At 36.0% G+C, this 105,597-nt stretch overlaps 3 protein-coding genes across 6 annotated transcripts in view; 1 reads left to right on the forward strand and 2 right to left on the reverse strand.

Annotated features, from left to right (window-relative positions):
- The window catches only part of LOC144444534 (uncharacterized), a 35,253-nt gene extending 34,553 nt beyond the window's left edge, over positions 1–700 (reverse strand). Inside the window, exon 1 of one of the 2 annotated variants that reach the window (XM_078133982.1) lies at positions 507–696. The gene's annotated coding sequence lies outside the window, so the exon portion shown is untranslated. Of the gene's footprint in view, positions 1–506 lie in introns of both variants that reach the window. The other variant, XM_078133983.1, reaches the window with a different exon arrangement.
- Positions 701–5,726: 5,026 nt separating this feature from the next.
- On the forward strand, positions 5,727–73,632 carry LOC144444533 (uncharacterized). Of its 3 annotated transcripts, XM_078133981.1 has the most exons (71): positions 5,727–5,911; positions 14,532–14,814; positions 17,229–17,264; positions 19,148–19,210; positions 19,636–19,748; positions 20,374–20,444; positions 20,765–20,910; positions 21,077–21,209; positions 21,372–21,433; positions 21,924–21,980; positions 22,379–22,491; positions 23,624–23,694; positions 23,976–24,109; positions 24,380–24,700; positions 24,830–25,222; positions 25,735–25,971; positions 26,728–26,887; positions 27,237–27,355; positions 28,456–28,716; positions 29,436–29,540; positions 30,427–30,801; positions 31,335–31,685; positions 32,142–32,330; positions 33,230–33,568; positions 33,943–34,056; positions 34,388–34,501; positions 35,049–35,168; positions 35,310–35,419; positions 35,870–35,937; positions 36,674–36,852; positions 37,326–37,667; positions 38,501–38,743; positions 39,182–39,341; positions 39,688–39,809; positions 40,393–40,662; positions 41,295–41,399; positions 41,620–41,940; positions 42,556–42,909; positions 43,402–43,551; positions 43,794–44,150; positions 44,662–45,006; positions 45,750–46,082; positions 46,623–46,736; positions 47,567–47,674; positions 48,290–48,655; positions 49,335–49,503; positions 50,717–50,994; positions 51,578–51,717; positions 52,005–52,167; positions 52,538–52,657; positions 53,446–53,811; positions 54,267–54,377; positions 54,852–55,208; positions 55,784–55,900; positions 56,750–56,860; positions 57,116–57,214; positions 58,105–58,212; positions 58,803–58,913; positions 59,221–59,328; positions 60,173–60,286; positions 60,844–61,215; positions 62,248–62,364; positions 63,331–63,438; positions 64,156–64,263; positions 64,904–65,045; positions 65,669–65,788; positions 66,550–66,599; positions 67,266–67,431; positions 68,095–68,381; positions 68,637–68,773; positions 69,360–73,630. In XM_078133981.1, the coding sequence occupies exons 2-71, from the start codon at positions 14,535–14,537 to the stop codon at positions 69,528–69,530; spliced, it is 12,774 nt and encodes a 4,257-aa protein (XP_077990107.1). In that variant the 5' UTR covers positions 5,727–5,911; positions 14,532–14,534; the 3' UTR covers positions 69,531–73,630. The 3 variants fall into 3 exon arrangements, with proteins under 3 accessions (XP_077990107.1, XP_077990105.1, XP_077990106.1); XM_078133979.1 differs by having other exon boundaries at positions 21,077–21,433; positions 69,360–73,632; XM_078133980.1 differs by lacking the exon at positions 5,727–5,911 and adding an exon at positions 11,996–12,015 and having other exon boundaries at positions 21,077–21,433; positions 69,360–73,632.
- A 5,726-nt stretch (positions 73,633–79,358) lies between these two features.
- Positions 79,359–82,433, reverse strand: LOC144444987 (atrial natriuretic peptide-converting enzyme-like). Its single transcript, XM_078134537.1, has 4 exons — positions 82,220–82,433; positions 81,766–81,882; positions 80,694–80,801; positions 79,359–79,729 (listed from the first exon to the last, which is right to left on the reverse strand). Exons 1-4 carry the CDS (start codon positions 82,431–82,433, stop codon positions 79,359–79,361), a joined length of 810 nt encoding a protein of 269 aa, XP_077990663.1.
- Positions 82,434–105,597: the final 23,164 nt, after the last annotated feature.

The following is a 105,597-nucleotide window of genomic DNA, read 5'->3' on the forward strand; positions in this document are numbered from 1 at the left end:
GCAAACAAGGACCTCTAGATCCACCAAAATCCCATGTTTGGACCAGTCCATAATTCCAGATCTGGGACACTATTTTCGTTGCTATCCGTGTTTCTTTGGATAGCACACCAGATCAGATAATTACCGAAAGTTTTATGTAATATATCGGACTACTTTACGGTGGAATACCAATATATTGAATATTATCTGAGCCATTACAGTACGTAGTCATAGGGATACCTTGAATAGGCGATAGTTATGTAGAAAGTAAAAGACAACAATTAAGCGTACGTTCACTGGAAGTTTACAGTCGGTTAGTGCACTGTGTGAAGTCTTAGATGGTTGTGGCATGCAGTGATCACCGAGTAATGAACCGTCACTGACGATAATTTGTAGTGCCGGGGCCTGTTTGAGTATTTACTTAGATGACAGTGTTCATAATCTCAGGTGACGTGAGGACAATCCTAACTGGGTAACAATTCTCAAAAGTTTCTTAGTTTTCGATGTGAATTTGTGATTTAGCTTACCTTGAAAAATTCAATGATGAAGTTCACGGTACGGAAATCCTCAATCTTAAAACCTGCCGAAGAACTCAACCTCCTACTGCATAAATAAGGTCACCTAATACAGTGTAGTAGCAGTTTATTGTATCACATGCCGATGGCCTGTTTACAAGATTCATGGTTAGCCAATGGAAGGCTAAGCTTTTACCTGCCAACTGAAACGGTGGAAACCTTATATGGCTAAAAGTACAGGTAGGTACCATTAAGCCATATGCATATGAAAGGATACGTTCAGGTATCTTCTCTAACGTAAGGGGCGCTGTCTTGTAATCGCTTCAGTACAGTGGTGACGAATGGAGGGGGGGGGGGTGTACCACATTTTACTCCACGCACTGTACTGTTTTGTACTTAAAGTAGCCATATGGGGGAGGATCGGGTATTTAATTTAGATTTCTGTTGTATAAAATAATTTTATCATGGCTTCCTAAGTGGAACAATCAATGTGAAACAACATATGCCGAGTCCTTGTTTGTAACTCGATAAATTTCAAAAGATTAATAAATGTGTAATATGATTGTCATTGTACAACAACAACAACAACAACGACGACGACGACGACGACGACGACGACGACGACAACAACAATGACGACGACGACGACGACGACAACAACAACAACAACAACAACAACAACAACAACAACGCTCAGAAAATCACAGTAGAAAGGTGAATACATAATCTTTATTTATACTGGATATATTTCTTTTGTATATAAACACTTGTCTCCCAAGAAGTCCAGTGAGAGCCGCCCCTCATGGTTACAGGAGGAAACCGGAGTACCTGGGGAAAACCTGCGTTGTATGGTAGAGTGAAACTGAACGACCCTCTGCTTCAAGTTACTTTAAGACAGCGTGGTAAATTTTAATCAAACCCTGAATGGGTTCGAACCCGGCCGCAGTGGTAATAGAGGCAGTTGTCTAACCACTGGGCCACAGGCACTCGAACCAATGTGTATGATTTTTAAAAAAAATGTACGTATAATTTTTTTTTAATCATACACATTGATTCGAGTGCCTGTGCACTGGGCCACCGACAACCTATGTATGGACAATTACTGCTAATATAGGGATTTTATACACGAACATAACAATGAAACAAAATATCGCATTGTTATCATGGTATCCAATGCAAACACAGTTGTCATTCTGTCAAAACAAATACTGACAATATTACCGAGGTCGACTTCGGAGAATCTATCGTCAGTAGTGTTCAGTGACGTCATCGATAGATATTGCGACAAACGGAATAGTTAAGTGTTCTACCTGTGCGGACATCATGCATACAACATTCCTAGCTGATAGGGTGGAGGTTATCGGTTCATCTTATCAATATGGGCCGAGGGCGCACCAATGTTGTGACGTCATCGTACAAAACCCGTGGCAACGGTAATCTAGTCTCGTGGGATATGTACACAAGAAGTGAGTGCCTACGTTGACCGGCGATGAACCCAATGACAGGTATCTCAATATTTACCTGGTCTGTTTATGTGTACCCAGAGTGTACCTTCACATCAGTAACTCAAAGGATTTTCATGATTCTACTTGGTGTTTCCGTAAAGCTCGCCCCCCCCAGGGGTGCCTCACCCATCCGTTTGGATATCATAATTCTCAGCAGACATGAATTTATGTTATTGTCAACACAACACAAAGATACGTTACTAACGTTGTGTGACAAAACATTGCAGGACATATTCCATTTTGGGTACAAATAATCTAGCCGTCGCTCGGCTGGTTTCAGCAACGATATCTTAAAGTTAGGCCAGACAGTATCTTGGATTTATAGGATATGAATGCACTGTATATTCATTCTCTTAACTGAGAGTTAAATAAATTGCTATAGTTCCGCGCGATATGATGGGATGTATATTGTATGTACTGGATCCAGGTGATGGATAAATCATTGATTGATTGATTGATTGATTGATTGATTGATTGATTGATTGATTGATTGATTGATTGATTGATTGATTGATTGATTGATTGATTGATTGATTGATTGATTGATTGATTGATTGATTGATTGATTGATTGGTTGGTTGGTTGGTTGGTTGGTTGGTTGGTTGGTTGGTTGGTTGGTTGGTTGGTTAGTTGGTCGGTCGGTCGGTCGGTCGGTCGGTCGGTCGGTCGGTCGGTCGGTCGGTCGGTCGGTTGGTCGGTTGGTCGGTCGATCGACCGACTATATTCTTGCCTATCAACTCAGTAGTCTGAGCTATCGATTACTATCATATGCGTTATGCCTCACTACTGTTCATCAAAGACGTCAATGTTGTGTGATCAGATAATAAGCCACAAATAAGATAGCAAATAAATCAACAAACCGAACTCAAAAACAAAAGCCTATGACTTGAAATAAAGCACAATATGATTCCACTGACAATTTTAAAACGTTAAGTCACTTTTATGATTATCAAGATGACACAGGGGATTTCACACTCGGCATGGCTGGTCCGAATACATTGATGTCCGGGTAGCAATTTATTACCCGAGGGACTGATGTAATATACTGCATGTGTAGTTGGATCGAATTCACTTTTATAGCCTTTGCTTTAAAAAATCGATACGAGCAATCAGCATGTACCAAATCCATGACCGATCAAGATATTATAACCGCGTTCAAACTTGAAATGGGAGTTGCGCGAAAAACTTTCTGATAGTATATATATGTGAAGAAGATTGTGTGGATGATTCGAGGACATTGTTAACCAACCGTACATTACGAGAAATATGATACATTTTGTATCATGCCATTCGGACAGACACGAATCAATTATTTTTATATATAACCTGTCATATTGTTAGCACAAATAATTTAGCCTCGTTTTAATACTCAAACCATTGCAAGAGACTCCGATAGGTATCCTTCCAATCCCAAGATGACGAGACAAGTACCGCAAAGTTAATTTTATGGATGGATATTCGTTCTGTTTATTTAAATGCAATACACAATTTTTTTAATTAACATTTTTCTCATTTAAAGTATGAGCTCAATCAATGACCATTTCAATTATTTATCCAATTAGCACGACGATGATGAATGTATTGATTTTGAACTCGAGTTGTGTTTTTAATTGGATTACGTTTGTCATGGAAACGAAATAAGTAATGCCTACAATACGCGGCATGTGCGCCGCAGTGCCCACAACTTGGTATACATGTTTATTTATCAAGCTTACCTAAATGTGAAAAAAAGTAATATTAAAAAAGTTATATTAAAAAAGTTATATTAAAAAAGTTATATTAAAAAAGTTATATTAAAAAATACACACATTTCTATTAGCTTTGTCGCCTGGAATTTGTGTTTTTTCCTATTTAAAAGTTGCACAAATGTCTTAAAATTATATAGATTATTTTGGCTTATAAACGTTGAACTTTATCTGCATGTATATATACACACACACACACACACATATATATATATATATATATATATATATATATATATATATATATATATATATATATATATATATATATATATATATATAATTTTCTAAATCATATTCGTTGTACACTGTTAGAAGCTGTTAGAAGTGTAGAAAAACGGTCACGTAATATTACTTTATTGATCAATGGTAGTCATAGTGTCCATGATATGTTTGCAAATACTGAGGACATAACCAGTTTAACCATATGAATTGTTGTTGGAATAAATACACAAGAACACACATTCAAGAATGTTTGGCTGAAACCTCATAGAAAATTGGAGGTGCTTTATTTAATTAACTGGTTCAGTAGCTCAACAACAAAGCATCCCCACCCATTATATTTTTTTATTGAAATGGGGTGAAGTGATCATACAACAATGCGAACCATATATAATAGTACATGATATGAGATAGAATTTGAAACCAGGATTTCAACGTCATGGTTATGCTGTTGATGTCCGTTGGTGGCGTTCAGATCAGTGTCATGATTGGTTTTGCTGGTTTGCACTGACAACATGCATTGTGTCATTATATTAGCATTTCAGAGAATCAGATCATTACAGACCCGTAAATAAAGTGAGATCTCTTTACAAATAGAATAATGGCAGTCCCATTGACGGATCGCCAGGCCAATAAACCCGGAAGAAAACTACCACAAGAATACACCCAATCATGAGGGACAATAGACACCATCTCAGATTGGCACTCACTAGAAGTCAAAGTTTGACATTTAATTTTTCCTGGCTATATATTGGGGTGATTGAGAACTTTTTTGTACTTGATTTTCTATTAACTGATGACGGTATTTCCTTATACTTTTTTACGGGTTCAATAAATTGTTCCACTTTTGCTAATATTTCAAGGGATGTGATAACAATAAAGTGCCACGTCACTTTCTATTTTAAGAAAATTTAGGGTTAGGCGACTTTTATGTACGTACTTTTCTGTTCATTTTGTCCCGGCTATTCAAGTTTGAACCGGAACACCTAACGCACTGTAAGTTCCTTTTTATGAATACAAATAAAACGAAGGAGTGGATATGAATTAAAGTAAAACTATGCTAATGAGGATGCCAGGACAAAAGCAGGAGGTCAACGCTATAGATACTGTAGTGTTATACCGGTATTTCTGATATCGACGTGTGTAAATATAATAGCACTTCTATATTAATATACTATGTGTACCTTTGCGTTATGTGTTGACACGCGCGTTCACTCAAGTGGGTAAAACATTGAAATATTGTACTTATTATAGTTATACTTGATAATAAGGGCAGTGGAATTTTGGTGGCCCACATAGGTATCCGGTGACACAGGTATAAAACAATGTATTTTAAGCGGTCCGACAAAACGGGCGCGAGGATATGTCTGATTGAGAACTGTCCTATCGGTACTTCCGGTTAATCATGATATCTCGACCTTTGCTGCTCACATCAAATTGAGTTTCGATGCACATCAATTCATCAACTGAATCAAGCTGTCGCCACGACATAATTGTTGTCCTAGTACGGGACAGTTACTGATTATTTAAATCTTGGTTGTTGGCTGTACCCTGACGACCTTTTGATATACAGTCTCTGTATAGCACACTTTTTACAGCTTTTTATGGTACTGACTCCACCCAAATACATAGAACAGTGGCGTGCGTAGTCGTCAGAGCGTCCACTAATACCTTTCTATTCATATGCAAATTTCATCCTACGTAAGTCAAACAAAAAAAACCGCATACACTGTTTTTTTCGTTTGAAAGGGAAATGGCTATTCGCTGTGTGACACAGTAAAGTGTGGACGTACTCGAGTTCCGGGACCAAGAAATTACCAAAAACAGGAGGATAAACAAGGAATAGTCCACATTAGGATTGATTCAGTGTACATCGAAGAAGAATAGAGATATCAAACACCTGTATTTCAACACCCGGGAGGGTGACGTTCACTACAAGTACAAGGTGGGTAAACGTTGCTTGTAATCGCTTCCCTTATTATGATATCAGTGGTATATCACGTCTACAGCGTAATGTATTTAACAAATTGATTAGCGTTCCTTGACCACCGTATCCAATTGTTACATGTCCATGGCTTTCTGCTTGTTTAAACCCGTGGCATTTATAATGTGATAATGTCACACCAGTATTTAGGAGCCCTTGATTTGTGACCGCCTGCACAAGTTTACATACACCATGGTACATACTTGCGCCCATACATACAGTCCCCATTCCAGCCAGATTCATTGATCACACATTGCATTTGAATGGTGTGGAGACTAACTGAATGACCTCGGAGGAAGGGTGGGTTAGTATTAGGTGTCTGTCTGGAAGTCTCTTTCGTCCGCATACTAATTTATTGACATCGGTGGTAAACTTATATCTCGAATCTATATAGTGTCAACGCTTTTTACAGTAGGATTTTTTTTTCATTATGTGGCCAACACCTAACCGGGGTCTACTTGAAATTGAGTTAAGTACATTCGAAGCTATTGTTACTTAAGTTAACGCATGACTCATTCATAATATGGCAAGAGTAATATATGCCGCCCAACAGAGCCCAAGTCCGACCGCCGGACATTGCTGTCAGCACTGTCAACCATCCGTTGTGCAGCTGTAACATTTGGTATATCACAGCCATGTTCAGCGGTAGAAGTCGAGATTTTTAGGACATCAGATCACCGTTCCAAAAGGAGTCGTTAATTTTTACAAACTTTAGACAAGGAAAGAAAGAAACACTAACTGAAGTCTTGATTTTAATTTCTCAGTTATTATCACATGTATTTATCAGTTGTGTAATTATCACACTGTCTGCGATTTTATGTGTTTTTATTTGTTTACGTGTGTAAATATTCGTCTATCCATACATTTGCTTATTTAATCAAACTTTAACGTTATGTGTACTTAGTATATAACCACGTAAACGTTGCAAACATTGTTTGAAATCGGATCAATTGTCATGTAGTACAAATGGAATTAGCACAAATTATAAGTCGTAGGATGTTGTTTTTTTGGAACAACTTGAAGGGATTATTAGATTAGATTAATTGTGTTGATGCCTGAAACCACCGGAAATATTCATGTGACGTCATATCAAATATTATCTCAAAATCTTCAGTTCGTAATGTTAGCTGTCCCACTTATCTGGCTTATTTGTGCAATGTCGGTCGGTCTCTAGTTCTGTCGTGATACCTTACGTAACTAAACTTTATCCCTTAATACTCTGACTCGCAAAGTTGACAAAATGTGTCAACACTAGTACATAGGGTATGAAGTGCGCTCTCACTTGCAGTGAGTTTTACCATGCTGTATTTATGATATGGTCTTATGCAACACTGCTTAAACATGGGGAACACCTAGACCTAAACAACCAAAAAAATGTATGCATCTAGTCTGAACGTAATACTTTTTTTGACAGTTATATATTATTATGCATGTCATATCAAGGGCCCTGCTTGTTCATGTACAGGTGTAAAAAAATGGAAGGTTACTTTTTACGAGTTTGTAAAGAGACACGTACAGTATATGGTGTTTGAAGAAATGACAATCCAATGAGATAACAACCATGGATGTCAGATTAGCCACAAGAGTTGTATTTTTTTAAACTAAAGATAAAGAAATTCCGATCCCAGGAAATAAACATCGGAATCACACGAATCATCTGATATGCTGTTCGATTCTATCACAGGCACTCGAATCAATGTGTATGATTTTTAAAAAATATATATGTAAATAATTATTTACATACATTTTTTTTTAATCGTACACATTGATTCGAGTGCCTGTGGATTCTATAGTGGTTTAATTTCGTTAAATTTCGTTACGTCATGTTTTAAAATCTCGTAATCTCGTAAACGGAAATGGTAACGTTTTTATCAATTTTACGTAATACCTCAGACTTCGTCAAGATCATGGCGGTGACGTCATGACAGTGACGTCAAGGGAATCACCACAGTCTATTTTGGTACTTTACAATTAGCATAACGTCAGACCTATGAAGATTTCATTCGAGGCTGAAAAACTGTCTCCGTTGTTTTATTTGATAATCTCATTTGCTCTCTGATTCTACAAAGGACGGTAAATCGAATTCTAGTCTTATTAGTGTAGATATGAAAACATATAAAAAGGGAATAGCTACTAAACGTAGAAATTGACGATAGTTAACTTCTGAATCACGAAGTCAGGAAAGGAAAAGCGTTAATTTAATCTCATAAAAAAATTCTGGAAATCAAAATATTTGAAAGGTTTTTGACATCATATATATATTAAAATATATATATATATATATATATATATATATATATATATATATATATATATATATATATATATATATATATATATATATAACTCGGTGAGTATCAATCTGCTAAGACAGTGCTCTATACCGCAGTGGCAGAGCGTAATAGTTTTGGTAGTACTAAGTATATATATATATATATATATATATATATATAAATATATATATATATTTATTTATTTATTTATTTATTTATTTATTTATTTATTTTGTAACTTTTTAACAAATCAAGTGTTCATTGCTATACTATAGCTAAGATTCGTGTAGTTATCTAGAGATTAACCGTATGGTTTGAATTTGAAGGTCCCTTTATCCCACATCTAGCTCCAAGTCATTGAGGATCCCAGGATAAAGAGATCTTCAGGGTCAAACCTAACGGCTAGTCTCTAGACTAGTAGATAGACGCAGTCAATTATAGTCTTTGTTTGCCGTCCGCGTGTATAGGTTTTTCGACAGATTTAGAGGAAAAAAATTTCGTTTTGTTGAAAAGGCCGTATTTTATTCTGATATAATAAAACTACATATCTCAATCCAGCTTTGGATTTTGACATTTATATTTCACTACTCTAGTTGTAGATTTAGGTGCAAACAGAAAGTGCATCAACAGGGCAGTGAATTTTACATGCTAGCATTGTGGGGGGTAGGGGTGGGATTCTGTGGTTGATATTTTCCCTGTCTTTCTGGGAGGTTTTGGCACAGACCTTGTATGTGGTTTGGGGGAAATTGAAGGAGACAAACTTGGCAAAGTATTAGTATCACGCCTCAGACCACTATGAGATCACCCGTTTGTCCTATTGCGTTTGGGGCTCGTAAATCTGTTGGCTAGGTGCTCATGCTCTAACGAAATTATCTAAAGTGTCGTTAACTAGAAATGATCCCAAGCTACACGATTCATGTCAGTCATCACAGCACCGTGAAACCTCTTCGTTAGTGGTCTGAGGTGAAACCAAGGCTCAAATATTGTGCTGTAGTTTGCACGTGTTCGCGCCCTGGTAGTCATGGTACAGAAAAGTGAATAATCGTCAACCCTTCAAAATATACAGTATATTGAACTTCCAATACTACCAAAGTGTTTTCAATTTTATTACCGCCGTTATGAAAGCTTTGCAAAGACAAAGGCAAATGATACAACTTCAGGGTTATCTATCGACCGACAACCCCCCCCCCCCATCAAACAATGGTTTCCTCCATCTCAAAACACCAGAGTCACTTGCATCATGACTAAATAAGGTGTGTCGATGCTATTCAGTTTCTGACATCAATGACCATAGGTAACGTGATGTCTAATTCATTCTACAAATTGTAGGGAAATGAGGTCGTTATGTCGCTGTGCAGTCTAATGTAACATACAAACACAAACTTTAACTTCTTTCAAATTTTTAAAGAACTAAATATTTTATGGACTTAAAAATTACAATTATATATATTTTTTATTTTAAAAAGCAATATTTTCACATTACATTATGTCATTACATTACATTGCACTAACAGCCAATGTCAATATGTACAGATGAATCACATAAACCATAACAACACAAACACAAGATGGCAAGGGGTAGCTTTTACAGATCAGTCTCCAAAAGAACTGACCACTTTGATTCATATAAATTAACATTGTTTCTCTTTTTTTGCAATAGTAAGTTCTGCTGAGCGAATCTCTTTGAATATAAAGGGCTGTTTTTGAACCTAGCAAACTAAAGAAATTACATTGACAAGAGTTTTGTGTCTTAGACCACCCAGATTTGAGCCAAGGGTTACCATTGGACAGATCAAGCATCTGACCTGACTTCTTTCAAAACCAAAGTAGAAGTCTTTGACCTGCTCGGCTTGCCACCCACACAGACAGACATGTGGACAGACAGACAGACAGACACACATACTGTGACAAAATTTATAATATATATATATATATGTGTGTGTGTGTGTGTGTGTGTGTGTGTGTGTGTGTGTGTATATATATATATTCACGAAACAGTTCTGTAGGGTCTATAGCATATAATTTGGTTCAAATTTTCAAAACCTATATATATATATATATATATATATATATATATATATATATATATATATATATATATATATATATATATATATATATATATATATATATATATATATACCGAGGAATGTATGGGACCATGTATAATATTATTATTATTGGGGTGGTGGATAGTGACCTTAATTATCCCATCAAACTGTTTGTCATACATCAGTAAAACATATCCACTATTTTTATTTTCGTCCACTTGAATCTAAGGTGTGCTAGTATATGACAAGGAAATGACAAATGCGTTTAATACGTCATTTTGAAGTGGTATAAAACAAGGTTAACGGTAATGACCAGTGTTCCCCGTCAAACTATTCTCATCGTTGTTTATCTCTTGCTTCACAATTGCAGCGTGGGCATACATGGGATACCCCTCAGCTAATAATACAACCTTATCTAGTCTGTGTCTCTCTTATCAATTCTTTCTTAATTTTGAGAGATAAACCTATATTATATGCATAGATTTTAAAGGTCATCTTTAATGTTTGGAGCGAAAATCAAAAGAAATTGTTTTTCATAAAGATGCCGACTGACCCGAAGTCATTTTAAGAAGCAGAAATCGTTGACTCTGATTTTTTGTATGTATTCATCAGTTCAACATAAATATGATTTGGAAGTATTTGCACATTGAGAGTGTCAGTTTAAAAGTTACCTTTTCTTTCATTTCTATGGGTATTTCTGTGTTATTCCTAAGTTTCTTTTACACTGTTTCTCCCTTTTATTAGGAGGGGGCGGGGCTTATCAAACATGTACAAAAATACCCGACCACACCCCTAGAAAAGTGCTTTCGGAAATATACGCACCTGTATTGAAATATTGACTAGATCTTAAATAAAAATAGTTTTGCCTCGCCTCGACGCCTAAGGTTATGTTTTTGCTATATAATATCAAAAGACATTCGATATTGCAGCTGTTGCCATATGTTATTCTTTTGGACACAAAATATCTATTTATTTATTTTTATTTAGTTTTCTCTGTCGTCTAGGTTATAATTCTATTACAAAATTTTAACGGTATTGAAATTTCGTCTTTTGTGAGATTCTGAAACTAGCTGGGAGTTCCTTTTTTCATGAATTCAAACGAATTAACAAACCTTTATCCTCGACCCCCACGCCAAAATACTTGTCTGTTGTATTATATCCGTTTACATGTGGCGGATACTATCTATACAAGAGTCCGTCGGGACATGTCAAAAAATTCAATTGATAGCACAACACATTTGGTCATTGAACTCATGGTTTAAGAATTTATGTCTGACAATGTGTACACCTTGTGGTTTAACACCGAGGAATGTATGGGACCATGCATAGTTTTTATTTGTCCCCAAAGACAAGTCTCCTCGAGGAAATTCAAAAATTGTTGTCAAGGAAGTTTTTTATTGTCTTTTCGTTTTGATGAATGTCAGCATTACCATGGTTATAAACAAGTAAGCAAACAAAGGAAAAGCATTTGTATATATGTACATTGTCACCTCAAGTGTAGTTTCAGCGAAAACTTACAACAGGAATTAAGCGAAAACGTTACCAGTATTATTTCAAAAAATATTAATAAAAAAACACCATTTATTTTGAATAGTGAATGTTATAGCCTTATAAGGTAACACGTTTGATGATATGCACGGGTTTGGTCCCGGGGGACGGTGAATGCCTTTAAAAAGGAAAAGAGCAAGAACATATTTTGATCCACCTGTGATGAACCCGTGCTGACTGGTACAGTACATTGGTAGGTCCTTCCTTATACCCAAGAGTATAATTGCTCAAAACCATATTGTTCTGTGAAGTTGTGTAATCTTCTTATAAATCATGTAGCTAGTTAGCTAAAGGCTACATGTCCTTGCGTGTGATACTTCCAGGGTCCGGCCCTTTTGATTGGTTTGGATTCGTATTTTTTTTCGCTCTCGTCACGGTGTTATTAGCGATTGCAGATTTTTACTATGTAACATGGATGAGCTGCTCCAACTCGAACTGTCACATAGTTCTTAGACAGTGCGTCATCTCGGTCCAGAGACTGAAAACAAAAGATGTAGTATATCACTAGATGTACGGGGTGTGAATGGTACGAGTTATTTTAACAGCAGCGCTGAGGAGCGTCTACCATTTCTTAGATTGTTGTTTTCCTGGTCTACGGGCTGAATATAACAACGTTTTGACTATAATTTCCTACCTGTGAGGAAACGATATCTACTTGACAATGTATAGAAATTGGTACATTTGTAGCAGCAGGATTCGTATGATATTTTCCTTAAGAAAAATGCAATCTAAGCCATAATACATGCCCCTGTGCAAAAGTAAACTTTCATTTTGGTGTGTCGAGGAAATCAAAATCTACAGAGTTTTTTTTATTATAATAGGTATACGGATGAGATACACTTTCGTCAGCAGCTAACAAGAATGTATTAGCCTAATACTAACACTGCGCATGTACAGTGAAAAGACCATGCTGTCTGCCAAGTGACAAAGTTCCAAAACTTAGACTCTGTCTATTTTTTAGGAATCCTTTTTTTCTTCAAAGTTGAGTATTTTTACCAGGAAGTCTAATTCCAGCAAACGAAGTTGGGGTAACTTTAATGTCCATAAAACATTGCGCTAAATGTTCTTTATAATTATTTTCCACAACTGTCTTACACATAATTAGCTAATTCTTCTAGACATGGATTACAGAAATGCAGTGCAGGTATTGTAATGTTGTAATCAGTTATTCCTTGTCCTCACTAGATTGAAAAAAAAATTCACTGGAATGAAAAAACAATAATTTTACGCATGTATTCAACTAAACTCAGTGCTCAGATGACTGAATGCATGGCTAGAATTTTCCAATATGCATTTCAATATTTTAGATGCACATAGTTGTAGCAAACTTTGTAGATCAAAAAAGGAAGTAAAAGTGTCTATGAAAGAGAACGAGGAGTTATTAGAGTAGAGACTCTCTTTGGACTTAAGGACTCGTCAGTGAACTCTATGTCAACAATTCGCTACACGCAGTAATAATGATGCGCAAAGAACGACTGATCTTTCATTCTACAGAGCGTAAGTCTAGTCCCTATACTCGCGACAATCATCTCGATTACCGGAGTCCGGAGAGATAGAATTCGTAGAAACTACATGTAGAGTAAACTAGAAAAATCGTCGATGGTCCACGATTTCACGCACCTACCACCGACACTACAATAACCTATGGACTTATCTATCTTGTCTAGTCTCGTCTATACACGTATTCGAAGAGCTAAGTTATGTCGCACTCGTATTGTGTGAAAGGCCACCATGCCACGATGTGGTTTTGCGAAAAGCTATAGCATTCCTCACTGCAGCGATGTCTCCCCTTCTTCAGTGAATGTCCCGCTTTCAGTTTTTGTTGTTTTTGTTTCGTTTCGTTTTTTCGTGCCATCGCTTTTGCCAGAAACTCGTGAGCGACATCCCATCGATTATCACCATGCTAAAAACGAAGTTCACTTGACAATATGTATTTTTTTTTTAAAGTTACAATAATATTTTTTTATGGAAACTGGCACGACAATGACTTTAGGTCAATATTATTGTGACATGCTGCAATAAACTTCTCGCCTTGAATCAGATTCTCTAATATATTAAACTAACAATACCCAGTGTTAACATATAGATTGTGATAGCAGACAAGTATCAAAATAAAATATTATAATCACGTGAATTTAGTTCATAATCGAGATTTAATAACATGTCAATTTCTATAAAAGATGGACATCTCAATTTCTCGTTAGCTCTTATTTTACCCTTGAGATATTCTAACAGATTGCAAGTGTGTAAAGTTTTTTTTTGAAACCAACATCAAGGTTCATTTCTCCTGAAAAGGTCAAACATAAAACAGATATTTATAAACGTAACAAAATCTTTTCAAGATCAGGGAGAAGTCTGACAGACTGACGGCGTATTGGTTTTCACCATCATGTGATATTCTCTCATTCATTGACTGTACTGTATGCATGTTTTTGTCGTTAAGCACATATTTGGAGAGAGCTGACAAACATTAATAGGCCGTGAAGGACTTGTCATTGATTTCAGCGAGACACAGTAACTTCAAGTGTTGGCTGGCATTCTTGCAAATATTATTCATAAAAGGGTGTAACAATGGTTGACCTTAGCGAAATAGAACTGTCCTAATTTGGTAAAGGTGAACAACGTCTTCTTTTGTGTCATGTCTTCAAAAGGAATGACATGATACTAGTCAACCACTTTCTCTGATTCCATCCTCCTTCTCTCTTACAGAATATGGCGTACAACAATCCAAACTATGATACCGCGCATGACAGAACTTCGAATGGTGGGGACAGCGTGAGTGACTACATGGACCCTATTTACCAATATCAAACAAGAGCAGGTGAAGTTAAAACAAGGGTTTTCCAGCCTGGACAAGGTTCTAGTTCAGCAGATCTGTATGCGGTAAACTTTGAGGAGAAAACTCAGAAATCCACGATATGTATAATTGTGTCGCTGTGTCTTTTTGCAGTTCTTGTAGGGGCTGGAGTAGGAGTAGCTATTTATTTTACAGGTATGTGCTTGACCTTTGATTCAAACTTGAATACCCATAGAATTGCACCACTCTGTCAACATTATTTTGACCACAATAAATCCACCTCAGAAATGTATGCTACTTCAATTCAAAATAACCCATAAATTCATCAAACAGTACTTAACATAACTGAAAAGTCATTCCAGAATAATTTGTGTGTCAATTCAAATGACCTGACCATAGACCATACAATGACTTGCATACATTTGGAATGTGAACAAGGCTTTTTGGTTTTATATATCGATAGAACTAGAAAAAATACTCCTTGAATTTGTGCAGAAAAGTAAAAGTGGGACTAACAAACAAACAAACAAACAAACAAACAAACAAATTCATGGCTATATGTTGTAGTATGGACCATTGTTGTTAATAATATATTAATCAATGGTGGCTTGATTGAAATGGTGTTCCATCATCCATGTATCGTGTACGGGTAATCTAGAGATGCTCCATTGAGTTCGAATCTGAAGATATCATTTGGTAAAGAAATCTTAAGATCCAAACCCATCGGATGGTATCTAGACTAGTATATGGACAACAGCAACTCAAATCGTGTACAATTTCAGTAGAAACTTTAACGAGACCTTATTCAGCTTGACTTGAGGGACCCTCCATTTTCTATGAGACTCTGAAGGCAAAAATAGGTCTACAGTGACATTTCAAATTGACGATTAGAATTTGTTGGTAATTCGGTTTGTTTTAAGAGGGGCAGCTAAACTATAACATTATAGAATTTTCAATTTAACACAACCCCCTTTGTTGTATCGTGGAGCTACACAAATGAAATGACTGAAATACTGAGAACACTTCTTGAGAATCTTTCAACAGCGTTTAATAGTTTCCACATTCAATTATGTCGATATTTATGTACCCCACCTTGAAATCACCCTGCCCTTTTACGTTAAAAATGTGTAATTGACGTTGAACTATATGTTACCTTGAAACTACCCTTTTACGTTAAATTGACGAACTATACACTACCTTGAAGACATACCACCCTTTTAAGTTTGTAATTGACGTTGAGCTATAGACCACTTAGATACTATGTTTAACATTTCCCACGACTACAAATGTGAATGAACCAAAATGACCTCTGTTTGAAAAGAAATGCAAATGTTAACAAAAAAGAGGTCGCTTGTAGTCATTGAATTGTTGAGAAAAACAACTTAGATAAAGAGATCACTAGGGCCTAGGGTTTGAGAAATGTATTACCCCTGGGCAAAGGCTTATTTAGGACCGCGCCCTATTCCTCCAACCGTACATTAAGAGACATAGTCAGTAACATTAATATTATGGCCACTGGTGGTTATTTTGTTTCATTTATTAACACATATGTCTAGACTAGTAAGAAACTTGTTCAGTATTTCTAAAAAAATCTTATACATGTAATATACTATAATCATATGAAGATCGATCTTTCAGCTACGCCGTCGCGATTATTTGGAACCAACTGCCAAACACTGTCCGCTCTGCACCAATTATTGAAACTTTCAAGTCAAGATTAAAGACATAACTTTTCGAGAGAACTTATTTATGACAGTGCTTATCATAAAGCGCCAGTGAGCATCGCTTGATGGATATATCATACTAGCTAGGCTCTATATCAATTCATTTATCATATCGTTTATCATATCATATCAATATAAATATAAACTTGTACTGGGATAAATGTTTAATAACAATAGATTCGTAAATCACCAATGTATTGATTCCCAAACTTATAGTGTATTATAGTTATACACTTTATACACTAGACTGTAAGATACGTCGTGTTGTTGAGCACTATCAGATTTCTTAATCACGTGGCACGAGTTAATGTCTGTATCATACAGACTATTTATACGCTGACTCATGTCGATAATAAGGGCTTCTTTACAGACAGTGACCATTCCACTTTAACCACCATATCGACAAGACTAAAAATACACTGGATCACAGAGAACAATACACACTAAAATAGTGACAATGGTCGTTAACTATAAAGGCTTTCAAAAAGGACATAAGGTTATATGTAAGGTCTATACTGGGTCCAATACATATACTGTATAACTTAGCTCATTTTGTATCCCTCCCCATCCTAAGAAACCAATGAATGCTACAGTATAGGTTATGTTGATAAAATGATGTTTAGAAGTGCTATGTCGGTATAATGGTTTTTAGAAGTGTTATCCAATACAATGGAAAGCTGGACCCACTGTCCTTCTGGTGCACTGCAACATCTATGATAATACTTCTCCGTAACTCTCCGTACTATATCTCAGTGTTGCAAGCATGAAAAAACACCATCATCTTTCAGGTCAAAATTTAGATGAATACCGTTTTAGCTTTGCAAAGCAAAAACTGTCAAATTCAAGATATACATCGATGGTTATGATGAATTGTCTCATTAACAGGGTTACTGAGCGGAGAAGAGAAAACTACAACAGAAGGTGAGTTCATCTGCATAGTTAGCCAACATATTTACATATAACCAATGTTCCATTTGAAGGTATTTTTGAATGTCTGGAGTAAAGGACATTTTTGACCACATTGCCTGAGGGAGGGCACACGGTTATACAAAGACATGTGTAGTGATGCAAAAGCATTTATTAAGGAAAGAGCTATATCTAATTGAAAGGTAATTATGCAGTCTGATTGAATTACTGTACAAAGTCAGCTGCAATATAGTCCAGAGACTTTGTTATTTAGTTCGCCCGTATGTAGAGCCAGACAACCAATTCTCTTGACTATCTGTAACAGCTATGGATGTTTACTCGGTAACACTAACTGGTATCACTCCAAGTTATAAGTGAGCATGCGCATGATGTGGGCAGTGCGAATCATGCAAGTGATTTGTTTCGACGCCGTTTTCTTTTCCTATTTCAATAGACCGGACACAACAATTTTTTTTGTAAGATTTTTATGGTGCAAATATTAAAAGGCGTCTTGTTTGTATTTGTGTTGGCTGATATACCACGGGGAGAGTGTGAATGAGATTGTCTGTGGTGGTGAAGTAGTTCATAGTATGTACACTAGGGAGATTGTCTGATTGGTTGTACATGTTGAAGTAATCTTCAGTATACTGGCGGTCGAATTTTCCTGTCAGCTCTTTATATGTCATGGTTAGTCTAGAAGTTAGAAACTTTTTGCATTTCGCTAGGGTTTCCCAGTGTAGCTCCCTTAACATTGATTGCGTTAAACATTGTATGTTATGGTGTAGTGTTGGAACACAGTGAATTTTAAGTCGAACTGTACAGATCTGCGTTTTTGTGATATGATAAGTTTTGTAAGTCAAAGAGTTATGCGAGATATTCCCTGTTAGGAATTTTATTACAGTGGACACTAGTTAACTGGAAAAGTCTGAATAATTTGTTAGTCCATTACATTCTATCAAATAGGACTGTGAGTACGTGTCACCCTACGCGTCCCAAGTATGTTTCATTGTAATTCATGGCACCACCTGTTGGAATGTTGTTTACTTGAAAGGCTCTCACAATAGCTAGCCTTTGCGTGCCATGACATGGTACGATAACCTTGCAATCTCGGTTTACACTGGTCCCCATACATAACCTCGGACGAAATGTGAAATGGGGTGTGAGAGTATGTATGTGTGTATGTATGCACGTATGGGCATTTCACTATAGCGGTGCTGTTCTATGGAACAATCTACCCCTATCCATAAGACCAGCTCCGAACTCATCGATATTTAAAAGACATCTTAATAATGTAGTCTGGTAATGTGGGTGGATATCTTTTAAAGTACACTGTCCGTCTATACTTTTTGTCCTCGTTTGTCCCTTTTTGTTTTTTGTTTTTTGTTTTTTATGTGTACGTAATCTTGCAACAGGTTCCATTCGGAGAACAGTGCTAATGCACTGAAATGGTGTCTGTATATGAAAGATTAATAAATGTATGTATGTATGTATGTATGTATGTATGTATGTATGTATGTATGTATGTATGTATGTATGTATGTATGTATGGATGGATGGATGGATGTATGTATATATGTATGTATGTATGTATGTACGTATGTATGTACGTACGTATGTATGTATGTATGCGTGTATGCATGTATGTGTGTATGTATGTATGTATGTATGTATGTATGTATGTATGTATGTACGTACGTATGTATGTATGTATGTATGTATGTATGTATGTATGCGTGTATGCATGTATGCATGTATGCATGTATGTATGTATGTATGGATGTATGGATGTATGGATGTATGTATGTATGTATGTATGTTAAATTAACCTGCATGAAATGGGTGGACTTATATAACTGAGTATATCATTTGATAATTAAATATTAATTTATCAATTTCAGCACCACAGCAAACTACTCAAGCACCTAGTACAACATTATATCCAATTGTAGTAGGGGAGGAAGGTGAGTATATATGTACTGATGATCACTTCGAATCATGTATTAGTTCTATAATGTGTTAAATTTTACATTTACACAGTATTCCCCAATATGTTTCTTCCGTCCAGCCGAGGAAAATTCGGGTGGCCTAAGTGTTTATATTGAGAGTATCAATATCACAAAAACAGTGACGTAGACACGGTTTGTCGTGACGCAGAACGACTGGGGTATATAATCCACTTTTTCTGCTCAAATACCTTGGCTTGAGTGTGTTATAGTAAATGATATCTTTGGTTTAAAATTATCATAGCTGTGTTCAAAAGCAGAATTGCATCACAGTGTTTCATTATTTTTGGATGATTACGTTTTATACAAGCAAAACAAGCATTTGTATTGGATACGTTTCCAGCAGTCTGGGTGAATTAATTCCACCGAAATTTTTGTTTCAGGTGAAATACAGATAGATTGCAGTATGAGGCTATTAAACCAAGACTATATACCAGAATATGACAATCCCAATTCACAGGAGTATCAAGAACTAGCCGACAATGCAACAGATGTAGTGAGTATATACTACAAAAATCAAAGTGGCTATAGCGTTTCAGTCAGGTTCACATAACGTCTTTTGTTACAAAGTACATAAAACAAAATACAGACACTGATAGCATGCAAGTATATAAAAATGATACATTTTATCTCACTGTGAACACAAATCAACATCACTGTCTGATGAAAGAAGGAAGATTCAAACACAAAACTGTTGATTTGGGTTCACAGTGAGATAACATGTAACATTTCACATGCGGGTGCACTGTCAGTGCCTGTATTTGGTTTGTGTAATTTGTAACAAAACAAAGTTATGTGAGATGTAAATATACTGAGTCGCTTATTTGAAGATCTGTTGTCATTCTAGTTTGGTAGTATTTTGACTTCAAACACAAGTTGATTAATGCTAGCTTATTACGAGTACCGAGAGCCATCAGCAACTGTATCATTGACACTAATGAAGTATATGACATTTGATGTAAACTCTTTATATGATATTTTGATTTTCTGTTAACTAAAATCATGACTCTCTGCCATTTTTTACTTCTCGCTCTACCCCAGTGAACACATCTTAAACTGATGTATTTTTGCTCCGTCAAAAGCCATTCTAACTTTCATTCCTTTCTCTATTTTGCTTTTAGTTGTTTGATTCTTACATGAATTCTTCTCTTGCTGAAGAATATAACATATCAGTAATTGTGACTGGGATTAGGTAAGTTTTATTCTATCAAATTACTATGTATGTATGTATGTATGTATGTATGTATGTATGTATGGATGGATGGATGGATGGATGGATGGATGTATGTATGTATGCATGTATGCATGTATGCATGTATGTATGTATGTATGTATGTATATGCGTGCGTGCGTGTGCATGTGTGTTTGTTTGTCTGTCTGTCTGTCTGTCTGTCTGTTTGTTTGTTTGTTTGTTTGTTTGTTTGTTTGTTTGTTTGTTTGTTTGCTTGTTTGTCAATAGATCCCCTCTCCTCCTTCATGTGTCTGTAATATGTATTCTTTCTTCATTGATAGCTCTGGGAGTGTACTTGTGAACTTCAAATTAGTTTTAGTTATAAAGGTGACTGTTCCAGTGTTGACGTTGGGAGAAGTCCTGACAAAAGTTGTAACAATAAAAATAGACTTCAAATCGGAAACCCCGAAGATCACTGTCAATGGTGGTAAGTAGACGTTATATCACATATTCCTCTTATTAAGCTTTGTTATTGTTATCAATGGGGAGCCTAAACGTCTCCAACTTAGCATATTGTAAAGGATTGTAACAATAGAACTGTACATTAAATGCGCAAAAGTTTATGATTATTTTATGATTTTTTTCTTTTCTAGTTATTGCCCCACCCGATATGATTGACCCCGTCACTTCAGCTCCTACGTCACCCACGACAAAAGGTAGGACAAACAAGCTCACAGATGCTCCGGCTGCAACAACGAAACCAACGACACAAGCACCAGAGATAACAACAAGCCCAGTTACAGAAACAGAAAAACAAACAGATACACCTGTTGTAACAACAAAAACAACGACACAAGCACCAGGTATAACAAGCCAAGTTACAGAAACAGAAAAACAAACAGATACACCTGTTGTAACAACAAAACCAACGACACAAGCACCAGATATAACAAGCCAAGTTACAGAAACAGATGCACCTGTTGTAACAACAATCCAAGTGACACAAACCCGTATGTTTCAATGCTATTCATATTTCAATGTATGTATGTATGTATGTATGCATGTATGCATGTATGTATGTATGTATGTATGTATGTATGTATGTATGTATGTATGTATGCATGTATGCATGCATGCATGCATGCATGCATGTATGTATGTATGTATGTATGTATGTATGTATGTATGTATACTGTGTATGTATTATGTATGTATGCCTGCCTGCCTGCCTGTCTGTCTGTCTGTCAGTCTGTGTATGTCTCTGTGTGTATGTATGTATGTATGTATGTATGTATGTATGTATGTATGTATGTATGTATGTATGTATGTATATATATATATCTATGTCTATATATATCCATCCATCCATCCATCCGTCTATCTATCTATCTATCTATCTATCTATCTATCTATCTATCTATCTATCTATCTATCTATCTATCTATCTATCTATCTAATATTTGAATACTGATCTGTATTCTTATTTTATAAACTTGTCAGAGGCAACTACACAGATGATGATTACAACTCCATACCCTATTGTCGTAGGAGAGGACGGTACGTATTATCATTTACATGCTATATAATTATGGTATGTTAAACACATGAGAAATTCTGAAATTCGAACAATTCTTTTTAATGATAATATAGTTATTGAATATTATAAAGTGGAATTACCATTTCATCATCTACATATCGTTTGTGGTTTTTATAAACAATAAAGTTATAATATTTGGATTAAAAATATCATCCTCAGATGTCGTACGTCTGTTTGTATGTGTACATTGTAAACACACACACATTATATATATATATATATATATATACACTCTGACACACACATGTACCCACATAGACACACACAGAAGGACACACAACATAGTGGTCTGAGATATAATATATCCCGTTCTCTTTATCTGTAATGTAATTACATCTGTTGTATATTTATTAAACAGGTCAAGTAGAGGTAGACTGTAGTCTAACGTTTTCAGACCAAGAATTTATACCAGCATATGGAGATCCAGAATCAGAAGAATATCAAGAACTGGAACAAAATGTGACCGAAACTGTAAGTCATGATTTATTTTAATGTTGTTAACATTGAGGGCGCAAATTGCCTTAGTAATAGTATAGAATATTAGCAGCTAATGGAATGGAATGGAAGTCCCATATTGAGAAAATGAGAACCACAGTAAGCCCAAGGGTTTCGCGAATTCTTCACTAAGTTCCAAAATCTGTCCTTATCCTTCTCTATAATAGTCCAGTGTGTCACTACACCTTAGTTTCTATGTTGAAATATTGAGAAACCCTTTTCCAACCGCCGCTCTTGATCTATTTTTCCGAAGATTATTAGACTGATATATATGTTTCACCGACTATTATGCCCAATATATTCTTATTAATCTTGACATCTACAAACTTTGAAAACTTCAAAACTTGTATGTTCATTTTCGACCTAAAATGTTAAAATACAGAGTTATCCAACCCCCAGAGCTAACATCAATGATAACGTGCTAATACCAAAGGCTAACCTCTCAATTAGTCAACACAATTTTAAGTACGCAGTTACAGTCTATTTCACAATACCATGCAGTTTTTTGTGTTTGATACAGTCACTTAGAAACCAATGACAAATTGGACATGCTATACTTTAAGATGGCAAGATTGAATGAGTACATCTTGTGAGGGAATGACCACTATCTTCCTGTCTCCTTTATACTTGCCTGTGTCAAGTATTTTTATTTTGTACTGTATGCTTTAGTTGATATTTATTCAATAATGTTTGCTATTAGATCCCTAGAACTTCTATATATTTATAGAGGTTTGCCACCAACATAATCTTCATAGATATTTACAACACATGTATTTTTGTTGTTGACCCTCCAGAGAAATGTTTTTCTGTTACTCTCAACTTTTTTATGTTGCTTTCTCTTTTTTGATGGAATAAATTTTAGAGCTACCATCGATCTACTGTTATTTTGCAATAAAGGATAGATGTAAAAGAAATTACATACAAATACTTTAAGTAATATCTCAATACATTAACACGATTGAATTAATATGGTTTTCTAGTATTACATGTACATATATACCGAGAAAAAAAAACAGACACGTCGCTTCACCATTTATATTTCTACAATGTAGATGAAATCATTCGATTCTAATTCTCAAATATGCATTCTTCTCTCTTTCACTTTTAGTTGACTAACGCTTACGTGAATTCATCTCTTTCTGAAGACTATAATGTATCAGTAATTGTACTTGGGTTTAGGTAAGTTTACACTTTGTATGTATGTATGTATGTATGTATGTATGTATGTATGTATGTATGTATGTATGTATGTATGTATGTGTACCTGCGTGCGTGCGTGCGTATGTTTGCATGAATGGATGAATGGATGCATGCATGTATGTATGTATGCAGGTGTGTTGGGGGGAGGCTGAGGGGGTGTGGGTGTGTGAGGGGTATGTACATATGTATGTACGTTCATCTTTAGAGATCTTATATCCTCTCCGCCTTCGAATTCATGTATTTCCATTGTGTATTGATAGGTCCGGGAGTCTAACTGTTGACTTCAAAGTAGTTTTAGTTATAAAAGTGACTGTTCCAGTTTTGCCATTGCCAGACGTTGTCAGAGTTATTATTTCCATCGACACAGAAACAGCAACGGTTACTGTTAATATCGGTAAGTACAGCGGGTTGGTTTTTTTCCAGCACATCTCTTTGAGAGGTCAAGCACTATGCCATATATGTTAAATTTAAGACTTCTGGTGTCTATTGGTATATTTATCAAAACCCCTTTGTCTTGACGAAAAATTCATAAAAGTTTGACTGACGATTTCCCATGACTATCATAAATAGCAACAGGATATCCAAGTACAGTATAGGTTACACAGTGTCTTACCAACGTAACGCAATTATATATATATATCTTCTTTATTTCTTATTTTGACAGTTAAGGCACCAGCAGATATGATTGGACCAGTTACTACTCCAGCCACTACGACACACACGACCAAAGATTTGACAACCGTGCAGACAGATGCCCCAACAACAAGTCCGACAACACAACCTCGAGAAACCACGACAAGAAGCCAAGTTACGGAGACAGAAAGACAAACAGATGCTCCCAGTACAACAACAAAATCAACAACTCCAGGTATACCAACAAGTAAACAAGTTACAGACGAGCCGACCGATGCCCCGGTTGACACAACCACAGCAACGATAACTACAGAATCACATGTTACAAGCACGAAGCCGTTGTCTACGATTGGTAGGTGTAATATATGTGTTTCGTTTGTCGTGTTGGTAATTAATAACATCCCGGTGTCTGCTATGTATATGCGTTTATTATGTACATGAATTTCTGTCATATTTTTCTGTATGTGTATTTTTTTTGTAGTTACTACAGCTCCCGTTGAAACAACAGCTCAAACGGCAGCGCCCTCTTGCGGTGAAACTATTTCCATTGCACAGGGACATAACTACACTATCACGTCGCCAGGCTACCCTGCAGCATACGCACATAACTTGACGTGTCTATGGAAAGTATCCGTCGACGAGGGTCGTCAAATTATCATCTACATAGCTGAGTTGGATACAGAATATCTTACGGACGAGCTTGTCGTTGGAAATGGGGAAGACGAAACGTCACTGAGATCTAGTATTTATACAACTTCAGGGGACTTCGATATACCTAAAGTGGTCTCCGAAGGAAACAAAGTGTGGGTTACGTTTACTTCAGATGAAATAACAAGTAAAAGCGGCTTTCGAATCGTATTCTACGATACTATGGGTTAGTATGATTCTACAATGCAGTCATTTATTACGTGCAGAGTGTAAGGATAGCCCTGCTGCGAGAAGGTCCCGGGAGAAGGTACTCCACCATCCATATGAATGGTACTTTCTCTGCTACGTCCCCGGCATGTATTGTTGTACAATTTGTACTACTACTAGTATTTTGTACTGGACGGGTACAAATAACAAACAAAACTTAGTTTATACCTTAAATAAAGGACATTCATTTTATAGTACACATGCCAAAATTATGTCATAGTCACATTCCAGGGATTATCATCCATATTCCGCTCATATCTCACATCATGAAGCAACAGCAGAGGCAAAGCGCCACCAACGACATAAAGTTGTATCTAATGATTTATGAAAAACCAAAAACAATTATAAATAAAGAATGCGTCCAGTTAGACTGTATCATGCCATGCCTGGGGTGATAATTGTAAGGCACAGTGTAGTTAAGTTGGATATAAAAGCTGTCAGACACTAACTTTATCCATTGTCTTTGTCTAGGTGGAGATTTTGTCCTAATTGGTGATGATGAGAAACACCAAATCAATCAGTTATTTACAGATCATCCAGATATGCCCGGTCTTGCCATACCATTTAGTACAGCTCCAAATCCTAAAAGAGTCGCATACGACTATGTAGAGGAATGGATATATTGGACAGAAACTACATCAGTTCATAGAGCTTGGCGAGTTCAAGACTTCTTGTCTGAAGGCACCATAGCAACTTGGAATGTTATTGGTAAATTTTACATTGTATATTGAACTAGGGCAAGGCTAATTTTATCTTACTTAGGTGTATTTCTGTTTGCTTGTGGACCCAGGAAAGTCTTTTTCTCTGAAATTGATAAATGGCTTAGACCTTTACACTGTGGGGCAAAGCATTCTGGCCTACAAACAAAGTTAGGAACTTCTCAATATCTCTGTAGACAATAACATCAGCATTGTTGTGCTGTATTGAAAAGAGGGTGTGCCACTGTGTGTGTGTGTGTGTGTGTGTGTGTGTGTGTGTGTGTGTGTGTGTGAGTATGTGCCTGATGATTGAAGAGACACATAAGAGAATCAGAGTTACTTCTTATATTTATATTTATATCAGAGGGGACTTGTACGTTGGGTTCCGTCCATCCATCTGTGCGTTCACCCCAATTTCTCTGGGTATAATACATAAGGACGCTATTCAAGCACCTACCCATACTATCAAACATGAGCTTTCTTTTAAGACCCTGACCTTTGACCTTAGAAATCTTTTTCAAGGTCAAATAGCCAAATTTTGGTTATCTTCGTAGCTTTTTGAATAAAATATGTCAAGTAATAATGATAGTTTAATTATATCTTGGTTTTTCTCCATATTCAAGGTCAAATAGCCAATTGGTCAATATTATACAATATAAAGTTTTGTATCTTGAGACTTCAGATTTGCACAATAAGTTTGACATAAAACATACAAGTTTGGAACTATGTCTTCAATTGAAGGCTTGTTTATTTCTATATTTCTAAGATGCTGCTGGTCTCAATGTTGATCCTTTATCACGAAATATCTATTGGACTGACTATGATCGTGGCACCATTGAGATTGCTAAGTTGGATGGAAGTCTTAGATTAGTATTATTGACTGGACTTACGGCACCTGGACCAATAGAAATAGCTGCAGTAGCAGGGTAATTATTCAATTATTAATATTTGATGGCTCTGATGAGTATAAAATATTTTGTTAAATTTTTTGAATTTTGTTACAAATCGGCAACAAACAACTTTCAAAGAGTGAATAAAAAGACATGAGCCAGTTTATTTTGGTGTTAAAAGAGCCATACAGTTTTCATTGTTATAGCAATCACACTTTATATTGCAACACTTCTGTGTTAATTATGTATATATTTAGAAGAATGTGATTTGGTAACTGATAATTAGTTTTATAGATATTCATACAGTTTTGTATTTTTCTGAATAATTGTCTATTCAGAAAGTGTACACATTTGGTCATGTTACCAACATTATGATATTTTTTAGATACATGTTCTGGGCAGACCTGACTGACTATATTATTTACCGGGCATACTGTAATGGCAACAACAAAGAAGAATTCCTACAAACTGGTTATGTTACTGGTATAGCTATAGATCATGTTGGTAAGTTTTTCCAATAGTGACAACATAGTTCTTTCAACTATCCAAGTTTGTAATGAATTACTCTGTTTAAAATTATTATTATTAAACTTTATTTCGGGAGAGAAAAAAACGCAAAAACGCTCATAACATCCCATAGATAAAAAAATCTATACATAAAAAAACAAAATTTTAAAATAAGTGGGACTTTAAAAATACAAACTGACAAATACACACATGAACAATTACGTGCATTTATAAATACAACAAATCTCTATACAGTTTATGAATCCCCGAATAGATGATTGTATCGGAATTGAGCACCACTGCAATTAAATTATGACTATTTCTAATACGTTCAAGAAGGTGTACATCAGTTTACGTCTGAGAGCCCCAACATAATGAAGTTTACCATATAAATCACTATAAACAAACATTTTTTATTAGAAAAATCCCAGCTATCACCACACACACACACACACACACACACACACACATGACTTATTATTACGTAATTCAGAACACCAGCCATGCACTGATTTCACAGTTTTGAGTGACGTTGTTAGTTTACTGCATGTATTGTGTGTGTAATGTAATGTGTCTAGTAGGCCAGCCAGCCTTGTGGTCTTGTCAACAATTTGCTTACAACTAAACACAAGAAAGACTAATTACACTGTGATAAATAGAGAAACGAATTAAAAGGTTTAGCACAGTTTGAGACAAGCTAACTCATACCCTTGGTCGAATTTAGTTGTATGCCATTATACTGTTGTAGCCTTGTAATAAGAAACAAAAGATCATATACTTTGGCCTCTAGGATTGCTCTTCATATGTAGACTTTCAACTGGAAATGCTAGCTAGTAATGCATACAAAGTGTAGTGTGTCCTTTACCAGCATTTTACAGTAAATGTTGGCAGTAATTCTCAATAACTCTTTTACACATAGTTGTGACTGATCAAACCATTTCTTTGTATATCTGTTCACATTTTTGTCTTGATCATTTCCCGGGCCATTCCAAACAAAAATGACATTGATAGTCATCTGATCAGATAGTAGTCAAATTTGCCCATTGTATAGTTGAATTGTGATTATTAACTGTATCGACATTTTATCGTCTTCACAGACAAAAAGCTATTTTGGGGAGATGATGACAGTTTAGCAATAAATGTGTACGACTTCACAAGTGGTTCAAGTACATCTATTGAAGTTGGTTCAATGTCTGGAGTCGCTGTTGATGCTCATTTTATTTATTATACGTCCATTTCTCATGTAAATGAGTTGTGGCGCTTGGATCGTTCTAACAACAACACAGAAACCTTTGGACCGCAACACTATGGTTATCCAACAGGGTTATTTGCACAGAATCATGTCTCAAAACCAGATGGTAAGAAGAATTGTTTCCTTCATTCTGGATTTCAGTTTAAAAAACCAAAACCTTAAATCTTAGAAGTGGGTAAAACCATAACATTCTCTAAGAAATCAAAAAATAAATGTCAAATACTAACAGTTTTCACACCTTTATATCAACCAGAGTATATAAACTTTTCCTTGTGTCAAGAATGTGGGACAATGACACAAAATACAATCTGGGTGAAACAGTTACTAGTATTCTCTCAGTTTTAAAGAGATCAATTTAATTTATCAATTTTATGTCTATCTATGTGTGTCCATGTAGCTGATTTATGACTTTCCAGCCTTCAGTTTTCTTAGAGAGACACAAACTAAAGACTGTTGTTGTTCCGTGTATTAGATTACACAAGTGGGTGATAATGATGCCTCTCTATTGTGTGGATATAATCACCCTGTGATCAAGATAGTGTAAACATTGGAAGTCCCAAAACAGCAGGACACTGCAATGGAGAATATCACTATTCATGGTTTTAGTAATCAATAGGACAATACAGTATTGTTACTTTGGAACTGTAAATTGGAAACGAATGCGGCATTTCGATCCATCTACTGTGGACCTTGATCAATCAAGTTTATGGAACCATGTCATTGATACTCTGTGACTCTGTGATAGTTTTAGTTTGTGTCTATCTAAGTAAATGGAAAGCTCAATTACGAGAGTAATATCAACTTTGTATCTGTTTTATATTCCAGGGACTAACGATTGTGCCGGAGACAATGGCAACTGTGATTTCTTTTGCGTTCCCCTACCTAACCAACAAAGTGAATGTTTGGTTCCAGATGGTGGCATTGGAGATGGTAAGGATGTAAAAAATTATCAAAATTCTATGACTGTTTTATGAATTCAAATTTTGTTGTTCACATTGGTTTAATTCAGTATTTCAAACTAAACTTTATCACCGAAAAAACAGAAATTTGCCAGTGACTAAATGCATGTGTTATTGTCTTGTATTTTATGATATCAGATTATATACGAGTAAAATGTATATTGACTGACATTTTGTTTTAGTGGAAAAAATACACAAGTGTAAAAAGTGAATATGAATTCTAAAGGACAATTTTGTATTTCACTTTCCTAGTATCTTATAAAATTGCAGATAATGTGAAGTACTTTATAAGGTTCATTCTGATTGGTTAGATAATGTGAAGTACATTATAAGGTTCATTCTGATTGGTTAGATAATGTGAAATACTCTATAAGGTGCATTTTGATTGGTTAGATAATGTGAAATACTCTATAAGGTTCATTCTGATTGGTTAGATAATGTGAAGTACTCTATAAGGTTCATTCTGATTGGTTAGATAATGTGAAGTACTCTATAAGGTTCATTCTGATTGGTTAGATAATGTGATTCGAAGTACTCTATAAGGTTCATTCTGATTGGTTAGAAAACAAAGGAAACACGCACATCAATTGGCTATATTGATAATGAGTGATAAAGTCTATGTATATTTCCAATCAATAATAGCGTCACATCACACCTTGATAGTAGTCTGTTCACTGTGTGGTAGTGGTTACATCGTTAGCAATTTGTCATGGTTGGGTGCACTGCCCACTGCAGTGCATCCCTTGGGATGAATCAGGTTAACATCACATGACATGATCTAAGCCAATCACTGAGGGCTGTGTGAAAACCAAGTGTTATAATATCTACTCACGTTCAATTCTTTCTTTACCTGTCAGATTGCGGTCAATGGATGGATGGCTCCAATTTCACACCTGGGACTGAATCCTATGATTTATCTGCTAACTTACTTGATGGCAGTGGGGAATGTTCCTGGATATTCTATGGAAACGATGGCAGAACAGAATCAAGGCAAAACAGCAGACAAAACTATGCCTTCTTAGATATGTCATTTGAGACAATACCCATCGGATGTGTATATGATATTTCAATTGGCAGTGGTCCCGATGTTGGGCAGAAGACAGTTATTGAATTGAAAGAAACAGATAGGAAGGACCTACAGTTGTTTTCCGAAGACAATCAGTTATGGATTCAGAGAAGTGACAATGCCAACTGTCAATCTAGTACTGTCCATGCAGTATTAACTGTTGAACGTAAGTAGCACGTACGTTACTTCAAGTTTATTTTTTTACCTCAAAAAATTTATGTGCAAACAATTTCTTGAATATGTTGTCACACATAGCCAGACATGAACAGTTCTCTATACTACTGAATTCTGCATCAGACATGCACTCACATAAAACACATGTATAAACATATTCTTGTACATCAGACCACCAAACTGGTGGTTTGAGCTTGCACTCCCCCCCCCCCACACACACACACTCAGACAGACAGACAGACACACACACACACACACATACATACATACATACATACATACATACATACATACATACATACATACATACATACATACATACATACATACATACATACATACATACACACACACTCACACACACATACATACATACATACATACATACATACATACATACATACATACATACATACATACATACATACATACATACACATGCATCATGCAACTACTTGACTACATTTGCCACATATATACAGACCATTAAGTCACATGTATTTGTTTTTTATCTTTCTACTACAGACTGTGGACAAGATGTTAACTTGGTTGGTGAAACCAGTTATTACATTAAATCTCCAAACTATCCTTTGCCGTATCTCAACAATCATGACTGTTTCTGGACAATCACAGTCTCACAGGGTAACCGTGTTCACGTCATGTTCATCCAATTTGAAACCGAATCATACTTTGATTTCTTGACATTTGGTAACGGACTAAATCCAAGTGAAGACACCACCACCATCGAGATGTTTTCCGGTGAAGATAGGCCGAGTAATTTTATATCTGATAACCATGAGATGTGGATCTCTTTTAAATCAGATGAATTAACTAGTCTGGCAGGGTTTTATTTCATGGTTGCAGAGTATAACGGAAGTAAGTGTACAATTGTGTTGACCACGCATTTGAGTATCGTTGAATAAATATTGATAATTTTAAGGATTCAAAAGTGACTAAATAATTATATTATTGTCTTGTTTTGTAGCAGATTATACGTTATTTTTGTATTATTTCATAACATATAATTGCATGACATTATACATTGTATAGCATTGTATTTTACTATACTGTACTTTATTCCTGCTGTACTGTGTTCTGCACTATTGTACTGTGCTGCAGTACAATACATTGAACTGTAGTTTAGTGTAGTGCACATGTCCTTCTCTGTACTGTACTGTGCCGTGCTGTACTGTACTGTACTTTGTGATGATGCAGTTCACTGTTGCAATCTTAGAGAACAGTCTAAACAGTATTTTAATTGGAAATGTTAGACAAGAACAGATACAATTTTACAATTACAAATTTTCCATTTTATTTTTTTCACTTTCGCAGTATGTGAAGCTGAAGAATTTGTGTGTGATGACAACTCATGCTTACAGCCAACAAAAGTTTGTAATGGCATACCAGACTGTCCTGGCAGTAGAGATGAAAAGCACTGCCCGGGTTATACTGGACCTATTCCAACTACGCCCTCACAGGCCACAACATCCACTCCTGTCAGCACTCCTACATCGACTCCTTGTAAGTTTTCATTGTCGTTCGCAGTCAGCAGCAAACTTATTGAGACTGATTTTTAGCAATGAAAAGTATGTTGTTTGTGGTTTCATGATGAATTTGTCTGTAAATTATAGTTACTTTGGAGTGGTAAATTAGAAATATCATTTCCATCCATCTTTGTATACACACCATGATTTCATTATTCACTGGTAATCATTAAATGTGTGTATCTGAAATAGTTCTCAGCCTTTCCATAACACAAATACTTTTTTCTTGATAATGTTTGGTAATTTTATCATTATTAACTTTTAATTTTGATTTTATGAATTCTTACTGTCTTAAAGCTAGTTAGAGATGAGCCAAAAATGTACAGACAATACACAAATTTTGGTCACATTGTTTCAACAGGAAAGCGTTTTGTACTTTGTGTTTGATAAATTTTAATCAGATCATATAACCAGATACATGCTTGTGTGGTTGCCATCTGACAATAAGTGGCATATATAGTGATTTTTCGGATCCTGCCATAGTTACTTTGGAGTCGACTGTTTTTAACATTTCATCAAATTGAGGAAATCAGTCAGGTAATGAGAAACATCGTATTATTAAAGTAAGGCAACGCTAAGCTCATACAACATGTAAATGGCCCAAAAATTTGACATGAAGTTATTATATATGTTCTTTATTCACAATAACACAACTTAATAAACAAAAACAAAAATTGAAATGAAAATAATGAAAACGACAAATGCGACTGGGTGCTGGAAGATAGCTAATGAAAAGCTAGTACGTGTCCATGAAGTTATTGAAAGTAAATAAAGATAAACAAAATAGCCAGAAAGCTAAAAAAAAAAAAAAAAACGAGAGTCACATCATTTCAAGAGGAAAGTACTTATTGTAAATTCCTTGTTATTTTCTTTCAGTTCCATATGAGTACATCGATCTCAGTCCAGATGACTTTGACAATTTCACCTCACCAAACTACCCACTAGAGTATCCTGTTAGCACTATGGCAGTGTGGATAATCCAAGCAAATGAAAACAGACATGTGTTTCTTACGTTCTCTGATTTTTCTACCGAATTGAGCTTCGATCTCGTGTGGGTGGGTAATGGTGAGATACCTGGAGAAAACGTGATTGGAGAGTTCTCAGGTGTTGTACCTCCAGTGGAAATTGTATCTTCTGGTAATGCATTGTGGGTAGTATTTACATCAGATGACTATGTGGTTGGACCTGGTTTCCATGCACAGGTTTATGATGCTGGTAAGTTTTATTTGTAAGTTTTATTTATTTTATTTTATTTTTTTGTGACGACAAATGAATGACTCTATTTTTCATTCCCAACTACTCTGTAAAGACAAGCTACATGCATAAACTAAAACTACTGTGGAAAACTTAGTGTAGACAAACTAAGATAGACAAACTAAAACTACTGTAGAAAACTAACTGTAGACAAACTAAGATAGTCAAACACTATGGAAAGCTAAATGTAGACAAACTAAGATAGACAAACACTACTATGGATAACTCACTGTAGAGAAGGTAAGATCTATTTTATAAGGGACTTTCCAAAATTGCAAATGGTAGACTTTTTTTGGTTGTTTCTAAAAACAAATTTGTTGTACATGTTTTTTCAGTGTTTTGTTCATCTGGTAGTAGTTGTGAAAACAGTGCACAGTGTATATCAACCAGTGAGTCCCAGGCTCACTGTGTGTGTACTGAGGAGTATTCTGGTACAACTTGTTCAGAAGGTAAGACTAGTCACTCTGTGTATGTATGTATCTATGTTCATGTTGTACATGAAAAGATGGATGGGTGGTTGGTTGGGTGAGTGAGTGGGTTGGTGCTTGTGTGGATGGGTGGATGGATGGATGGATGTATAGGTGGGTTAGGGTGGGTGGGTGGATGGATGGATGGGTGGATGGATGCATGGATGGATGGATGATGAAGCAACAGAAAAAACACAAACAGACAGACAGACAGACAAACAGACAGACAGACAGACAGACAGACAGACAGACAGATGGACATATATATACTAGATAATCACCAGTATAATATTCAAACTCTTTTCATCAACAGCTTTTAATGCCTGTGACTATGCCAATTGTCAAAACAATGGTACTTGTCTGGCCGAGGGAAGACAGTTCAATTGTATATGCAAAGCTGGGTACACTGGAGAATACTGTCAAATCCGTAAGAACTGAAAGGAATTTTTAAGTCAAAATTATTGAAGAAAAAAACATAATTTATATATTGTATATATCTTGTGTCAACACTGAAACTCTCATAACAAGGCAGTGAAAAAGTCAAATGTTACAGAATATTTCTGATGAGGTGTTAAGAATATATTTAGTACTACAGGTTTTTTCCCTTTGTGTACATATATAGAGCCATGGTGGTACAAAGGTTTAGAGTAGTTAGCCAATAATCGGCAAGTCGCAGATTCCAATCTTTTGTCGCTGTCATTTATGTCTGAATGGCTAAATATAGTAACTTGGGCAAAAATTCGAACCACGACTGTGGCCAAATCAACCCAGTCGTATACTTAGGGACCTAATAGGATAGAAGTTGTAATGTGAAGGATTTAATCCTATGCTCTTACACAGACCATAGTGTTTTCTTCAGTTCAATATGTATCATGTTACCAGGAAGATAGTCTAAGTGTACATAATATCCAATATCTAGTCTACACAGAATACTGTGAGATATTTACACTGTTTTCTTGCCTATTATATTACAGAGACAAACCATTGTATCTCTGATCCCTGTGTTGGAGAAGCCACTTGTGAAAACCAGGGGAATAAGTTTGTATGTATTTGTCCACCAAGATTTGAAGGAGACCTGTGTGACTCATTGATAGGTATGTATTGTTTTATTTCTTGTCAAGTATATTGCTGAAAACTACAGGACACACACACACACACACATTCACACATTCACACAATATCTTCATTTTTGAGAACTGCTAGATTTTAAACAATTACTGATCCTCATGTTTCAGATTCTGCCTACTTCAGTGCTGAATTTACCGTCACAAATTATGACTATGGACCTGAGCTTGACCGTGCAACTATAGGATATGATGAACTGGAAAGTAAAATTATTGCAGGAGTGAGTATGATCAGAGGTTTATATATCTTGATGTCTTCTTGACCTTCATGCACTTCTGTTTTCTTTCCCCAGTGATGTCTGTACATATGTCATCAAATTATCACAGAGGGGGCATTCTGTCTGACATTTTGTTCGTTTTTGGGTCGAAGCAATATTTTTTCAAAAAGAAAAACAATGGAAAAGATAAAATTGAATATAATAAAATCCTGACCTACCTACCCTATTTTCCGAGGCCATGTTATCATAAACACGCAATTATTTTTGTCGCCTTACAATACTTTTTGTTTACATGGTAGTCTAATGAGATTCAACTGTATAGATATCCTAAACACTCAGACTGTCTTCACAATTGTTCGCAGAGCATCATTGGATTAGGAAAAATAATTGGTATCTTTCCATATATTTTTAAAACATTTATGATATGATTTGTATTTTTTTTATATCTTTCAGCTTTTGGTCACTTTTAACATCAGCAGTTTTAGTGATGCGGTGATTTCAGTTACTGTCACTGGGTTTAGGTAGGTATTCTGAATTCTATGGGTTTTGTTTTGAAAATAATACCATACTGAATCACATTAGCGCCCTCACTCGAGTAAGGAATCAGTACTGCTGTTTTAGTAAGTTTTGTGTATGGTAAATATTCCAGTCAACACCAACAAATAACCCCTCACCCATACAGGAATGCACTCACCTATAAGTGTTTGTTAAACAATACACCAGGGGTTTCAACCATTGCAATGGAGGGGTGTCTGTGCAAGCACCCATCCCACACTTTGAGAAAAGGTTATAATGGCAGCACTGAGGGCGCTATCACAGTTAAGTATGGTATACATGTATGCATACAATCAATTGCAGCTTACAGGTCCGTGCCAGAGGTAGTAATAATAAAACTCTTTGAGTACAGTGTGGAAAGGGCTACATAAAAACTAACACTGATATCGTTGTATCAAAGTAAACATTTGTTCAAAACACATGCTTGAAAATTGTACCTGAAATTTTCGACTACACACTCCAGTCATTGTCAGCAGATTGACCCTCTATTCAGAACATGTGACCTTGCGGACATGTTGTGAGCTTACTAAGAGTTCATAAGATGCCTGGAACAAAAATTTAATTTGATACTATGGTTTACTAACACAGTTGGATTATCATTTGAATATTGACATTATTATTATTATTATTGTAAGTACTTTTAGCAGTGTGGGAAGGATTATTTGAAATCTCTAATATTTATATTTATTATTATTTCTACAGCAATCCAGGAGTAGGTGTCAGAGCGCATTGCTTGGTTGAATTACATGGAAATTTGGGAATTACAGCTGATAATGTGTTTGCTGCTATTAAAGATGAATTGTCTAACAATGAGAACAATGGATTTGTACAACAAGGAATAACAGTGGATCCATCATCAATATCTGTAACTCAGACTGATGGTACGTTTTTTTAAAACATTTCAAAACAAAACAAAAAGTAATAAAGTTCTTAAATGTTAGATTTACTCAACTTTTAAATTTCTTCTGGCAAGAATTGATTACTTTGCACTATTAAATTTATGTGCACAAGAATTGTGAACCAAATTATTCACATTTGAAAAAGTGGGTTTGACAACATATTGGGCTTGTAATAAAAATGCAATTTCTATACATTGTAACAAAATATGTAATGATAGATAACAAACTGAGGCAATGTTATCACAGTTTTGCAGTATTTCGTCAGAAAATTATGATATTGCCTTAAAATTTGATGATACTGTGAAGTGAAGCAATTAAAGTCTATTGTTTTTGAGAAACAAAAGTGGAACTTACCATAATATTCTTTAAAGCCTCGAGTGAACCAATATTGTGACATCAGAGGACATATCCAATGAAATTTCTCACTTGGCTTCATTCACATATTTTCTTTTCAGCCCCAGAATGTGGAGGTGACTTACAAATCACTGAAGGAGAGTTTGTTGAAATCTCATCCCCTGGATACCCTGGTTACTACCCATCTAATTCAACATGTGAATGGACAGTGACTACTGAAACCAATAGGAAATTACTTGTACACGTTTCATCTCTTGAAATCTACCACAGTTTCCATTTCCTCACGGTTTCTGAGAACGCTGTCAATACCACACTTTACACAACAACCGGGAGTGTTGCTCCACCAGATGTGGTTACCCATGGCAACCAAGCACGCATAGTGTTTACATCTGATGAGTTTAACTCAAAACAAGGATTTATTATGACTATTCATGACACAAATGGTGAGAAAGATTTCAGTATTTTTGGACATGTTAAGAAATAATCCTTTTTCTTGAAATAGTCTAATTGGTTGTTTGATTTTGTGTTTAGTTTTCACACATCTTTGAATGCCAGAGCAAGTGAGAGACTAGACTGTCAGATACATCCTGTCACTCTGCCCTCACCAGCCTTGTAAAGGGGTTGACTGATGTATGACAGCACCCCTTCAAGGTGAACCTTACAGACTGTTGCTAGTCTTTGCTATTATATGAAACCCTCAGAATAGTTAATTACTTAGAAAGCATTACACAACATAGTTCCTTACACAGCAGAAGGCAGATCTCCATTTTTGTTTTTAGCCAATAAGATTGAATTAACACTTTGATAGTCGTCTTAAATGTATACCCCATAGCTAGTTTGCAGTATTTCTACAGTCATGTTTCCCCTTTAATCAACAACGTTACAGATTTAAACTTGAAATCCCTGCCAAATTACCATGGGAGATTTTTTGTTAACTAGTAAAAAATTTCCCTCAGTGTCCTTTGCAGTGAAACTATGAATAGAGTCCAAAACTATGCTTATAATTTTACTGCAGCCACAGAAAACAAGACAAGCACCCATGCAAATACACCAACACTCACCACTATCATAGGATATTCCATCAAAATACTGGTCACTGGTTACTTATCTATAATTCATTTCAATATGTGTGATTTCATATGATGCAAGTATTCATGCAAATACTGCTAGTATGTCACTTTGACGCTCGTAAATCAAAGAATCCAGTCAAAATACAGATTTAAAAAAATTACTGTGCAGTTGTTAATATACCTATCTATCATTTCATTCAATATAGGCGATTTTATACTTATTGCTGACAATGCAAGAGGACTAAAGCGAACATTCATTGATGTAACTGGAGACTTCTATGATGATTCTCTACCTATCCATGAACAGCATAATACCGGATACAAACGAGTTGGATACAATTTCATCAGAGAAGATATATACTGGACTCAAGAAGGGGGAAGCATTAAACGAGCACATCGCAATAATGATAGATATGATATACAGACAATTGCTGGTTGGTCAGTTAGAGGTATGTCTCAACATTACAGTTGTTATATACTGTATCAGAATGAAACATGGCATGTATACAGTCTGTCACTTAATGGTTTGATGAGAAACTGGTGCCAAATTTGAAATTTGTTGTGATTGAAGTTAACAGTAATGATGTACACAATTGCGACACATCTTTGATCTGTACCCTACAAAATTCTGTTATGACACAGACTTTCTTTGGTAATGTATGTGTTGCACTAATTTATCGTTCATACTTTGATTGGAAACACTGTAATACCATGAAGCACCTTTACGGTATAGTAACACTCAGTTATCAAGTTTATAATGCTAGTGACAATGCCAGGTCCTAAACATATTAGTGTAGATTATGGTGTATACATATCGTTTCTGTGTATGAGATGAAATTTAGACATTTATTTAGAAACTTTAATCTTGATGTCTCTTATATTTTCAGATCCCGATGGCATGAATGTTGACCCACTTTCTGGTAATATATATTGGACTGACAGAGAGAGAGGTACAATTGAAGTGACCAATTGGGATGGAAGTATGAGACGTGTTCTTCAGACTGGTTTGACTTCTCCTGGACCTATTGAAGTAGCAGCAGTGTCTGGGTAAGATAATTGTGTGTGTCACAGTGTGTGTGTGTGTGTGTGTGTGTGTGTGTGTGTGTCTGTCTGTCTGTCTGTCTGTCTGTCTGTCTGTCTGTCTGTCTGCCTGCCTGCCTGTCTGTCTGTCTGTCTGTCCGTCTGCCTGTCTGTCTGTCTGTCTGTGTTTGTGTTTGTGTGTGTATGTGTGTGTGTTTGTATGTCTGTGTCTGTCTCTGTCTCTGTCTCTGTCTCTGTCTCTGTGTGTGATGTTTCTTTGAATAAGAGTCATCTAGTCAAATCGATATTGCATCATTCATGATTGTCTAGCTCCTATCTAGTTTTTCATAACATCTAAATTATCTCTTTGCAGTATGATGTTCTGGGTTGACACAGTAGAAGATGTAATATACAAATCAAATGCTGATGGCAGCAATATGGTACCATTTATAACAAATGCTACATTTACTTATGGCTTGGCAATTGATCATAAAGGTAGATATGGTTTCATTAGTTGTGATTTTGGCATTGCTATGGGACAGAAAACTTTATCGTTCCATTATACCTCATGATTTATATTTTATGGTGTGAACATGACATGACATGACATGACATAACACAGCATGACCTGAACGACATGACTCGACTTGACACAACGTGACATGACTTGACATGACATGACATGACACAGCACAACACAACCTGAACGACACAACTCTACTCAACTCAATATGACATGGCATGACATGACACGACATGACATGGCACAAACAACTTGATTCAATATGACATGACATGATATGACATGACATGACATGACATGACATCATGTGACATGACATGACATAACATGACATGACATGACATAACATGACATGAAAAAGAATTGCTTAGGAGTATGACAACTGAAACTCAGTGATGATAATTTCCTTTACATTAGGGAGTTCAATCCAATCCCTAACTCCCTAGCTTGATCAGAAATGTATGTTTGCTCCATCACAAACCTGTCATGCCTAAAAATAAACATTACAATAATTCTGTGTGGAAGTTCATATACACTATTTATTGATCATTGTAGACAAACTGTTATTTTGGTCAGACGCCCATACTGAAACAATCAAAGTCTACGATCTAAGGGCGTCTACATCATCAACACTCCTTCATCTTGGAGAGTCAGCACCAACTGATGTCGGTATTGATGCAGATAGTGTGTATTGGTTGGATGGATTTGATGGTAAACTGAAACGAGCAGATCGTACAGCAGATGCCACCAGTGTTAAATTTGGACCACAGAATTACTATTCTCCATGGGGAATGTTTGTACAGACTCTTCATTCTCAACCTGATGGTATGTGTCGACTCCACACAACATAAGAAAACTCATTACAATGTATCTCTTGAAATGACAACAATTATGGTTCCCAAATAGCAAATATAAATAAAAAATGTGAACAGGATTGCAAAATAAAATTACAACTAAATAATTTGCTGAAGACAAAATAATAACATTGATAATCTCATAACAGATGACATGTAAAAGGTATGCTGTACATGTAAGTGAACAGTTCCATTAGCAATCTGATAAAAGAAACCGGTTTTATGATTCCTAACAACTTTTTCTGTCAAAAATTTTAGTTTGTATTTGTGTACATGAACAGGGTTTCAATAATAGCGACATAAATAAATGTCTTTCTGCATTCCTTTTCTTGTTTGCTTTGTACATTTCTTTGGCATAGGGCATTAAGTGGGCCAAAGAATATGTTGTTTTCGTAAGCAATCTTGTAGATTCAAGAATGATGTTGTCAGCAATTTTGTAATTTATCAGTAAAACCAATTGGGCACTACGTTGATGAGACTATAGCAAATTTTGGCTCGTCTATGATGTCTGTCCAAATAAGTGGATGTGTGTTTATGTGCAGACCAATTTCATTCAAACGTGGCACAAAAGTAATATATGCCATTTCTCATTCAAATTTCCAGGTACAAGTGGTTGTGCAGTTGATAATGGAGGCTGTTCTTATTTCTGTTTTCCTGCACCAGCTGGGCAAGTGTCATGCCAACAACCTGATGGTGGAATCGCCGGTGGTAAGTTCTGTACATTCCCAGTTCTCCTACTTCAGGTGAATTTTTCTTTCAGTACATTTGATTATTTTAGTAAGCAAAGGATTCAAAAATTGGAGATTTCGGTCTATAGTTATAAACATAAACTCAGTATAATGCAATCCAGTTGTGTAGTGTGTTTTGTGATATGCTGTTAGATATTCAACAATTTTAGAATATAATTATTTTTCTTTCTTTTTTATAGATTGTGGTGAATACGTTACTCTTGTAGGTAATGATCAATATATTTTCTCTCCAACCCCTGGAATGGAATGTGCATATGTTTTTAGAACGGAGCCAGGAAGACTGCTACAAGCAACGGTCAATACTCTTGGCATTTTGGATTCCTGTGATTTCAACATAACATTTGGTAATGGGGGACAGATAGGTGAAAATGTGATCGGAGATTGGGCTGAGATTGAAAAATTTTCTGACTTGGGGCAGATTATGTCGGAATCTAATGAATTGTGGATGTTATCAGAACAGTCTCACCAATGTGAATTCACAGTAGATGTGATCGATATAGGTGAGTTAATTATTTCAAAAATATTTATAACAACAAAATATTTGACCAAGCTTTGTGTTCTGATGCCATGAAAAACAGAAAAGTTCACAGTTCAAAGTTCATGTGTCAGTAACATGGAAATACCCCACCAGTGTAAATCAAATTGAGTTCAACAACAACCGTTTAATTTATGCCATACTAAGGTAATATTACACGTATGGCAAAAATTTGGGATTGCTTCAAAAACTTTTTTTGGCTCCATTAGTTGTAAATATCAGTATAGGTGAGTGAAAAAAAAATAAAAATAACAGTAGTACATATGTTGTTGACAAGATGTGAGCAACAAATTGGGGGATCGCTTCCAAATTATCATTTTTTAAAATTTTATCTGTAATTGGAGTTTTTTTATTGTACTCTCTAATATGTACTACATACACCAGTGTATTGCTGATGGTAGGATTGACATGACCTGTAAAAGTTCTTGTCAAATAGGGCTCTAAAAAAACCCTCATTTTTTTCAATTTTTTGTAATATACCGTATATTTTAATAGCTGGATCATCCATCAATATTACAAAACAGTGGTATTTATATTGCAAATTGTAGTTTCACATATGATACTTTCTATCCGTTTTCAGCTGAGTGTGGTGGTCATATTGAGTTAACAAGTGCAGACGACTACGAGACCATCGCATCCCCTAACTTTCCTCTGGATTATGGAAACAATAGAAATTGTTTCTGGACAGTGGTCTCACCAGTTGACACTCAGATACAATTAACTTTCTGGACTTGGGACACAGAACAGGACGACGACATCATGGGCTATGGAGATACTCTGAGTCCGTCTGAACAAAACTGGGCTGGTACAATCTCTGGCAACAAGTTACCAAATAATTTTGTTCTGGATGCAAACAAGATGTGGTTGTACTTTTTGTCGGACGACGCTGTCAGTCATCGTGGTTTTGTATTCCAAGTTAGACAACATGATACAGGTGAGCATCAAATCCTGTATCTTACTCTGAAGATCATGACATATTATTCAAAGAGTTGAATATTTGAAAATGTAATTCTTTTATATGATTTTAGGGTGAAATATTTGAGTTTCATACAAATGTAGGAGACAAAATATGACTTTGAAATTTGGATACAAATTGTGAAAAATTTGCAGATTTTAAGATTGCAACAATCTACTCATCAATAGTAAAATATAAGCTAATATGCCTCTTACAACTCCATTCATTGTACCAATACAACTTTCTGAATGCTAACTTTAATAGACAGTTTAAGATAAAAAGGAACATAAAAATATCATTAGTTATACCATCAATCCAATGAATGCATGAATCTAGATTTCATGAAACTTCAATTCAACATTTGTAAGATAGCTTAGAGGAGCCCTTGTTGAATCATCATTCAATTTGAAATGTTTCAGATGTTTTTATTTGCCTAAAGTTCATTGTATTATTTCTATGATTTGATATTAGATTGTTCACCAAGTGATTTGGTGTGTAGGGATGGTTCATGTATGGATGGATTCCTGAGTTGTAATGGTGAAAGTGACTGCAGTGATGATGAAGATGAGATCTACTGTTCTACCATAGTAGTGCCAACAACAGTACAACCACAAACAACAGGTATGTATGTGTGTGTGTGTGTGTGTGTGTGTGTGTGTTTGTGTGTGTGTGTATGTGTATATGTGTGTGGGGGGGGGGTGTGGGTGTGGGTGTGTGTGGTGGGGGGGGGGAATTTATAGTGTTCTCAATTTAAAGTTTGTCTTTAGCAGAAAAATAGGTTGGTCAGTTTCCTTACATGTAAATACTATCTGAAAGAGCATGTGTTGATTGTAACGAATCCTTATATCTCTACATATTTACAGATACACCCAGTGACTGTGGAGGTCATATAGATTTCTCAGAAGGTACTGATGTCAACTTGACGTCACCAAACTACCCTGATAAATACCCCGCAAACAGTGACTGTACTTGGACTATCAGCACAGATCTGGGCAAACGAATAGAAATTAGTTTTGAAGATTTTGTCTTAGAGAACTCCTATGACTATCTCAGGATTGGTGAGGGCAATGACCCTACAGACAGCAATACAGAAACACGTGAACTGACAGGTTCTGGTTTACCCTCTGATTATACAACACCAGCCCATCTCATGTGGCTTCAATTCACCTCAGATGGCATTGTTCAAAAAAGTGGCTTCTGGGCCAAGCTGTCATCAGAAGGTATGTACATTTAATTTCCTTGGGCCCATGCACTCACAAAATTTCATTACCATTGGATAATTATGGCAATATTCAAATATGAACACTTTCAAGAACAAGGTTAAGATATGTATGTTCAAACAATCATTTGTATGGATTGACACTTATGAGCGCCATTGAACATGCAGTACTTCGGTTCTGGAGTACAAATGTATGGTGCGTTATAAATTATTTTTTATTGATAATTTGAAGTTTTGCTTTATTCAAATTTGGAAATTCCTATATGTTAAGAATCGGTTCTGGAGTACAAATGTATGGTGCGTTATAAATTATTTTTTATTGATAATTTGAAGTTTTGCTTTATTCAAATTTGTGAAATTCCTATATGTTAAGAATGTTTTTAAATTAAGCATTTTGCACTTCTCCCTTTATCAACATCTGACCAGCATGATATGCTTTCCTCTTTTGCCATCTACTGTGAGTATCTCTGCAACCTGGAATAATTTTGTTGCGTTTTTTTTTCCTATATTAGGTTGTGGTGAAGAATTCCAATTAGAAATAGGTGGTAGCATAACAATTGCATCGCCAAATTATCCAGAGGACTACAGAAACAGTGAAATATGTAACTGGCATATTGCATTGTTACCAGGACGGGCAGCATTATTCCAATTCACGGCATTTGCAACTGAGGAAGATCACGATGTTCTATCTATTGGCAACGGCACTTATCCACACGAATCAACGGAAATTTTCAGACATTCCGGTGTTGTCATTCCGGATGATATAACTTTTAATGAAGAAAACATCTGGATACAATTCCGTACTGATAATGTGTATGCATACAGTGGCTTCCAGCTGCACATACAAGATGTTACATGTAAGTTACTTGGTTTAGATTACTAAGATGCATAAAGGGGCATGTCAGTGTCTGTAACTTTATTATCTTTGCTGGTATACATTTCTTTAAGATTTTAATATACAACTAAAACTGGTAAACTTCTCACTGATAGGACATTACTAGGTCATTACAGGAAATTGAGAATACTGCGCCCTCGCTCAAATTGGGGGTATCACCTCATAGTACCATTTCTCAAGGGCTTTGTCCCTTGGTATTCTGTAGAAGTATAAATCAGGGATGTTTTTTGTTTTGTTCAGACATCAAGGAAAGCAGCCGTGCTCTACGATTAACCAAGTAACCTATACCATGTATACGCCCAAGGTACACACAGACAAGCAGTAGAGCGCCACCATGGCAAATTATTAAAAGGCCTATTAATTAAAAGTAGAATTTACCATGGGGAACAATTTCTCCAAAATTTAAAGTTGGTCAAATCTGTCCAAACTTTGCCAAATGCAAACTTAGTTCCTGGTCCTTTGGAAATACCATTACGTTTTCCAGGAAATTGACAATCTTTTTCCCAAAATTGAGTTAACACTGTATTTGAAATCATTTAATTCTATATAGCTTAATTTTGATAACATTTGAAACTTGACCAAATTAAGACCAAAAGTTTAAAACATTTATTTCTGAGGTCCTCTCAATGTCCAGACATTTTTTTGTACTACAAAATAAATTATTCTGGGATTATTTTTAATGTATGGCAATGTATTTTCTTACAGATTGTGAAGACATTGTTTCACCGACATGTGAGATCTATCGTCCCTATGTTGGTATACAAGGAGTTGATGCAAAGAGTACCCGTGCTAGTAGTCAAGCCAAAGAGAAGCTTGATCGTGCAGCCCATTATGAGGGTTGCCATGACTATGTTGGTTTGTTTATGTGTACATTGCTGGCACCAGAATGTAAACCAGATGGTTTGTACAGAGAACCATGTAGAAGTTTTTGCCAAGAAGTTGAATCAACCTGCCGAGAAATCATGGAGGATGGTGGCATAACTTGGCCAGTTGATTGCGCAGTGTTACCAGTGGATGCTTCAAACTCTCAGTGTATTGGTGAGAACATTTTTGTTAAAACTCACATACATACACACACACATACATACATACATACATACATACATACATACATACATACATACATACATACATACATACATACATACATACATACATACATACATACATTCATACATACATACATACATACATACATACATACATACATACATACATACACACACACACACATACATACATACATACATACATACATACATACATACATATATTACATACATACAAACATGCATACCTACACACACACATACATACATACCATACATACATACATACATACATACATACATACATACATACATACATACATACATACATACAAACAAACACAAACAAACATGCTTACTTACTTACTTACTAATACTTACTTACTTACTAATACTTACTTACTTACTTACTTACCTACTTACTTACTTACCTACTTACTTACTTACTTACCTACTTACTTACTTACCTACTTACTTACTTACTTCAACTTGATAAGTAAAACAATTCTGTTTTTCTTCTTTTGTTCAGAGATTACAGGTTGTACTGATAAGCCTTGTCAAAATGATGCTAAATGCAATCCCAATGGTCAAAGTTACACATGTACATGTCTACCAGGATATGATGGCACTGATTGTGAAAATGGTAGGTGTAAATGATTGATTTTCTTACTTAGTATATGAAGACAGAGAATAGAATAGTAGAGTATAGTTTGCAGGACTACTTGATTGGAGTGGTAAGATAGTCACTCATTTTGATAGTAATAATTTGTTGTTGTATGACAACCAAGGGTTCTAATAGGCCTTTCCAAAATTTGCCATGGTGGCGCTCTACTTCCTGTCTGTGGTGGCGCTCTAAATTCTTGTCTGTGTGTACCTTGGGGGTCTACATGGTATAGGTTACTCGATTAATCATAGAGCACTGCTGCTTTCCTCGAAGTCTCAACAATGCAAAAATCATCCCTGGTTTACACTTCTAATAGTAATACAAGGAACAAAGCTCTTAAGAAATGGCACTATGAGAAGTGATGATACCCCAAATTTGAGCGAGGGCGTTGTATTCTCAATTTCCTGTTTGCAGTCTGCAATGGCCTATTACTGACAATTAATGTTTCACTTGCTCAACAAGCTTTGTCAAACCATCAACCCATTTGCTGACTTTACAGCTAGATGGTGTAGTGGCAATTACATTATCGTACCTCCCCATAACACCCAAAATCACTGAGTGCCCCCCCCCCCTCCATGTGATCACAATTTTAACCTGTTACTTTGCTACTTGTAGATAAAACTGACATCTAATTAACATGTGCAATGTCTAATTATTGGTATTTTAAAAATTTTCAGTGAATAAAATTTTTGTTACCTGATCAAAAAAAAATAATACCCCAGATACAGGTAGTGCTGCTTTCATGAGTTATGTTTTATATTCATTTTTTATATTCATTTTTTATTACGTTGATCTTTTCCTCTCCCTAGATATTGATGACTGTGCAGATGACCCATGTGAAAACGGTGGCACTTGTATTGATGAGGTCAATGACTTTACATGTACTTGTCCCAGTGGTAGAGAAGGCAAAAATTGTGGTAAGTAGTCCTACAAATAAAAATATGGATGTAAACTACTCTTTCTGTATTCATGGTTAGAATATTAACTAGAATTCAATACTTCTATTTTGAGAAGTGCATTACACACGAGTAACACTCTTCAGGAAAAATTATTGACATTTTTTTTCAAGTTTTGTTCATTCATCCTATCACTAGCAGCACAAGAAGCAAACCATGTAAAAAAAATGCATGGAAAATAGCTTTAATGTATTCCTGAATATTGCATTATCAAAAACTTACAGAACCAGAATTATTTGGACTAACAAAGAATAGCAATTCTTTTGTCATGAAAAAGTGGGAAAAGGTGACTAAGTTTGGAACAACTCAACCCCAGCTTTTGAATAGCACTCCTAGTGGCCATAGTGTACATTCTTTTGTTTTTTCAATAATTGAAACATGACATCAACAAGTAACCTGAAATCCCAGTGGGTTTTTATGTGCAAGATATGATTGTTTTCCCATGTGAACTTTTTAATTCTCAGCAGTCAACAAGGACATGAAACAACTTTAATCTTTCACTAGTTTCATATATCAGTCATCATTCTCAAGAAGTTTAATAGATTAAAATTCATGAATTTTAAATTTTTGAATTAGGTTGCTCATCAGATACAGTGGATGTTTGTCGTGTACCTACACCATATGAAATGTATAGTGGAGAAAGACTGATACAATCATTGGATGAATCTCAATTCCTAGACTTCATGGAGAATGGTGTTGCCAACACTGAGTGCTATCCATATTTAGACATACTAATGTGTGCCTTGTTTGATGCACCATGTCTGGAGGACGGATCACCCTTACTACCATGCAAAGGTTTTTGTGAGGGTGCAAGGAACAAATGTGAAAGACCTTTGGCAGAGATGGGGTACACATGGCCATATGATTGTGATAATAATTTACCAGAATCTATCGACCCTTCTGTGTGTTATGGAAGTGAATACATACTCTTCAATGTCTCAGGTATAAATAGTTTATGTTATTTTGTCAGTATACCAGTAAGGGGGCCAAATCCATTTTTATTTTAAAAAAAGTCAACCCGGTTTTACGATTGGAAACCAGAGGTTGCAATGTAAATGCTTTGATCATACACACTTACTGAGGCAGTAATGGATTGTATGCTCCCCAGGGAGTTGAGGAAGTATACAGGGCCGTTGTGTCACTATAGGTCCATGCCAGGGGTACTAATTGTAACGCACTTTGACCTCAGTGTGGGAAACCACAATATGAAATGTACCATCACTATTATGAAACGAACATTATAAATTGCTATAATTGTGTGTGTTATTTTCAGAAACCTCTACAAACGGGTAGTCTGTAAAGCTTACTCACACATTTTATCATTCCAGCACACGTTCATTTATCGAACATGAGGAAAATAATTAGTACTTAGTACCATGAAAAGTGATTAAAAGGACACAAGCTGACTTTACACTTGTATTACAGCATAACCTAAAGGTACTCACATTATTGTACCTGATTTTTTCTGTCATTCACAAAGACAATTTTTCAATTAAAATTTTATGTGCATATTGGCACCATATTTCCACTTTAAATAAAACACATTTGTCTATCATATCTCAAAATAAGTAACTTTGATGCTCTTTTATAACTTGATACCTGTATATTTTACTATGTTCAGGTGTGTGTGGTACACGACCAGCTGCTCCGAGTCGAGCTCGTATTGTTGGAGGCCAACCAGCCGAGCTTGGTGAATATCCATGGCAGGCTGCTTTATACAGGTACACCAGTCAATGGTGTGGTGCTACTATTATTGATAACCAATGGCTCCTAACTGCAGCCCATTGTGTGTAAGTAGAGTTATATAAAACATTTGTTTCTGACCAGTATATAGGTTCACTGATGTTTCTTGAAATTAATTTTTCATAACCAACTCTGTCATACAGTGTTTATTACAGAATCAAGCCATTAGCTAAGGAAGTGGGGTTTCTTATCTTTCTTATCACTGAATAATGTTTGTTGGCAATATTTACAAATGTGATAAAGCAGTATTACATAACACATCAGTCAAAGCTAAGCTCAATATCTAAGTGTGAAGCCCCTAATGTCACATCAGTTGTTACCAGTTTTACTGACCCATTATCAGTAACATTGCAAATAGCTTTAGAGATGCAAACAATTTTTATGACACCCGACTTGCTGGCTCACCAAGTCGGTAAAGTTGCACTTGAACTGCTAATGCAAAGAATCCGTCATGTTACAGTGTGTATTGTGTATCATAACTGATTTACATGTAGACTCTTTTAAAGCTACACTGGCTGCAACTGAAATATTTTGTGAAACTGTTTTGTTAGATACAATAACTAAGTAATACTCATAATATCATACACTCTGAACAGTATTGAACCACCACTGGGTAAATGGGTGTGTGCAGTAATACACATGATACAGTGCAATAAATCCAATCAAATTGTTTTTGGGTCCATACCATAAAATCAGCACCCTAATGCATTATGATTTCATCTTACTGTACTGTTTAAGAATACAATCCCCAAATTAGCATGTACAATGTCTATTGGTATTTTAACAAGTTTGAGTGACTATATTGTTGGTTATCTGATCAAAAACAATTATACTCCAGTTACAGCTGGGTGTACCTCTAAAGTGGCAATATGAATGAGGAATGAGTATTTAAATTGGATTCTTTTGATTTATAAAACTATTTTATCATGGCCTCCTACTTGAAAAAACAACATTGACCAAGTCTGTGTTTGAAACTCAATACATTGCAAAGAGCTGAAAAAATGTGTAAAACGTTTGTTATTGTACGTACAATAACGAAGACTTTACAAATTTATTAATCTTTTGCCATTTATTGAACTACAAACAAGGACTTTGCTTAATATGTTGTTTTACATTGATTTTTCAAGTAGGCAGCGATGATGAAATTGTTTTACAAATTAAAAATCCAATTCTCATCCATATGGCCACTTTAACCTTAGTTGTGTAAGTATATCAAATGTAATGAAATTCACGGCAGATATTTTGATTTTCCAAACACAGGGAGGGAGATTCTGTTGATATTTTTTTCGTCCGATTGGGAGTAATCAACCGATATCTGGATGACTCCGATTACCAAGTCATACGGTTGATAACAGAGATAGTCATCCATCCACTTCGTTATGCACCAACTCACAACTATGATTATGCGCTTCTCAAGCTGGCATCACCGATTGAATTTAATGACTATGTACGTCCTGCATGTGTACCAAGAGCAACCCAATACTTCCCTGATGACTCAGCCTGTAAAATTTCAGGTTGGGGAAAGCTAAGGGAACACGGTTAGTTTTCGATAAATTTCCAATGTTTTTTTTTTCTTCAAAATTTGGCAACCCCACTATTAACAGAGGTGGGATTTGCATATTTGTTACATTTTGTACAAGTAGATATTAGCATGTTTGTATATTTTTTTCCTCTGCACAAGTTGATAGAATTCAAATTGAAAACTAGTTTTACAGTTTAACTCTACGCATTGAAAAGTTTACATTTCCAAATAAAATGATTTGGAACTTATTTCAAACACTGCAAAACCAGTTATAACTGGTTTTGCAGTGCTTGAAATATGCTCCAAATCAATATTTTTTTATAGTTTTCATAAATAGCAATTGAGGAGGTGTGATTAATATTCATTCCTCAATATTTCTGCTGGAAAATACCTAATAGTTTGTTACTACTCATCTTGTGACTCGTAGTGACAAGGCCCCCTTTAGATCACTCATATTTTTTCTCATCTGAATGAAAGAAGCCCCTGAGGTCACCCATATTTTCCCAGCTAAACAAGGAAAACTATTGGAGAATAATATCTAAGTGTCATGTTTTGAGTTTTTAAATTAATATTTTGTCCATTATTACATTGTATTATAGGAGTTTCACCAGATGTACTTCATGATGCTGAGGTTAGGATAATTAATGAAGGCACATGTCAATCATATTTCCCAAGGGATAATATTACTGATGCTATGATGTGTGCTGGATATGCCGAAGGTGGTATCGATTCCTGTCAGGTAGGTTCAATGTTAATTAAACAAAAGGTTTCGTGCATTTTCAGTGGGTGAAAAAATAACGTTAATAAATTTATATCAACTACAGTGCTGCTTCAAAAACAGAGTTACATGTAACCATATAATGCTATTTTAGAGTGACAGTGGTAGATCCAATTTCTTTTTACATTGCAGGTGATAGTCTAAAAGTTCTATGTAATATGCTATTTTTTAGGGTGGCATTGGTGGACCCAATGTCTTGATACATTATAAGTGAGGTCTAAGAGTTCTTTGTAATATGCTATTTTTAGGGTGACAGTGGTGGACCGTTGTCTTGTTATGTTGCAAGTGATGATAAATGGTACGTAGCAGGTGTAGTAAGTTGGGGGTACGGCTGTGCTAATGCTGACTCCCCAGGTATCTATGCTAAGGTGAGCTACGTCAGAGATTGGATTGATGCTATCCAGGCTGGAGGTAAGTCGTTTCACTTTAATCATAATAGTACCCCAATAGACACACATCGGCATGAGTATCAACCCAATGCAAGAAGGGCAGATAAACTTCCTGATTCAAAGGTGCCAATACTCATGTGTAGTATTGCATTTTATTACATTTATGTACCAGAGATTACTTGCACCAGTACATGCACATACTAGTGGTATTTTCACTGGCGGTGCAATACCGAAAACATCATTGCATACCTGTATGTACATGTAAATTCTGACACAATTGTTCATTGTACACTAAATCACAAGATCATATAGTATCATTTTTAAGGAAATTTGCTTTTTTTCAGATAGAAATAATATGGTTCAATGAAATTGTTTGAATGTATTTATTTCAGAACTATACTGCCCAGATGATTATTTCAAGTGTCGGGATGGTGTAGGGTGTGTCCCACAGAGGTCTGTCTGTAACACATACTCAGATTGTTATGATGGTAGTGATGAAATGGACTGCACATGTAAGTTAAAGGCTAGGGATTCAATCCCAGGTTCTCACATTTGTGTTATCTTATCACTGGATCCAGAATGACATAGAATCATAGCTTTGTTCAAGACCAACTTTTTCTGTGATTAAAACCGACTTATTTCATCATCATTTATTGAATATATAAATCTGAAGTTTTCACTTTAAAAGTTACTTTTCCCATTTGTACAGAGGTTGTTTTTTTAAGACATTTTTCATCCTACTCTGCACTTGACCTTTAAATGCAAATATTTACTGCTCAGTTATTGTTAATTTGAATTTTCTTCTTTTGTTTTAGACAAGACATGTTGCATATACCATAATGTAATATTTTCCTTAGTTTTAAAATGTCCATATAATGTGTTTATATCTGATTCATTACTTGTATTTCATATCGTCCAAGTTGTACTTGCTGTACTAACTGGAGTAAATTATTTCAATCAGACAACCAACCGTATGTTGAGTGAAGGTTGATTTTATCCATAGGTAGTACCCAGTAACAGGTTTACATTGTGATCATGTTGTGCGTGCTGATTTTTGGGTGCAGATCCAACAATCTAAGTGGTTGGCTTTATCGTACCATTTTATGTGTACTGAGCTATACAAAATCATTTACCCACAGGTGATTCAATACTGTTCAGGGCGTATGATATTACAAGTATGTCAGCTACATTTATGTCTAACAAAACAGTTTCAAAAAATGTCACAGTTGCAGCTTGTGCTTTAATTCCACAAAGAAATTACTAATCCTTGCAATGTTTGGTTTTATATTTTAACCCATAGTACAGTTCTACGAAGAGCGCCAAATACTAAATGAGGTTGGGGCTACTGAGATACTGGCTTTCCCAGCAGGAGGTGGTTTGTACGCCCCAAATCATTTTAGCGTTTGGGTAATCAGCATTGATGCCGGGAAACAAATTTTCACCAAATTTACATCGTTTGACACTGAGAGTTGCTGTGACTATATTATGATGGGAAATGGTCGCAATGCTTTTGATAAAGGGTCTATTGTGCTGGATAGATACGCAGGAAACACACCGCCACCAAAGTTTATTTCAACTGGTAATGCTGTATGGCTGTCATTCAGATCAGATGGAGCACGTGAAAATAACGGATTTACTGTACACTTTACAGAGGCCACTGAGACAGGTATTAAAGAATCTTTCATTTCATTAACAGTTAATATGAATCCATGCAAGCAAAAAGGAGATGTCAATCTTTGTGATTGTATGAATCCAGCTACCAATCACACACATTTGACACATTATAAAATTTTCAATGCCCCCTCCCCCAACCCCCGTACAAACGGTTTCACCATAGAAATACCACTAGCTATTGGGAAACTGTATATCAAAGTAACATGGCAGTACTAGTGGTTGGTAATTTACTTGTACTTATGAATGGGTTGCCCAATCGATCGACATTAGATATGGCATTGATAGAGTTAATTATTTATCATTTGCTTCCTACAAAAGTAACACAACTCCCACCCCACATCACCCATAGTTTTACTTTCCTCAAATGGACATGATGTCATTATTATATATTATCATTACCCCACATAATAAATTTTAGTTTACATACTGTTTTGTTGGTTTTCACAGATTGTTATTTAGAGTTCAAGTGTTCCAATGGTCTTTGTATTGATGCAGACCTTGAATGTGATCAGAAGGAAGATTGCATTGGTGGTGATGATGAGCAGTCTTGCAGTGATGGTAATTAGTATTCTTATTTCTAATCAAGGACATGTATAGGAAATACATACTTGGGCTATCATTTACCCAAATTGAGCATGCACTGAGGCCAAGGACTGTGAAATTATATAGTTGCATGAATATTTAGTCCAGAGTGATCATTAAGTCTCAAGTCCTCTGTCTTCGTGCAAGAATGGGGGCTAACCAAGACTACATATTTTTTGTGGTTACAAAAACAGTAAGACAGATTGTTTACAGCAAATGAGTGCATTTTTATGGATGGACAGATACTGTCATTTCCATGATGCATCATTCAAAATGGCTGATTTACAAGTTCCCTATTGAAACAGTTCAACTCGGATATCATCAAATGTTTTTTTCCAGCCACGACAAAAGCAGTTTCATGAAAGAAAGTTTGTTTAAATGTACCTAAATACTTCTGTGGTATCTCTATTTTTTAATGACATGTATTTATTTGTATCTTTTGATTTTCAGACTGTTCCAAATTGTTTGCTTTTAGTGGAAATGAAGTAATCAACATCACTACTCCAAATTACCCTCTATATTACCCTGATAATTCTGACTGTCTATGGTTTGTGAGAAACGAAGATGGTGGACAAATTCTCGTACAATTTAGAGACTTCCAGACAGAGGTCAAATTTGATGTTCTCAACTTGGGTACTGGAGAGAACTCTTCCGATCCCAATTCAGTCATCTTCGGCCAGTACTCTGGCAATAAAGTACCACCACCGTACATTTCCAGTACAGATGTAATCTGGATCAAGTTTAAAAGTGACTATATCACCCGACAAAAGGGATTCTTTCTGACAGCCAGTGATGGTAGTGGCAAAAGTGAGTAGAATTTATAATCACAATAGTTCATGTAACCTGTCCCATTATGGCAACGCCTGTTACGGTGACTGTGTTCATGCATGCTGGTTATTCATATGTCTCCAAGGCTATATGTGTAGTATGCAACTTTCAATACTCAATCAATGTCATATGCCCCATGTTTTTCTGTAATGTATAAAGCATATGATATTTGTAGATGTCAGAAGTTAATATCTATTTGCACAAATAATAATAAGCTAGAAATTAATGTTTTCTGTAATTAGGTATCACTGCCTGAATTCTCATAAATGAAATTTACCATCATTCTTACATAATGTGTGTGTAGGGTTAGGGTGTGTGTGTGTATGTGTGTGTGTATGTGTGTGTGAGTATGCATGCATGTATATGTGTGTGCATAAGTGTGTGTGTGTGCATGTATGCATGTATAATACAAAAATACATATGATAATTTGTATAAATGTGTCCATTTTTGCAGACATATGCTAGATTCAGTTAAATCAATTATATTTTTTGTAGATCTCCTCACATTTCACTATTACAATAATAATGAGTTCCTTCTATCATACCTTTTTCAGCTTGTGAAGAGATAGCACCCTCTACAAATGCATGTGGTGACACTATCTGTCTAGGTGCCTCTAACTTCTGTGACAGAAATAATGACTGTGGAAACTGGGAGGATGAGATGGACTGCAGTAAGTGTTTAACAGTTTCTTTGTCAGGCAATTTACACCAAATACTGCATTTTTTTAATGTTGTGTCCTATAGAAAATATCTCTACATTGCAAATGTAACACCCATGTAGAACAGTGTCCATCCATTGCAGATACAAATTGTATGTTTTAGGGAGGCTAACTCAATTCCTATCCATGCATTAACCCTATAACCATAGTAAACATCTTATTATATTATACCAGAATATTGATGGCGCAAATCGTGAGATCTGATTGGTCTAGACATCGAACTAGCACATCTAAAATGAGCGATAATGCACGGTTGGCACGCGTCCAATTTTTTATGTGTTCACTGTTCGTCTAGAACATTGTAGTCCGTGCAGGGATGAAACCAGAAAATGTCGCGTCTTATCTTGTTTCCGATATTTTCAATATACTGGTATAATATAATAGCGATAAACCACCCCCTGGGAATGGTATACCACTCGGTTTTGACCAGTGAACTCAATATATGCACTCGCTTTCGCTCGTGCATATATTTCGTTCACTGGTCAAAACCTCTTGGTATACCATCCCTAGGGGTGGTTTATTGCTTAAGTTTGACTGTAAGTAGTGTATCTATTGTGCAATTGGACCTCTGTTGTACATGCTTGCCAATGATGCAAGCTAAGTTTGTGTTAGAGACTTAATGCTAGGGAGTCTAACACGCTTCCTCTCCTTGACCTAACCTAACTTTAACTCCCTAAGCTTGTATACAAAGTGTGCATCCATTGTAGAGTTAGTCCAGTGTTGTACCTTAATTCCTGTCTTGTTTCTAATGTAAATGATAAACAGGTTTGATAAAGGTATACTTGTTATTGTCATTTTTAGCATGTCACCCTACTATGGAGTACAGATGTATAAACGGTCCCTGTGTTGCCAGAGGAGATCTCTGTAATGGTGTTCAACAGTGTCCGTCAGGAGATGATGAAATAGATTGCTGTAAGTTTGTTATCTAGATAACATATGTATTGATAACATTTGAGTTTTGAGGTTATAGGGGTGCTGGTGTTTGTGGTTGAAGCGTTGATGATGATTATTATGATGGTGGTGGTGGTGGTGGTGGTGGCTGTGGTGGTGGTCATGGGGGGTGGTGGTGGTGATGGTGGTGATTATGACTACTTACTGACTTACATATTGGCATCAACATATCAATACATACTTGATTTAGTCATTGCATTGTTTGTACTTTTGCAGCATATTTTGAATGTGATAATGATGAAGAAGTTTTTAGTCAGCTGGTGTGTGATGGTATCAATGATTGTGGAGATAACAGTGATGAAGAACAGGATTGTAGTAAGTATTGTTATTATAACAAATATATGGGACGCAGTGTTTTTATGAAGCTAGGGAGTAAGTGTAGCTGTGTTTTTCTGTGCGTTTTACTGCTATATCACGTAGTCTGCTACCAGAGTTCCAAAGCCTTCTAGCAAAATCTTTGCAAATACTTCTTGAGAAATGAAGAAATATACTGACAGAGACAGATGTGGTAAGAGATGGGTCAACAGACAGACAGACAGACAGACAGGCAGTGAGAGGTGAACAGATCAACAGAAAATACAGACAGTGAGAGAGGGATGGATAAAGCAACAGACATGACGAGGTGGATAGACATACAGAATGGGAGGTGGAATAATAATACTAACAATTATAATACATGGTTTATTGAAACAAAATGGCGACCAAAATAAAATGGTCAAATTGCTTGAGTTCAACTATCAGGAATGATATGGATGAGTGATGGACAGATAGGAAGACAATGGGAGGTGGACAGACTGTAGGAGATTATTGGACAGACAGACAGACAGACAGACAGACAGACAGACAGACAGACAGACACAGTGGGAGGTACACAAGACATACAGTATAAAGATACTGTAGGAGGGCAGATGGACAGACAGACACAGTGGGCGGTACACATGCAGCACAATATAAGGATACTGTAGGAGGACAGAGAGGCATGAGCAGGTAGACAGACAGACAGCATGGGAGAGTCTGAGAAGTAGTGAAACAAGCAATGATGGTATAGACAATTCAACATATAAAGCAAATACTGACAAGGGTCTTAGAATATTCCAAGCTTTGTTCTTGGGTAGTATGAAGTACCGGTAGGTTATATAATATATTTTAATCTTAAAAGAATCATACTGTTATTTGCATTGTAATAACTTTAATTTCCCTTACAGTTTGTGCTGATCACCAACTTGACTGTGGTGATGGCAAGTGTATCACTAGTAACTACAGATGTGATGGCAAACAGGATTGTGTTGATGGCCGAGATGAGCAAAATTGTGGTAAGTATCATTCCATGCCTATTATTTTTTTTGTAATGAAATTTCTACTCACAACAAAACATATCTTGGAAGTGAATCTTGGATTCGTGAAATCTTTTTTAACTCTGCGAGTAGAAATTTCATGACTACGTATGAATCTAGAGTCCATGAACATTCATTCTTGCATGTCTATAATTGTTATTTTGGGACAAAAAAGATGTATTATATTGCATTGTAATGTATTGTATTGTGTTGTATCATATTGTATTGTATGGTATTTTATTGTAATGTTACGTATTGCACTGTATTGTATTGTATTGTATTGTATTGTATTGTATTGTATTGTATTAAATTCTCAATATTACAATCAGCGCACATTATATTGTCCTTTACATTATTATTTGAATACCATTATCATTAAAATGAGAGGAAATTCTAACACTAAAGACAATAACAATCAACTGAATGGACTACTTGCGAAATTTGCTATAAATGATATTCTGCAAGTCTACTTTGTTGTTTTATTTTGACTCTCTATAAGATCAAAAGCTATCACAGGTACCGAGAGTCATTATGCTAAACTCTTTTTCATGGACTCTCATTGATTACAGTGTGCCAAAGCTGGCAATGGCAGTGTACCAATCAAAATTGTATTGCATTCTGGGAACGATGCAATGACGTTGATGACTGTGGTGATGGCAGTGATGAAAACTTCTGTGATGGTAAAAAACCATTTCATATTTATATTCCATATTCTATATTCTAATAATTGTGTTTATCCTTAAAGTATATTTATTTATTAAACACAGAGAAATATCACAACTTGTGAAGCATGTTACAAGGACTTGTTTCCACAGAAAAATCTTTTGTGTATATTCAGCTAAAGTAAATCTAGTGCCAAAAAATCCCTATTACTACAGTACAGAAAAGCTTGAATTGCCTACGTTCTTTAACATCACAAGGAGATGAAGCTATTTTGAAGTAGTCAAACAGAATGACAAAACTGATTTGTATGTGTTTATATTTCAGTTTGCACTCAACATGAGTTTACATGCCGTAGTTATGAATGTATAGCATCGTTCCTGGTGTGTGACCGTAAATTCGACTGTGCTGATGGAAGTGATGAATTTAATTGCAGTAAGTTGAAAGTTTTCAAATACTTATATTTCATAAAGTTGAGGTTGTCAGTATGTTTTTCCCTGTAAGATTGATATTAATTGACCATTAACACCCAATTAATATCAATTACAAAGCAATTGTGCAAGTGTTTAATGTTGTCTATATTTTAACATAGGTAGGTTATTGAAACCATGCAGTGATGCAGAGTCCCAAAGAGAAGTGCCCTCCTTTTTCTGTCAATGGAGCACTTTGTTCATAACATATTGTGTTCAAATCTATTATGATGTTTGATGGCATGTAGTGTGATATGTTATTGAATTCATTTTATACATATTAGAAATTTCTGCCTTAAAATATTTTTCAGTGTCTCTCCTTTTTCTGTCAATGGAGCAATTTGTTCATAACATGTTGTGTTCAAATCTATTATGATGTTTGATGGCATGTAGTGTATATGTTATTGAATTTATTTGATACATATTAGAAATTTCTGTCTTAAAATATATTTCAGTGTCTCTCAGTATCCATGTTCTATAAGTCATACATATTTCTAAACTTTTGAGGCTTTGACTTACGCAGGTTATAAAACACAAACAGTTCAAATTGGGTTTTAGCATTGAGCTTTCTATCTGTCTTGGTCTACGATTCTCATCAGAATGACAAATTCCATAGTTACAGCTGACCACTAGGTGGCGGTATGATCAGCCGATTGTAGGTATTGGGTTGTTCGATGCCCCTATCTCAGTTGATCTTACTGATAAGCATTTTTTCCTCTTTTGTGGCATTGTAAGCTAGAACAGGTCATGCAAAGTATTGATAACAAGTCAAGATTTTAATCATATCGTCTTATTTATCTATATATCAGCTTGTAATGCAGATGAATTTCAATGTAAGAGTGATGGAATGTGTATACCGAAGTATCTAGAATGTAATGACATTATCAGTTGTAAAGATGGTAGTGATGAAGATGAGCACTGTGGTAAGTTCTGTTATCTTGTCTTGTTTTCTACTGTACGAATCATCTCAGGTTGCTGTTAATAACTGAATATTTGCACATTTGACATTTATTAGTGATTTAAAGCTGCATTTACATGATAACGTTTTCAAATAAAAATAATAAAAATTAATAGTATCGATTTCGTTTTAATGCGTTCTTATGTGTTTACTTAACAGCAAATAAATGATTTTGACTGTGTACACGGAGACAACGAATACACCCCAAAATGATGTTGTACATGCATAAACATAACAACACAGTAGAACACACACACATACATCATCGATGGGTGATTCCTGAGGTTAAATATGTCTATTTTTGCATTGTAGTGTTTTCAGTCATTTACACAACACTGTTTTCGAATCTTTCTGTTTTTACCCATTTACACAGACTCCATTTTCGAAAGAAAATGGATCATTAAAACGATTGGCTTTGAGTAGCATTTTCAAATTATTGGATGATATGGCTTTCAGTTCATTAACCTTAAATTCAGTTCTATGTACTCAGATGTGATTGGAACTATTTCTTTTCACCAACAGATTCAAATCCAGGATTAACTCTTTGTGGGGGAGATGTAAACGTAGACAGCAATTCAGCAGCTGTAATCACATCACCTTTGTACCCTGCCAATTACCCAAGCATAGTCGACTGTAAATGGATAATACACGGCCCTCCTGATGCTGAATATTTGGAAGTAGTTTTCGTCGAATTTTTGACCGATTCGAGTGATTTCTTGATCATTGGCGGTGGTAATGATCCTTCGGACTTGCTTTCTGTTGTCGGCAGTTACTCAGGAAATGAAGCCCATGGTTTCCAACTGATTGGAAATGAAATGTGGATGAGATTTGGAAGCAATCTGCTGTTAAATCTTAAAGGCTTTAAAGTCATTGTCTCAGTGTCAACTGGATCACGTATGTACAGGTTTATTTTTGTAAAGATGTCTCAAAATTATTATTATTATTATTATTATTATTATTATTATTAGCCTTTATTTCAACTCGATAGACTGTTGAGCCAAATGGCTCTTCTCACACAGTGTTGAGCAAATAAAAAAAAATTTACACTATATACATTAAACATGATAAAAATTAAACAGACAACTGCTAAAATACAAAAACGTAACAGGTATAGACTAAAAACACAAAAAGAAACACACAAACGGGGTGCCAACCTAGTTATTAAGAAGATGGCGCTTGCAATTTCTTTTGAATGATTGAAGCGAAGAGCTAGAATTTACCTCTTTGGGCAGACTATTCCACAATTTAACCCTGTTATACATAAAACTTTGTTTAAAGAATTGGGTCCTATGCCTTGGTACATACAAATCCTCTCTGTCTGCAGACCTAGTATTTCATCCGTGGATCTGCTGGACACCTTTAAAATGTAAGGTTGTCTCATACGAATTCCAAAATGGCTTCTTTAGCCACTCATACTTCCTTCCTGTACCTGGTTACACTTCCACTTCATAGTTAGCTTTCTAAGACTCTTCTTCTAATATGATATCAAATTTAAATATACTTTTTTGCAATTGAATGTAAGGTTTACTGCTGTGAATGTGTGCCAATTTATTTTGGTGGTGTTGTGTCTGTGTGTGTATCATTTCTTTTTGTTTATGGTTTTGTGGGATGCGATGTCTGTGTGTATTTTTCTGTCTATGTCATTTGTTCGTTTATTGTTATGTCTGTGTATATGTCATTTCTGTTTGTTTATGGCTGTTATGAGCATGTCTGTCTGTGTATATGTCATTTCTGTTTGTTTATGGCTGTTATGAGCATGTCTGTCTGTGTATTTGTCTGTCTGTATGTACATTTCCTCCATAAATGGTAATATACTATGTATGTGTGTGTGTGTGTGTGTGTGTGTGTGTGTGTGTGTGTGTATGCTCCATAAATGGTAATATATCTTGCGTGCAAACAATAACTTTTAATATGTTACTTCATCAGGATGTGATACTGGCTTTGTATGTGACAGTGGACTTAAATGTATTCAACCTGAATTCAAATGTAATGACGTCGTCAATTGTTATGATGGTACGGATGAATCAGAAGAGGCCGGCTGTGGTGAGCATCTTTTCGAGTTTGAATATCAGAATTTGGGATAAAAATATGAAATCAGTATTTATAATAGTGTACACTTTATCCAACAATAATCTCAACTAACGTATTTCCTTCAAGTTTGCTTTAACAGATTCTTTAGTTACCATGACTTGGTCTAAATTATTTTTTTTTTGTAGCTAGGGACAGCATTGTTTGTTTGGTTGTGTGTTGTGTTTTCCTTTCTCGTATGTGCTGTAGTTCTTTTTCGTTTGTTTCTGTATTAATAAAAAAAAAAAAAAAAAAAAAAAAAAAAAAAAATAGTGTACACTTTAAAGTCACCTTCACGATTAAGTGATACACATATAGTGCAGAAAGTGTGTTACACAGGCACATACCTATAATGATACAACCATTGATATCAACTGACATGGAAGTATACAATACAATCTCTATTGTCAGTGTGCACAGGTATGAATACTTTATACAACAATCACTTGACCAGATTGCCATTTATACAAATGATTGGGGCACAGTAGTGGTCCAAATTGTGCCCATTGACTTTAGCCAATCAGGCAGAGAGAACCAAAACTTTGAGGTTAGAAACTGAGAAAGAAGTGAAATATTCAAAATTTGACAATTTAGTATTTCCTTTAGCACATAAACATACATTAACATCTGTTTATAGGGGCAGGATACCTTATAAGTTCATATTGTTTGATAAATGAGAAAAGTTTATTTCTTCTACTGTTGTTGAAATTGAAATATGTCTTATACGTCAAATCTCCCAAGTTTTGATCAATGCTAACGCCATACTGATTAGAGAAAGTGATTGAAACCGATGCATTTTATCTTGTGTAACATCTAAGTTTGTTTTTTTTAAATCAAGTGAATTCATTTATAGATATCCTTCCTATCCTTCCCTTTACAATTAAACCCTGATGGTAATCAAACGATGACTCTAACTTGATTTGCCATTCATTTCTCTTACAGTGTGCGAGTCTGATGAGTTCATGTGTACAAGTGGTGAATGTATATATCTAAGTGAACGCTGTGATGGATCACATGATTGTGATGATAGCAGTGACGAGTTAAATTGTGGTAAGTGTATTTTGATATGAGGATATTATTTATTTGTTTAAAAAATATGAGGCTCTTATTAATAACAGTTACTCTAAACATGCAAACTTTTTTTTCTTTTTTTAAAATATTTATTTCACCAGAAATTGTACATAACAGGAAAAAAAAGAGGAGGAAAAGCAAATAACTGACAGTGGATTTTATGATTTTGTATATCGGGGCTTTTTAAAGTTTACACTTAGGGTGGACACTATACAAACTTGAGTAGGAAAATTATTGAAAATTTGTTCAATTATAATTTTTGAAATAATTTAGAGATATTATTCCTCAATATTCTGTCTTCAATAATCAAGGAAAATACAAGTGATCTAACAGTCTAATGATTCATAATGGCAATTGCCAAGATCACAAGTAATCGCAAGTAATTTCCAGCGAAATGAAGAAAATATTTTGGAATAATATATAATTATACCTCCTCAAGCATAATTTTTAGAAAAATCTGGAAAAATAATGTCGATTTTGAACATTTTGACTCGTATTCGAAAACCATAGAACCACAGTGACATAGACACAGGTTGTCATGATGTAAAATGGGCAGAGTACAAAATGTGTTTGATCCATATTTTCTGTAGAAAGACAATAAATTGGCTTGCACAGTGTATAATCATTTATAAATGATAATTGCAGACGTGATTTGTAGCATATTTCAAATCTGACCAACTTCTTATTTTTCATCAGATTGTGAGGTGGACAGCTATATATGTGAAAATGACAAGTGTATTTCCCCAAATAGTGTTTGTGATGGAGTTGATGACTGTTTATTCACAGAAGATGAACAAGATTGTGGTAAGTATTATTTGTAAAACATTAATGTTCGTGTACTGTCCCAGTATCAGTGTCACAATATCATATGTTAAGGCCAAAAAAAATATATATATCTGGTTCTGGTCAGCGCGCGTGCCCTGAATACCCTCGCATCGATCCTTTTTTTTCCGATAATTTTTGCTTTCCCGTTCCTTATTTATTCCTGATATCAGGAGAACAAGCAGCTGAAATCTACCCTACATGCCAAGACTGCTTAAATACAAAGCCTAAACTGCTTCGAAGAAAAGGGAAGTTTTTCAAGAGATAAATATGATAGAACAGAGTATGTAAAGTGTCAAAAAAATGTGTATTTACTAATTTGCAAAAAAAAAAAAAAAAAAAAAATTAGGGAAAGAAAAAAAAATTCGCATCATCACACCACTTTAGAAAGTTTACCCTGACCAGAACAAGATAATTTTTTTTTTTTTGGCCTAATGTACAGTTGGCCTAGTAGTGAGAGTGGCATTCCTATCTTTTTGAGGATTTAATCTACAAGCCCAACTTATTGCTGGCAGATTTGGCCTCAGTTGACATTATACACAATAAACATACAACTTACAAGTGTGTTAACATAAAGAAAACGTTCACACAATACCATGTATTTATTTCCTCATCTCTACAGTTGAAGCAGTAACACTAAGTGATGAATTTGTGGATGTCATTCGTGTAAATACTTTCAATGCAACCGGACTCTTAATGTGCTCTAGTGAGGCAGAATGGCAGTCTGAATATAGCGATGAAATATGTCGCTATCTGGGATACAGGTAATTTTGAAATCTCACATTTCACAGTTATTTCATTATGTAAATTATTACATTGTGCATCAGTTTTCTTTAACATCTCAAAGTTGAAAGACTTGTCCTCTGTAGTCACAGTACAGGACATACAACCCCCATATTTAGATATTGAAATTGATGATTTGCCATATGTTTGCATAACTGTGATATGCATTTTTCTTCAAGTGAACTTGATATTCACCTGTGTTGGTAAACCCTTTTGTTCCAAACACAGTATTAAAATTTGTTACCTGTAATTTTTGACCACATAAAATATTGTTTCATACTAGTATTTGTAAACACCCAATGTGATAATGAATGTTCATTAACGCTAGATTCATACTTACAATGAAAATTTCTATACATATATCAAAACATTTCTTGGAAGCTAATCCCAAATTCCGTCAAAATCTCATCAACATCATCAATACACCGAGATGACTCAAATTTGTGGATCCATGTACAAGGCATTTTAGACTGCAAGTAGAAATGTTCATTACCCAAGCATATGTTTCATGTTCATTTATGTTTATAGATATTAATTATAACATTCATTTGTAATATATAATGACTAAATATTTATGTGAGATGTTGATTTATTTTCTACACAGTGAAGCCACAGCTACAACATTTGAAGCCATTAATCCTATATCAACTCCGCCACCATATGCTACGTTTAAGAGTAACTTACCTGCACAGCACAATTACTTTCATGAATTAGTTGAACACAGGTGAGTGTCTATAATCATTTGAACACGAAGGATCATCATGTCATGAATACTTCTTAATCTAAACACTCCTAAGAACTTTCCCACCAAATCTCGGCCCCATCTGCTTAGTAATTTTGGAATTATAGACTTTTGACCAAGAAGACACATTTTTATACATAATTTGCATATCACTGACAGAATCACAACGTCATGAACAATTCTTAATCTATACACCACAAGAACATTCCCACCAAATTTAAGTTTTTTACCCAAGAAATCACATTTTTTTACCCAAATCACACACTGGTGATAAGATCATTTTGATTTGAACACTTTCTCAACTGGACATCCAAGGTCATATATCCACCAAATATCATGGCAATCAGTCCAGTGGTTTTTTTACTTTAAATTGTTTACACATACACATCCACACACACAGACAGTTGTGCTAATAAAATCCCTTCACAAGAAATGTTCAAAGAGTTGACGCCATAAGGAACTACTAATTTAAGAAGGTATGGATGCTGACAATTGTAATCACCATCATCTTCAATGATATCATTGGAAATATATCATTCCATGTATAAACAAGCATAACTTTTTTAATCAAACCATTTGTAATCTAAATCTGGTTACTCTCTTACTCTTGAGGGAAGGCTCTCCTTCCATTCATACCATAGTGTATCTGACCACAATTACATATAAACCCATACTTGATGTCCTTTCATTAACACATTTTGAATCAAACGGAAAGTAATGTTGTTGTTTTTTTCACTTTTCAGTGAATCATGTCCAAGTGGAAAACTAGTAACAATTGAGTGTACGCCATACGGTATGTAATATTTCTTAATATTTGTTGACAAAAATTTGTTAGATTTTTAGCATCTTAATAGTAAGTTTTAAAGTAGCATAATATGTGATGAGATCTTATATTCAGTGAGTGTACAAATTACACAAAATTTACCTAAAGCAAACATCAATTTATATAAAATCAGATCATAGTTAACACAGCAGGATAGAGGTGAATGCACAAAGTGGCTTGTGTTCTAGTTTTATTTAAATAGACAGACAGACAGACAGACAGACAGACAGACACAGACAGACAGACAGACAGACAGACAGATAGATAGATAGACAGACATAGATGGATGGATGGATGGATAGATAGATAGATAGATAGATAGATAGATAGATAGACATATAGAGACAGACAGCAGACAGACAGATATACAGATAGATAGATTTACAGACAGACAGTCAGACAGACAGACAGATAGACAGACATAGATAAATGGATGGATGGATGGATAGATAGATAGATAGATAGATAGATAGATAGATAGATAGACATATAGAGACAGACAGACAGATATATAGATACACAGATAGATAGATAGATAGATAGATATGATTTAGAGTTTTACCATAAACATTTCTAGAATTACAAATGTTGTGAGTATCTTTAATAATTTATCAATTCTTATTTACAATTCTATAGAATGTGGGGTACCATCTACTGGCCAGGATAGAATAGTCGGTGGTGAAGATGCTGATGCTGGAGAATGGCCTTGGATGGTATCATTAGGGCTAATTGGTGATCCAGGCCATTGGTGTGGTGGTTTTGTTATCAGTAATGAATGGGTTGTTACTGCAGCACATTGTGTGTAAGTAAACTCAGCTATTGCACAATCCGAGGGTAATTAGCATCAAAGGAGAAAAATCACTCTAGGACATAAAGGTATTTTCATAAACGTTGGGTTTCTTTTAAGTCATTTCATGTTTCACATCAATTTTGCTCAGTTGACAATAAACACCTAATTTTTTTTTTTTTTTGAAATTGAAATTGAAATTTATTCCACCAGAAAAGAAAAATATATACACAAACTATGAATTGAAACTCTAGTTCACCTCTATTTTTTCTCACACTGGTCAACTATTGCCTGATGTGTCTTAGAAGACATGAATATTTATTAGATGAACAATGCATATCTAAAGGAAGTAAGCACTTAGGAGTCATGATTATTCAGTGTTCATCTAATCCATATCCATGTCTACTAAGACCCATGATGCAACAGTCAAATCAACTTGATGTTTTTTCTGCAAGTAATTGTAGGTGATGCAAAGTCATGAAATGACTCTTCAAAACCCATAGTTTATGAAAATGCCTTTATTTCCTGGAGTGGTGTCCCCTTTTAAGGACTAGACTCAGTCCTCATAATTTACTGACCTCTATACACATGAGAACTACATTGTATTGTGGAATAAATCTCAGACAGAAGAGGATCGGAAGAAACCACAACATTCACTCTTATCATTTGATCTTGCAGATATCTCGGGAGTGTGATGCATCTTAAACCTGAAGAAATCTCACTCCTAATTGGAAAGCACAACTTAGGAACTATCCCGCTACAAAAACATAGAGTGTCTGAGGTCCATATCCATCCACAGTATAGTGGACATCAAGCATTTTCATATGATATTGCACTACTGAAACTTAAAAAACCTGTAAGGTTTAATGACAATATCCGACCAGCCTGCCTTGCACCAGAAGGTGTGCAGTTCCCCATAGGTTCTTATGGCTGGATAACTGGTTGGGGAGTAACATGGGAAACAGGTGTGTATACAAATATTTAATCAGCAAATTGCTAGGAAGTGTCTGTGAATATTTGCATATTGTGAATGGTGCAGTGTAAAGCATTTTTATGGTTGGACAACTAATTTTAGTGACAATGGTCCCCAAAGGTCACTCATATTTTCCATGGCTGAACGAAGAAATATATTGGGAATAACATCTAAATGTCACACTCTGGTTAAATTTGTTAGCAAAGAGTGTCTCATTAATGGATTTCTGTATCCTTATGTTTTACAGGTCGGCAAACTCCATCCCAACTTCAAGAAGCAAAGCTTCCGATAATACCTGATGATGTTTGTGATTATTTGAATATTGGTTATACTGATAGTATGATCTGTGTCGCCATCCAAGATGGATTCCTTGGTATATGCTATGTAAGTAAAACATTTTATAAATCAGTACAGTCAGTACCTAGAACACAATTTTTATTAATGGACAATTTTATTGATATTTTTTTTTAATTCTGTTGTAAAAGTTGACAAGCACCAATAATGTAATTCAATATATCATACAAATAATTCACAAAATGAATATAATATCAATGGTTTGAATATCAAACACATTTATATGTATGTGTGTGTGTGTATGTATGTATGTATGTATGCATGCATTCATGCATGTATGTATGTATGTATGTATGTATGTATGTATGTATGTATGTAACTATGTAACTATGCATGTATGTATGTAAGTATGTATGTATGTATGTATGTATGTATGTATGTCTGCATGTATGTATGTATGCATGTATGTATGTATGTATGTATGTATGTATGTATGTATGCACGTAACGTACATACTATGTACAGTCATGAAAGTATGTGTACCTAAAGTATATCTAAATGCACATATATGCCCATAGGTATGTATTTATTAGGATCCCAAGAAAACATGCTTATACATACAAGTTATAATGACCAAAGTCAAATTAACCAATAATTTTTTTCATTTTGTATACAGGGTGATAGCGGAGGACCACTTCACTATTATGGTGATGATAACAAGTGGTATGTCATTGGTATTGCAAGCTTTTCACACACATGTGGTGGACCTCGTGACCCAGGCACCTTCACAAAAGTCAATCATTTCTATGAGTTTATTCGTAGTCGAACTGGAATCGAAACATTGTAGTCATCAACAGTCAAGACAAAGAATATTTTCCATATTTCTCATAGGTGAACAATTATATCGGTATGGATTTTACTCTGCAAGTAGTTGATATGCAAAGTTATCTCTTTTCTAACCAGTTGCCAAAATTATTATATATGAAAAGAGAGAATGTCAAAATAGGTTTTGGAGTAAAGCATTTTGAGGGTAATCAGTGGCAAATGTGATGTACCTTACAATACACCATCTTTCATATATGCATTCTTCAATCAATATGCCAGGAATATACCCAGTCTATAGCCAATATGGTATATTCCAGATACACAGTTAGCATTTTAAAAGCATCATCACTCAAAGATATTTATATGGGCTATGAGTGTTAAACATCCAGCGTAGATGTCCTGTTACCAAGTGCAAGAAGTGGTTAACAAAATTACCTGTAAACTTCATCAGGTCCAAAATATAATTGTCAAAGACAGTACTATGAGTATGTAAAGTCAAGTATTCTAATTATGTTGCCAAATGAAATTTGCATATCCAAGTATCGCCAAATGAAATTTACATATCCTAGTATTGCATATTCTATCCTCATCTCATATCTTTCTACCAGCTATGTCATATTTAATTGTAGTAAAGACTGCCAAAAGACAATTTTTAGTCCTGCAAAAATCACATGCCAAGTGTTATGACAGGATGTTCTCTTTTTTCTTGTTTCAACTAGTATTTTTTATGTACAACTAAGCTGTATTGGGTCAGTGTACAATTGTTTGTACAAACAGTATGTTGTAATTTTTGCAATAATTACTTTGCTTTGTATACATGTGGAATTGTAAGGTGAATGTGAGTTTTTCTTCAGTTCTCATCATAGCTGATGTTTTATAAAATTCATGGGATCTTTTTGAATGTATATATCAAGTCTGTTTCTAATATATTAACAGATTTTTGGTGAACTCTTTCGGGATTTTATGCTTGTTAAATGAAATCAAGAACAATACGTACTGTAAACATTTTAAGAGAGCCATTATTTCAAAGGCTTCTAATTTTGAAAACTTAAATAATGGTGTTGAATATAGTGATAATTATTCTGGAATTGTAATATATGAAGTGAATTCGTAATTGTTTGTAAATATTTTCAATCATAGGATTCATAATTTGACAAGGAGTTTGTATATATATATGTTGTAACTAGTCAAGACTTTTTAAAACTTTTCTTTTTATACAGATTCAGCATTTTTAACCAGTGTTTTGTATCAAATTCTAGATCAATACTTTTGTACCAACATATCATAACAGGGTTTCATTTTTATAAAGTTTGCATTTTCAACATCACCACACCAACAGTAATATTGTGAAATGAATAATATTTATTCGTAACAGTTCTATTTACATTGTGGATAGTTGCCGTCAATATTCTCTCTCTCTCTATATATATATATGTGTGTGTAGTTTATAGTCAGACTGGACACTATTTGGTAACATGAAGGCAACAATTTATATCGTCATAGTATTTATTTAACCATAGATGTTGAATTTGTGATAAACATTTGTCAACAAAAGATTCATTGGCTTCTAATATGAGTGTTTGCAAGTTTGAGGTGTAAAAAAAACGTTGGCAAAGCACGTCCTCGAAGATGTAAAATTTTACAAATATCTTACAGGACTGTTTTACCCACGTTTTCTACACCTATAATACAGCATTTATTCATATATTTGGATTGTCTATTCTTATTATGTCATACAGGATACATGCCCATTTTAAGTGCAGACATTCTAGGGCAGTAATGTATGATGTCTATATTTTCATACGCATCAGTAATAGGGAACTTGCAATCCAGACTGAGCATGCTCAGATGCAAAGGACTGTGGAATTATCTGTAGTTGTCACAATACCTAACCTGAACATATTAATAGAATAACCCTCCTATTTACAATACTGATTAATTCATATTTGTTATCACATTTCCCATGATGCAGCTTTCAGAATATTCAAGATGGCGGGTTTTAACAACTCCTGTATTACCTTTATCTGAACATAAAATCTGGATTTCCATTTGAAATGCAAAAACCAAGACCGTTATGACATATACTTATGTGCAAATGAGTGCAAGTATCCTGTATACATGAAATCATGAACACACTTGTGCAAATACCTTAAAATTCCTCGCTGGCATTCACGCATCATGGGGTTCTGTTATATAGTAGATCTGCTGAATAACAAATATCCTGCAGCCAAATTTCACAATATCTACAAGGACATTTTATTGACCAAAGATATCAGGAAATCATACAACGGAAACATTTTAAATTGTTTGTATAATTTACAGTTGGTTAATTCAGTGTATATTTACAAGATATCTTAAAATAGGCAAATTAGTGAAAGGAGCAATAGTCAAAGCAAATTAAGCAGTATTAAAGGGGAACATCACTCCAGGAAGTGAAGTCATTTTTCATAAATCATGGGTTCTTGGGAGTCATTTCATGATTTTACATCACTTATGATTACATGCGATTTCAGAGAAAGCGCAAGTTGATCTTGTGCCTTTATAGAGTATCTTTGCTGTGGGCCATTGCATCATGTGAGTTAGCATAAATAATGCATTCATTGTTGCACAGTGAATATTCATGACTTATGCTTATTCCTTTCAGTGTAAATCATCATAAACAAGAACAAGCATTTGATATAAACATATCAGCAGTATTAACCCAGAGTGTATAAGTATAACATATGTTGGAGCCTGTTAATGGGACTAGTCCAGTAGGTCATCCATGGAAATAATTATAAATAAATAAATAAACATATCTCATAAACATATAGCAGGGAGATGATAATCATCAATATTTTGTTACTTTTGTAATATGGAAAGCTTACTCTAGACAAGAGCCTGAAATATGTGAACAAGACCTGTACGATCATGATAATTACCCCGCAATGTATTTGTTAGCAGAGCATGATGACAAATTTAGACCTTGAAATCAACTAATGTACAACTTCACTTTAATGTAACTCACTATCAAATACACTTATGATTGTAACAACAGCATGTTCATAGATTAATGTCAGCATGTTTTGAAAGTACTTCTCATTTATATCATAGATGTTGGAGATGTTTATATCTACAATAACTTGTTCACAGTAAGTTTTCCATAATAGTGATATTTTTAGTTCATTATGAAATTCATACAACTCGACAAAGCTCTTTCCAGTAAAGACTACTAAACATCTCCATTTCTGTGATACCATTCATGGTGTTTTTATTTCTCAAAATAATTAAATCTAAAGAAATACAATACATGTATTCATAAAATGTAATCAGAGGTCTCGTATATTTGTATTAAAATAATAACAAAAACCCATCGTTTGTTCGTGTTTTATAGCACAGGGAACTGGGAGGCATACATGCGAAGATTAGCATATGTGTTTGACTACTTTTATGTTCAATAATGATGAATTACAAAATGCTGAGTGTAATTTATTCTCAAGGTGTATCATTAGGTGTTATCAGCTAGTAAATTCATATTGTAAGACTCCTTACCATAAGCTTGACAGCAAATGTTTACACAAGGATCAAAGTGTGGCTGGGCAATTAGCACCTGATGTACACACTTTCAGCGAAATATAACTGATAACAGCTAAAGATAAACATTGGGAATAAATTACTTGACACGTTGGTAGATAATTCCTTGATAATATCATCTTGATTGAACATAAAAGGTAGCCAAAACATATGTAAATATTTGCATATATTATATGCCTCCAGTTGCCTGTGGTTTTAGTGTGCGAAGTCGGGAATGTCAAGTGATCTTGCAGATGTCATAGCTAATTGTGTCATCCATACCCCGGGTCCATACCCCATGATCAAAAGACTGATATCATAGCTAGTGCCATCCATGCCCACAGATTTATTATTTTAGAATGCTCAACCACCACTCTCAATTGACAACTCAAACCTGGTATGAAGATATAACCCATAAACGACCTGATGACGTAATTTATCATACATATCAAACAATGTTCATGAAATCTGTACTATGCAATCGGATGTTCTAACCATGTCAGAAAACAATCTTAAGGTTATAGAAGACATGCATACATACATTAATAATACACTGGAATGTGGTTTTGTTTAAGTATTTTCACTTGGGTAATATGCTTACATTGACTCGTGTACCACTTTATATTATTTATATAGTGACTGACAGACTGGCTGTATATTGATTAGCTAATAACTCATAATAAGTGATATGGTTAATGGTATTTTCAAATGGAAATTCATCTGTGTTGGTAAACCATAGTATTGAATTTGAACTTTTGTTCCCTGAAATTTTGACTACAGTCTTTGTCAACAGAGTGGTTAGTGGTATTGTTTACCTGATTGATTGATTGATTGATTGATTGATTGATTGATTGATTGATTGATTGAAAGTAATATATGAACTATTATTATTATTATTATTATTATTATTATTATTATTATTATGTACTATTACTATGGGCATGGTCTTGTTGCCAGATAAATTTGCATATAGATTTTGAACGTTTATTTGCTTACCTCCCTGTTATTACTTTTATGATATACACTATCATTTGGCTGTTGCTATGGGTGTGATCTTGTTACTAGGCATATTTGTATACATTTTTGGAATCTTTATTCACTTGGCTACCCTTCCAGTTTGCATCTTTGCAATATAAACCATCATTTGGCTGTTGCTATGGGCAAGGTCGTTGCTAGGCATATTTACATCTTTTCATTCTTTATTCTCTTACCTACTCATCCCTGTTGTTATCTTTGTAATATACATCAACATTTCACTGTTGCTAAGGGAGTGGCCATGGTTGCTAGGGCCAGTTGTGTCAACATGTTTTGAACAATAACTGCAGAATAACACCTTCAGAAACATCCCCACCAAGTTTCAGCCCATTCATCATGTAGTTTTCAAGATCTAAGTTTTTTACCAAAATTGAGATTGTTAGACCTAATTTGCATATCACTAATGGAATGATCATGTTGTGAATACATTTTCCTCTACACATGCCCAGATGCATCCCCATTAATTTCAGCCCAATCTGCTCAGTACTTTTGGAATGATACATTTTGACCAAAAAGACACATTTTAGACCTGATTTGCACATCACTGATGGGATCGTCATGTCATGAATACTTCTTAATCTACACACCCCAAGAACGTTCTCATCAAATTTCAGGCAAATCTGCATAGTAGTTTTTTGACCAAAAATAACAATTTTGGCCCAAAACACACATCTCTGATGCGATCATTTTCATTTGAACAATTTTCCACCCCACCAAATACCAAGGACATCGGTCTGGCAGTTTTTGACAATAAGTCACACACACACACACATACATACATACATACATACATACATACATACATACCGTGTTTTTTAAGATAATTATGATGAGAAAGTATGTACAATTATTTCATTTGCATTATGTTTCTACTATGCCAAGGATTTCGCATCGCGACAATTCGAGCAGGGACAACAACCAAAAGGCATACATTCTATTACATCTGCTGTGGGTTTAAATACACCATTGAATTCGACTATCTATCAGCGACATGGAATATACTTTAAAATTAAGTCCATATCATGTGGTGCGTTCTAAGCCAATCACTGACAGCTATATGAATACGATGTGTTATAAAAACTCATAATCAGATATGAGGTAACACACCTGTAGATATATGTGCTAAATGTCCAATTTGAAATGTTGGCTATGGAGCGCTATATACTGAAGCAACATAAAGCCCTTCTGTGGACCGTGCTTCAAAGTTCCTTTGTTTTCCGTGTCTCAGAGTTTCGTTAAAAGTTTAGTTCAACATCAAAACATCGATAGGTTTCTCCCACGTCATACCGAGCATTTGCAACGTCAAATTTATAGTTATGGTTATCAAGTCTGAGTAGTACAAAAAAAACCATTTTAAAGACATTACTAATACTGTGTCTCAAAACAAACCCTATTATCAATTGCTGGAATAAATATTTCTGAATAAATACATGGTACATTATTACTGTATGTCCGACAACTAACCCTATTTTCAATTGCTAGAATAAATATCATGTCTGGATAAATAAGTGGTGTATCTGTTCCTCTGGAATATATAATCCGAGAATATACCAAACGTCATGGTCTCATAATCTAGTCGTTCGATGTATCCTGTTTCCCGCCCGCAGGTCGTTGTTGTCCTGAAAATATAAGTGAAGGTTATGAAAATGATAGATTTTATTACTTTTAATTCAAATGATTATACAGTGTCTAACATGAAGCTATACAAATAGAATGAATGAATGAATGAATGAATGAATGAATGAATGAATGAATGAATGAATGAATGAATGAATGAATGAATGAATGAATGAATGAATATTATACCATGCACTAGCCAGGTTCAACAAAGAATATGGAATATATACTCTGGTCGTTCTACGTCAAGACATCGCGAGTCTATGTATTCGAAATATGAGTCAAAACGTTTAAATTGCTATTCATTTTTTTCAAATATTACTGCCGATGGTATAATTATATTTGTTTCCAATAAAATGTCCTTAAACCTTGTTGCAGTACGTTTAAATGGTTTATTTCATTTAGGCAGAATGAAGCAATAAATTGCGATCTGTCTACCTTAGGCAGTTTCTTATTGGTTTCAGCGTGGTTGCATTAATATTAAATAGACCGGCTGATTTGAAATGGGCTTATATCTTTCATACCTTGTGTCTTTGTAGTCTCAATCCAGTCAATGATTGATGTAACCCTAGCAAACACGTTAGGATAGGTAAGAGAATCACAGCCTCCTCGAAGGAAACTAGTCAGACCTGCCAGGTACCACCGACCGTTCGCTCTTTGGCAGACAAGTGGTCCACCACTGTCACCCTGCAATGTGGCATAAGTGGCATGTTATTCTTGAAAGCATTCACTTCAAGTTCAATCATGTCTATGGATTCAGTTTTGAAAGTAGCGTTCCCTATTGAAGTACCCTTAGAAGACAAGGTAGATAGTACAGACATACAGACAGATTTGGAATAATTAATAATGATTATTTCGCAAGAATCTGTGGCTGCGCTCTCTCAATATCGTATAAATTCCAGTCAACCAGTACGCATACTCTATCTCAATATATCAGATTATGTTTAACTATTGCCCATAGCTTCCATTAAGTGTAATAATGTTAGTTCAATCTTTGTTATGCAACGAATTATGTTGGAAGTATAGTGTCGTGAACGTACATAGCAAGCCGACACGTGATTATCAGTCCAGCCAGCACATATTCCAGAATCAGGAATAACTACGTCATCATACACATCGCTGCATTCCTGTTGATTCCACAATGTCAGTTCTGCTTCTTGTAGATCATTCACTGAAGAACCTTAAAGAAAGATATAATAAAGATATGATGTTTAGATTGGCCGATATCGAGTAAATATATGAGAGAGAGAGAGAGAGAGAGAGAGAGAGAGAGAGAGAGAGAGAGAGAGAGAGAGAGAGAGAGAGAGAGAGAGAGAGAGATAAAAGCACCGTTCAGTGATTAAATTAACACCCACAAAGGAGCTGATTGTATGGAAGTGAACAACCAAGTAATATCCATGTGCTATTAATTAATAGATTCCGGTACCAATATTATAAGTAGCGCCCCAACCAGTTACAGTGCAGGTCTCGCCATCTTTGAAGAAGGTCGTGTCATCAGCTGGTGGAAGACATGGTGGTTTGATGAAATCATTATATTCCAAAGGAGCATTAATCTTCAATAACGCTGCATCCCAGCCGGCTTCAACAACACCATACTGGAAAAGAGGATGAATGTATAACTCAACCACTTGTCGCCTCTGAAGGTGTTCGGAGCCAAGTGAATGGGACACAAAACCAGCTTTGATTTCAATGTCAGAGGCAAGTTCAAATTCACTACAGGTGAAGCAGATGAAACAACTTTATTACATTGTCTCACACTCAGGGTATCAAATAACTCATAAAATAAAACAACACTAACAGTAACTTTGGTTACAGGTTGGCATTGACTCTTAGACAGACAGACAACTAGCTTACATCTTAAACGTGCTTGCATGAAATCGTGCTATAGTAAAAGGATATATAATCCTAACACTTAAACATGCATTCCTATGTAGGTTCATCTTGGTATGATGATGTTTTTAAAACAAATTTCATTTTCATTGCTACCTGTTATTTAATTGGTAGAAAGAAATTAAAGTGACTATATGGATGAGGATTGGGTATTTGTTTTGGATTTTTTAATTTTTTATTTTATAAAACAATTTTATCATGGCTTCCTACTTGAGAATTCATGTGAATCAACATATGCCAAGTCCTTTTTTGTAACTCAATACATTGCAAAAGATTAATACATGTGTAAAATCTTGGTTACTGTACGTACAATAACAAACTTTGTACACAAATTTTAGCTTTTTTGCAATGTATTGAGTTACCAACACAGACTTGGTCTATGTTGTTTCACATCGATTTCTCAAGTAGGAAGCCATGATAAAATTGTTTTATAAATTAAAAATCCAAAACAAATACCCAATCCTCATCCATATAGTCACTTTAAGCAAAAAGACTATATTGACTATTGATTATAGACTTACACGCAATGGGCTGCAGTCAATATCCAATTATGATCGATTACAACACCTCCACAGAAATGATCGTCATTGTCCTGGAGTAGGGAAACCTGCCAGGGCCAAGCTCCCAATTCCGAATTCCAACCATTGACTATACGATCCGATCCGTACATGCGTGTACCGCACATGCCAGAACCTATAACAACAATTAAACACTATTTTGATAAAAATTAAATACCCACAGTTTGGCGATAACTTCCAGCTTCATATTGTCACACATACCACCCTGATCACACAAAATAAGTCTGGTACATTTAGGAAAACAGGTGTCCCTAATTCCCAAATAATATATGTGTTATCCGTAATGGGAGGTCAAAAACTAAATAACCATCCCAACACCAAGATTTCACTGAAAAAAAAGCACAACCTCTCCGATTTTCGGTTTCCAAACAGTGGCCCTTCCGCAAGTTACTTACTCTAAAATAATACCCACCCATCCCTCCACCCTTTTAAATATCAAATATTTCAAAATAATGAAAATGCTATCTGATTGTGAAAAGGAACTCAAATGTCAGAGTCGACTCTAAGGACTCTATCCCACTGATAACATTGATAATTTGAAAGGCGCCTTGGTAGTTTCCCACTAATGCATGTACCACTACAGCAAATGCACCTGTTTGAAGCTAATTGAACTCCCAAAGACTAGATGAGCGAACTACTGACATTGTCTTGGCCAATGTCAACATCCCCGCACCACCACATTATCCCCAATAACTTGCTAACACCCCTCCCTTCACTCCGTCAGACCCACTTCTCCTCACACCACAACAAACAATTCACTGCATGGTTGTCACCAGCGATTTACGAGTCAATTTGAAAGTAAAATGTGACCTCCCCTAATTCTCAGTTGGTAAAATCTGGTCCTTCACCGAGGACCGCATTTTAAAATGATATCTTCCCCCTTAAATTCCATGCTCTCCCCCAAACATAATTACTGAAGTCTCCCCCTAAATGCAGTCGCCATCTTGGGTCATGTCAAGTTAGGTCAATTCTTCGCCTTTCTGTTCGATGTGACGTCACAAGATTATCGCACGATCCCATGGAAACTTACTCCTAGTGTTTGATCACCTTCACTGGCGCGTCTTTGAAAGCTTTAAATACCTCTTCATACAGAATCGATGTACAATTTATCCCATATCATATTTTCTTTAAAGTACAGATATTTATTTACAATAGGAAGTACTGGGTATATATGTCCACTAACCTGATAGAATGCCTGGATCGGGTATGCAAGTTTCCGAATCATTGCTGTTCGGCAACATGTCGCAATCTATAATCCAATCTATTCCTCCAGCGTTGAACTTCGGCTCACATTGCTCCCTGGCGAGCTGGCAGAAATGTTGACAAGGTGGCCTATAAAATCCGTCATCGCTACACTCTGGTGCGAACAGTGCACACATGAAATAACCTATGTGCTCATAACATGGTCCGGCTCTTTGCTGACGTTCCCTCTCCAGGAACCTGGCGATAGCGTTCGAGCTGGAGCGTGTACTTGACTCCGAAAACTGTCTTAGTCTACCATAATTCAGTTCTAGATTTCGGCAGATCTCAACTGTTATGTCCACACAATCTGTTTAACATGAAATTTTGAGATTCGCTAATATAAAGGTTAATCTATAATTACATGTGAAAACGTCATCAAACACATCGGCCTCTACCACAATATGTCAACGTACTTGCTGTTCGTCTCTTACTAGTAACAGGCCGATCGCGTCGCGACCCAATTTTCGAGACAGAACCTGCCATAACATTAGTATAAGTGATGTCTTGTAGGTGTATTTGTTTATTGTAATTTGGAAAGTCTAGTCGCTTCCTGCTATAGTTCACTATTTCAAAGATTCCACAGTATTGTAATACGACTGAGGGGAGAATCATTTGATTTTGCGGGGGGGGTGGAGGAAGTGGGTATTCATCAATTTTTTTCAAATCACTTCGACAGCAATAATTTGTTATTGTCAGTCCTGCATCAAATTTATTTTTCCATATGCAGAAGTAATGCAATTTTTTTTCTCGGTTACCAATTTTGTAACACATCGCAACAATATTTTTTGTTTACTTCTGTCTGGGTTTTTTTCTCAAGCCGTTACGGGATCAAATTATTATTTTTCTCCTTCACCTGCCGACAATTTTTTTCCTAACCCCCCCCCCCCCGACTCTATGCAACAGTGTAGCGAGTGAGATCTTTTAAATCACAAAGTCAATATATTACAAGTATGTACTGTATCGTCCGTTTACACCCCGGATTTTAACATTTGTTTTAAACGTTGCCCTCTGATGAAAACATATTAATTATGTAATAGATTTTCTTATTTATATTTTTTGTCTTTATTGAAGACGAGAAATATAAATAAGAAAATTATATTAAATATCAATTGAATTTTCTGTATACTTCGATTTTATTTTACTCTTCTTATTCCAGTTGAGCTTTGTAGCTTTTAGCTATTATTATTATGTGTTCTGATAAATTATAAGTGTCATGCTCAACGCCTTCTTTAGTAGCAGTAATGTGTTAAGTTTTAAAAATAGTTACTTACCACACTGACGTCCAGCATAACCTACAGTACAGCGACAACTATACTCGTTCACTCCATCAATACAAGTCCCACTGTTGACACAAGGCATGGAGCCGCATTCATCAAAGTCTATTAGAATAATTACCGAAATGTATATATTATTATTATTTGATTTCTTAAAAGCGCACTACCGTACGTCTCAGTGCTCTTTACACAATAAAAAGGAGTGCATATAAAAGGTACCAATACTAAAATACTAAAAAATGCCATACAATAAAGTACTAAAATGTGTCGTACACAAGAAAAGAAAACAAAAGAAAAATTAAAATCTTATACTCCATAATGAACTTTAAAAAGATGGTTTTCAGGGTGCGTTTAAAACATTCAATAGAACAATTAGGAGTGATTTTAAAAGGTAGTTCATTCCATAGGATCGGTGCTGCGATGGAAAAGGCGCGGAAACCATACATATATCCCATATATATTAGGGAGCTGTCATTATATACGACCTGGGGGCTGTCATTCAGGAGGGTCATTCGGAAATGCCACATACACAGGAGGTGCATTGAAAACAATTGAAAGACAGGTGCACTCGTCTGCAATATTTTGATGAAATTTGATACTTCTATTACTCTACGTAGCTTCCTAATAAAGGACTGCAATTTAAAGCTCCTACATCAGCCTCCCCCACCTCTACACTGCTATAGACACTCCATAGTAGAATTTCAAGGCGTTCTGAAGTTATTGAACTTAAATTTCAGCTTCTTTTCACCATTTTCGTGGTACTTATAGAAACAAATTTTTGCAAGAAGGGGGCTTAGGGTGGTAGCAAAACATTTTGCGAACAATTGGTGGGGAGGGGGTACTCAAATTTAACAACGGTTCTTCAGCAATTTCTCTGCAACTTCAATGCAAAATCTGTAGTCCTTGAAGTCATTCTATCCTACGAAACTATCATGCTCTTTCATGAACCTCATCATCCTAACACCAAACCTCCTTAACATCCTATAGTCCTATCTTACAAACACTGTCCTATCCATCGAACTTCTCATCCTACTATTGACCTTAATTACATGCCATACACAATTCTTACCTATTTCACAGTCGACCCCAACGTATCCCGGGGTACAGATACAAGTATAGTTATTTTCTCCAGAAGGTAGACAAGTTCCATTATTATGACAGGGTTCCGTCAAACATGGTGTTACTCCTGTTAAAAGATGACAAGGGAACATTCAGAAAAAATAATATCAGCATCGGAGGAAAATCATAGACAACTATTTTCGAACAGTCAAAGAAACAACCATTACATTCACCAGTTCTGGTGCTCTAGCAGAAATGTTGCCCCACCAGACATACGTTAAAACATGGTTTTCATTTTGTCGTCCCGAGACTAAAACTTGTGGATATGAAGGCATGATAAATATTATCATAGACCAAGATGGATATGTGAATGATTTCCAATTTGACGACCAAAAGGTGAATGATCTTTAAGGGGTTCAAAGTAGATGGTTGAAATTCCACCACAAATGTCTAAATATACTCACGGACACAGTCCTCAGATTCTTGTGCTGTCGGCAAAATTGAACAATTCACAACCCATCCATATCCACTCTCTACAAGACTACCCTCACAGTTCTCCCTGACGTCTTCACAGAATCCCTGGCAGGGAAGTCTATATGTTCCATTTATACCACATTCAGGAGCAAGTGCAGAACACATGAATAAATCAACGTGTTCGTGACATCCCTCAGTATCCATACTCTTTTGGAACGCCAATTCAGACTGTTGACGAGAAAGTCCGGTAGGGCTGTAGAAGTCCGATCCACCGTAGGGCAAGAGATGCTCACATTCCGGTATTCCGATATTCTCACAGTCTGGAGTATTCATAGTAAACACAAGAGAAACAAATGAATGGTGAGTAATGGCCATACAGATATATGAAATGAATAGAACAGTGTATTGAATGCCAATAACAATGTTGTAATTGCCCTTTAATAGAATGAATATGCACATAATGACAAGACAAAAATGGACATAAGACAAGTCATTGCTTTCCGTAATACAACATTTACACGAACAAGATACCTGGTCCAAATTGACATAAGTTTGCTACACTAGATTAATTATCAATGACCATCAATCTTATCATGACTGTCTTATCACACGTACCACGCTTTCGAACCATACGTAATGCTTTGATCTCTTATTGTTTTGAACATATGTAGAATGTATATACCCATTCTCCAGCCAAGTCTCTCTCTCTCTTTCTCTCTCTCTCTCTCTCTCTCTCTCTCTCTCTCTCTCTCTCTCTCTCCCTCCCTCCCTCCCTCCCCCCCCCGTCTCTCTCTCTCTCTCTCTCTCTCTCTCTCTCTCTCTCTCTCTCTCTCTCTCTCTCTCTCTCTCTCTCTCTCTCTCTCTCTCTCTCTCTCTCTCTCTCTCTCTCTCTCTCTCTCTCTCTCCATCGATCACACAGTATTGCCTAGTTTTAATAGCTGGCCTAATTTTAATGATGATCATGAAACGGTTTAACGTTTAATCAAATACCAAAATCAGAATATATTTTACCCACATTTTACGGCATGAACCGTCAATTCAAATCCACCATAGGTTACGGAATGATCTGAAGCAAAGTGAATCCAGACATATTCCGATTCCGAGGCCCAGTCATCTGGAGTTGAGAATCCAGAATGGCGGATGTGACGGGTTGCCTCTGAGGGTAATCTTCCATAACCAACGCTCACGTTATCTCTAGAATATTGGGTTTCAAAGTCAAGAAATTGAACATCGATTGCAAAGCCTACATCGCAGGACACTAACCATATACAGCTTTCAAGGTTTGGATAGTTGGCTGGGTAATTCGTTGAACTTATCTGCTGCCTTTCGAACGGAGATAGGTTTATGTCATAGAAACATTCTATTGAATGAAAATAGCGAAAGGTGTTACTTTGAAGTCATAAAAGATAAATCATCTGTGATACAGGTACTAGAAATACACGTCATTCAACATGCCATACCCTGCACCCATTTAAGGATTGGAATGGGCATTTCTTAACAGTATGAGACGCCAACCACTGTTTCTTAATTCTCACAAGTCAGAGTACATATTTTCTAGAGCAGGTCTAGGGCATCTGTCAAGTGCGACCGTAAAGAGACAGGTGCTGTGTACAACCGACATTTGTAATAATTGCCGAAATTTGTGTACTTTTCAATAATTATTTCTGATGTTTTTAATAAAATTGCCCCCACTGGTGATGAATGATATCTACCCTCCCTCCCTCCCTCCCTCCCTCCCTCGGGTTTCAACCTGACCGCCAGCCCACTGCCCATCCAGTAGTGAGAATGCTTTTCCCACTCCCCACCACTGAAACGTTTGTGCTATCCACTATAATACAAACAATTCCTTTTGATGTACACAATCTGCGCCTCTCCAACTGTAACAAAATCAGGACTTCTCCATCGCAATTTTTCCTTGTTTGCTCCCCTTCCGCTACCCACAAAAAATGACCATCCACTGAACATTTGCGTAAGCAAGACTTCGTTTACTGCACCTGAAGAGTCTCGTGGTTTTACGATAATATCAATGGAAACGAAAAATTAGTACATTTGATAGTTGTCCTTGCTTATGCGTAGATGTTTTGAGAGATGGCAAGATTCAGGTCAATGGAATATTATTAGCTTATTATAATTTACCCTGTAGGTATAGAGAATTTATAAACACTTACTTTGTTCACTACGAATTTGTAAACTCCAACCACTGTAACCAGAGGATAGACTGTAGTAAGACATCCAATTTATCCACATTACGTCACTTCCTAACCGGAAATCATTCGGCAAAGTATTTCCAGACATACGTTTGTGTAGTGAGTCAATATCAAAAGCATTATTACCAACACCAATGTCCAAGTAATCATTGTACCTTGTATCAAAGTTTTGAAATTCGACAATGAGATCAGATTTATTATCAGTTTTGATATACCACAAGCAGTTGTCATTTACGTCATACAAGCCAGGATAATTTGGTGAAGAGAGATGTAAGAATTGGTTGCCCTGAACAGTGACGTTTCCACCACATTCTGAAAAAGAAAATGTTGCCGTCCGAAAATTAAAGTGTACACCTCAGAATATATAATTATTACAAACAGGAAAGTGTGAGTTGTATTAAGGATCTATCATTAAAATAAAACCAGGAAAGCAAAAGGATATCGATTGCCTGCCATTATGATTGTTGGTTATTATAAAGTGTCATATTTGTACTCATGAATGCATGTTAGCCTACTGCTTTTAGAAAAATCGTGATATTGTCAAAAAGGATGCAATTACTATCGTAGAATATGTAACCACTTGCCATTTCAGTCTCACCAATCGTGTATTTATCTACTTGTTATAGCTCTTCCCAACGTCTAAACTTATTGAGAATGCTAACTTACGAGAATTATCGCAAGAACTGTTCAATAATGTAATATCGTCCACGGCTATGTCACTTTCAAAAGCAGTTCCACGAATCCCTTCAAATATCATGGAATGGTCTTCTGCAATGGTATAAGCCACTTGTGCATATCGCCAGTAGTTGTCTAAGTCTCCTGTTCTGCTAAGCAAGAGAACTTCGGCACCTCCCAAAGTTTTAAGAATCACATTCAGTGTGCCCATGTTAGCACCATACATATGATACCAAAACTGAACACAAGACTCTTCATCTGACGATTGCTGAAGAGGAGAAACCAGTCTTGCTACGTCACCTGTAGAGCTTGAAGATGCTTCAATGTACATGTAGTAGCCTTCAAATAGAGAGACTTAGATGTTATTTATTTGTGTGCATACAGTTTGTCTATTCTGACCAGACAGACAGACAGACAGACAGACAGACAGACATACCCGCCACACACACATACATACATACATACATACATACATACATACATACATACATACATACATACATACAAGGTCCAAAAGGTTGGAAAGACCGTAACGTCGAAAAAATTGGCTTTTCCTCCAACTGAGTCATGTCACTTGCATTTTAGAAAACTATTGTCTAACTTCAAACTCAAGCCCTGGCGCAACCAACACGAAATTTCCCTGCAGTTGAACTGATCTAGTACCGTGTTACAAACTTCTTTAGTTCAGTTGTGTTTTGACAAGTTGATGAAATAATTACCCGTGCTTGTTCCCGATGTGTGGTCAACATATGGCCCAGTAGAAGAAGATGGCGTTCCACCACTATCTTTGGTCCAATCAAAATCGTCTGACATATTCTGAGTATATCCACACATTCTATTCCTTTCAAAGGTACATGTGTTATTGAGATCTGTTGAAATAACGTGAGTCAACCGATATCCATCTTTCATCATGTTAAGCAATGAACTCGCTGTGATTTCTTGGCCTACTTTTATTGCCGTTTGTTCTTTTGTTATTCTATGAGCGCCTTGTACCCACTCTCCAGGCAGAGATCGCATTCAAGGCCGCTGGGAAGGAGTGTGCCTTGTATGAAGGCTATATATATATATATATATATATATATATATATATATATATATATATATATATCGGACATTCCCTCTCCTGAGAATGTCGTGGAGGGATCCGTACTGTCACTGCCAAGACATCGTCATGGCCGCAGCCTTGTCACGGCGCTCTTTGCAGAGGAAAATATCTGACACAATTTTCCATGGGATTCGGTTCAGTACCGAATCTCGTACTTACAAGTAGTCAATCAGAATCCTTCTTACAACAAACACTCGATGATCAAAATTGAATCAAAGAGAACCATATAGCAATAACAAGCTGTGCTCGAGCTACATTTATTTTCGAACAGAGCGTTCTAAGGTACAGTAAGCGTATGTTTCAGGGTATTATACTTTTCATTCATTGACTAAATCCACTCAGCCCTCGCGTCTTGTAGGAGAACCGATGATGTGGTGTCAGATGTAGGTACAAGGCGTTCACAGAAGAAAAAAGAACAAACGACAAGAAAAACAGGAAGTAATTAAAGAATTCGTTTATTAAAGTCTGAGACAATCTGATTAAAATCAGATGTGGATGTCGGCTAATCGTTCATTGTTATTTTACCTCTGTTTATTGCTTCCATTGACCTTCGTAATACATGTTTACTTTTCGTCTTGATCGCCTCCTCTACCATGAACGATTAGCCGACTTCTACATTGGATTTTAACCAGATTGAGTCTGAGATAGAGTTTGAAGAAATTGAAGATAAAAACAAATATTATTCGTAAAAAGCTATTGAAAATATACTTCATTATAGCAAGCACACTTCACGTCATATTCAACTCGTACACCACGCAGACGTGTGACCACCATTGTCACTGATGTCAACAAGAATGTATAAATTAGATGAAGTACTTTACAGCCTACATATTAATAGGAAGGGGAAGAAAAAGTTCTTCCGTGACACCATCCGCATTACTAGTATCCAGCATCAAACGTTATTCATTTATTTAGAGATTATAATCATGGTGCTGTAATTGTGGAAAGGTAACTCTAAAGTCGTCGTTGTCAAGAAGAGTTGATACAAATTGAACAAATTATAACTTACATTCAGCAGCAAAGACTTCCAGCAAAAATCCACTATCAGTACCATAGCCATCAGACGAAAATGTTATCCAGATATGTTTCGATTCAGAACTCCAGTCACCAGGTATGAATGCTCCGTATTCGTAGATCTGTCGAGTTGCATCCGATGGTACACTTCCATAACCAACGCTCACATAATCGCCGTATTGGGTATTAAAGTCCACAAATTGCACATCGATTGCATAGCCTTCATCACAGGACACTAACCAAGTGCAGTAATGTAAGTTTGGATAATTGGCTGGGTAATTGTTTGAACTTATCTGCTGCCACTCCAGTGGTGAGAGGTGAACGGCATTGAAACATTCTATTGAAAAGAGTTAAGATTTTACTTTAATAGCAAATTAGGACCCATCACTAATTTTTAACAATATCCCAGTGAGCCTTTTTATTTCTTCCTTTACGACACTTGTATTGATTTCTAGCAACTGCGATTTTCGGTGATAAAATAGCACTTTGATAACTTTGAAATCTTGTCAAAAAGCCTTACTACATCTGCTTTGCCATTTTGGGGTGACCTGCCAAGGTTTGTAAGTCCTGCTGCAACAAACTCTTCTTCCTTTAAGTTCAAAGCAAACTATGTATAATCCCACTTTATTGAACACTCACAAAGTAAGACTCACCTCTCCATGCCACCCCTGTCAGAGAATCTGTCAGCCCCTTTTATGAATAAATCATGTTTATTAATGAATGCTATCACTTTTGAATTTAGATATGAAACTTCAAGTATTGCAATTTATGAACACTTACTTGGCATTCTACGTATTTCTAGACTCCAACCACTGTTACCAGAGGTTTCACTGTAGTAAGACATCCAATTTATCCACATTACGTCACTTCCTAACCGGAAATCATTCGGCAAAGTATACCCAGACATACGTTCGTGTCGTGAGTCAATATCAAAAGCATTATTACCAACACCAATGTCCAAGTAATCATTGTACCTTATATCAAAGTTTTGAAAATCGACAATGAGATCAGATTTATTATCAGTTTTGATATACCATAAGCAGTTGTCATTTACGTTATACAAGCCAGGATAATTTGGTGAAGAGAGATGTAAGGATTGGTTGCCCCGAACACTGAAGTTTCCACCACATTCTAAAATTAAAGTGTACATCGCAGAAAATATAATTGTTACAAACAGGAAACTGTGAGTTGTATTATGGATCTATCATTAAAATAACCTCAGCCATGAGTTTTGGTTATTATGAGGTATCAAATTGTACTCATGAATGCATGTAAGCCTACTGCTTTTAGAAAAATCGTAATATTGTCATAACGGATGCAGTTACTATGATCTTAGAATATATAACAACTTGCCATTTCAGGAACACCAATCGTGTATTTATCTACTTTTACCTTGTTATAGCATTGGATATCTTTCCCAGCGTAACGTTTAAACTAATTGTGAATGTTAACTTACGAGAATTATCGCAAGAACTGTTCAATAATGTAATATCGTCCACGGCTATGTCACTTTCAAAATCAGTTCCACGAATCCCTTCAAATATCACGGAATGCTCTTCTGCGATGGTATAAGCTACTTGTGCATATCGCCAGTAGTTGTCTAAGTCTCCTGATCTGCTAAGCAAGAGAACTTCAGTACCTCCCAAAGTTTTAAGAATCACATTCAGTGTACCCATGTCTGAACCATACATATGATACCAAAACTGAACACAAGACTCTACATCTGACGATGGTTGGGGTTGTGAAATCAATCTTGCTGTCGCACCGGTATTTTCACCAGTTGCTTCAATATACATATAGTGACCTGTTTGATTAAGCAACATAAATGGTAAAATTGTGAGTGCGGTCGTCAATCAAAATCTTGTGAAATTAAATTAAATAATGATTGGTAAAGAATTGGGACATTCTTCTACTGTTTAAAAGATGAGTAATTATGCAAATTACTTATAAAAAACGAAAGCCGTGTCAATAAACTTCATAGAACCATAGACCCTCCACCTAGTGGGGGGTTGGAGGGGGCTATGATAGAACATTATTGTTGTTTATGTATAACCCTAAATTATATGAAATTTGGAGCTTGTATTGTGAAGATATAGCCATATGCTAATTACTAAAAATTATTAATTATGCAAATTATTCATTCAAACTGAAACAACTATGTCAACAAGCATAGGATATAAGCACTTTGTTATGGCTGATCTATGTACCGAGTTATATTGAATTTGAAGTAAGCGTTCTTAAGAAATAGCCTAAAAACTAAAACCATCAATTATGCAAATGACTAATTAATATTCATTGGATATTTGCCACACGTTTATTATTAATACTTGTCAGTATCATTTTTAAGATGTGTAACAAATGTCAGAATCGATGCCACAGGTTGGTTTTTAAGAGATATCGTGTTAACATACAGACTGAAGATGGACAGATAGACAGACGGACTGACAGATATAGACAGACAGATATAGACACACACACACACACACACACACACACAAACAAACAAACAAACAAACAAGCAAACAAACAAACAAACAAACACAAACAAACAACCAAACACAAACATATAGACAGACAGACAGACAGACAGACGACGGACGGACGGACGGACGGACGGACGGACGGACGGACGGACGGACGGACGGACGGACGGACGGACGGACGGACGGACAGACAGACAGACAGACAGACAGACAGACAGACAGACAGACAGACAGACAGACAGACAGACAGACAGACAGACAGACAGACAGACAGACAGAAGGTTACAGGAGGTGAAAATGATGTTTACAGTAGTCATTTATATTATATAATTATATATATGGGTGTGGGTGTGGGTGTGTATGTTTTCATTACATACTTCAGTGGGTACAAGACCAACGTTATGTTTAAAATAATATGAACATATATCATGAAAACTATCGTTCCAGTTACAGCTGCTGTGGTGCTGGTTATTTCAGTGTTCAAGATATATAACTCTAAAAATTAAAGTCAAACTTGGTTACCTATTGACGTGCCATATGTATGATCAACAATTGGTCCAGTACTAGATGATGAAGTTTGACCACTATTTCTGGTCCAATCAAACCAGTCATGATTGTCTTGGATATATCCACAAAAGTTCTCAAAAGTACACGACTGAGTAGCTAAAAGTAAAACAGATGAAGTGTCTTAATGTATAATATTCCAAAGGTATTATAGGTCACCTATCCACCTGCCTAGTTATCAAAATACACTTGTATTTCATTTCATATTTCTTGTATCACATTCGCACACATAATACAAAACGCGCGCGCGCGCACGCACGCACACACACACACACACACACACACACACACACACACACACACACACACACACACACACACACAAAGATGCGTACATGTGCGTATGTATGCCATTATGATCCTCGTTGTTCATATAAAGCGATTCCTAAGTTGAGGACCCCACCAGACGACACATTGAATTTATCAGTTGACGAATAAGGGGCCGGAAATATTAACTGATTTTGGGGCTGGTTGTTTTTGGCGGGGGGGGGGGGCATTTTGATAAACAACACTTTAAGGGGGGTCTCTTTGGAAAACGTCAAGATAAGTGTCATTTTGGTGCTGTGACATGAACCTTGAACAACTGTATTTGTCAACATTTCCTACTCTGGTAGGGGTATCCCCTCCTGCACCCTCCGGCCATAATATTATCCTCTGTCGGTATTTTCCACATGTGCACGTGACGTGCACTGTTTCTATACGACATTCAACCACTTCGTAATTTGGTTTTATAGAATTTACGAATGGATAGTTGTGTTTTATGTTAGGGCAAGTGTTAGCTTTTATGTTCTTTTATTAGACTAAGTTCATTGAATTCACTACAGGGTACGGGTATATATTTATCAGCAAACATGGCAGTTCCAGTTTTACAGCCGTGTAGCAAATGTTTGAATTGGTCATCTGTGTTTTAATCAATTTGTCACCATCAACATAACAACTTGTTCTGATCATTGCTGTATTGGCTATATTTGAATGGCATGTCATTATGTTCAATGTACCATCATCTTCGAAACATTAGTTGCAATCGTGAATACCTCACCACATCTACCCGTCAGAAACTGGTTTAAGTGTTACGATCCAGAAATGTCATATTTGGAATTTTGGCATATTTTACCTAAATTAACGTAAAATTCACATTAATACTACTTACTCAGAAACAGGAGCTAACAACGGCGAAATCTACAAATACGTTGATTTATCTACTAATCCTGTACTGATTACATTTATCTCTTGTAGCTAACAAATGTCAAGAGTTTTGATAAAACAACATAGATTAGTTCTTGTAAACAAGATAACTTGTTCATTACCGGATTCAAATTAATACTTAATTTTCCAATGGCGTGATCAACACTTTTCTTACACTTGAACATTTACATATAGCATGATCTTGAATCCCAATTCTGGTGGAAAGTTATTCATGTCTTCTAGAACAATGAATCTAAGTGAAAGGTCGTCTTTATTAACAAATTTATATTTAGAACAAATGACGTCATTCAGTCTATCTATGAGAATGTGAAGTTGTTCTAGATTCTGGATTCTCGATTCCGGATTCCTATTCCGACTCTTAGATTTTGATTACAACGCAACTGTTGGTGTGCAGTGTCTCTGCCTGAGTGTAACTCCCAGCATGTTACCCTTGATTTACTGTGGTATGAATGAATATAGACATGATTTATATTATTCGGTACTAGTCTTAGTTCTAAGGACGGATAATACTTACAACAATACATTTCGTCACTTCCGTCATCACAGTCATTATTGCCATCACACGTAAGTTGCCAGTCTACGCACTGCCCACTGTCACATTCGTAATCATCAGATTCGCAATAGATATACGTAGAGTCAGTGGTCCATGAGTCTAGAGATACAAAATGAGGCTTCAGTAATAGTTAATGCTTGATAGAAGGGTATTGAACCAACTAAGTGCGTAGCAGAGGATCTAGAAGTACGAGGTTGATGCAGTATGTACACTATAACCCAATTCGAGTAAAGCAGCTTACACCACATGCATATCAATCACAAATGTTGCTATCAAAGATAAATTTTCTCGGCCTAATAAAGTTAAAACTGCCGTATAACCCATCCAAGAGCCGAATCCTACCACTCTACCGAAAGTGTTCGAAAGACATGATATTGAATAGACATCAAACACACCTGTATGTGGTCACATTGGCCAATCACGTTTTAGGATGTGTTCACAAATTAGCAAGTCATTGTGAGCAACAAACCAGTGATTGGCCAATTCATTATAACCACGTGGCACTTGAGGAACACGTGTTTCGATCAATGTTATCATTCGGGGTTTTGCCTTTGATGACAGTATATGTGGTTGGCATTGTACCATACGTTCACTTGTCTGTTTACAATTTAAGTATTAATGAATGGAGTTTGATGAGCAAAATTGAATCCTAGTGACGTCTAAATTTATAAACCTTGAAATTCTCTATAAGAACTGTCTTCGTCCACAAGACCCACAATCACATGTGTGCCCTAAAATCCTATGTGCTTGCACTGACCACCGAATAATCACCATCATCCCTCTGTTCCCAATTTAACTGTGTCTTTACTAATTGGACACTTCATTAACATCCAGTGTATTTTTTGTAGTGCATATGATATGTGTGCAACGTGTTTCAAAATCTGTATCGTACTTGCATTGTGTCTAATGGAACCCTTTTTCAATGTATCAACTTCTCCAGTTGTCAATTACATACAAAATATATCTGCAAGTTAGGGACATTATTTACTATTATTCTTACACTTCTGTTTGGTTGTACAACCATCGTATGATTGACAAGTCGATTCATATTTGACCCTAACTTTGGTACTCCAGCTTAAGTTTAGATCTGATTGCAACAACCCACTGTCACAGTGGTATATTACTTACAATAATTGACAGAGGTTGCTTATCTGACTGTTGATATAGTACATGGTTGAATGCGGCTCTTATCAAACCAGTTTGATCATTCAAATGAACATGATTATAATTTCCCCCTTTTTAATAGTTCTCCATTTGCTACATAGTTTTCTATATGAAAAGAAATATACGAACCACAATCTTCCTCATCACTTCCATCATTACAATCAATGATAATATCGCAAACCCAACCAAGCACTACACATTCTGAGCCATCAGCACACTGGAAATGGTTAGGAGGACATCCATAGCTTGTTGTTGGTATGATGGTAGTTACATCTATTGTATCAAGACCAAGAAAGAGAAGATAATGTAAACCGAATATCTTTAATAGTAAAAGATGGAGAACATTTAATCGAATGCAACTGAATGCCTCCTGTAGAGAACAAAGAACATTTGACCGAATATAAACTGAATGCCTTGACAGGGGACATTTGATTAGTTCAAACTCATCAGAATGCAAAAAAAAAATACAATTGGTAATGTAATTGGAACATCCCTTTATGTGTATATTTTGCTATTTTACAAAAGAGTAAAACGTATATCAACATTTTTATATAGGAAACGTGCATTTGAAAGATGTTGCATAATTATAGTAAATAATCGACCATGTAAAAATGACTCAAAGTTAAAAGATAAGCAGTGTAAAATTGTGATGTTATTTATTGAAGTGCGTACCAAATTATATGAAAGTTGACGCCTAATTTCACGATGTGCAATTGTCTACTTACCAAATGTCGTTCATTATGTAAATCACTCATTCAAATCCAAAGCTACATCAACACACTTTAAAGACCTTTGCGCATTGTTATTATTGTATATACAAAACTATACAAACTTTGAATCACGCATTCAAAAGATGTTGCATATTTCCCGAAATCACTCAAATGCATCATTAATATTCACGGGATATTTACTAAAACCTAATCAGTTCTTCCTTGTCTCATAAGGAAGATGTGTATCAAGCTTCAATTGAATCTACCAACTGCTTTAGACAAAAGTATGTCACAGACAGACAAACAGACAGACAGACAGACAGACAGACAGACAGACAGACAGACAGACAGACAGACAGACAGACAGACAGACAGACAGACAGACAGACAGACAGATTTTATAGATAATAACTATAATGTTACATTGCCGCATACGGGCCCTTATAAAAATAAATTCAAGTATATATTCTTTCTGTGGAGTGATCGTAACGTAACGCGTATAGAAGTAGATGAGACTAAAGCGAACACTTTGTCAACATAAACATGGATGAAGACATGAAACAGAAAAAGGAATCGTAATACATACATGTGGTCAAACGTTTATCATCTAATCCAGCAATGTCCCCAGGGTTGTCATCATTGTCTTTCGTCGTACTAACTGGGATTCTTGGATGACTAGACGTTACTGTCAATAGAGGCGCAGTTGATGTCCCCGTTCGCGTTTCCCCAATGTTACTGCTGAAATTGTCCGTTCCGACTTCCGATGATTCTGTCGCTGCATCTGTAGAGGCTTGTAACGGCATGTGCGTCGTACGAGCGTTGTTTGTGTTCAACAGCTGTTCAGAAATCAGGCCTGGGTGATCAGTAACTGGATCACTAGCTTTATTTGTCGTAGCAACTGTTGTGAATACGCTGTCAAGTGACGGCATAACACTTGAGCTTCTGCCAGCATTCCCTGTGTCGTCAAAATGTCTTGGCGACTTGTTGGTTCCCGAGGAAGATTCAGAATGAGAGGGGAGTGTGATGGTTTGTCTTTCAGTTTGATTCTCCTTAGGTGTTTGAGATGAAGTTGATTTGATATCCATGACGTTTCCAGGATTTCCAGGCGTAAGCATGCCTACCTCATCTTGGGAAGGAGACAACGTGGTGGTTTTCAATTCCTGTGAACTTGAACCATGTCCAACAAAAGATTGTTTATCACTGTCTGGGCTGAAAACTGTTCCTGTAAACGAAAACGTCATAATTAATAAAGTGTATAAATGAAAGTGAATAAACGAAAGAAATGTATAATTGTTAACTGTAAAAGCACAAATATGCTGGGTTTGACTTTAAAGACAGGCACCAGGATAATATATAGGTAGATATACACCCTTAAGGTTAAGTATGCACATGCGCACATGTGCCGCATACAAATGACTGAGATGTCGCGAGGACCATTTTGAAATCATGTGAACATATCTACCAATATATAAGCTCGCTGTAATCCTAGTAAGCTATGCTATGTTATGCTAGATTTTGGAATGAAAAATGAGACTGGAAGACTGATATAGAAAACTCTAGTAAGTCCGCAATGTCATCACATAATTATGGCGGCAAATTGCAGAAATTTCAAAAATTGCAACATGTATTTCATGATTTGTTGGCCATATCATGCATAAGATTATTTCCCATTATACCCCATCTTACTATATGCTAGACAGTATAGTAATTGATAGACATATCATAATAGTATAGAACAAATAGCATCGTCTTTCCTTTGAAATCTTACTACAATACAAATGATCTAAGTTGTGGATCTTGATGTGCCATCCATGGACATTCAAATACATTCATACAAATGCCTCTCTAAAAATCTGACAGTTTTAGCCATTTAATTTTAGAAAGGTTAATGCCCTGTTTTCGTTTTGTGCATTAAGCAATGCATGATGGTACTTTGTTTTGGTATGCATTGAACTGATCAATCAAAAAATAAATTTGGTAGAATCGGAATAGCCATAATTTACTCTCTCAGCTTCAAGGCAATGGTGTTCATGGGGTGAAATGACAGAAGTTACTGTATATCGCCGCCAACGGCCAAAAATCCTATTTCGCCAAAATACTAAGTAAAGTATAAATGAGTAGAATTTTCAGTACTTGGTTGGCTCACCTAAAAATATTGTCCGAGTACTATCTCATACCCTCAAAGCGGCATGACATTATAAAATTATAGGAAAGACAAATGTGTTATTTGATTTTCTTACCTTTTGCAAACAAAGTAATGGCAATGGAGGCACACACAGCTACAAAAAGAAGGGCTATCACCAATATCACATACTTCCTGTTGACCGCACTACGGTGTACACAAACTTTCTTTTGATTAAAAGTTCCCTTTCCTGACCTCATGTGGGCAAACGTGCGGGTCTTGATCTTCCCTTTGGGCGTTTCATATTGGTATATCGGGTCTGTAGAATGGGCTGACGTATTGGAGTTACCGCTGATAATTGAGATGTTGGAACCTTGAGAAATAGCGTCCGCTTCTGGTTCATGCAGCTCCAGATGGTGTTCCTGGACAAATGACATGGCATCATGATTCTAATGTATTGTTTTCAGTCACGTTACTGTCATTTATGATTGACTGTGTATTTAATTACAAGAACTATTTATCTAGGTTATGATTGACTGAAATGACAACAGTCACTTAGATATATTAGCTAAGATCAATATAGATCACAAAGGTGAGTCATCTAAAAAGGACGAACCACAGGGGCACGTTAATTATTGCTTAGATTGATGTTTTCCTAATGGAAAATATCATACGAAATACGAATGTTGCTACTGCAAATGTATGAATATACGCTCTATATGCTAAAAGATAACTTCTTTCCATAAAGATAGAGGAAATATATTCAAGTCAAAACGTTGTTATATTTTAATAGGAAACAACAATCTAAGAAATAATACGCGCCCCTATGGGATAAACAAGGTTACTTGTTCTGTCGTATTAGTTGAGAGATCATGAATATACAATTTACGACAATGAGTACTTTCAGGTGATACAAATATCAGGATGTACACTCAAATTTAAATATTGAATTCATTACTGTGAAGTCTGTGTGTTTACTAAACTCTTTTCTTTATTCGGCAATAACTTTGATTTTACCTTTAAATATATTGTAGGCAATGAAAGAAATGTTCAATCTTTAATATGATATTTCAATAAAATATGAGAGAAAACTGCGGAGAATTTAGAGAACAGGAAGGGAGATTTCAGTTCAGTTGGACTTTAGATTTCTGTTAGAGAGGGATAGAGCTGTACGAGGTGACTAGAAGTCAGACAAATTTCAGTTGAGCTTTAGAAGAAGAAAAGAGCGTATTTTGATCTCAGTGGTAATTCAGAGAAAAAAAGAACTGATTAAGATTATCACTCCTGAACTCTTCTCGAGAAGTAACTTTCACTAAACTTAAATATAAGAGTCTTTCGAGTTCTTTTCCTGGTAACCGTACGATAGATACCGTCTACTGCACTGTATCAGTGCGGACTCAGCGACTGATATTGGACGTAACTACACACTGCAGCTGTTTGTAGGTGAGTCCATTGATAGGCAACAAAACGAGGCGTGGTATAGTTTTATTAAAAATTGTTCTGTCTCAACTGTATTTTCTTTGACAATTACTTAGCAATTCTAGCTTTAAATTTCGAATAATTTGGTAGAAACGTCTGATTGATAATTATTACTACACACTATTATCATACAATGTTTTGTTGTTATTTTGACAAGTTAATTAATTTGTTTTAATTATGCAATTTCTTCAGAATGCATGCTTCGAATTTCGTACAATTTTGTACCGACATCATTGATAACAAAGAGCATGTCCTATAAAGCTTCCTGATGTCTCTTGTCATTTTAATGAGTCACTTACACATATAATTAATGAAATTTACCAATTTATGGTAGCTCAAAATTTCACATTCTGGTTGTTCGTGCCTTTTTGTTACAAGGTCGTCTGTCGATGTCCGATGACTTGGAGCGGAACGACGTCAGTGTCGTATTTCGCCATCGTTTAAGTAAAGGAGTGCATAATGGCAGTGTACATGAACTGACAAAATGGCGGTGCACCTACTCCTAGAGTAACACTTATTTAGTATGTTGTTTAGGGTCAAGCTGCTTCCAGATCGTGGTTTACCTAATAAACTTATCGTAAACAAATTGACTTTTTTCCTAATGCCCATACTATCAACGAATTTCTTCCATCGTTCCCTTTTCTAAAGGTTTGTCTAATAGCTTTAAAATGAAAGTTTTATTGCGTATGCTGATGACGTAGTCTAAGGTATGTCACCTTCTTTGACCCCTTCCATAGATGCCACGGTTATTTAATCACTGCACGTATGCAGCAGATAAATACATTATAGAGTATGACAAGAATTGGCCTTATAATGGGAGAATCTTCCGGCAGATTGTTCAACCGGCACCGCGCCCAAAGAGGCGGTCGAGACCCAATGTATTTTGGTTTTTGTTCCGCTTATAATGATCAAGTATAAATCACGCCTTACAAACTGACTGAATAGTGTGGCCATAGGAGCATGTATGTACTCCATCAACGTAGCCTACGAATATATACCAAACTGCACAAACAGTAGGGATATTATAGTGTGAACTGAGGAAATATTGAACCCTTTGAAACTTTAGAACAATCAAACACTTAAGTAAGTAAAAATAACTTATTCGTCAACTAAACACTGTTCAGTAATGACCACGTGCCTGGTGTCATTTATATCATTATCATCATCGACAAAGCCTTGGGTCAAAGGTTACAGCAGTGAATGTAGCATGCCACAATTGAGATCAATAGCTCCTTTCAGTATTGTATATTTCAGTATTTGGCTAGATCTTCGACAAAAAATAAGTATTTATTCAGCCTAATATGAGGCCCATTAAAAAATAGTATGTTCCGAAAATCCGACCGACCCTAGTTTATGCCCCCGACGCTAAACCTTTTTTGCATGCGAAAAGGTAAAATGGTAACAATTTACTTCTATTTCCATGTACAAGTACACCTTCATATCATGTGAGCCTTTGCGTCATGTTTGGTCACTTAAAAAAAACGTATTCCAGAGAGGAACCAGGTCTTCTTATTAGAATATAGCCGCACAGTCTGCATAACATGTTCGTCCTTTTAAGACTCATCAACCTATTACAACAGTATTGTGGCTGACGAGTATCTTATCTTGAAAATTTAAAGTAAGGCCAAAAAACATTGTGTGGTTCCGATTACGCTCAATTTTAGAATAGGTGGGGTAGGTAGATTTTTTATTTTATTGTATTGTATTTCTTTCATGTGTGAGTTCAGGCAGTTATGTTTTCACTTGTTTTCTATATGGTCTCTGTGTTATTGGTTTCTTCTCGTCAGATGTACAGCCATTACAGATTGTAAGAGATTTTTTTTATACAGTACATGTATTGTCTTTTTAAGTTGATGTCAGTTTCTACATCCAATATTTCTGGCGTGGCTTCACTGACAATTTTCGCAATTTTATTTTTTTTTCTCGAATATGTGAAAAAAAGTTTGGGGGTTGGGTAACCGGAACGAAACAGTCAAATAAAATTCCTACCGATCTACCCTATTTTCTGAAATCATGTTATCGAAAACAAACTTTTTTTTTTATTTTGCCAAACCCCGATCTTCATCCTTTCCTCCCTCAAACATCATGCTACGACGTGGGTTTGCTCATTAAGCCGAGAGCTTATCCTCTGCTTTGGATCACGAGACGTGTATATATGATATATTATCGGTCCATCCACCCGTGGGTGTATATGAATCAACAGGTGTTTACTTACAACTCATCAGGTCTCGCCAACTCGTACGCTTGTACCTTATAACCCCAACAGTCCCTCGTATTAGAGGACTGTGTTAGGTTAAGTTCACCACAGACAAGATATGAAGTAAGATACATTGCAAAATAACTGATGATGTGGTGTTAGACTTACCAGATATCGTTTGTTTTCCATCTTGTAACTTTGTCATTACCATGGACTTATATGAAGAAAAATGATTGAACCTTTCCCTGAGTACGGGGAATACTGTACGTCTAGTCTGTGGACACACCAGGAAATAGTCTTAAATATTACACACTTTCACCTTTCACCCTGTCATGGTCTATTTATCGCATTCAATTCATTCATTGTGTATGGCTAGCCACCACTAGAGGCTATAAGTGACACACACTGAGTTTATAAGCTTTTTAATTATAAGAAAAAATATTTACTGCATAAAGCCTCAATTCAACTAATTATAATATAATATAATGTGAATGTCCATACAGGCCTTCTATGACATTACAATTGTCTTTTGGCAACACAGGGAAGGGTAGACTCTCTGACAGCCCTCACTACCTTCACTAAATTTCTATTTTTTCATTTACTTTAACCCAATAGCTAGTGCACCCTTACTGAAGGTAACAGAATGATAACACTACTCTGTAATATAACATTGGTCACTAAACTGGTCATATTTCATATTGTGGCATGTCATGGTGGAATCATAGATGTAGGAGAGAGCTCACCAATGTCTAGGTGGAATCAAACTTCAGGTACAACAATACATCATGATATATATATTTTTTATTACACATTGAAATTTACAGACACAGTAAAATTGATGCTCCTTACAATACTTTAAATTTTCTACAGATATTTCATAAAATTGTTTTCATGTGATAAAACCATGTTGTAATTTGTGAGTGGAACAAAGTTGAACGTTTGATATGTACAAATTGCAGTTTGACTACAGTTTGACCAAATGACACTAAATTTCCTCAATAAACAACACTTTTCACTCAGATATGCACTTGTAGGGTCGCCATATAGTGACATTGGGATTTTACTAAACCTGCCATAGAGGGCATCATTTAAAAAATCATTTTGCTGGATTGATGACTTGTCGGGTGAGAAACATAAAATTAAGTATGGCCATCCTAAAGGAGATGAGCAAAATAGCACAATAACACTTAACGTAAACCAATATCAATATTAGTAATTTTACATAAAAATCAATAATATCCAACCAGTTGTTACTGGACAATGAAGCTATTTTTTTCTCTCATAAATTTACTTCTTATTTTCGGCTTCATTGTGTTGTTATAGAAATGTATGCATTTAGGCATGTATGATTACCTACTGAATAAATCTTATCAGTATCCCATATCTGTGCAATTTGTTGACAAACGATTAGGTTTGTACTGTTGATACATGCATTTCAAGTCAGTGCATATAATACCGGTACTACTGCAGAAACCAGTCTTTTGACTTACAAAGATATACTGAAACTAAAACTATTGTTGTTCAATGTGGTAGATTACACAAGTGTGTGATAACATAGCCTGAGAGATCTAGGCACTGCTTCCATTTATGTAATGCACTCCCCTGGGGTAACAAGTGGTTACATGAGCTGGCCCTTTCAGACTAGTGATATCTGAGCCTTTGACAAGTACGGCCATAATCAACCTGTAATCAAGATATTGTGAAACTAGATATTTCACTATATGTACATTATTTGGAGACTTTCAGTGTTTTACACTGCTGTAAACCTGAACATTTTGGCTAAAGACTTATATTCACCAATTTTGCTGGAAAAGAAAACCACAAAAATGAATAGTGACTAAAATGCCTTCTTGTACATAAACTCAATGTATCAGTCTGGTGATTAGTAAAAATTAGTCTTTGAGAACTAGCTGAAGACTGAAAAATCGCAAAATTTTCTATGTACATTGCAACAGCATGGATGTCATCTGGAAGTGCTAAAGATGTAAAATGTAAGATCATGGAAGTCATCAGAAATGCCACCCTACTATGAGTACAATTAAATTAATGTCTATTCAATAGCCTATATGTTGCAACCTGCGACCTGATTCACTAATCACAGTCCCACCATCATAGAGGGACTGTGACCTGATGCACTGATTACAGTCCAGCTATCATAGAGGGACTGCAACCTGATTCACGAATCACAGTCCCACTATCATAGAGGGACTGTGACCTGATGCACTGATTACATTCCAGCTATCATAGAGGGACTGCAACCTGATTCACGAATCACAGTCCCACTATCATAGAGGGACTGTGATCTGATGCACTGATCACAATCCAGCTATCATAGAGGGACTGAGATCTGATGCACTGATTACAGTCTAGCTATCATAGAGGGACTGTGATCTGATGCACTGATCACAATCCAGCTATCATAGAGGGACTGAGATCTGATGCACTGATTACAATCCAGCTATCATAGAGGGACTGTGATCTGATGCACTGATTACAGTCCAGCTATCATAGAGGGACTGTGATCTGATGCCCTGATTACAGTCCAGCTATCATAGAGGGACTGAGATCTGATGCACTGATTACAATCCAGCTATCATAGAGGGACTGTGATCTGATGCACTGATTACAATCCAGCTATCATAGAGGGACTGTGATCTGATGCACTGATTACAATCCAGCTATCATAGAGGGACTGTGATCTGATGCACTGATTACAGTCCAGCTATCATAGAGGGACTGAGATCTGATGCACTGATTACAATCCAGCTATCATAGAGGGACTGTGATCTGATGCACTGATTACAATCCAGCTATCATAGAGGGACTGAGATCTGATGCACTGATTACAATCCAGCTATCATAGAGGGACTGTGATCTGATGCACTGATTACAGTCCAGCTATCATAGAGGGACTGAGATCTGATGCACTGATTACAATCCAGCTATCATAGAGGGACTGTGATCTGATGCACTGATTACAATCCAGCTATCATAGAGGGACTGAGATCTGATGCACTGATTACAATCCAGCTATCATAGAGGGACTGTGATCTGATGCACTGATTACAGTCCAGCTATCATAGAGGGACTGAGATCTGATGCACTGATTACAATCCAGCTATCATAGAGGGACTGTGATCTGATGCACTGATTACAGTCGCAGCTATCATAGAGGGACTGTGATCTGATGCACTGATTACAGTCGCAGCTATCATAGAGGGACTGAGACCTGATGCACTGATTACAGTCTAGCTATCATAGAGGGACTGAGACCTGATTCACTGATTACAGTCCAGTTATCATAGAGGGACTGTGACCTGATGTACTGATTACAGTCCAGTTATCATAGAGGGACTGTGACCTGATGCCCTGATTACAGTCCAGCTATCATAGAGGGACTGAGATCTGATGCACTGATTACAGTCTAGCTATCATAGAGGGACTGTGATCTGATGCCCTGATTACAGTCTAGCTATCATAGAGGGACTGTGATCTGATTCACTGATTACAGTCGCAGCTATCATAGAGGGACTGTGATCTGATGCACTGATTACAGTCTAGCTATCATAGAGGGACTGTGATCTGATGCACTGATTACAGTCTAGCTATCATAGAGGGACTGTGATCTGATGCACTGATTACAGTCTAGCTATCATAGAGGGACTGTGATCTGATGCCCTGATTACAGTCCAGCTATCATAGAGGGACTGTGATCTGATGCCCTGATTACAGTCCAGCTATCATAGAGGGACTGTGATCTGATGCCCTGATTACAGTCTAGCTATCATAGAGGGACTGTGATCTGATGCCCTGATTACAGTCCAGCTATCATAGAGGGACTGAGATCTGATGCCCTGATTACAGTCCAGCTATCATAGAGGGACTGTGATCTGATTCACTGATTACAGTCTAGCTATCATAGAGGGACTGAGATCTGATGCCCTGATTACAGTTCAGCTATCATAGAGGGACTGAGATCTGATGCACTGATTACATTCCAGCTATCATAGAGGGACTGAGATCTGATGCACTGATTACAGTCCAGCTATCATAGAGGGACTGAGATCTGATTCACTGATTACAGTCCAGCTATCATAGAGGGACTGAGATCTGATGCCCTGATTACAGTCTAGCTATCATAGAGGGACTGAGATCTGATGCCCTGATTACAGTCCAGCTATCATAGAGGGACTGTGATCTGATGCACTGATTACAGTCCAGCTATCATAGAGGGACTGTGATCTGATGCCCTGATTACAGTCCAGCTATCATAGAGGGACTGTGATCTGATGCACTGATTACAGTCTAGCTATCATAGAGGGACTGTGATCTGATGCCCTGATTACAGTCTAGCTATCATAGAGGGACTGTGATCTGATGCACTTATTACAGTCTAGCTATCATAGAGGGACTGTGATCTGATGCCCTGATTACAGTCTAGCTATCATAGAGGGACTGTGATCTGATGCACTGATTACAGTCTAGCTATCATAGAGGGACTGTGATCTGATGCACTGATTACAGTCCAGCTATCATAGAGGGACTGTGATCTGAAGCCCTGATTACAGTCTAGCTATCATAGAGGGACTGTGATCTGATGCCCTGATTACAGTCTAGCTATCATAGAGGGACTGTGATCTGAAGCCCTGATTACAGTCCAGCTATTATAGAGGGACTGTGACCTGATGCACTGATTACAGTCTAGCTATCATAGAGGGACTGTGATCTGATGCCCTGATTACAGTCCAGCTATCATAGAGGGACTGTGATCTGATGCACTGATTACAGTCCAGCTATCATAGAGGGACTGAGATCTGATGCCCTGATTACAGTCCAGCTATCATAGAGGGACTGTGATCTGATGCACTGATTACAGTCCAGCTATCATAGAGGGACTGTGATCTGATTCACTGATTACAGTCTAGCTATCATAGAGGGACTGCGACCTGATTCACTGATTACAGTCCCACCATCATAGAGGGACTGTGATCTGATGCCCTGATTACAGTCCAGCTATCATAGAGGGACTGTGATCTGATGCACTGATTACAGTCCAGCTATCATAGAGGGACTGCGACCTGATTCACTGATTACAGTCCCACCATCATAGAGGGACTGTGATCTGATGCCCTGATTACAGTCCAGCTATCATAGAGGGACTGTGATCTGATGCACTGATTACAGTCCAGCTATCATAGAGGGACTGTGATCTGATGCCCTGATTACAGTCTAGCTATCATAGAGGGACTGTGATCTGATGCCCTGATTACAGTCTAGCTATCATAGAGGGACTGAGATCTGATGCCCTGATTACAGTCCAGCTATCATAGAGGGACTGTGATCTGATGCCCTGATTACAGTCTAGCTATCATAGAGGGACTGAGATCTGATGCCCTGATTACAGTCCAGCTATCATAGAGGGACTGTGATCTGATGCCCTGATTACAGTCTAGCTATCATAGAGGGACTGAGATCTGATGCACTGATTACAGTCTAGCTATCATAGAGGGACTGAGATCTGATGCACTGATTACAGTCTAGCTATCATAGAGGGACTGTGATCTGATGCCCTGATTACAGTCTAGCTATCATAGAGGGACTGAGATCTGATGCCCTGATTACATTCCAGCTTTCATAGAGGGACTGCAACCTAATTAGAGGATTACACTATTTTCAGTACAGTGTATTTTCCAAGGGCAAAAATTAACAAAAATAGCAGAAAGTCACAGGTACTAGTTTTTGTATTCTAAACTATGCAAAAAAATGTCAGTTAGTAATTTATAGAAGAAAGTTAAAATAGTGAATTTGAACACAGAGCATTGTTAGTGCTCTTACAGTATTTGGCAGGTTGTACTATGTTGGCCTTAGTGACAATGGTTACACCTTGTC

Source organism: Glandiceps talaboti, chromosome 13 (genome assembly GCF_964340395.1).
Source record: "Glandiceps talaboti chromosome 13, keGlaTala1.1, whole genome shotgun sequence".
Taxonomy (NCBI): domain Eukaryota; kingdom Metazoa; phylum Hemichordata; class Enteropneusta; family Spengelidae; genus Glandiceps; species Glandiceps talaboti.

Coding starts and splice junctions, on each gene's coding strand:
- LOC144444987 (XM_078134537.1), bottom strand. CDS start 82,433: ATGGATACTGAGGGATGTCACGAACACGTTGATTTATTCATGTGTTCT. Junction 80,802..81,765: donor TGGGGTCGACTGTGAAATAG/GTAAGAATTGTG, acceptor TTATTCTAATAG/ACTTTGATGAATGCGGCTCC. Junction 79,730..80,693: donor TTATGCTGGACGTCAGTGTG/GTAAGTAACTAT, acceptor CATGTTAAACAG/ATTGTGTGGACATAACAGTT.
- LOC144444533 (XM_078133979.1), top strand. CDS start 14,535: ATGGCGTACAACAATCCAAACTATGATACCGCGCATGACAGAACTTCG. Junction 52,658..53,445: donor TGATGAAATGGACTGCACAT/GTAAGTTAAAGG, acceptor TTTAACCCATAG/TACAGTTCTACGAAGAGCGC. Junction 67,432..68,094: donor GTTACTGCAGCACATTGTGT/GTAAGTAAACTC, acceptor TTGATCTTGCAG/ATATCTCGGGAGTGTGATGC.